Source organism: Callospermophilus lateralis, chromosome 2 (assembly GCF_048772815.1).
Source record: "Callospermophilus lateralis isolate mCalLat2 chromosome 2, mCalLat2.hap1, whole genome shotgun sequence".
In the NCBI taxonomy this organism is placed as follows: domain Eukaryota; kingdom Metazoa; phylum Chordata; class Mammalia; order Rodentia; family Sciuridae; genus Callospermophilus; species Callospermophilus lateralis.
The window spans coordinates 979,154-1,101,767 of NC_135306.1; the positions used below are offsets into that span (position 1 = coordinate 979,154).

General features: G+C 58.1%; 13 protein-coding genes across 15 annotated transcripts; 4 read left to right on the plus strand and 9 right to left on the minus strand.

Annotated features, from left to right (window-relative positions):
- The first annotated feature begins 39,408 nt into the window (after window positions 1-39,408).
- Window positions 39,409-42,240, plus strand: Nrarp (NOTCH regulated ankyrin repeat protein). The gene has a single exon (XM_076842982.2). It carries the CDS (start codon window positions 39,789-39,791, stop codon window positions 40,131-40,133), a length of 345 nt encoding a protein of 114 aa, XP_076699097.1. The 5' UTR covers window positions 39,409-39,788; the 3' UTR covers window positions 40,134-42,240.
- Window positions 42,241-56,542: 14,302 nt separating this feature from the next.
- Window positions 56,543-60,738, minus strand: Tor4a (torsin family 4 member A). The gene is made up of 2 exons (XM_076842984.2): window positions 60,609-60,738; window positions 56,543-59,835 (listed from the first exon to the last, which is right to left on the minus strand). The coding sequence occupies exon 2, from the start codon at window positions 59,796-59,798 to the stop codon at window positions 58,527-58,529; it is 1,272 nt and encodes a 423-aa protein (XP_076699099.1). The 5' UTR covers window positions 59,799-59,835; window positions 60,609-60,738; the 3' UTR covers window positions 56,543-58,526.
- A 3,033-nt stretch (window positions 60,739-63,771) lies between these two features.
- Nelfb (negative elongation factor complex member B) lies at window positions 63,772-75,833 on the minus strand. The gene is made up of 13 exons (XM_076845024.2): window positions 75,632-75,833; window positions 75,370-75,533; window positions 75,132-75,231; window positions 74,541-74,771; window positions 70,750-70,935; window positions 69,797-69,909; window positions 68,949-69,051; window positions 68,658-68,753; window positions 67,683-67,825; window positions 67,483-67,589; window positions 64,943-65,084; window positions 64,570-64,678; window positions 63,772-64,435 (listed from the first exon to the last, which is right to left on the minus strand). Exons 1-13 carry the CDS (start codon window positions 75,731-75,733, stop codon window positions 64,289-64,291), a joined length of 1,743 nt encoding a protein of 580 aa, XP_076701139.1. The 5' UTR covers window positions 75,734-75,833; the 3' UTR covers window positions 63,772-64,288.
- A 2,383-nt stretch (window positions 75,834-78,216) lies between these two features.
- Stpg3 (sperm-tail PG-rich repeat containing 3) lies at window positions 78,217-79,781 on the minus strand. The gene is made up of 6 exons (XM_076842985.1): window positions 79,675-79,781; window positions 79,453-79,592; window positions 79,202-79,336; window positions 79,004-79,092; window positions 78,457-78,751; window positions 78,217-78,350 (listed from the first exon to the last, which is right to left on the minus strand). The coding sequence occupies exons 1-6, from the start codon at window positions 79,779-79,781 to the stop codon at window positions 78,217-78,219; spliced, it is 900 nt and encodes a 299-aa protein (XP_076699100.1).
- A 1,831-nt stretch (window positions 79,782-81,612) lies between these two features.
- On the plus strand, window positions 81,613-86,550 carry Cimip2a (ciliary microtubule inner protein 2A). The gene is made up of 7 exons (XM_076844955.2): window positions 81,613-81,668; window positions 84,340-84,554; window positions 84,643-84,899; window positions 84,990-85,116; window positions 85,428-85,522; window positions 85,982-86,099; window positions 86,447-86,550. The coding sequence occupies exons 1-7, from the start codon at window positions 81,613-81,615 to the stop codon at window positions 86,548-86,550; spliced, it is 972 nt and encodes a 323-aa protein (XP_076701070.1).
- Window positions 86,543-88,923, minus strand: Tubb4b (tubulin beta 4B class IVb). Its single transcript, XM_076842986.2, has 4 exons — window positions 88,812-88,923; window positions 88,385-88,493; window positions 88,204-88,314; window positions 86,543-87,752 (listed from the first exon to the last, which is right to left on the minus strand). Exons 1-4 carry the CDS (start codon window positions 88,866-88,868, stop codon window positions 86,692-86,694), a joined length of 1,338 nt encoding a protein of 445 aa, XP_076699101.1. The 5' UTR covers window positions 88,869-88,923; the 3' UTR covers window positions 86,543-86,691.
- A 4,149-nt stretch (window positions 88,924-93,072) lies between these two features.
- Window positions 93,073-97,552, minus strand: Slc34a3 (solute carrier family 34 member 3). The gene is made up of 12 exons (XM_076842987.1): window positions 97,468-97,552; window positions 97,151-97,237; window positions 96,569-96,697; window positions 96,346-96,489; window positions 96,160-96,271; window positions 95,882-96,077; window positions 95,599-95,688; window positions 95,380-95,458; window positions 95,046-95,213; window positions 94,849-94,965; window positions 94,655-94,779; window positions 93,073-93,537 (listed from the first exon to the last, which is right to left on the minus strand). The coding sequence occupies exons 1-12, from the start codon at window positions 97,550-97,552 to the stop codon at window positions 93,073-93,075; spliced, it is 1,797 nt and encodes a 598-aa protein (XP_076699102.1).
- Window positions 97,553-99,869: 2,317 nt separating this feature from the next.
- On the minus strand, window positions 99,870-100,397 carry Rnf224 (ring finger protein 224). Its single transcript, XM_076844956.1, has one exon. It carries the CDS (start codon window positions 100,395-100,397, stop codon window positions 99,870-99,872), a length of 528 nt encoding a protein of 175 aa, XP_076701071.1.
- Window positions 100,398-102,707: 2,310 nt separating this feature from the next.
- Window positions 102,708-103,127, minus strand: Cysrt1 (cysteine rich tail 1). The gene has a single exon (XM_076842988.1). The coding sequence runs from the start codon at window positions 103,125-103,127 to the stop codon at window positions 102,708-102,710; it is 420 nt and encodes a 139-aa protein (XP_076699103.1).
- Window positions 103,128-106,271: 3,144 nt separating this feature from the next.
- Rnf208 (ring finger protein 208) lies at window positions 106,272-108,005 on the plus strand. The gene is made up of 2 exons (XM_076842989.1): window positions 106,272-106,329; window positions 106,576-108,005. The coding sequence occupies exon 2, from the start codon at window positions 107,102-107,104 to the stop codon at window positions 107,903-107,905; it is 804 nt and encodes a 267-aa protein (XP_076699104.1). The 5' UTR covers window positions 106,272-106,329; window positions 106,576-107,101; the 3' UTR covers window positions 107,906-108,005.
- A 594-nt stretch (window positions 108,006-108,599) lies between these two features.
- Window positions 108,600-109,878, minus strand: LOC143392173 (ring finger protein-like). Its single transcript, XM_076845028.2, has one exon. The coding sequence runs from the start codon at window positions 109,797-109,799 to the stop codon at window positions 109,311-109,313; it is 489 nt and encodes a 162-aa protein (XP_076701143.2). The 5' UTR covers window positions 109,800-109,878; the 3' UTR covers window positions 108,600-109,310.
- An 816-nt stretch (window positions 109,879-110,694) lies between these two features.
- Window positions 110,695-119,476, minus strand: Ndor1 (NADPH dependent diflavin oxidoreductase 1). 3 transcript variants are annotated; one of them, XM_076845025.2, is made up of 14 exons: window positions 119,307-119,476; window positions 119,032-119,109; window positions 115,251-115,348; window positions 113,851-113,949; window positions 113,669-113,770; window positions 113,321-113,530; window positions 112,897-113,018; window positions 112,568-112,788; window positions 112,384-112,491; window positions 112,102-112,216; window positions 111,813-111,959; window positions 111,600-111,718; window positions 111,436-111,530; window positions 110,695-111,351 (listed from the first exon to the last, which is right to left on the minus strand). In XM_076845025.2, the coding sequence occupies exons 1-14, from the start codon at window positions 119,439-119,441 to the stop codon at window positions 111,207-111,209; spliced, it is 1,794 nt and encodes a 597-aa protein (XP_076701140.1). In that variant the 5' UTR covers window positions 119,442-119,476; the 3' UTR covers window positions 110,695-111,206. The 3 variants fall into 3 exon arrangements, 2 of the variants coding, with proteins under 2 accessions (XP_076701140.1, XP_076701141.1); XM_076845026.2 differs by lacking the exon at window positions 111,813-111,959; XR_013090314.2 differs by lacking the exon at window positions 110,695-111,351 and having other exon boundaries at window positions 111,444-111,530; window positions 111,600-111,680.
- A 66-nt stretch (window positions 119,477-119,542) lies between these two features.
- Tmem203 (transmembrane protein 203) lies at window positions 119,543-120,969 on the plus strand. Its single transcript, XM_076842990.2, has one exon. The coding sequence runs from the start codon at window positions 119,775-119,777 to the stop codon at window positions 120,183-120,185; it is 411 nt and encodes a 136-aa protein (XP_076699105.1). The 5' UTR covers window positions 119,543-119,774; the 3' UTR covers window positions 120,186-120,969.
- Window positions 120,970-122,614: the final 1,645 nt, after the last annotated feature.

A 122,614-nucleotide genomic window follows, 5' to 3' on the forward strand; every position in this document is an offset into this window, starting at 1 on the left:
TAAATTAGGTTTAGGGAGGGTTGGGTTAATGTTAGAGTTAGGGTTGGATAAGTGAGGTTCGGGTGAGGTAAAGGTTAGGTGTAGGTTGGGGTTGGTTACGATCAGGCTAAGTGAGGGTCATGTTCAGGCTTTGTTAGGGTTGGTAGGTAGTAGAGCAGGGATAGGCTGGGTTCAGGGAGGGGACAGTTTGTTTTGCTGGGTGCTTTGGCGTAGTTCATACTGCTTCTCCTCTTGAACACCCCTTGAGGGTGGAATTGAGTCATTGACATGGGGAGAGACCTGGTCATGGACCTGCATCCTGGCTTGCCACCAAGATGGGTTCGGTGGGCTCTTGTGCCTGAGAGTTGGTGTTCACATGGTGGAAGGGTGTCTCCTGGTGGGCTCGGCCCGTGACCTGCAGCCTGGGCTGTGCTACTTCTGATCCTCACTGTGCCCGTGGAGGTTTGTGATCCCTTCCCTTCTCAGTCTCGGGGGCCCACTGGGTACTTCAGCCTTCCTGGGCCCACCCAACCTAGCTCGGTACTGCCCTGTCCTGCCTGGGCCCTGCCTGGGCTCAGTAGGAGTATTGATTTTTCTTTTGGATGGTAAGCCAGGAATGTGTCATTGAGCAGGTGGGTCTGGTGACCCCCAGGTGGCTGGGAGCAGTGAGGATAGAGGAGCTGCGTGGGCTTCAGAGTCCAGAGCCCACAGGTCTTCAGGGGATGCTCTGACCACCAGGAAAGGGACAGCAGCTGAAATCTTCCCAGATGAGGGTCCAGACTCTAGTGTGTGATCCCCAGGCTGGGGTCAGTGTGAGCTTGTGGGGTGTCCTGAGCAGGTAGGTCTTGGGGTAAGTGCCAGAAAAGGACTGTGTTGATAAACAGGGACACAGGGGTCCACTCAGAAGGCCGGAGCTCGGTACTGGGGAGAAGCACAGGCCATAAGGACTAATCCTGTTAGTGCTGGCTCCATGGCAGTGAGCACATCCGCATCCCTGTGTCCGCAGCCCCTGCCCACCTCTGCCTCCATGGAGTCCCCTGCTCTGGACTGGGCACCTAACTGCAGCCACCTGAGTACCTGGTACCTGGCTCCGCTCCAGGGGCCCCTTGCTGGGAGTGCCACAGCTCTGTGGTTCCCAGGGTCTGTGCGACTCCTCCACTCACCAGCAGGTGGACCTTCAGGTCAGTTCTGCCATCTGCCAATTTCAAATGAGTTCCTCTGATTGTCCGCGCCCAGGTAGTTAGCAAATTCCTGGGGAACTGCCTGGAGCTGCACTGCTAGACCCAGGCAGACAGCTCCCTGGCATTGAAGGTCCTTCTGCTCCTTCTCTGACCCTCCTGCTGTGGGCTGAGCCTGCCCTGTGCTGCCCCTGGTCCCAGATGCCTCCTCTCTGCTCACTTCTCCCTTCACAGTCCACACCTGCTGTCTACATCCTTAGTGCTCCGTCAGCCCATTGTGGTAGTCACCTGGGTGGCCCCTTCCTAGAGCAGAGTCCATCAGCCTCACTCCAGCCATCCCCCTGCCCCGTGTTCTGAGTGACTTGGCCAAGAGCACCCAGCAGCAAGGGTTGAGGGCCTTGACCTTCTTGGGTGACAATGTCTGCCTGTAGCATCTACAGCTGCCCTGTGGGGGTGCCCACTTCCTGGGGCTCAGAGGGGTGCTGGTCCCTTCCAGCTGTTCCTAGCCTTCTGGGGGAGCAGGCAGTGCTGAGGCCCAGCCAGTAGCAGCCAGAGACTGTCTCCAGGTCCTGGCCCCGGGTTCCTGCCAGCTGGAGGTCACAGCATAACACAGCTCCCCTCTGTGGGAGGCTCCTCGGGGGTCCCTCTCCCATCCCCCTGGGCCCATGTCCAGCTGCACTCCTCTGCATGGACATCTTGGGGACTGCAGTTCACCTCTGCACGAAGACCACCCAGGAGGACAAGGTGTGTGCCTTCCTGGACTCTGTCTCTCAGATGAGACGGGAAGGGAGGAAGTCTTTTCCACCCTGGGGACTGAATCCAGGGGTGCTCTACTGAGCCACCCCCCAGCCCTTTATGTCTTTATTTCAAGACAGGGTCTCGCTAAGTTGCCCGGGCTGGCTTTGAACCTGCGGTACCCCGGCCTCAGTCTCCTGAGACTCTGGGATCACAGGTGTGCGTCACCACACCAGCATGGGAGGAAGGATCTTATCAGACGTGTTCCCAGATTCTGCAACATGGAGGCCTGTCTTTTGGACATTCAGGGTGGGGTCCTGGGCCACAGAGGGGACCACACACAAGTAAGCAGGGGGCGTCCAGACAGGCCAGAGGAGCACTTTCCACACTTTTCCGTCCTGGGAACTGTGTTTCTTGCCACCTTCCTAAAGGCCTGGAGAAGGCCCGCAGTGCAGCCAGTGCCTGCAGACACAGGGTGGGGCCTGGGTGGGCAGAAGGCAGGCTCCTTCCTGGCGCTAAGCCACAGGCATGGTCCCCACGGGTGCACCTCTCAGTCCCACCTGGGCGGCCACCTGCAGGACGTCGCCATGGCTCAGGACAGAGGTTCAGTGGCAGTTGTCCACACTGGCAAAGTTGTTGCAGCAGAGGCTGCCCGGGACAGCCCTGTTGACGGTGACACTGGCTGGTTTTTATCTGCAGGTGGCAGCTGTGGGAGCCGGAGACCAACATGGGTTCTCTGATTTTCTCTTCCAGCTCCTGTATCCTGCATCTTCAGCTCAGGGACTGGAAAGTAAGCGAGACACATTTTCCGGTTTGGGTTCTTTCATCTGCTGCTTGTTGGACAGAGATGGCTGGGCTACCATGTGCCCAGGTCCTGTCCAGCAGAGATGGTGATCCTGCCACTGGGCTGAGCTGCTCTGCGGGTGAAGGCACTTTGTCTGGCCTATAGAACGAGCCCCCATCTTATGACCACTGCCCTGGGGACCTTGGGGCACAGCAGAGCAGGGGCGACTCTCAGCAGCACTCAGTCTCAGGAGGCGCGTCCAGTGGCTGCACAGTGACAGTTACCTTCTGAATAGACTAGATTCAAACCCTCTGTGTGGTTGGGGAAGGCTTCCCGGGGGCTTTGAGAGGGGGACAGAATGACAATGAGGGTTTGTGTCTCTGCAGTTCCAGGAGGAAGCTGGCAGGGGCTCACCGCCATGGACAACCCAGTGGCTGGACTCCTGGTCAGCTGGAGGACAGGTGGGAGGGGCAGGGGAGGGGCTTTCCTGGAGCCAAGGGGTCCTTTAAACTGCAGCACTGTCTGCAGGCGCAGCCCTGCCCAGGACCAGCCCAGGCAAACCTGTGCATCTCGAGGCACCCTGCCCAGCTCAGGGACTCCACGCCACCTGACCAGGCCTCTGTGGCCCCCAGGCTTGCCCAGGTGGGTGGGGGAGGACACCTGGCCAAGTCTCTGCCGGTGCATGTGACTCTCACCCTCCAGCTTACCCTGAATATCCACCTTCAGGCATGGGCTGCCCAAGTCAAACATGTGCCCTGGTGTAAGGATGGCCTTAACCTAACAAGGGCCTTGGCCTAAGTAACTCCATTTTAAAATAAAACTGCAGTCCTCACTGGGCACAGCCCACGGAGCCCTCCAATATTGTCATCATGCACAGCCTGATAAAACAAGCCACTTTCCACAACCCTGATAAAACTCAGAGTGAAGTCACTGTCATTTGCCTTCACCCTGATAAAGGCAGAGGTGAGAGGAGGCGGAAACCACCTGACCAGACGTCCCGACCCCAGAATGAAAGATGTCCCTGAGAAACCGGTAATGGCTAATAGGGATTGGAGGGGCAAGTAGAAACCCCAAAATTCAGCATGAATGATGGGGCAAATGAACAGACACTCAGCCAGCCCACACTGATGCCCACATGCGGAGAGCCTGGTGAGGACCTGGACTGACACCCCAGCTCTCCCCATCACCTGCCTGATGCTGTGCATCGTCCTCTCTGCTCTCCAACTCCACAGCCACATCTTGGCCCCTGCGAGAGCGGTGCCAGCTCCACACCAGGAAAGGCCTCTATGGGTTCCTGACCTGATGGCTGTGGTCTCAGTGAGTGGGCATCGGCTGGACTGAAGGCCTAAGACTCGAGACTGGAGACGGCACTTGAGTTAACAAGCAGAGGGAATGTCTGTCACGGCCGTCACGATCAGGTGTTTGCTTAGAATTAACTTAGGATGTTTTTGCCTTGACTCGATCGTGTCTGTTGCAGTGCCCAGCATTAAGGATTCTCATTTTCTTGATTAAGAACCTACAGAGTGGAACTGTACCGAGTGATCTGAGTGAACGAAGCATTGAAAGGACAGAAGCACACGGACTTTCTTTATTTCTCCCCTCGATGGTATGCGCCGCACCTTGGGTTGGTCCACCAGGTCCTGGGTTCTGTGCGGGCCTGTTGTGTCCCGGGCTTGGGCTTGGCCTGCACATGCCAGCAACTCCCCCAGCTGGACACGCTCTCAGGATGGGCCATGAGGAGGCTATGGGAGTAGCCAACGAGGGACCCACTGCCCCTGAGGGACACCTTCCCAGGCCACTGCCCCTGTGGGACCCTTTCCTTGACCCCTTCCTGCAGCAAGAGCTCAGGACATGGTCTGGCACCTGGGGGACCCCAGGAAAAGGGGATGCAGACTGTGGAGCAGACGAGTTGAGGGGCACCCAGGGTGTGAAGTGAATGTCCCTCTGCCCCTCCTCAGAGTCTGAGTGCTGAGGCTGTCAGGAGGCCTGGGTCAGAAGCTGCCTCTGCAGATGCCGAAGGCCGGGTGAGAACTTGGGACTTTTGGAATCTCTGTGGGTGCTGAGTCTCCTGGGTAAGCCCAGAAGTTTCTGAGAGGAAGACTGGTTCCTGAAGTCATGGACTGGGCTGTCCCGAGCCCGGCCTGCAGCACCTGGCTGGAGCAGTCTGTGGGAGCACTGGGAGCAGTGGGGCCTGTGGCGTGGGAAGAGGCGGCTTCGCCCAGGTGGCTGAGTGGCTGTGAGAGAGGCCTGGGGCTTCAGATGCCTTGAGCTGTGCAGGTCCCCATGTGCAGCCAGAGGCACCATGAGGTCAGGGTCCAGCTCCGGGCACGCCTGCCCTGTGTAGGGAGACCTGCCCTCCGCCTCTCAGGGTCCGAGGCTGAGCCCACTTCAGAGACAGAGCTGCCTATGGCACTGCCCTGCCACTGGGGCTGAGGCCTCAGGGGTTACCTTGCCTTCCGCGACCTGGCCGACCGCCTGGCCTCTTGTGGCTGGGGAGGGTGCTGAGGAACTGGGGCAGCTGAACTAGGGACACTGCGGGCTGCAGGGTCCGCTGCCCCTGTGGCACGAGGCCATCCTGGAGTTGCAAGGGCGGCCGGCCTGCGGGCGCAGGAGGCAGAAGGCGGCTAGCCTCTCGGCCTTCTGTTGCAGTCCAGCCTTTCAGAGTGTCTGGGCTGCTGAATGTGCCTCCCTCACTTGGAGGCAGGCGTCCGGACACAAAGGGAGCTCTGTCCCGTACAGGCCCCTTCTGCGAAGAAAAGCCATTGTCCCGTGGGCCGCCCGGCAGGCGGTGCATGGTCCACTGCCCACCGCCGCGGCCGAGGGGCCGCATTCAGCCTGTCCGCTCGGATTAGCAGGGCCTGCAACTCAGGGCTGCGATATTTCATGTTGAAGGCGGGGTGGCTCTGGGCAGGGTGAATGCCTGCTCTTGTCTGCTGAGTTATTTTATTGACATTTTTTAAACAGCTTATCAAGGTAAAAAGATAGCTTTGCTTAAAAAAAAAAAAAAAAAAAGAAAAAGAAAAAGAAAAGAAAAGAAAAAACAGCTCCCCTTGGCCCTAGGCCCAATGCAGAAGTGGAGGCTGGGAGGGTGCTGAGGCCCTCGGCCAGCCTAGGCACCTGCCCAGCCCTCCTGGCCCTTGGGGTGGGGTCCTAGGGGCTGCAGGAGGCTATCCCTAAGAGCCACCACCCAGGCCTCTTTGGGTTTTCTTGTTTGTTTTCCCCAAAACCACAGCTTGGGCCTGTCTGACAGCGGTTCCTGGCCCCACCCTGCCCCGCTGTGGGATAGCCTGGCGTCCCTTTTAGTAGATGTGGCCCATGCTTTGGGGCAGCAGGGGTCAGGAAAGCCCCATTTGCCCCAGGCCTGAGCTCTCTCCTCCTTGGTGTCTGGAGCCCCACCCTGCCTTCCACTAGGTCTGCTCCCAGGGCCAGGCACGGGGGCCACTCGCCTGCCTTCCTGCACCCTCTGGCCTGCTAGTCTCCCTCATGTCCAAGCAGCCTGGCCTGCTGTGAACTCAGAAGGTCTGGCAGAAGTGACCAGAAACCCATTCTGAGCCAGTCCTGACAATGGTGAGAGGCCACCCAGAGCCCCCCAAACCTGGAGCCGACAAAACCAGTGGGCATCCCTGGAGGAGGTGCTGCTGCTGCCCATCTCACGCAGGACACTCAGGCTGCCCAATGAAGCAAGGGCACCTGGGCACGGCTGGGTTGGCTGGGCAGGCTCCTTCCTCACCTGGCTGCTGGTCTCTAGAAACCCTGGGGCTGCAGCCTCAAGATGTGAGCAGAATGGGTTGGTCCCCAGGCAGGCCAGCCACAGTCCATTAAGGCCACCTGGCCGCCAGAGGGCACCCTAGTGCATGGAGAGCTCCTGCCCAGCCCCACCAGAAAGGCGGGAAACCTGGCCAACTGTGCTCTGAGGGTCCACAGAGAAGGAGGGGAGCTGGGCACCTCCAGGCCCCAGGACAATGTCCCTGGGTGGCCAGCCTCTCAGCCCACTGACGGGCATGGCCTGAGGCACCCTGGCCATCCCCCAGGTCAGGGGACAGTACTTGTAACAGGTGGAGCAGTGGGGGGCCCCCAGGCCCCAGGCCTCTGGCCCTCCCCTGTGCCCAGTCCTGAGGGTGTAGGGCCCCTGCCTCGCTCCCCTTGGCCCTGACAGCCTAGTCAGGGAGCTGCCCTCTGACCATAGCCTGTGAGGGGCTGCTGGTCCAGGAGAGAAGCCCCCTACCCACGGTGAAGCTGCAGGTGTGGCTACTGGCCCTGTGCCCTCCCCCACCGACCCCTCCCCACATCCCCTCCCACGCCCTGCGCCCTGCAGGGCCTGGCCAGCCCAAGGCTCCTGGACCCAGGCCAGCCTGGAGGCGCTGGGTCAGAGCAGAGTGGAGCCCCCAGCCTGGAGCCCCCACCCCCTGCGCCCAGGCTGGAGGCTGAAGCAGCTTTTCCCAGGCCGCTATTTTGGTCCCTTCTGAGAGCCGCGGGGGGGTGGGCAGAGCTGCTGCTGTTCGCTGGCTATTTTCGCTCATAATGGGAGCCCGATATGTGGGAATTATTAATAGCAGCTCAGGCCTGCAGTACGTGCTGCCGGGCAGGGCCCAGGTCTGCCATGGGGAGGTCTGAACGCCCAGCAACCACAGCAGGAAGCCCACCAGGTTTGGGGGGCTGCCTCTCATGTACCCCTCTCCGTGTGAGGTCGCCTTGGGCTGCAGGTAGACTCTCCGCATCCCTCCAGCCGCTCCTCCTGCTGGTCTGGCCTCTGGCACAGGAAAGTGCCCAGAGGGGCCTGGGTTCCCTGTCGTGGCCCTGTCCCTGGGCCCCTCCCAGCCCCTGGTAACCTCCCCTGGGTGTTGCCAGGCAACCTTGGGGGTGGGATGCTGCCCCAGAACTTGACACTGAAGGTAAAGGTCTTTCTCATGCAGCCTGTTAGGTCCACATTTGGATAAAGCCGAGGTCCCCCAGCACGTCTGATGGGGCAGGGGGAGGGGGTCCTGGAGGAGGCGTGGAGCCCTGTGGGCGCTCAGCATGACCTGCAGTGGACCCATCAGCCTCTGGCCCAGCTGCGCCACCCTCAGGTGCAGCAGGGCAGGCAGGGCCCTTGAGGCCTGTTCCAGAAACCCCAGAACTTCAGGTGGGCAGGGCACCCTGCCCTGGAACAGGGAGCCAGGTGCTTCACTGGACCCTACCATGTGCTCCTGGGGCCTCCCCTGCTGCCTCCCCCACATCCCCTCCCTCAGCGGAGCAGGACAGACAGTCCCTCCCCCAGTCTCACCGGGAACCTGAGGAAAGATGAAGACCTTGACACCATCATGACCCGTGTCCACAGGGACTGCAGATCCATCCTGGCCTGCACCAGGGTGGAGACTGCGGGCTGCAGTAGCCAGAAACTCTGGGGTCAGGGGCTGGGGCTCTTCAGCCTGGTCCTGCCCAGCAGACGGCCCCAGCCGGACTGGGCTTTGCGTAGCCTGTGTGTGGCCATCTTGGGGGGTGTCAGGATGGCCTGAGGCCTGAGCCTAAGCAATTCCATTTTACAACTCCAGTTTGGAACCTGCCTCTCACCAGGCACCTACGGAGACCTCCAGGATGGCCCTCAGGCACAAACAAGTCACTTCTCCCACCCGACAGGCCCAGAGTGAGTCTCTATCATGTTGAGGGGGAGAAGCAAGAAAATCAGGGTGAGGACCACCAGACCAGATGCTTTAACCTCAGGATGAATGACGTCACTGAGAGACCCGGTGGCAGCTGATAGGGATTGAAAGGGGGGTCAGAAGCCCCAAAATTTTGTATAAACGATGGAGCAAATGAAAAGACCCCCAGCCACCGACACTGACGCCCACAAGCCTGAGAGCCTGGTGAGAACCTGGACTGACGTCCAGCTCTCCTCATCTGCCTGATCCTCTGCATGGTCCTCTCTGCTCCAACTCTACAGCCATATCTTGACCCTGGTGAGAGCCGTAACTTCTCCCGACAACCTCCTCAGCCAGCCGCCTGCTCCACCCCAGGAGAAGCCTGCCTGGGTTCCTGACCTGATCACCTCCGTCTGAGTGAGTGGGCATCTGTGGACTTAGAGCCTAAGGCCTGAGACTTTAGACCTGGCACTTGAGCTTAATATGCAGAGGGAATGTCTGTCATGAGCCTGTCATGATTAAGTGTGTTTGCAGGCTCAGAATTAATTAATCTAGGATTGTTTGCTGTGAATTAATTATTCTAGAATTGCTGGCTGTGAATTGATTATGTCTGTTGCAGTGCCCAGCATTAAGGATTGCCGTTTTCTTGATTAAGAACCTACAGAGTGAAATTGTATCGAGCGAGTTGAGTGAATAAAGCCTTGACTAGGGCAGAAGCGCGTGGACAGTCTTTATTTCTCCCCCTGGACTGCATAGGTCACACCTTTTGCCCATCGCGACAGGGAGGGGGCAAAAATGGGTCTCCTGTAGGACCCCGGGAGGGCTCTGTTGAGGTGGCTCTTGCTGGGGAGCGTCCCAGCCTCCCAGGGCTGCATGTGCATGCTGTGATGTGAGCACATGTGTTGGTGCTCCTCACAGTGCGAGGGACATGTCTTGGCCACCAGGCCACCGAGGGGTTGTTGGTGAGCACGGTGGCTGGCAGCTCCACTCTTGGGGCCTTTGTTGTGGGGATGAGCTTGACCACAGGGCCTGCTGGGGACAAGGCTGGGAGTGCTGGCTGGGGACAGGTTGGTGAAGGGTGGCCGGCTGTGGGCTGTCCTGGACCTTCTTTCTCAGGCTCCATGTGCAGGGTGACTCAGTCCTGGCTGTGGTCCTAGCACCCACTGCTGCCCAGGACAAGTCGAAGGGTGCAGTGCTGAGTGGCCAGCTTCCCAGGCCTCCAGAGGAGGCTACTGGCCTTCATGCACTCTGCCTGCCCTTGAGACCAGGACCCAGGCAGGACCTTGGCAGGGCCGGTGGCAGCTGCCCCCGGGGCTCCTGGTGTCTGGCTAGGGCTGCCACCACTGCAGGGAGGAGGACCTTGGGGGGGTGGTGTGCAGCTCTCCCCGCGGCGGCTGCTTCCGGACAGCCCCAGAGCCTGCGCGTATCTCTTCCTCTTCCTTCCTTTCCTCCTTCAGGCACCTGATAAGCTCCCCAGAGCACCTCCTGTGTGGGATCTGGCCAGATGTTCCAGAGAAAGAGCAAAGAGCCCATAGGGAATCCACGGAGCCAGGGAAGCCGCGGGAGAGGTGGCATGGGTTTAGTTGTGCATGGAGGCTCGGCTGATGGCCTAGCGTCCCCCCAGTGCTCTGACAAGGCCTGGGTCAGTGCTGCCCGCTGTGACTGACAGCGAGCCCAGTGCTGGGGGTGGGGGGCACCAAGCACAGAAACATCCCTGCTTGGAGCAGTTACCTGGGCTGAGAACTCACGGCCCAAAGGTGCTTGAGGGCAGCAGGGACTTCACGGTGTGCCCAGCCAGCCAAGGGAAGGGGGTGATGGGGTTTCAAGTCACCCAAGGAAGGGACTGACTCCCGCACAGATCATCAGAAAGGCTAAGGAAGACAAAGTCCAGACTGCCAGTGTCGTGAGGGGCCCGCCAGGGGTGCCAGGAAGGCACTGGTCCTTTGCCGGTGAGACACCATTTACTAGAACTGACGCTTGGAAAAGGAAAATCTGAACAGTCCTGTGTCAACTACACGTTGAATCCAGAGACGAAAACTGCTAGGGCTGGGGACACAGCTCAGCTGGTGGAGGGCTTGCCTCACATACACAAGGCCCTGGGCTCCGTCCCAGCACCACACACACACACACACACACACACACACACAAAAAAAAAAAAACCTTTACCCACCATAAAGCAAACCTCAAACCCAGGTGGCTCCGCTGGTGAGCTCAAGCGTCACAGGAACCCCACAGGGAAGGCAGGAAGAGGCGCCTGCCCCACTGCATCCCGCTCACCCTGCAGCCAGCCTCTGGGAAGGGATGCCAAAGCCCAGCACACTCAGGGACAGACGGGCGAATACCACCCGCCAGACACACTCCAGGGCAAGCTGAGATGGGGGACACACTTGAAGACTGTCTCATAAAGGACGATGACTCCAAATGCCCGGGATCTCTTAAAACACACCAGGATGAACCACCTATTTAACCCTGGGCAGAAGATCTGAACCGACACCTCACCAGGGGAGACACAGCGGCGGAAAGTCAGCCCTGGAACAAGAGCCCACCTGTCAGAGCCGCAGACACCAGCACCGCCCCGCTCCCCAGAAGGAGGGAACAGAGGGCCAGGAAGGGGCCAGGGACAGACAGCTCCCAGGAGGCACACCCAGATGGCTCGGCTAGTACGTCCACCTCCTGACCTCCCACGGCCAAGTCAGGGCTCTCCTGATCCAGTCCCCTCAGCAGGCTGCCCTGGGGACTAGGCTCTCAGCCCACCAGCCTGTGGGGGACACTCCATGCCCAGACTGTAGCGTCTCCAACTTTGCTACTTATTTTTAAGTAGTTTTGGTTATTTTAGACCCTTTGCATTTTGATATAAATGTCAGAATCAGCTTATTAATTTTTACCTCAAAACAAAGCCTTCTGGGGGCTGGGGCTGGGGCTCAGAGGTGGAGCACTCACCCAGCACCTACCCAGTGTGAGGCCTGGACTCAATCCCCAGCTCCACATAAAATAAATAGTGAAATAAAGGCTGAAAACAGCCTCCTGGGCAGACATGGAGGCTCACCCAGCAACTCCAGGGGCTGAGGCAGGAGGATCAAAAGTCTGAGGTCAACCGGGCAACTTAGGGGGCAACTTAGGGACACCGTGTCTTAAGATGAAAATGGCTGCGGTGTGGCTCACTGGCAGAGCACCCTGGGTTTGATCCCTGGTACCAAGAAAAAAAATCACCTCCTGGGATACTCTCTGCATGGAATTGAGGTGCGGATGGACTTGGGGAGCAGCGGCGTCCCCACAGCCCCGCCCCGGAGCCCCCGCGTAGTGTTCCTCCTTCTCACAGCACTGAGCTGCGGCCCTGGGGGCCTCCTGCCTTGGCACCTGCACCTTAAGCCCTTCACCCCTGGTGCCTCGGGTAGTGTGGGGTCGGCACACCTGCTGCCCGCTGCCTACTTTGTGTGTGGAAACTCCACTGTCTCTCCAGCAGTCCCTGTGGCTCCTCTGGACGTCGCTGGCCACAGTCACGTGGTCTGCAGATGGAGACAGTGTCACCTCTTCCTTCCCCAGAGTCTCCATCACAGTGGCTGGACCTGGGCTGGACGGGCAGCTTTTTCTTGTTCCTGGTCTCGGGGAGTGAGCTGCCGCCTCCTGCCACAGACACAGTTCCCTCCCTGGCACGGTCTGTGCAGTCCCTGTCAGGTGGGCATCGGGCTGGGCAAGCAGGTTTCCCACTTGGCCCGTTCGCATGGTGGACCCCTCCTGGCTACTTCTGATGTGAAGCCTGCCGGACCTTCCTGGGATGAGCCCTCTTGGTCCTGGAGTAACGTCCTTCGATGTGGACTTTGGATTCCTTTGCTGGCGTTTTGGTTAAGCATTTCTACGCCGCGTTCCAGGGGATGGTCAGCTTGGCAAGGTGACGCGGCCTGGCAGCCTGAGTCTGAAGGCTCTCACCCCAGCTTTTTGAAGGGGATCGTGTAGACTTGGTATTGATATCATTCCACAGGACACGTTCCCTCTGGATTTGGGAACAAGACAAGGACAGCTGCTCCCACTCAGGGGTGTGCTGGGGACCTTCACAGGCACAGAAGGTGGGGATTCCGGGGACTCTACAGGTGAAGGTCAGCGTCCACAGGTCAGTTCAGCCAGATCGCTGTTGTGAGGGGAGTTCATGGAGGATTTCTCAGCAGGTGTTCAAATGAGGGCCTCAGGGGGACGGGAGGCCACTTCGGGACCTCAGTGCTTCTCTCCTGGAAGCTGTCCCCAGAGCAGACCTGTGGAGCCGGCCACCAACTTCCCCAGAAGGGACAGCAGAGCCCCAGCGAGCATGGGGACCTGCCAGCACATTACTGGACCCGTGTGGACTCACCAGAGTGGGTGGATGTGGGGCCTCTGGACTCTGTGTCAGGACGGGGACAGGTTGGGGACAAGTGCAGCACTGTGGAGACCTTGAGGACATGACCCAGCCCCATGCAGGCTGGGTTGGGGTGCAAGGCCCAGTGGGAGAGGCTTCCCGGCAGCTGTGCTCACAGCCCCCAGGCCTGGGAAGGACCCCGGGGGGCAGTGCAGGAGCAAGCCCAGCTGAGGCCCAGTGGCTCTGCGTGAGAAGAGCCAGGCCCAGGGCCCATCCTGACTCCACCACGCACTCAACACTCGAGAGGTGGCCTCCTGGGGCCAGGCGGGCCGGGGGCATGGTCCCGGGAGGCTGAGGGTGTGCAGGTGTCCTCGACTGTGATCCTGGCTCCGTGGCTCAGTGACCTCAGTTAATGACTCACCTTGAACAGCAGGACTCACAGTCTGGCCCGAGAGGCTGCGGCAGGAGGATCGGGAGTTCAAAGCCAGCCTTAGCAAGAGCGGAGCGCTGCCAACTCAGTGAGACCCCGTCTCTAATAAACCACAAATAGGGCTGGGGGTGTGGCTTAATGGTCAAGGGCCTCTGGGCTCAATCCCCAGTACCCCCAGTAGGACTCACAGTTAAAACAAGAGGGAGCCAGAGCATTTATGGCCTCTCTGTTTTAAAAGGAAGGACACAATCAAGAGACGACAAGAAGCATAGCAGCAGAGGTTTGAAACTGGAACAGGAAGTGGATCCAGCTGCACCTGCCCAACTCTGCAGATGCAGGGACATAAGAGGCTCTGGAGTGCAGAGGCTCAGGAGCAGAGGCTGGGTCCACGGGGCAGCAGGGTTGGGGACAGAGTCTCAGGAGGCCCCAAGGAGCAAGGTGTCCCAGCACCACTGAGGACAGGGCTGAGGCGGAAATAGCCCTTTTGCTGTAGTCATGACAAAGTGCCAGAAGCTGGGTACTCACAAAGAAAAGAGGTTGACTTAGCTCAAGTCCAAGCTCAGGTACCCCACCCCAGTGCCGGGGCTGGGTTCCTGTGGACTTGCTTCACCATAGCCTGGGAAGTGGAGGACACAGTGGCTGGCTGTGCCATGGGTGGCCTCAGGACAGGGAATGAAGCCTGAGCAGGCGAGGGCTGCCCAGGACGACAGAGGGCCAGCTTGCAGTGGACCACCCTAGCACAGGTCATGAAAGGTCGATGGCACTGGAGACTCTGACTCTGTGATCTAAGGGACATGGAGAGCGAGCCCACAGGGATCAGAGCGTATTACCTGGAGACCCAGGCTCTCACAGTCACTCTGCAGCAGCCGGGCACCTGGGCAGCCAAGGACACCTGTGTCTTCCTGGGGGCCACTTTTAAACTCTGCCTGCGTGTGACTCAGGTGAAAATCAGAGCCTCAAAACACATTAACTTGAAAGGAAAACAGGGACAGGAGGAGGAGCTCTTGCTCTCCCTGCAGGCAGCACCCCAGGCCCTCCTGGGGCTCAGCTGCTCAGCCCGAGGTCCAGTCACAGGCCCCCAGCTGCACCACAGGGCCACGTACCGGGCACTCCCAGCCCTGTCTCCAGAGCTGGGCCTGCGTGGCTCTGGCAGCTGTCAAGTCTGTGCACAGTCCCTCCTTCTGTCCTTCCTCCCTCAGAAGGAGCCACTTTGTGAGGAACAGTCCTGGGGTTGCCATGGCTTAAAGGGGGACGGCCCTCTGGTACCCCAGCCAGGGCAGCCAAGGCCCCAGCCTTGGGCAGGGCAGAGCAGGGGCAGCCCTGGCACCTCGGGAGGGCTGGGAGAAGCTGCTGCTGCAGCTGCCACCCAGGCAGACACACCCAGCAGACGCTGGCCCTGCCTGCAGCGAGACCCCGCTGTCTCCCCGCAACAAGGGGCTGGTGCTGGCCGATGTCCTGGATTCAGTGCAAGGCACAGCATCCACTGAGGACCCCTGGCCTGCCAGAAAGATGACCATAGCACCCCAGGAGGAAAGAGCAGAGCTGGACATGCATGTCCCCCTGGGCAGGGGAGAGTTGACCTCGGCTATGAGCACACTGTGCAGGGCCGGCCACAGCGGCCTGCTGCAGACGAGCCGGCGGGGAGCCTGAGCCTGCCTCGAGGAGCTCACCTTCCGGAGGGAGAAGGAGGAAGCCGGAGCCCAGCACCACAATGTCAGGAAGGCCCTGCCCTGCAGGAGAGGCGGGCAGGCCCTCGGGAGGCCGCTGCCCCAGGTCACCTGTGCTGAGGCCCCACAGAAGGGCTGGCAGAGCAAGTGACGCCTGCGAGACCCCAGGAAATCTCAGGCGCAGGGAGGGCCTCAGGCCTCGGGCAGGAGGTGAGGCCCTGGGCTGGTGGGACGGGCTGGAGCAGCAGGGTCGGTCTGGGTCCCCCCAGAGCAGAGGGCTCTGAGAGCCGGAGCCCCAGGCAACAGTACCTGGAGGCTGCACGGCGGTGGAGGTGCCGCGAAGAACGGGGAATGGGGCAGCCTGAGCCCAGCACCTGGCCACGCCACCAACTCTGGCTTCCAATAGCGACAGAGCATCTGCTAGGAGCCAGGCTAGCCCTGGCCAGCGTCTGCACCCAGCCACACCAGGTGCCTGGGCCAGCTGGACTGAGCAGGACCTGCATCTCATCCAGCCCACACTGCCCTCTTGCTAGCCAGACAGTCCCCCTCCAGCTCTGACCAGAGGCCTCTCCTGATGACTGAGCTCCAGCCAGCCCCACCAGGCAGGGTCCACACGCCACCCTCTCGTCAGGATGGACCTGTGATTGGGTGGCCACTGTGCCAGGGACATGGTCCAAGGCAGGCCTGTGGGGAGGGATGGAGGCACTCTGGAGCTATCCCTGGGGATGGCCGCCTCCAGCTTCTCCTCCAGAAAAGCCCATCCCAGGAGCTGGGCCACCACGTGCAGGTGAGCAGGAGCCTGCGTGCTCCGACCCCTGGGGAAGCCCACTCCATCCATGTGCGACGGAGGGTCCTGAGGAGGCGGTGCCTTCAGGCACGTGTGTGAACAGGTGTGTGTGGCGTCTGTGTGCACCGGGCGGGATGGCATGTGGGCCCAGAGGGCTCTCCTGCCACTCCCAGGACCTGGTGGGGCTCCACGGCTGCAGGGACACAAGTGGAGTCCCTGTGACCGGACCACAGGAGCCTCTTGACCCCATGGACCACAGGCAGGATGTGTGCTGCCGTGGCACACGTGTGTGACAGAGCATATGCGTGTGTGTGTGTGTGTGTGTGTGTGTGTGTGTGTGTGAGAGAGAGAGAGAGAGAGAGAGAGAGCTGTCCGTGCCTGGCACCTGGGCGCCACGTGGTCCTGACTGGCAGAGCTGTCCATGGCCCTGGAGACCCGGCAGGGCATGCAGAGCAGCCTGGTCCATGGAGCCAGGGCTAGTCCCCCTGAGGGGCACCCAGCTGGTGTGCTGAGCTGTAGGTGGTGACAAGGGTTCAGTGAGTCACCAGAGAGGAACGCACAGCCCTTGGGCGAGGACCGGAAGGCCAGTCCCCCTGGGTGCCAAGGCCGAGCCAACCGGAAGGGCAGCGGACATCCTGAGGAACGTGGAGGAGCTTCCACATATTGTCATCCACGTGGGAACCCGCGGCGGGGAAGCAGACGCCTGGGCTGTGAGGCACTGCGGCCATCTGAACAGGAGGCCGGGCAGGGCCAGCAGGCCCCTCAGGGACACGGAGGCTCTGGGAGCAGAGTGGTGAGGTCAGGGGCCCGGGCTCCCTGTGGTACCCAGCTGGGCCCTGCTGGACTTCCTGTGGTCTTGTAGGTCCTGCAGGCCATGGGGACTCCTTGGCCCCTGTGCTGGGCCTGGGCCCTGGACAGCAAGCCCTGAGCCTGAGGGAGGGGGTCCTCAGGACCTGCCTGGCCCTGCCACCCCAGGCTGCTACTTGCTGTCTGCTGTTGGGACTGAGGGCTGCCTGGGTAACCTGGGTGCGTCCAGCCCAGCCATGGGTCCAGCTGAGGGCTCTTAAGCCCACCCAAGTGCAGAGAGGACAGAGTGGGAGAGTCCAGCACAGGCTGCCCAGGCTCAGGCCAGACCAGTGCGCAGGGAATGGGCTCAGGCCAGGAGAGGCGTCCAGAGGAGGGGCAGCTTCCCAGCACATGAGGGTAGGACTGGCGAGGGAGGGGCCAGGCAGAGGCCAGGTCTTCACCAGCCCTGAGCCCCAGCAGTCTGCTGCCCTCCTGGCCGGACAGCCCCCGCCCAGGACTCCCTGCTTGACAGTGTGGCTCTGAGCCACTTGGGGGTGTGGGTCTCCCCGCACGAGGCTGATGGTACCTGGGTTCCCAGCGCCCTCACAGCTGACCTGAGGGCCTGGTGGGGCAGAGCCCTGGCTGTGGGAGCTCTGCTCTGGCTGGTGGCCTGTCACAGTGACCCTGTCACTGCTGCCCGGTGGGCCCAAGGCCTCTCACTACCCAAGGTCAGCTGCCCTGTGGGGGTCAGTGGATACAGGCTCCAAGGGAGGTGAGCACCGTCTGGGCTCAGTGCTGTCCAGGATGATCCCCGTCCCTTGGGACAGCAACTTCAGGAATCACACAGCTGTGTTGTCCAGGGCCAGGCAGCCTCGACCACGGCCCAGCTGTACATGCCTGGGACCACTGGCCACTCAGGACCCTGTAGGAGGTGTCCTCATCGGGGGTGTTTCAGGCAGCGGCAGGAGCACAGGCCACTGGCCGCTGCATCCACCTGCTCAGTCACTGGCCCGTCTTCAGCTCCAGAGACGGGTCAGTCCACACCTTTCGGGGAGACTGGGTTGGGTGTGGGTCCTTCCCACAGGTGCTGCTGACCGTGTCTTCAGGGTCCTGTCCTTTGCTCTTGTGCAAGAGGGTGCTCAGGACTTTGGTTCTTAGATTCCTCTTTAGGGTGGGTTTGTTTTTTTTTTGGTACCAGGAATTGAACCCAGAGTCTGGTTCCCAACCACCGAGCCACATCTGCAGCCCTTTAAAAAAATGTGATCATTTTAGTTGTAGATTGTCACAGCCCTTTATTTTATTTATTTAATTGTGTGTGGTGCTGGGGGTCGAACCCAGGGCCTCCCACATGCCAGGCAAGCTCTCCGCCACTGAGCCCCAGCCCAGCCCTTTTTTATTTTTTATTTAGACACAGGGTCTCACTGAGTCGCTTTAGGGCCTTGCTAAGTTGCTGAGGCTGGCCTTGAACTCGAGATCCTCCTGTCTCACTCTCCAGAGATGCGGAGAATGCAGGCGTGTGCCATGACACCAAGCTGTGTCTACCTTTTTAAAAAGATTTCTTTTTTAATTTTGCAATTGAAGTTTAATTGATATTAGTGTAAAATAGCCTTACAACCTTAATATGTTTTATGGGAGCCCCACATTAACTGTGAAGGAAATGACGATGACGCCAACGCAGAGGGGCTGGGCCGGGGCTCAGGGGCACAGCACTTGCCTGGCGTGTGTGAGGCCCTGGGTTTGATTCTCAGCACCGCAGGTAAATAAATGAATTAAACAAAGGTCTGTCAACAACTTAAAAAAAAAAAAAAAAAAACATACACACAGGAAGAAAGGGGACCCAAGAGCCCCTGGACATGGCGGGGCTCAGACCGGGAGCCGTGCGCGGCCGCCCAGCGGGCACTCTGTTATCCGACTGAAGACTATGAATCCCCTCGCTGTTCCTCTGTGTCAGCACAGGTCTGAGTGGATGACACCTAAAGCTGGCGTGGAGACCCTCCACAGCAGGCCCTCGTCCTGCCTGCGCTGCCTTCCCAGGCTCCACATGCTGGACGTCCCCACTGAGCTGCACGGGCAGGTGCAGGGCGAGGGTGTGCAGCGGGCCTGTGGGCTCTCCTTGCCAGGCTCTCCTCCTGGGCCACTTTTCCTGAGAGATCCTGACCTCCTCTCTATCCCGGGGAGCACTGCTGGATTGGCCACAGGCCCTGGACAGTGGCGGCCATGGGCTCTCTCATCCCCTGTGGCTCCTGTGGGCCACCACTGCCCTTTTCTTTGGTCTCTCTGCTGACTCTGGTCTGGGTTTATTTCTGTTTTCTGTCGGACAGACATGCGCTCAGCACCGCAGCGGACACTGGCTCTCCCGCTCTCGCTCCTCTGCAGTGACCGTGCATGGCACGTGGACCACCGTGAAGTGTCCAGGTCAGTGTGTCAGGAACACCAGCGATGCCCCAGAGCCACACCACTGACTAGTTCCTTGACTGTCTCATCATCCCAAACCAAACCTCGGTCCACTGAACCGCAGCTCTGTCCCCTCCCTACCGTCCGTCTCCTCTCTGCCTGTTCCAGTGCCGCCAGAAGCCGGCCGTGCAGCATCGTGCTCTCGTGTTGGCTTGCCCTGCCCCTCGGTGGCTGAGGAGCAGGGTCCCGGCCAACCTCTGGAGACACTCCTGTCCCTTAGCCAAAGTGAGACTGCACAACTCGCACCAGCTCCTCCCTGTACGTGCCATCTTCAGATGTCCGCAAGTACCAGCAGGGTGTCATGTGACGTGGGTGACAAGTCCCACTGCTGGGCAAGGACAGAGGAAGAGTGAGTCCATGCCTGCCGAGTGCAGACACAGCCCTCGTGGGCCTCAACAGACAGCGTGAGAACACATCTGGGGACAGGTGGGGCTGTGGACTCATGAAGGTTGCGGCAGGGCTGCCCTCTCATCACAGGGCTCAGTGTGTGGCTAATTTAAGTTTTGCTTTTTCAGAGCTTTCTGTATGGCTTTCTACTGTCTTCAGTGTGCAGCTGGTAGGGTGTGTGGCAACAGGGCCACAGAGATGAGCGCCACCTTGCTGCCCTTGCATGCTGTCCGGTGTCAGCCCAGTGGCCTGTGTCAGAATCACCTTCCTTTTCCAGGCTGAGTAGTATTCTGTGGTATGGGCAGATCTGCTTTTGTGCATTGAACCTGAAGTCAGTGGTCACTTGGGTTGGTTCCCAGCTGCACTTCTGTGCATAGCCCTACTGTGTGCTGTGTGCCCACGTCTGCTTGAGTCTCTGCTCTTGGGCATGGAGCTGCGAGATGATGTGATCTTCAAGCCTATGTGCAGCTCCCCATAGTAGTTGTGCCGCCCCCTGCGTGTCCTGGCCACCTTGCCATGGACACTGTTATAGACGTCGTCCTGACAGGCCCACCATGGTTGGGTCTGCACTTCTCTAATGACTTATGGAGACAGGCCTCCGCCCTTGCCCCTATGGCCATCTGGTCACCTTCTGGTGGTGCTGGAGCCCCGACTCTGGGGGTGGCTCCCGCCCCGATGCGTGACTTGAAACCTTTTCTCTTCTGCTCTTCCTCTCCATCTCTGCCGCGCCTTTGGAGCCAGGAGGCTATGGCTCTGAGGACCGCTCTGCTTCCCTCTGCGCCCCACGGCTTCTTCTGAGGGAGTGTTTGCTCCACGTTTTTGAGCCGCCTCACACCCTTCGAAGGTAGCTGCCCAGTTGTGAGCACAGGTGTGGGCACGCGACCCGCAGCCAGGCACGTCGCTCCTGGGCAGTGAGTGCGGGCAGGCTCCGCATCCTTCCCCACAGGGGCCCGGCTCTGCTCCCTGGTCTGAGGGTGTTCCCGCCCCACTGCCTCCACTTTCTGCATGAGACCTGGAATGGCCACTTCTCCAAAACGCCAGCTCCTTTTACCATGAAATGTGTCTGGAAGCCCAAGGGGGAGCTGCCCTGGCCACAGGGATGGGTCTTGCTCCCAGGTCTGGGCAGAACTCTTTCAGATAATATGCTCCAGAAATTCACGGGGAGCTCTTCTGCTCAGCCCTAGGCCTCCTCCGAATGTCCCCTGCTTAACCCCGTCCCTTCTCTTAGCTAAAACACCAGCAGGATGCTCCCGTGGTCTGCATCATGGTGCAGAACAACAGTGCCGGCTGTGCCTGGCGGGCCTGCCGTGGCATCTTCACATAGCCCCCGGGTTCACTGTGTCCTCGGGTCCCTAGGCGCACCTCTCTGTGCAGCTCACTGGATTTGCAGGGATCCCTGTTTGTGATTACGTCAAATGCTCACACGTCTCCACAATCACGTCTATGGAACCAGGTGACGCCCAGGACTTGGGCCACAGGAGTCTGATGGCAGCAAAGCTTGATGCCCTAGGCCCCAGGGGACAGGACCAGGAGCCAGAACTAGGGTGAAGGTCAGCCCAGCGGCAAGGCAGAGCCGCCCCACTGCAGCTGAGGGCCACAGACCTGCTCCTCCCAGGCCTCCTCCCCCAGGGTGCCCAGCCCACCCCCTGGAGTTCACTGCTTGGAGGACTGGCCTGGGGCCCTCCGTGGAGCGCTCAGCTGCGGGGGCTCAGCAGCTCTGGCCAGGGCTGGGGCTCCCTCACATAGACACCTTCCAGCCACTGCCCTGTCCTCTGGGAGCTGCTGGGAGCACCCTGGGAGGAGGAGGAGGACCCATGAGTCCTCCGTGATGCTACGCAGGGCCTTAGCCACCGTGGCCTTTCCACCCCAGACAGACAGGGAGCTGCCCCTTAGCCGGTGGCTTCCCAGGAAGCAGCTTCTGTGGCCCACATGTGTGCTCAGGGTGGGCCCTGGCCCCGAGCGACCGTGGAGAAGCAAGGGAAACTGCAGAAAGTCTGGGGGTGTCACTCAGAGCCACAGTGGCCACCCAGTCCGTTGAACCACTCCTGGAAAGGTCCAGGTGGCTGACTCCCTGGACAAGGGTGCCCACCTCCGCGAGGGCCTTTTCTCCTTCCCTGTGGTCCCAGTGGGAGGCTGGGTGAAGGCCACCTGCCCAGAGGCCTCCAGGGGCTGCACTATCCCCGTGTCTAAGTCCCTCAAGCCAAGTATGACCAGGCCAAGGGCAGGCCTTTGTCCCTCCCTGCCAGGCCTGGGCAAAGTGGCTCTGAGGAAGGTGGCCTCTGCAGAGCAGAGGAGGGAAGGGAGACAGGGCCTGCGCCGGCTCAGCAGCCCCCAGGGCGGGTGTGCTCCTCAACTCAGCGTCACCTTGGGTGAAGCTGTGGACCCACGGTGCTTGGCCTCCCAAAGGGGATCACCTTGCAGGCCCTGCCAGCCCCCCCTCCCCCCGCACAGCCTGGTGGGAGGGGCTGAGCCATGGGATGGGGGCCAGTCCACCTGGCTGGGAGGGACGTCCAGGACCAGGGGGTTCTGCACCCTGTGTACTCCAGTGCCCAGGTGGCCACCATTTGCAGAACAGGGACCAGGGACAGCAGAGGCCTTGCTGCCTGCACACCTGCCCCACAGGACCTCACCTCAGCTCCAGGGCTGGGGACAGTCTGCCCCGGGCTGGCGACCCCCTGGGGGGCAGGCTGAGGAAGTGTGCTCTGGGGCCTTCCCCCAGCGCAGCTCCAGGGGTGACAGGAACCACGTCCTCTCTTTGTCTGTGCTCAGGCGGCAAGTGCTGTCAAGACCCCAGGATGTCCGGACGCTGGGGAGGCATTTTAATGAGCTTTTCAGAACCCTGGCTGCTGCCTTCTCCTGAGAAAACAGGAAGCGCGTGGCCAGGAGGAAGCTGGGCTGGGGGCAGCTCGCTGTGCTGTGCTCCTGCAGACCCAGGGCCCCGGCAGGGGAGAGCACTGAGGCCAGGCCAAAGGGGCCCAGCAGGTGGGAGCTGCCTCCTGAAGCTGCCCTCAGGCAGCTCAGTGCTGCTGGCCCCAACCTCACAGCCCCCAGGCCCTCTGGCAAGCAGGACAAGTCAAAGGTCAGAGCTTGTCAGAGAGGGGCCTGGGGACAGTGCTATACCCACATAAGACCAGCAAGTGCCCAGACCAGAGAAGTCAGTACCCAGGACGGGCACCGGGGAAGGGGTTGGGGCCGAGTTCGAGGATCTAGATCTCAAACTCGGCCAACAGGATGCCCAGGGGGCACACAGTCAGGCCCGGAGGGCAGCCTGGCACTGCACCCATGCCTCTAAGTGGGGCAGGACACAGAGAAGGGCTCCTGGGCTGCCTCAGCCCACAACCCACTGACCAGCCGGGCCTCTGCGCAGCCCTCCGCACTCTATCCTGTGGAGGGCACCAGGCGGCTGCCCTGGCAGGGGAGCACACCACAGCAGCCAGCCGGGTACGCACAGAGTGAGGCCCGTCTGGGAGCAGGATCCCGGCTGGTGACAGACCACTGTCTGGACTGGACACCTGCGCCTGGCTCAGTGGCTCCAGACCCCACAGGGCCAGCGAGGAGCCAGGTGGGGAGGAAGGCCTCTGGGACTCCTCAGCCTGAACCCAGGCATATGGAGCTGGCAGGGAAAGAGGACAAGGCTTGCTTGGCAGAGACATCAGCAGCTGGTGGCCCTGACATCCCCTATGACGGCTGCCCTGGGTCTGCAGTCCCCAGAGGTTCCCAGGGCCCAGCAAGCCAGGGTCCCAGGGCTAAGTGCTCCCAGCACCGGCTCCAGGAACCCCTCAACTGCAGTTTTCTCAGCCAGCCAAGAGCTTGACCGGAATGGGCAGCTGGGAATGCCACCAACCGCCCACCCACACACACTGGCCACCCCTACCCCTGTCCTAGTGGCCAAGGGAGGCCCTGTGCTTGGTCAGTAACAAGGACACTGGAGAAGCACCTCAGGGTGCATTGAGGGGTCTGCAGCTGCAGGGAGCTGGGCCCACCCTGGGTGGCCACTGTGCTGCAGACCCCTTCTCTGCCCTCCGAGGCCACCGCATGGAGCTATGCTGGCTCATGATCCATCTGGACAGCAGAGAAAAGCAGCACTCAGGACTGACCCAGCAGGGGCCCTCCATGGACAGCACAGTGGGCGGGAAGGCGGCCAGGCCCCAGCCTGGCTCCAGGAGGGAGGCCGGCCCCTGCTCCCTGCTGCCCTAACAGTCTGCTCTGCTCCTGGCTCTGCGCCTCCGTCCCCAGGCAGCCAGGCTGCACCTCCCTCGAGAGCTACGGCCACACTGGCTTTCCATTTTCTGTCCTTCCTCCTGCTATTTTGGTGCCTCTCCGGAGGGAAAACCCACTCTCAGGCAGCGTTCCCAGAGCGAGACCCAGGCTGGTCCACTGGCTCAGTGGGTTCTGCACAGGGAGCCCAGGGCAGAGCCAGGGGGTCTGCCACACAGGGTCCACCATGCCATCCGCCTCGAGGACAGAGATCCCCATGTGGGCTGGGAGCCAGGCAGAGGCCTGTGTTAGGCAGGAGGTCCACCTGTCCAGCCCAAGCTCCAGGACAGTATGTGGGGACAGAGGGTCTCCAGAGGGGGCTGTGTGCCCTCTGACGCCAGCTACCTGGGGGCCTTGTACTGTCCATTACGAACATCTGCCAACAGGACGTTCCCAGTGCTGTCCTCCATGGGAAAATATTTTATCAAAGAAATTTGAGATTAAAAAAAAAAAAAAACCTAAACATGAAAGCCTAACAAGCCAGGCGTAACGTCTATTTTTACTGTCCCTCCGGTCCCCCAACCCATAGTCGGGGAAAGGGCTGCAACTCTCATGGGGCATGTCCTGAACCTGTGACGTCAAGCCCTGGGAAGTGGGCATCCCGGGAGACCGTGGCCCACCCCGGAGCTTCCAGACAAAGCCAGCTGTGGGCAGCCCCAGGAGAGGCAAGGAGAGCCCAAAGTCAGGGACATGGGCCGCAAGGGGGCAGGGAGCACAGAGCAGAGTGTCCCACAGGATGGACTGTCCTGCTCCTTTCCCACCCTCAGCACCCAGGCCACACACACCAGACACAGAGGGTACACCATGGCACCCCAGGTGGCTGTGGCTGGGGCAGCCAAGCTGGAAGACAGGCCTTAGCCAAGGCAGGACCCTGGACCCTGTGAGCTGCACCCAGGTTTCAGCAGGGTGAGGACCCACTTGATCCCCGGTTCAGGGCAGTTGGGGAACAGCTTTGGGGCTTCCAGAAGAGCCCTAGGTCTCAGTGGAAGCTTGCCTGGGTTCCCACTGGATGGCCCCTAGAAGGCCAAGGACCTGGGCTCCTTTGCCTGGGGACCACTTGGCTCCTGGTGGTCAGCCCACATGCCAACCACTCTGGAAAGAACTCTGGCACTCCTGGGCTCCTGTGCAGCTGCCCCACATCATAGTGCCACCACTGACCACCACTCACTCCAAAGCCTTGGCTACCTCGGCCTGCACACTATGAGGCAGGCCTCCCCTGCTTCCCAGTGTGTCCAGCCCTCCAAAAAGCCAGGAGCAGCCCCAAGATGTCTCAGGGGTACAGTGAGACCAGGAGGCCTCTACCAGCAGCCCACCCCAGATCCCTTCAGGGATTCCCCACAAATGGCCTGAACAGAGAGGCCTTTTGAGTGGGGCAGGGAGGGCTGCCCTGCACCTGGAGCCTTGGGGGAAGTCAAGCCTGGACATACAAGTGTAGTAGGTGGTCAGTGGCCTGGACACGTGGCTGCAGGTACAACATGGGCCTCAGAGGTGGAGTTGCCCAGGGAGAGGATGGGAGCTGGAAGGTCTCTGGGCAGGTTCTGGCTGCCCTGGGCCAGGATGGCCTCTTCCACAGCCAGCGGGTGGTCAGACATGTGGAGGCTGTGCCAGCAGAGGGTGTGCACAGAGCCTCCACGCCACTCAGTCCCGTTGAGTTAGAGCACTGCTGGAAGCAGAACTGGCCACCGGACAGCTCCCATGTACTGGGCTCCAAGACACTGGCAGGTAGGCATCAGCCCCAGGTCTCAGAGCCCAGGTGGCTTGCAGCAACTGCCCTCATCAGAGGTGGGCATATTGGTCCATGCATCACAGACTGAGGGGACCCCCAGAAGACAGTTCAGGGGTCAAGAACAGCCCACAGGCCCTCATGGGGTGAGCCTGGCTTCCTCCTATCCACTCAGCCCCCTTGAGACTGTAAAGCAGGAGCGAGGGAGACAGAGGAACAGACCACACTGTCCATCCCTAACGCTCTGACTGGGCAGACCCCTGTGGAAAGGCAGCCACAGGAGCAGCCCACTGGAGTCCGTCAGCTTCCAGGGACAGGGTCTGCCCTTCCTGAGTGTGAGTTCCAGCCTTCCCTGTCCACCCTCCCAGGGCCTCTGGGGCCAAGCAGGGAGCCCCCACCACCAGCACTTCATGAAATCAATTGCCAAAGTTGGGGGAGAAGGGATTCCCTACTCCTGAAGATCACCACATGGTGCCCCACCTGCTCCCCGCAACAGCAGGGAGGTGGCTCCAGCGGGCCTCCTCCCTCCAGCACACCCAAAGCCCTGCGCCATCCCCCGCCCACCTGCCTGCCTGCAGCCCACTCCCCACTCCCGCGTGCTCTCGGCCCTTTCCGGACAGTCTGGCTCCCCAGCGCCTGAGCTCAGGCTCCTGGCCCCTGCTAGAACCGGGCCAAAGGTCGCTTCCTCCAGGAAGTCCTCGGGACCCTTGCCCAGTTGTGGGACACACAGCCCGCGGCGCAGGTCCAGGCTCTGGGCCTGCCACCTGCTGCGCGCTGGGCTCCGATGTGGGGCTGTCACCGCGACCCCGGGTGGGCAGCCCGCGACCCTGGAGGGCCGGCGGCGGAGCGCGCACCCCTGCGACCCGGGCGGGAAGGCGGCAGCCGTTTGCTTTTGAATCCCCGCCGGCGCCCTGAGTGGCCCTTTCAAAGGCGGCGGCGGGGGCGGGGGCCGTTCCCAGGCGCGCCCCGCCCGCCCGCCCCTCCTCCCGCTTTCCCGCCCCTCCTCCCGCTTTCCCACGCGGCCGGCCCGGCGCGTTCTCACGCCGCCGCCCCTCCCCCGTCTGGGAACGGCCGTGCCGCGCCTGGGGGGCGGGGGCCCCGGGAGCAGGGGGAGGGGCGGAGCCCCGGGAACGAAGGGGGAGGGGGCCCAGGAACAGGAGAAAGGGGGCGTGGGGGCGGGGCCCCAGGAACAGGGGGAGGTCCCCAGGGAGGGGCGAGGGCCCGAGAACAGCAGGAGGGAACCCGGGGGAAGGGGCGCCCCCAACGGAGTAGGAGGGGTCACGGGAATAGGGGGAGGGGCGGGGTGGGGTCCTGGGAGCAAGGGAAGGGAGCGGGGGAGGGGCCCCATGATCAGGGGAAGGGGGACGGGGTGCCCCCCCCCGAACGTGGGGGGCGGGGCCCCGGGAGCGGCGGAGGGTGGGGCCTGAACTAAGTTGGGTGAGGTCCGTGAAAGTGGGCAGAGTGGTACGAGAATCATGGGGGATAGGGGGTCCTGGGAAGCAGGGAGCAGGAAAGGGAGCTCTGGTCTCGAAGTGGGGGTGAGGACCCTGGGAAGGGGCGGGGGGGGGGGAGGAAGGAATCGGAGGAGTGTCGCCTATGGGGGCTCAAGGGTGGCTGGGGTCCTGGAGAGGCCGAGAATTTCCAGAGTGGGGAGCAGGGAACTCCGGCTAAGCCTGAGGCCAGGCGTCCTGTGTGAGCCAGACTCATTTTCTGGGGAGCGGGGAGACCCTGGGTAGCAAAGCCTGGTGTTCTTAGAGGCCCTGGGGTCCAGCGAGGCCGCCCTCTTCCCTGCCTTGGGCCAGAGAACTGAGCTGACCAGGTTGTGGCCTCCTTGGCCCCCAGCTCTCTGCTCCTCCCCTCAGCCTGGCAGGCTCAAGGCCAGTTTTAGCAAATGCAAATACAGACTTGGGCCAAATGTGAATTTCTGAAAACAATTTTTTATATAAAAACGTGTCCCACATTTAGCGGGGAATTCACATTTAGCAGACTTGTGTTCAGCGCCCCCGGAGGGCTGTGACTGTACCTTTAGTAAAGACCCAGAGCCTCCAGGACACCCCCTATCCAAGCCCTGTGGCTCTCCCCTCCACCCCACAGCATGCATGGTAGGTACATGGCAGCAAGGGCCGGGAGTGTGCTACCCAGGAGTCAGAGTCCTGAGGCAGTGGCTACAAACTTGGGAGCTGTCAGCCAGAAGGTGAAGCTGGGTATCCTGGTCCTGGGCACCAAGGGCAGTGGTGGGCAGGAGTGGAGGCAGGCCCCTTGTTTTGCAACCATTTCTCAGAGCTCAGGCCTGAAAGAAAAGACTGGACTCCCCACCCTGCTCTGGGCAGGCCCTTGATGGGGGCAGAGCTTGGTGGGAACCCCTGTCAGTAGACAGCTCTTCCTCCTCCCCTAGGCAGGTGTTGGGGCAGGGTATCCTGGGCTGCAAGAAGCGCTGATGTGTCCAGCGCTGTAATCCCAGGTCATTGGAGCTCAGAGGTGGAGCACTTGCCTAGGACGTCCTAGCACCACACTGAATACTAGGGAGGCACCCTGGCCAGCTCAGGGCCCACCTGTGTGCCCCTCCTCCTCTGCAACACCAGACCCTCCTTCTGGGCCACCAGGGTGCATGCAGACTGTGGGCCCAGCTGTCCCACCCTCCCAGGGGACTCTCAACACAGAGGTTAGCCCCAGGCCCATCCCCCCTTCCCCATCCCCCATTCTGTCTGTGGAGACATTGTCCTGGCTGCACAAAGGGGATCCGGCAGGGGCGAGGTGGGGGAGGGGTTGGGGCCCATGGGAACTGCCCTTCCAAGGCTGGGGGCAGGCAGTGGGGGCAGGGGCTGTAGGGACAAAGCCCCTGCCAGGGCTGCCATCCTTGGTTACATACTCCAGACCCCAGGGGCACTGCGGGGACACTAGCTCACCTCCTGGGGATAGAAGAGCTCAGCCTCTGGATTCTAAAACCTTCCCATATATGCAAGCCTCCCCACCCCAGCTGGTCCCCGCCTCCAGGGCCCAGTGCCCGATAGGGCACTGTCTTCAGCAGATTAGAGCCCAACTATGGGGTGGGGGTGCCCAGCACTGGGCTGAGAGCCTGGGGGTGGGCCGAGCAGGTCTGTCAGAAGTGTGCAGAGGGGGCTATTCAGTTCCCAGTGTGCAGCTGCAGCCCAGGGACCCCGGAGGTGCTCCTGGGACAGGGCTGGCAGGATGGTGTGTGATTGCTTCCTCCCAGGGCTCCTTCCTGTCCACCAGGGTGTCAAGCAGGCCATTTGTTGGGGTCGTTCCCAGCACAGGTCAGAGTAGACAAGTCAGGCTGGGGCCTCAAGACCTGCAGGGATCAAATGCACAGCAAGTACCCTGGGACTCCCACCCAGGGGCCCTTCTCCCTGACAAAAGCATTGACCAGCTGCCCTTGCCCAGTGAAGGCTGGTCCTGTCTGTGGGCGTGTCCTGGGATGTAAGGTGCTGCCAGCTTTTTCTGCCAAGAGGTGGGGTGAAGGGTGGCTTTCTTCCTGCTCGTTCATGCTCTCCTGTTTCCCAGATTGCTCAAAATGAGCAGAAATGGTCCCTTGGTCTAGAGCATACTCCCAGGCTCCTGTTCCAAGCAGCCCCTCATTTCCCTCTCTGAGTAGAATTCCCCTCTCCACACCCTGCCTGGGGGTGGGAATTCCCAGGTTGGAGTCCCCAGATGCGATTCCACCCAGGTGCAAGGCCCCAACCTCAGACCAACCTCACCTCCCCGCTCCTCCAAGAGGCCTGGGCCCAGTGGAAGTGGGGAGCAGGGAGGGGAGGCACTGGCCACAGGCCCAGCCGAGGTTTTGCAAACCTGTCTCTTTGCTCAGAGGCAGGAGGTCCCTCAGTCTCTGCCATCCTTGCCCCATCCTTCTTGAGGGGGTCAGTGCCTGGGCATGGGGTCAGAAATCCAAGTAACCCGGGATTGTCCCCATCTGGTAGGTGGAGCCTGGACCTCTTAGCCTTGCCAGGCACCTGCTAAGCAGGGAGAACAGGCCGTGGGAATTCCCGGGGCGGCCGTCCTGTGGGAGGCAAGCTCAGGTCACCTCTGCCCAGCCCCCAGAAATTCCTGGCCTAGTTAGCAGTGTACCCCTTCCCTGGGCAGCCAGCCTGATGGGCTACTGCCTGCTGCCCTGCACCCCCAGGGTACAGGACCCTCACAGGATTCAGTCCTAGGGGGACCCAGGGCTTGCGTCCCACCTTCCCCTGTCTTTCAGCCACCAAGCTTGGTGAGTCCTGGGGTCTCAGTTCTGTTAGGATCCAGTGGTATCTGTTAGTGGCCAGTGGCCTAGGCCAGTTGGAACTCTGCTACCCTCAGCATGGGGAAGGGTTGATGGACTCTGGGGAAAATCCCTCTCTCCACTGTCCACACCTGCACCCTGGTGCCCACTTTTTGGGGTGCACAGGTCAGACACACCTCTAGGCACACACACAGTCAGTGCATATGGACAGGATGGTCGGTACCAGGACAGGAGCACAGGACAAGGGGGCACTGGAACAGAGGGCACAGGGATGGGGCCACTGGAACAGGGACACCAGAAGTTCCTGGAAACAGCTCAGAAAAGATACTCTGACCCACCCCTGCTCCTACAGCCTCGTCACTCCCCTGTGACCCACCCCTGCTCCTACAGTGTGGTCACTCCCCTGGGTGGTATGGCGGGGACTGCTGTGCTCAGCACTGAGAGGAGGACCACTGCTGGCGTGGTGCCCAGCAAACTGGAAACAGGACCCCCAGAGCCTTCAGCTGCCCTCCCATCTCACCAAGTCTCCAGCCCCAGTCGGAGGAGAGAGTGGAAGGGGTGGTCTCACCTGCCTTGGCCCCTCCATGCACCTTACAGTCCAGGCATGAAGGCTGGGACACACCTCCCTGGATAGCCAGTACAGGGAGCACAGACCTGTCCAGCTCTCACTCCTGCTCAGGGACGAGGAGCCACAGACCCCAAAGGCCAGCGGCCAGCCCCAGGAGGCACATCAGAGAGCTCAGGCCCTCCCAGTAGCAGTCCCAGGTGGAAGTGCCCGAGTCAGGGCTGTGTAGTGTTGGCACCTTGTGGTGAAGGAGCTGTGGGAACAGGCGAGCAGGCGGACCCCCGGGACAGAGAAGCTGGGAACCTTCCCAGCCCCATCTGCCCCCACTCACCTGGGCCCTCCACACCCTCCAGGAACCCCTCCCTCCTGTCCAGGCTCTGGGGTGGCCCTGCCCTAGGGCTCCAAGACTGGAGCGGGTGGGTAGGGGTGAAAAAACCAGGCTGGCCACTGACCACAACCAGGTGCCCAGCTGTGCTCTTCTGGACTCAAGGCCTTGGCCTCTGGTCAGGTCCACACTGTCCCCACTAGTTTATATCCAGACTCTGTGGCATCCTGAAGCCGGAGTCTGCTTGTCCCACGTGGATGGCTGGGCAGAACGAAGGTGTGGGACCCCAACCAGCCAGGAGCCCTGTGGCTGTGACCAAGCTCACCCCAGAAGCCCTCTCTCAACTGGAAGGGCAGAGGCGTATGGAAGAGGGTTGGTACTGTCAGCAGAAGTCTTCCCCTGGACAGTGGCTGTCCATGAGCCCTGCCCAGGAGGGCAGGGCCAGTACAACCCCAGCCCTGTGGCTGCTGCCTACACAGAGCAGGTGAGGTTGCTGGACCAAGTGTCCAGGAGATGGACAGGGAGGCCTCCATGGCAGGCAACCTGTAGAGAGTGAGCCAGGGGCAGAGGGCGGGGGCAGCAAATGGTGCCAAACCGGCTTTTCCAGCCCTAGCAGGGGCAGGGCTCCAGGCCCTGTCGGGGTGACAGCAGGCCCCAGATCGGGCAGCAGGCCGTGGGAAAACCAGCACCCATGGTTCCCGAGGGTGGGGCCAGGTCCTTTTGGACGACACCGGGCGTTTGTCTGCCTGGTGTGACTCAGCATGAGAGGGCGGCCTTGCACAGGCTCACAGGCCAGTCCTGGGAGGGCTGCAGACACCACTCAGCGAAGGCTGGGCCCCAGCACCCTATGCTGCACTGTACCCCACACCTCTGTCCCCTCAGTGGCCTGGGGAGTACAGCATGGACCTCAGCCTCCAGGGGGGCAGCTGCAGAGACTAGGGTCCCAACTTCTCAGAGCCCTTCCCCAGTGGACCTGCGAGTGACCACAGGCCAGACCTATAGTTCTGCCCACACAGCTGCCTAGGAAACCCCCAGACCCAGAGGCCAGGCCTGGGTCAGCTGAGGGAGGGGAAGGAGGGCACAGGAAGGAAGCACTGCCTGGTCAGGGGCTTCCTGGTGGAGGGATGGAGCTGCTTCCCCAGAGGAACCCCTGTCAGGCTCCAGGGCTGGAGGACAGCTAAGCCACAGAAGTACAACCTCCAGGTGTTGAAAGGCCCGTGGGAAAAGGATGTGTGGGCAGGGCTGGTGCCGCCCCACACAGCACACCCTGGGGCTCCCACTGTGTCATCCCAGGACATTGCTCAGCTCAGGCCCTGGGTGGGGAGGGGGCCCAGCAGGGCCAGGTGACCACGGCTTTCAGCCACCTGCCTGTGGCCCTGCATAGGGCATGGGTACCTGCCTCCTATGGGTGTCTGATATGCGGAAGTGCAGGCTGCCCCAGTACCTCCATGTGCTGGCCTGGGACACACACCCAGCCTTGCACTGGGAATCCTAGGGTTCAGACCCATATCCTTGTCCAGTGGCTGCTGGGAGGGCTCTTCACTGCCCTCTCAGGCTCAGGACGCCTCAGCACAGGCCAGTCCTGGCCTCCCTCCCCCAGGATCGCTGAGCTGAGCCCCTCCCTGCATGGTTAACCTCAGAGACCACCTCAGTGGGGTGGGAGCCCATTGCCTGTCCTGAATGAAGTCTCCATGTAGAGGCCAAAGAGGTTTTGCTCCTGACCCCTGTTGGCTTTTGGGCCCTGCTGGGGGCCTCTGAGGTGTCAGAGGGAAATGTGGACTCTGAAATGGACAAGGCACCTACCCTGACCCTGCATCCCATGCCTGAGCAGAGCTGGCCAGAGAACCAGGCCTGGCTCTGCCCTCCAGGCTCTGGGTCTGGGAGGGGAGCTGGAAGAGTCCACAGGGCCTTAGGAAAAAGAAGAGGCCACCATGGCACAGGCAGGAAGCCTCCCGTGAGTGGTGTGGCCTGCCCCCACAGGTCCACAGATGGGACAGAATTGGGGACCATTACCTGTCTCTGTGAAGCCCCTGACCGTACCCAAGCTGCAGGAGTGAGTTATCCCAGGCCTGAAAATGTGACCAATACCTGAAGGTCTCCAAAGACTTGATGAAGTAGCTAGTGTGACCCAGTGGCCGTGAGGAGGGCCTCGTGGCACAGGCGAGAGCCCCCCGGGGGCAGGCTGTCACAGGGTTCCCGTCCAGCACCGGCTTCCCAGGACAACACAGGCTGTGGCCCATGCTTCTCTCTGTGAGGTGCACAGATGACTCCAGGACCTGGGCACTCAGGACCCCATGCTCTCTCTGGTGGCCCCTCCCTTGCACACACATGTACAAACATGTACAAACACGTGCACACAAGCATGCTCATAGCCACACATGTACACATGCTTACTTGTGCACACCTTCCATGCAGGTATACGCCCACATATACTGTCACATGCAGACATACCTGTGTGCATATGACTTGCTCTTCAGTGAAGGGCAGGGATGGGGTCTATAGAAGGGGGTCTTGGGACGCATTCATGGCACCATCCTGAGGCCAGGAGAGAGACCATCACCCAGAAGGGCCAACAGCTCATGCCCTGGAAGCAACCAGAACAGTGAAGTTGGAGGTGCCCCTGGCTTCAGGCCCATCTACCACGCATGCACACAGCCAGTGCCCGCTCAGGCCCGAGCCTCAGGAAGGGACTTTCTCTGGGAAACAGCCCATGCCCTATGCAGGGCCACAGGCAGGTGGCTGAAAGCTGTGGTCACCTGGCCCTGCTGGGCCCCCTCCCCACCCTCAGCACAGTGCGCCTCTCTAGGTGGCCCCTGTCTTTCCCCTTCCTGCTGCCACAGTCCCCACCTGAACAGCCCCAAGCTGGCTGGCCACTTCCCACAGAGGTCTGGGGCAGAGAAGGGCCCTCCTTGCAGCAGGTGGTGTGCAGTGGCCTCCGTCCTGGGGAGCTCTCGCCTTCGTCCTTGATGCACTCGGGGAGCCCTTCTTGAGGGCTGCCAGTTCCAGTCCCAAGGATCTCAGACATCTCAGCTTCCCTGGGGGTGGACAGCACCTGCCTGTGCTGGTGCCACAGAGAACCACAGGGTAACAGCAGGGGCCAGGCAGACTGGTCTCCCAGCGGGGAGACCAGATGGAGGCCTGGTGGGGCCAGGGTGGGGCTGCATCCATCCCTGCCCTGGCTGCAGTTGATTTTGGACCATCTGTAAAGAAATGTTTCCCTAGCAAAATGATCAGGATTGACAAAACTAAGGACTGTCCCACCTGCTGGCCAGAGTTCCTACAGTCTTCACTGGCCTCAATGACCCCTTGCCTGGCCCATCTGCCCTGTGCTTGCAGCAGAGATGGGGGCCTCCTCGCAGAGGCCACCCTGAGGTCTCTGGTGGCCCCTTGGGCCCCGCCCACTCACCCTAGGCTGGCTGATTTCGAAACAGTCTCCTTGGCAGTGGGCTTATCTGCTCATCACCACAAATGGGCTGGCCCGCCCCCTCCTGCTGGTTCTCAGGCCCCCAGAGCCCTAATCAGCAGATCTCGCGCCCAGAACATGTTTCCCAGGGACCTTTGAGCCCCAAGAATATCCCAAGGTGTGAGGTCCCCAGGGAGAGAACCCAGTGGCCTCAAGGCTTCTCAGCTCCCTGCACTTTGCCCCTCTCTGTGGGAGTGGAGGAGGCTGGGTACCTAGCAATGACAGTGAGTGACAGGGCTCTTAGCTGCATCATGGGCATGGGTGGCTCTGAGTCCCATCTTAGGACAGTCCCATCATGCCTTGTCATCTTTGATGGTCAGATGGGGAGGCTGTCCAGAACAAGAATGATCACAAGGGAGATAGTTGAGCAATGGGACCACATGCTTCTCCACAGGTCCCTAGCTCTTTGACCTGCCTCAAGATGGGGGTCTTGGCCCTGCAGAAGGTTCATTCTGGATGCTCTGAGGGGATGGTTTCTGTGTCCTGTAGATCACAGGGGGTAGTGGCCAGAGGGGGCTGAAAATGGAGAAGGCCAGGTTCGGTGACCTGAGGAACCAAGGGTACCTGGATAGAGAGAGGTATGGGTCTGGGGTAGATGGAGAAGCAGGAGGAGGAGCTGCCAAAGAGGGACTTTGGGCACAGCTCAGGTGGCCAGCCTCAAGCCAAGGGCAAGGTGGGGACTAAATAATCATTGTACTGCTTCTATCTGTCCTGGCCCAGCCTCCCTTCTGCTAGCTAGAGGTGGCAGACCTGCAGACCAGTACCCCAACCGCACTGGGCAACAGAAGGCACACAGCTACAGCTCACAGAGGTACCAGCAGGCTTGCTGGGGAGCCCCCACCTGCCTGTGTCACTGCTCACTGCCACAATGTCCGGGAGGAGCCCAATCCCTGCCAGCCACACTGAACCTCCAGCCCAGTTAGCAGCCCCTCCAAGGGCTGCTCTGGCCAGGGCAGCCAGACAATAACCATGAAAGATACCTGACCCACATGGGTCAGCTCCTTCATGTCTGCTAATGTGCATCCTACAAACCTGTCCTGAGCCCATTCCTGAGCCCGGGGACTGAAGGACACACAAGACCAGGGCTTCCAGACAGCCAGGGGGCTTGCAGTCAGAGCCCAGGTGTGACCCCAGGGCCCTCTCCCAAGTGGCCCTCCAGGGAGAGGAGCTCCGCAGCTTCAGGAGGGAGGCATCTGGCTGGAGGTATTTGAGCCTGCACCAGGATACTCCTGTGGGTGTGAGCACCTCCATGTCACCACTGTGTAGAGGCAGCTGCTGCTACTCGATGCTGAGCCCAGGTGGCCACTACTGACCACCACTTGGAAAGCACAAGGGTGCTGGTGACATGGAGTACAGGGAGCCCAGGGATGGAGAAGGCAGGAGTAGGGGGACAGAAGGAAGGGGGAGGAGGGGGAGGCCCAGGAAGGGTTCCTGTGAGCAGCCAGCCTGGGCAGCAGCCTGGGCTCTGACTTGGTCTTGCAGTGGCCTGCCTCCTCCTTGCTCACCCCCCAGGAATGCGACCCCCCCACACTTCCCTTTCCTCTACTTCCTGTCCCCAGCGGAAACCAGCTCAGATTTGGCTGAGGAGTCTAGGCGGATGCCTCCTGGTTACAGGGCCTGGGGGTAGGGGAGGAGTAGCCACCTCTGCTCAGTGCAAGGAGCACCTATAGGCCCCAGGTGTGTGGGCCCAGGAGCAGAGGCTTTGGGCAATGCCAGGCCCACCTCTGCACATCATCCCTGGACCAGCCCAGTCGGGCTCTCCCTGGGGTTTCTGACCACACCAGGGCTAGCTATTGCCCTGAGCAGCCCCTATGGGTGATAGCCCCTATGGGTGATAGCCCCTATGGGTGATAGCCCCTATGGGTGATAGCCCCTATGGGTGATAGCCCCTATGGGTGATAGCCCCTATGGGTGATAGCCTGGGGCTGCTCAGGGCAATAGGATGGTGTTTCCCACATTTCACACATGGGGAGAGTGGGACTCAGAAATAGGCAGGGACCAGCCCAGACATACCCAGTATCATGGCAGAGCCAGCTCCAATCCCGCCCTTCCCCCAGACCTGCTGGGAAGCCAAAGGGCCTGAACCTGAGGGTTGGGCAGGGGCATCAAGGGGAGTCAAAGGGAGCTGTTTCTAAGAGTGGTACCTCAGTTCCACAGGCCATCCTGGGAGAGCAGCCCTGACCACACTCCTCCCTACTGAGGAGGAGAAGGAAGTAGCTGCAGGCATTTGACTGCTGCCCAGCCCAGCTGCATCCTGAGCCTCTGCTCCCAACTGAAACCCAAAGACTGCAGTGTCCAGGACAGACAGAGGCAGAGCTGGGAGACAGAGGCTATGGAGAGAGGAGACTGTGCCACTCTCCTGGAAAGGACCTGGTCAGGTCCGGCCATGCCCTGCCCTTCCACCTCATCCTTAGCTGAGGCGTCTGCACACTGGCTGGCTTGGTGGGGCTGAGGCTCTGCCCTGCCCCACTCTGGGTCCAGGTGCTGGCAGCAAGCCCCGCATGCAGGTTCAGTCCCAACACACCTTCCCCAGCCCTGCAGGCAGGTCAGCAGTAGGCTGCCTCCTGTGCTGGGGACAGTCACCAGGCTGACAGGGAGGCTGTGGCCCCTGGTGCCAGTGTGCTGAGTGGCCAGCCGGGTGAGCAGGAGTCCTAGTCACAGGGATTGTCTGCTGCAGTTCCTGCCCCGCGTCCTTCCTCCGCTCTGGCCGGTGCTGGCCAGGGCTTGGTGTTTGTTATTTGATTCCTATCCTCTCTCAGCCCTTGTACCAGGTGTCTGGGCTGCTGGGAAGAAACACTCTCCTCTTTCCCACGCTCCCCGACACATTTTAATGAATTAGCTGGAAGCCCCGCCCCCACTGCCCGCTGGCCTCCCTCCCCTGCTCAGTGCCTTTAAGGTGGCTGAAGGCCTCGGTCCAGCTCTGGCCAGCTGCCCCTTCTGCACTGTCCTCCCCCAGGCCCTCCTAAGCTGCCCCATCTGCCCTGCCCAGATTTCTCTGGCTGGGTTCTAGAATGTTCCCCATGCTGCCACTGTTCTGAGCCCCCTGGGAAGGAAAGAGGAGCCTGGAGGGAGACAGGGTCCCACCAGTGCCTTCTGGGGGTGGGTAGTGGTGAGCAGGACACCCCTGGGCTAGCATTGTCAGGATCAGGCAGGGGAGGTTGGGCAGTGCCCAGCGTTATGTGTGGGAGGGTCTCTCCAGGCCTTAGGCAGGGATCACAGATGCAGGAAATCAGTACTGGGTCCTCTCTGAGTCTGGCTGGTACACAGTGGGTCCCCTCCATACCTTCTCTCTAATGGCATTTGGAACAAATGTCCACCTTTTGGACGTGTCCATCGGCAAACAATTGGGCAGCATTTACAAGGGGCCGGTGCCCCCACGGTCCTCCCACATCTCTTTCTCAAATGGGGTCATTTCAAGGAGGAGGAGGTGGGGCCAGGCCAGAGAGTCAGCAAATCCCCCTGCAGCCAGAGTGGAGGGGCCCAGCCCAGGTATTCCCACAGGAGCCCGAGGATGGTTTGGCCACCTGAGCAACATACAGTGGCCAGGGTGTGGGCTTGTGCCCAGCCACACAGGAGTGGCAGCCAGGCCACATCTGTCAGCCTTGCTCCTGACCGATGGCAGGGTGACCTCAGGGTAGGCTCCCACCAGGCAGGGCTCCTACACCAGTCACACCACCCCTGCCAGGGCCGCCAGAGCCACCGGCCATTTCACGGCCTCGAGGCGGCAGCCTCAAGTTCCCACACTGAGCTCACACAGGCCCCTTTGTCTGCCGGAGGCCGCGGATGTCAACAGACCTTTCTCCCAGGCTCTGCTCCTGCCAGTGTCTCGGATGCCCTTCTCTAGGCTGGGCAGGAGCCCACCTGGGCAGGAGCCTATATGGGAACCCACCCACCTTCCAGGGCACCTGGGCTTGGTGAGAGCATGGGCTCCCCTTATCACAGCCATGCCCTCCATGTCCTCCAGTGTCACCAGGCCCTGGGCAGATGGGCAAAAAAAGAACCAAAAGGCAGTCCACCCTTCTTGGGCACATTCTTGGAGCACACGTCCACACTCGGCCCTTGGACTGCTGTGCAGCCACCAGCCAGAACCGAGTTGCCAGCTACAAGGCAGCCCCCTTCCTTAGGAAACCAAGATGCTAGCTAGAGACAGCGTCCCCACTGAACCTTGATGTTGCTACCTGCAGAGTGCAGAGAACCTGCACTGTCCCTCTCACCTCAAGAGTTCTTGGTAAAAATGCAGAGGCCTGGTGGGCAACGTCAGGGGAGCAGAGCCAGAAGGACCAGGGACCTCAGGAGAACCAGAGCTGTCCTAAGTTGTGCACTTGAGGGATTCAGGTCCCCAGGCCACCAAGAAGACCCCAAGGGAGCATGGCCCTGTCAAATCTGCCAGGGTCAGGCCTGAGAGTAGTCAGTCAGAGATGGGCACTTGCCCAGTTTCTCTTCCTACTTTGGCTGTGACCATCCCCAGAAGACAGAATAAGGTGGGGACACACCTATGTGAGCAGCCAGATACTTGGGCAGACACCTAGGAGAGCCCTGCAGCTCTCCTGGAGAGGCCCAGAGCTGCCTGTTTAGAATTCCTGCTCTAATCTGGGCACAGCCTGCTGGCCTATAATCCTAGTTGGTGGAGGCGAAGGCAAGAAGATCAAAAGTTTGAGGCCAGCCTCAGAATGTTAGTGAGACCCTCAGCAACTTAGCAAGACCTTAGCAAGGGCTAAGGCTTTAGCTCAGTAGTAAAGAGCCCCTGGGCTCAATCCCCAGTGCCCCCCCACCCCCAACAAAAACAAAGAATTCCTGGCCTGGCCTCAGAAGGAATTCAAGCCCCAGCGTGCCCCAGCCTCCTGCTTTGCAAGTCTGAGAACCTGAGAATGATTCCTCCTTAATTCCCAGAGACCGCCGCAGAGCTGTAAACTGTAAACCCTAATGAGGAAATGTGGCAGTGCTGCGTCCCTGGCTAGCACCTCTAGGTCAGTTAGAGCTAGTCAATAAAAAGTCAGTTGGTTTTACAGTTTGGAGAGAGTAATTTCAGAATTCCTTTGCAAGGCAATCTTGAGTGCCTTACCTGGGACTGCCCATTTGGCCAGATCTCTGTGCCTCCTACATTCTGACAAGGGCTGGGCAGCAAAGAGGCTAGTACTGCGGTCCAAGCAGCCTTCCACTGAGAACCTGACCCCGCCCCCACTGCCCAGGCTTTATCTGGAGAGGAGAGTGGGACCCCTTCCCGGGATGACTTGGGGCTTGGGGCTTGTCAATGTGATGAAGCCAAACAGACTGGGCGTGCCTCTGGGGGAAGCTGCCCTTGCGCGGTAAGGACCAGTGTAGTGGAGGGCCACAAGCTGGCGCCCTTCGTGGAGTGGCCGTCACCAGCATCCGACTGAGCAGGGAGCTCAGAATTTCCTGGGTGGCTGGAGGGGCTGGAGTGGGCGGATCGACGACGGAGGGAGGAGGAGGCACAGGGCGAGCGGATTCAGGCGGTAGCAGCGTCGGAGTGGGCGCCCCGCGGCCACCTGGCTTCCCAGCCTCGCGCCTCCAGCGACCAGCGCCCCCTGCCGCGGAACGCACCGCGCCGGGACACGCCCCCAGCATCGCCCACGCCCCGCCCTCAAGTGCACATGGCCCAATAGCCGGCCCGCCGGCGCACGCGTCATGGGGCTATTGTTATGCAAATATAAGGACTGTAAAAGGCTCCCGGGCGCCGCGGGTGAGTGAGAGCCGCGGCGCGGGAGGACACGATTGGGACCTGTGTGGGAGCGCAGTTGAGCCCAGCAGGGACTGGGACCGCGTGCGTTGCAAGGACCGGGACCACGCGTGTTGCCGGGCCCGACCTCGCCCGGCCCCCGCGAGCGCAGCGACCGCCCCCGTCACCCGCCAGCCCGGGCGCGGCTGGATGCGGCGGGGGCCCCGCGGCGGCGGCCCGCGGCCCCGAGCGCCTGGAGCGCGCAGGGGCGGCGTGCGGGGCCCGGGGGCGCTGCGCCCTCCATGCGCCGAGGCGCGTCCCGAGACACGCCCCGAGAAAAGCGGGGACCTGCGCCGCAGCCGCCGCCCGAGCTGAGCCCCGGCCCGGCGCGCGGCTGGCGCCCGGCGGCAGCATGAGCCAGGCGGAGCTGTCCACCTGCTCGGCGCCACAGACGCAGCGCATCTTCCAGGAGGCGGTGCGCAAGGGCAACACGCAGGAGCTGCAGTCACTGCTGCAGAACATGACCAACTGCGAGTTCAACGTGAACTCGTTCGGTCCCGAAGGCCAGACGGCGCTGCACCAGTCGGTCATCGACGGCAACCTGGAGCTGGTGAAGCTGCTGGTCAAGTTCGGCGCCGACATACGCCTGGCCAACCGCGACGGCTGGAGCGCGCTGCACATCGCCGCCTTTGGCGGCCACCAGGACATCGTGCTTTATCTCATTACTAAGGCCAAGTATGCGGCCAGCGGCCGATGATGCCCGCCCGGACCCTGAACCCCTCCAGCCCACGCCCGCGTCGTCTCTGCTGTACCTTCCAGCCATCTACCTCGGTGTACACTAGGATCGCAGGCCCGCCGGCAGCCCAGCCCTTGGCGCCCGCAGCCACGACGAGGACAGAGTGCGCGTCCGCGGCCCCGGGGCCCGCCGCCCCGCCGGCCAGCGCCTCCCCTCGGCGGTGCCTGGCTGCCCGGCCCGGTCCAAGCGCCTTCCCACGGTCCCCGCCTGCCGCCTCGCGGGTGGGGGCGGGGCGCAGGCGCCAGCCCCTTTTGAAATTTGAGTCTCACAACCAGTGAGTTCGGAATCCCGAGATACCGGATCCTCGGCTCAGAAGGCTTTCTCCCGAAGCTGAAAGGCGCGCGGCGGGGGCGCGGCGGACTCGGGCGCCCATCGCCGCCCACGGGACCCGCCATCCCGCAGGGCCGCAGAGCAGTTACCACGCAGCCTGCGCGCCCGCGCGCCACAAAGGAGATGTTCGCTGTCCCTGGTGCCCCAAACTATTTATCAAGTGTGTGTATATTTGTGGGTGAAGTTTGTGCGCCTGATTTTTGTTTGGAAAATATTATGCGTGGTCAATGTGGTCATGGGGGAAAGATGCATTTTTTTCTAGTCTTAAAACTAAAAACTTGAGTCTACCATTTCTTGGTTGCACTGAAAATACCGCCTAGCCCGACGGTTTTCCCGTTGCTCTTCCCTCCCCTGTCCCAACCCCCTCTCGCTCCGGCCTCCTCTTCTCTCCCCCTCCTCCTCCCTCTCCCTGCATCCCGAGTGAGTTTCGGAAGCCCAAGGCCACCCTTCCCCTCCGTGAGAGGCCACCATCTCGCAAACCGGCTGGTTTTGCAAAGTTTCCTAGGGGGCCTGGAAGCTCGCTGGTGCTCGCGGGCCAGGGATGTGGGGGTAGGAGCCGTCGTTACCCTCACTAGTGAGTTCTATTAACAGTCGGTTGCACACTTTTTTGAAAAAGTAAATGGATTTGCCGCGATTAAACGTCATAACATTTATGACAATATAAAATATTAACATTTTAAGCCAAGTTTTAGGTGTATGTTTTGAATCTTGGTTATAAACCCAATTTTAAAGGGCGTTGTATCCAGCGTTGTGAAGGCAACAGTGTACCCCATATTTATATTTTTATAAAATGCCTATAAGACTGTGAATCTCTCGTGCTGTTGCTGAGTGGAAGGGCCCCTGCGCCCTTCCTCGGCCTCCCCGGCTCGAAGACCCACTTGGGATCCGAGGATCTGCCGTGGGGGAGGGGCTGCGCCGAGGACAGGACGGCAGAGGCGCTAGAGCGTCGCTAGCAGTCCCGAAAGGAGCCTTCCTGGTTTCTGTGGTTCCGATTTTCTATGCAACCCCATACCCCTTGTTTTGATCCTGGGAAATAAAAGGGAGGCTGAATTATTCAAATTTAAATGAGGTTTCCCCTTCGTAGAAGTGCTGCTGACCCTGCGTGCAAAAATGGGGAGCACTTGAGGACACAGGTGGGTGGAGGCCCTTTGTGCTGGCTGGTCACGTGCTGCCTCTTCGGCTTTTTAAGGAACGTGTGAGAAGAATATGTTGATAATGTCAGTGAAACAAGCAGACATTGAAACAAGCACAGATTACTCCAAAAGGAGTTCTGTATATTTTTTCTACATGCAAATGCCTTTTTAATTATGTTAATTAATGTTAAGACTCCCAGGCTTATGTTGGAGCTGCTATGGGCCGGGGTTTGATCACTTCCAACTGGACAGAGTCTGCAGCACATCCTGAGTGTACGATATAGACTTGTAGCCCAGCATGAAAAATTTATAAATAAATTTTTCATTGATCTTTTTATATTTAAAAAAAATGAGTTTGTTGTTTCTTGTTCTTGGCCAGTGTAAGACACCCCCTTCTGGGATGAAGTCAGTAGGGCTCACTGTTTGCCATCACCTAAAGACAACTCCTGGAAACCGACTGTCCAGCCCCACTCAACAGCCAAATCCAAGCCGGCCACACAGGACTTGTGAGGACCCAGGGCTGCCCCCATTCCAGCCACCTTGAGGGCACTGGAGCTGCTGCCTCAGCGGCTTCCTGACCAGTTCTGTGGCAAGGCTGCTGAGATCCCAGAAAGACCTGCCTGCCACCCAGCCTGAGAGCTAAGCTCTTGGAAGGGACCAGCCCTTCTTCCCTCCTTGCCAGATGCACACAGGAGTCTTAGATTTGGGGGAACATTATGGCTGCTCACTCCTGAGGTGTGTTTGCTGTGCTTCCCAAGTAGACCCGGTCACCCTCTGGGAGCAAGTTTGGGGCCTGGGGGTCCCCAGGTGTGCAGGAGGAGAGAGACTATCACCCCACTCCCAACATGCCCTGGGGCCCTGCAGGGAGACCCCCACCCTGCAGCAACAGCAGCTTGCAAAGAGGAGACCCTGGAGAAGGGGCAGGGGAAGTCTCCTGCCAGATTGTTCTGAGTGTTAGGAGGTGGGGCTGTCTCCAGGTACTCTCAGACCCCTGCACAGGGTGGCAGCTGCCCTCCCCAGGCTGGCACCCATGCCAGTCCCTGTTAGGGTCCTGCTCCTACCCTTGAAGACCTTGCAGATGCATTTTCTTTTGGTTGAGTAGGCATTTCTGGCCACCCAGCATTGGCCTGGGACAGTGGCTACACTGTCTGTGGAGGTGAGTGGACTATGTGATGCTAATGAGCTGTATGGAGAGGGAAGGGTACCCACCCGCCCAGCACCCCACCAAGCCAGGCCTTGGGAAGTTCTGCCCTGGGCCAGCTGGCAGCTGCCCAACCCGCCACAGGAGAATCGCCACAAAAAATTGGATGCTACTGGGCATCTGGAGAATGAGTCAAGCCTGGGCATTGCTTGGGCACCCAGGGGTGTGCTGGGCCATGGCTTCACTCTACACCCCCTTGCCCCACCAGGGACTGATTTCACATAGGGCAGAAAGACCTTGAAAGAAGATGCCATCACTGGATAGGACCCAGTGTCCACTATCCTGCAACACCCTTGAATTGCCCCACTCCAGAGAGGCACTAGTGCCTCCTGGGCACAGAGCCGCCACCCCAAGGGAATGTTTCTAGTTCCCTTAAGGGACACTTTTGACTGAGAAGTCTCCACGCTGCCCCCTGGGAAGACAGTCTCTCTTAGGCACAGACACCAGGCCCCTGGAGAGGGGACTCAGGGGTGGAGCCTTGGTGGAACTTAACTTCCTTTCTCCTGAGGTTTGCTTGCAGCCAACCACGGGAATTGAGGAACTGGGCAGGGGATGAGACACAGGAGACTCCTTCACAGGAGCCCTCTTGACTTAGAAAGGGACCCTGGGCAGCACTTTCCAGAATGAGTAACTCTGTGAAGAGAGACTGCCTGAGCAATTGTGGCCCAAAGTGTGACTACTGGGAGGGGACAGGGTGCTTGAGGTGGGGACAAAGGGGGAGTCCCTGCTCACCGGGCATAAGATTTAAGCTGCTGTGTCTCTGACTGGTGTGTCTGGGGCAGACTGTCCTTCCAGGGCCTGGGTGCCCAGCCAATAGCGGACTGCCTCCGTTCTGGTGGGTGTTGGCAGGTATTGACCAATGGAGTCTTCGGGAAGGCCCCACCCCCCCTCCTATGCTGGTCTCTGGTGGCCAGAGTGAAAAAGAATGCACAGCTGCCCAGCCTCCAGACCTGAAGGGCGCCTGTGCAGGCTAGTGGGGGTGCCCCAGGCACTGAGCAGACCCAGGGGAGGTAGTGCTGCAGGCTGGGCGTGGGCTGCTGGGAAACCCTGGAAGGGAGAGAGGAGGCCCACTAAACTAGTGAGAGCAGGGCTTGCCCCACTAGACTCTGCAGCAGGGCCATCGGCTGGCTCCTGTCTGCCTGTGATCTGACCCTGACAGCACGCAGGAAACACAGTTGGAAATAGAGAAAGATGGTCAGCTAGAAAGTGGTGCCCAAGGAGAGAGGGCCAGATTTGGAAGCCAGGGAGGAAGAAGAGAGGGAAGGGGCTGCCCGGGGTCAGTCTGTTCCCAAAGGCCTGTAGCTCAGCACCAGGAGGGATAGAGGGGTGTGCACGAGAACACAAGGACAGCAGCCCTGTGACCTGGGGAGGGCCGGCTGCCTCCCGGTGCTGCCTGGAGCCTGCAAAGAGGAGGAGGCGGCGTCCACCGGTCTTGAAGGTCGGGAAAGGAGGCCCCGCGCCGGGACAGCTGGGAAACAAAGCCACAGGCCGCAGTGTGAGGGCGCAGGCCACAGAAGAGGCCGTCGGAGGTCTGGGAACCTCCGCAACTGCTCCTTCCGAGGCTTCCAGCGAGACCCTCCTGGGGCTCGGGGTCCGGGGAGGCCGCCCCCCTCCCGCACACTCCGCCCCGCCCGCCCGGCCGCTGCCCCAGCCCCCCGCGTGGAGTATTCTTCTGCTCGGCCGTCCTTCCGATCGTCCCTCCGCGAGTCCGTCTGTCGGTCTTTCTTCTCCCGCCCCTTCCAAAGCCGTGGCCCCATTCATCCCTGAGGCCTCTGCCCTCTCCAGAGCGCGGTCCCGCCCGGCGAGCAGCTGCTATGCTAATGAGGCGGGCGGGGGACGGCGGCGGGGCGGGGGCGGGGGCGGGGAGGGGGCTCCGCCGGGTGGGGCGGGCTTTCACAAAGGCCGGTCTTTGCATTCAAAGCCCGCCGGGGCCTTCGGCCGGTCGCGCCAGGCGGGGCAAGGCGTGGCGCCCTCGCCGAGCGCACGGTCCGCGAGGGGCAGCGCCCTGGCCCAGGGCAGCCAGCCGCCGGCCCAACACCCACTTGCCCCGCGCGACGCGAGGGTAGAGCCCAGCTGTCGTCTGCTCGGGGTCACGGCCTGGGACTGGCGGCTCCTCTGGAGAACCCGCCGGAAGCTGCAGGGCGAGGGGCTCAAGGACGCCCCGCGCGGATGGGGCAAGAGCTGGCGGGGGCCGTCTGAGCACCTTGGTCCCCGCAAGACTGCGAGGCGAGCCATCTGAGCTGGAGATGGGGACCCTCCCGCCACCAGGCGCAGGAGCACGTGGACGCCTGGGAAGGGGCGCCGGGGTCCGACCCGGAGGGATGGGGCGGGGCGCACAATCCCGGAACCCCTCAGCCTGTCCGGGACCTGCCCACCCTCTGGCGACCAAGGATCGCTGAGCAGTGGGAAGGTGGCTGTGGTAGGCGGGGCCGTCGGGCCGGGAGGGACCCGGCGCAGCTGTGCTGCCACCATGTGGTCGTGACCCGCACTGCACCCAGACCCACAAGGAAAAGGACCCCTCTGCGCCCACCCGGCCTGCCCCCCGCACTGTGGACCGGAGTCTCGGGCCAACGCCCACACCACCCTCACGGGCCTGGAGCTGCTCAAAGCTGAGCTGGACCCCGGCCGCCTCCGCTGGGAGGTGAGTCGGCCAGATGCAGGGATTTGGCTGGAGCAGGGGCCGGTGTGGTGGAGCGCCGGTTACGTGGGTCCGGCAGCCCCGCAGGTGATCAGCCTGCGCTAGGGATAGGGCCACACCCTTCCGGCAGGGCCAGAGGGCTCGTTCACTGATAGCGGCGGCCAAGACCAGAGAGACCAGCTCTGTGTGGCACTCGGACGCTGCCATGGGAGCTGGCGGTGTCCTGTGTCAAAGGAGTCCAGAGGGAAAACCGGAAAGCACATGTCACAGGGCCAAGCCGGGTGACCACAGGGCCAAACCGGTCTGGACACTGCCCCTTTGTGGGGCATGGAGTGGGCAAATGGACCAAAACTGGGACACTTGGTGGAAGGGATGCTGTACTTAGAGGTCCTCTCAGCCCAGACGTATCAACAGATGGGCAGTGACAGGTGCCCAGCAGATTTCAAAGGAGGCAGCAGGTGTGTGGAGCCAAAAACCCAAGCCAGGCCTGGAGAAGGTGACCAGGGTGTGTGTTTGCCTGATCCGATGGGGGAGGAAGACGTTCCAGGGCCCAGGTGCCAGAGATGGACAGTGAGCAGGGCAGTGTTTATCGCAGCCCTGGGACATGCCACCATGTGTCACTCTTCAGATGGGAAAGACCACATCCCTCAGTGTCAGGGGCTAGAAGGAAATTCTCCTTCAAAGATTAGCCTGACAGCCCCCTGGGAGACATTCTGCCCGGGAGGCATCCTGCAGCTACCTATCTCCCTGGAACATCCTGTGGTTATCAGGATCATCAGACATCTTGCACCTGGTAGTTTTACCACCCACATCCAGCAATTGCTGATTAGAGAGCTTCCCCATCCCCAGCAAATAAATACCCCTGTGTGAAAATAAAAGTTTGCAGCTTGATCAGACTCCTGTCTTGCTGTCACCTTTCGTGTCTCTTGTCCCTTCATTCCTCCCCATCTAGGTTCACTGCCCACGTTGATGTGTCCTGCCGGACAGGACACTCAGGACCCCAGGGACAAGTTGCAGGATGCTACCAGGTCACCCATGGAGCCTGGAACTCAGTGTGCTAGGAAGGCTCCCATGTCCCATGGTGGTTGGTACTGCCATCTCAGCACCAGCCCCACTCCATTCTGGTGGATATGGCCGTGCCAGGTGTGCAAGAAAAGAGCTCTTTGTTCAAAGTCTTGCCTGCCCAGGGACAGAGCCAGGAGACCTGGTTTATAACTAGTGTATGTCCTCCAGTTATAAGACCCACAGGTCTGTGAAATCCCTCACTGGGTACCCGGTGCCATCTCTTAGCACGTGGGGAAGAATCCCCACAGGAACCAAACCCAAAGCATTCCATAAACTTTCCAAAAGGATAAGACAAAGTTCAAAAGTAGCAGTATCTTCAGAAGAAGATATACAAGTGACCAACAAAAATATAAAAGAGTGTTCAACATCTTTAGTAATTAGAAAAATGCAAATCAAAACTACTGTAGGATTTCATCTCACCCCAGTCAGAATGGCAGTTATCAAGAATACAAGCAATGACAAGTTTTGGAGAAGATTTTGGGGAAAAGCTGCACCATATATTCCTATATTCCTGGTGGGATTGAAAGTTGGTGCAACCACTTTGGAAAACAATGTGGATATACCTCAAAAAAACTTGAAATGGAACCACCATTTGATCTGGCTCTCTCATTCCTTGGTCTGTACTCAAATCAGCATACCATAGTTATAGCCACACCAATGTTTACAGCAGCTGAATTCACAACAGCTAAACTGTGGAGCCAACCTAGATGCCCACCAATAGATAAATGGATGAAGAAAATGTTATTTATAGAGAGAATGAAATATTACTCAGCATAAAAGAAAATAAAATCATGGCATTTGCAGGTAAATGGATGGAATTAGAGAATATCATGTTAAGCAAAATAAGACAACCCTAAAAATCTAAAGGCGAAATGTTTTCTCTGATTAGTGGATGATGATCTATGATAGAGGGGCATGGGAAGAATGGAGGAACTCTGGGTTGGGCAAAGGGGAGGGTTTATGGGGGTAGGAAAGATGGTGGAATGAGGTGGACATCATTACCCAAGGTACATGTATGATTGCATGAATAGTGTGTTTCAAATCATGAATTGAAATGTTGCACTCCATTTTGTGTATGATGAATTGAAAAGCACTCTGTTGTCATGTACAACTAGAGAGAACAAATAAAGAAAGAATAAGATTGGAAACAAGAAAAGGTGACAATTTCAACACCACATTGTAAATGTACCTAAGTTACACATTTGAAATGGTCACTTGTATGCGAATTTAACCTCAAATAGCATATCTTTTAAACAAGTCGACCTTCCAGCCAGCAGAAAAGGGAGGGTCCTCTCCTTCCCCGACACTTCCTAGAAGTTGTTGTTGCACATCGGCTTATATCCCATTGGCTGGAACTTGGTCATCTGACAACCTTACTGCAAGGAAGGGCTGGGACACAGTCTGTTCTGTGCGGTGAGCCAGCCTAATGAGAGTGTAAAAGGAGAGCCTGGCACAGTGGCATAGGCCTAGAGATACAGGCTAGGCTCGGGGGCCATGCCTGTAACCCCAGCTCTTCAGGAAGCTGAAGCAGGAGGTTAGAAGGTTCAGCCTGGACAACTTAGTGAAATCCTGCCTCAAAAATAAATTAATAAAAAGGGAGGGGAAGCTGGGGATGTAGCCCAGTGGTGAAGCACCCCTGGATTAAAAAAACCCTCACCATTTTGGGAGGACGTATCCAGATGACTATCAACCTGTTTTGAAATGCAAAGACCAAGAACAGGAAGAGCAGGGGCCATCTTGCTGTGCAGGACACAGGCTTGCTGCAGGGCTACAGGCTCAGGCCTGGGACACAGGATGACACACAGGCCAGCAGAACTCCTGAGACTGGCATGCACAGGGGACCTGGCTGGGGCTAAGGCAGCGTTGCTAGGGAACAGCTGGACAGCCCCCCTCAGTCCTGGGGACCTCGCTGTGCCAGCCACAGCACAAATGGAGCCATGTCTCTAGGCCCGCCAAGGTCGGAGGGGATCCCCCACCGGGCACTAGCCCAGGGCCTCCTGCTAGGCAAGCACTCTACCACTGAGCTACAGCTCAGCCATATGTGGTGCTGGGAATTGAACCCAGTGCCTCACACATGCTGGGCAAGCGCTCCACCCCTGAGCCACTACCCCAGCCTCTCAAATTTTATTTTGAGCAGTGGCGCACCCCTGTCATCCCAGTGACTCCTGAGACTGAGGCACAAGGATTGCAAATTCAAGGCAGACCATGCTTCCAAAAACAAAAGGGCAGGGTGGGGCTGAGGGTGTGTATGGTTTGGATAAGAGGCGGCCCTAGCAGTTCCTGTGCTGCACAGGAAGGTCCAGGGTGAGAAGCTGCACTGAGAGCTGTGACCTTGTCAGCCCAGCAATGGACAGGGCAGTGGGCCGTGGCTGGAGAATCTGGGCACTGGGGGCATGCTTCCTGGCCGCATTACACCCTCCACCTTCTTTGCTTAGAGCCGTGGAGTCAGTGGACCACTGACCAAACCATGGAACTATGAACCAAAATGAGCTCGTCCTCCTCTAAAGAGTGATTCTTGGGTATTTTGGTCCTAGCAAAGAAAAGTTGACTGCCACAGCACATGACTCGGTCGTAAGTGGCCCTGGGTTCAGGCCCTAGCACTGAAATAATTCATTAATTAAGGTGTCCAGGCTGGCCTCAAACTTGCACTCCTCCTGCCTTGGCCTCCCAAGGATCACAAATGTGCACCACCACACCCAGGAGAGATCTCTTAAATAGGGCACAAAAAGCAAGAGATATAAGGGAAAAGATAAATACACATGAACACATTAAAATCGAGATTTTCCTGGGGCTGGGGTTATGGCTCAGTGGTAGAGCATGCGCCTTGCATGTGTGAGGCCCTGGGTTAGATCCTCAGCACCACGTAAAAATAAAGGTATTGCGTCATCTAAAACTAAAAAAATATTAAAAAAAAATAAATAGATAAAATTGAGATTTCCTGCTCATCAAAACAACCATCAAGGCTACGTACAGTGGCATAAGACTATAATCCCAGTGACTCCAGAGGCTGAGGCAGGAGGATCACAAGTAAGGCCCTAAGCAATTTAGCAACATCCTTCTCAAAATAAGAAAAATAAAAGGGTTGGGGATATGGCCCAGGTTAAGCACCCCAGGGTTCAATCCCCAGTACAAAACAAAACAACAACAAGAAAAAACATAGGAAGCAGGGAAGTGAGCCACAGCATGGAAGAATATATTCGAAACACCTAGTACAAAGGCAGCTCCTACTCAGAAGTTACTAGCCCCTTGAAGAATCCATGAGAAAAAGAACGCAGGGAGCTGTGATCCCAGCGACTCAGGAGGCTGAGGCAGGAGGATTGCAAGTTTGAGGCTGGCCTGGGAAAGTTATCCAGACCCTGTTTCAAAATAGAAAGGGTTCCGGGGCTGGGACTGGGGCTCAGTGGCAGAGTGCTTGCCTAGCATCCACAAGACACTGGATTCAATCCTTAGGACCATATACAAAAAATAAACAAAATAAAGGCATGCTGTCCATTTACAACTACAAAAAACTAAAATTTAAATTAAAAAAAAAAAAGAAGAAGAAGCTGAGTGCAGTGGCCCACGCCTGTAATCCCAGTGGCTCAGGAGGCTGAGCCAGGAGGATCACGAGTTCAAAGCCAGCCTCAGCAACGGGGAAGCGCTAAGCAATTCAGTGAGACCCTATCTCTAAATAAAATACAAAATAGGCCTGAGGGTGTGGCCCAGTGTTTGAGTGCCCATAGGTTCAGTGCCTGGTACAAAAAAGAAAAAAAGAAAAAAAAAGAAAGGTTGGGTGTGTGTGCTCCTGGGTTCAGTCTCCAGTACCTGCCTCTACCGAGGTAAAGAAAAGACAACCTCATTCAAAATGGACAAGACCCTTGAATAGACACTTCACAAAAGTCCATCCAGGAGACACAAATTCAAAGGGTGGTGTTGGCGAGAAGGTGGAGCAGAGACCCCCAGCAGCCCTGGGTGGGAGCAGCCACTTGGGAAAACTGGCCACTGGGCTGAGCTGGACCAGAATTCCTGTCCAGTGCATGTTCCTGTGTGGGTCACCGGCTGTCCACAGAGTGCCACCCACAGGTGGTGAGACATCAGGACCTCAGTGTGCTGCAGCCTGGAGCAGGAGGACATGGGCGGCCTGCGGCCCATCTGCGCCCCGTCTCCACCCTGTCCTGCTGTCCGTCTGTCTGGCCCACGCCTGCCTTTCCTGTGAGGACACAGCCTCGCTGCGCCCTCATCTTAGGCCATCCTGACACGCACAGTTCAGCTTTGTCTCCTGTCACATATCTCCAAATAAAGCTGCATTCTGAGGTGCTGAGGGTTAGATGTAACCTAATAATTTGGGGGAACCATTTCAACCCAAATTCTTGTGCCAAAGAGAAGCTGCAAAAACATTTAGGGCCCAGGGTCACTCACCATAGTAAAAATAATGAGAATGAACCACGTTCCACCAACAGAACGCACAAAGGAGCTATGAGAGGTCCCCAGAGAGAAACGCATGCAAGAAGGGAAATGGAAACCACCCTCCAGCGTCCCTCGGGGCCGAGGCTCCCCAACGTGTTCCAGGAAGCCAGACTCACACCTAGCAATTTGCAATCCTTGTGCCTCAGCCTCAGGAGTCACTGGGATGACAGGGGTGCGCCACTGCTCAAAATAAAATTTGAGAGGCTGGGGTAGTGGCTCAGGGGTGGAGCGCTTGCCCAGCATGTGTCAGGCACTGGGTTCAATTCCCAGCACCACATATGAATAAATAAAATTCGAAACAGGCCCCTCGTCCACACACAGCTCAGGGATTTCATCAGAACTAAAGCAGGTGGGAGAGTGCCAGGGTGCAGACCCACGGGCAAGAGAACCCTCTCTGGAACTGGCGGAGGGCAGCGTGGAAAGGCTCACGCCTGGAGTCACCTGAGCAGCCCACATGCAGGTGGCCCAGTGGCATCTAGCAACAGGCCGACTCAGCCACAGTGACAGCCCCAGACCTGTGCAAAGCCACGAGAGAGCCACCGAAGAGAATTCACAGCAAACGCCGTGTGGCCCCAGAGACTCGGGAGGCTGAGAACAGGAAGATCTCAAGTTTGAGGTCAGCCTGGATAACTTAGCAAGACCCTATCTTAAAATAAGAATTTATAAAAGGTTGAGGATGTGACTCAGTGGTAGAACATTCACCTGGCATGTGTGAGGCCCTGGGTTCCATCCTTAGCACTGCTTCCCCACCCCCCCCACCCACCCCCCCAAAAAAAGAAGAAGAAGAAGAAGGAGAAGGAGACAGCTTGGTAGTTCCTTAAAATGTTAAAATAGACATTGCATGTGACTCAGCAGCCACAAGCCCATGTATGTGCCCAAGGGAAACTTAGGACCTGTGCACAGAAGAGAGTATGGAGAGTCCACAGCAGCTTCATCACAGGAGCCAAAAAGGACACACCATCTGGGAGGCCATCACTAGACCAATGGGCACAAAGGACAAGTGCTGTGGGATTCCAGATGCATAAGCTGCCTGGGCTGGAGCTGGGCAGTGGGACGGCAGTGAGTCCCACTACACAGGGTTTCTTCCCTGTTTTTATTTTATTAGTTGTAGATGAACACAATATGTTTACTTCATTTGTCTATTTTTCTGCAGAGCTGAGGACCAAACCCAGTGCCGCACACATGCCAGGCAAGTGCTCTACCACTGAGCCACAACCCCTGCACCAGGGTGTCTTTTTGAAGTGACAAAAACATTCTAAAATCAGATTGTAGTAAGAATCCTACAACCCTGTAAATATTCTAAAACTAGCTTTCTATCTATGTATGGTTTTATAATGCAGATATCAAGAAATCCAGAGAAGAGTTCCCGGGTCCTTGGCCCCATCCTGCCATGGCCCGGGATTTGGGTGTCAGCTCAGGGTTGGAAGCATGCAGTGGACCTCAGGACGCAGTGCACAGACCCCGTGGAAACTCTGCAGTCACTGGAGGACACTCGTCAGGTGTGGTTCTGAGCAACTTCAGATTGTTTCAGACCCTGCAAACATCTCCAGAGGGTGGAGACTACTGACCATGAAAGACACTTTCAATAATGAGTGTCTACCTCAGGAGCCCTCAGGGAAGAGGGGTCTGGTGTGCCGCGTGTTCTGCACAGCACCGTTCTGCATGCAGAAAAGCTGTGCCAGGTCACCCACAAGCTCCAGAGAAACTTGTGGAGCCTTTTTCTTAGTTGTAGATGGACACCGTGCATTTACTTTATTGATTTATTTTTATAAATAAAAAGTGGTGCTGAGGATTGGACCCAGGACCTCATGCATGCTAAGAAAATGCCCTACGGAGCCCCAGCCCTGGCCCCCATGGAGTCTTCGGGCTGAGTTACTGAGGGAGGCAGTAAGTGCCGCTGTCCCCCACAGCCTGCCCCGCAGGCCCCTCGCCCAGAGCTCCACAGCATCTCTGGGAGGCGATCTTGGTGGAAACCTGTGACGCCCTGGGAGACTGACACAGGAGCATTAAAAAAGATTGAAACCTGGATGTGAAGACCACTTCTTCATCCCAGCAACTCAGGAGGCCCAGACAAAAGGGTCACAGGTTCCAGGCCAGCCTGGGCAACTCGGTGAGACCACACATCAATAAAAGTTAAGGGCGAGGATATGGCTCAGTGGTAGAGCACTTGCCTTGCATGCACAGGGTCCTGAGTTCAGTCCCCAGCTCCACACACACATACAAATCAAACAGATCTTCTTCCTGTGACCTATCAATTCCATTCCTTGGCATTATTCAAGAGAAATGAAAACATATGTCCAGACCAAGACGTGCTTGGCCAATGTTCCTGACTGCATTATTTATAATGGCTAAAACATGCAGACTGTCCACACCACAATTCCAGGGTGAACCCATGGGCAAAATGTGCCTAATCTGTCTGAAGCCATACTGTTTACCATCCACAGGAGGAGCGATTGAGACCTCCTGCGTGGCCAGTGAACCTCAGGAAAAGTAGAGTCCAGAAGTTCAATGCAAAAAGCTCCAAAAAGCTCCAAGCACAAAGTGTTTGTGCCCGTGGGGGGTGGGGGGTGGGGGGGGCAGATGAAGCCCAGGTGAAGCCTGCAAACTGGCCCTGAGCAAGTCTGCCCCTCAACACAGGGCTTCCTTGGGTTGGGAGCCTCCAGACGCCTCTCTCACGGTTCTTAATAAAATGTATAATAAACCATTGTGAATGAAATGATTTTTAAAAAAGCAAACCTGTAGTGGCAGAAAGGGTGCATGCTTATCTCAGGCAGGGTGGGAACAGGGACACACGGAGTCCAGATCCTCTAGGTGATGCAGACAGTCTAAGGCTGAATTGTGGTCATGTTGCACGACTCTGTAGTCCACCAAAAGAATCACTCAATTGTCCACTTAGAGTGAGTGAATGGTATGATGTGTGCAAAGGGTAACTCAATAAAGCTACTTATTGAATGTTCTTTAATAAGCAAGCAACAAAGTAAAACCTGAAAAACAAACCAGAGCAGTTAGGACTGTGAACTTCAGTCATCAAAGCATGAGGACAACCGGGGGGCAGTTCCTTTGGAAGGCAGGCTGGCCTGGGCCCGCAGGGGGAGCCCCGCGGGCGCTGTGGCCCTGACAGACCTGCTGGGGAAGGGAGCGGTGCTCCGTGAGAAAACTCTGAATTACAATCACATGTTGTACTTGACAAGTACTTTTTATAACACCAATCCAAGGCTATAACAATTCTAGGAATAAATCTACCCAAAATGAACAAGACCTTTCTGTACAAAATTACAAAACTTGGCGGAAAGAGGGTAAAAAAAAAGGGGGGGTGGGGGGCTGGGTTTGTGGCTCAGTGGTGGAGCACTTGCCTACCATATGTGAGGCACAGGTTCCATTCTTAGCAATAAATGAAATAAAACTATATTTCTGCTGGCCAGGGTGAATGAATAAAATAAAGATCCATCAATATCTTAAAAAAATATTTTTAAAAAGATGGTAAATAAAGTCTTAACGTGTAATGTTGTCATCATACCAACCTCCCCAAATTGATCAGTAGAGTCAGTAAATTTCAATCACACCCTATAAAGTTTTTCAAAGAATTGGACAAAAATCAAGTCACAAGAATAAAATAGCCTGCATGGTGGCCACACCTGTGACCCCAGCAACTTGGGAGGGTGAGGCAGGAGGGTCGCAGGTTCAAGGCAAGCCTGGACAACTTAATGAGACCCTGTCTCAAAATAAAAATAAAAAGGGCTGGGGATGTAGCTCAGTGATAGAGCGCCCCTGGGTTCAATCCCAGACCCAAGAACAAATGAGTCGGGGCTGGGGTTGTGGCTCAAGTGGTAGTGTGCTCGCCTGGCATGGGTGCGGCCCGGGTTTGATCCTCAGCACCACATACAAAGATGTTGTGTCTGCCGAAAAATAAAATGTAAATAAAATATTTAAAAAAAAAAAAAAGAACAAATGAGTCAACTGAATCTGGGGGTCTGGTATGTGGGCTTACACGGGAGGACAGCACTAAAATGCTTGCAAACAGCACTTAACCTGAGCAAGGGTGGATGCTGCTCAGTCTTGTATTATTATTGTTGTTGTTGTTGTTGTTGTTGTTACCAGGGATTGAATTCAGGGGCACACACTCACTGAGCTGAGCCACATTCCCAGCCCTATTTTGTATTCTAGTTAGAGACAGGGTCTCGCTGGGGACATAGCTCAATTGGTAGAGTTTTTGCTTTGCATGCACAAGGCCCTGGGTTCAATCCCCAGCATAAATAAATAAATAAATAAATAGCTATAGAGACAGAGTCTCACCGAGTTGTAAGCGCCTTGTTTTTGCTGAGGCTGGCTGTGAACTCTCTATCCTCCTGTCTCAGATTCCTGAGCTGCTGGGATTATAGGTGTGCGCCACCGTGCCTTGTTGCTGGGCCTTGGAATGCCCATTCAAGGGGCAGGGATAACTCAGATACATATGGGAACTTCTAAACCCATTAGAGAGAAAAGGGGAACACTGGAAATGTGGGGGCAGAAGAAAGAAGGGAGAGAGAGGGAGGGAAATAAGAAAAAGCAAGGGCTGGGGATATAGCTCAGTTGGCAGGGTGCTTGCCTTGCATGCACAAGGCCCTGAGTTCAATCCCCAGCACTACAAAAAAAAAAAAAAAGCAGCATACAAAAAGTAGGACAATCAAGAGGCACAAAATAAAATTGCAAAATTCACCAGTATCCACAACCACAGTAAATGTCATGGGCTAAACTCAGCAGCTCAAAGACCAGCACTCTCAAATTGGATCTGTTGAAAATCCATCTGCTTTCTGTTTACAAGCAAGGAAAATATATCCCAAACACCAATTGCAAAGAAGGCTGGAACAGCTGTCAGCATCAGACACAATGTTTTTGTTGTTGTTGTTTGTTTGTTTTGTTTTTTGTACCAGGGATTGAACTTAGGGGCACTGGACCACTGAGCCCTATTTTCTATTTTATTTAGAGACAGTGTCTCACTGAGTTGTTTAGCACCTCCAAGTTGCCGAGGCTGGCTTTGAACTTGAGATCCTCCTGTCTCAGCCTCCTAAGCCACTGGAATTCCATGTGTGCACTCCCTTGCCTGGCAGACAAAATGCATTTTAAGAAAAATCCACTGTTAGAGACCAAAGAACCATTACATGGTGACACCTGGGGTCCAAAGGTGCCTCAGGACAGTGTACATGGACCACACACATGCAGAGGAAATTGCCTGTCCCATTTGGGACAGTCTGAAAAGTAGGTCGCTCCCAATAGGCGGAGCCTGGGAGCCTGCCCTCAGCACCTGTCCAGGGGACCTTCCAGCTGTTCATGGGTCTCCTGGAAAGCCTTGGTGTTGAGCTGGACTCTACCCATTTGCCCTCCATCAGCCTGCCAGCCTGTACCAAGTCCCTCTTCTGACATTTCTCAAATATTAGAAAGTAAAAAATCTAATTCGTATGACCCAATAAATATAGGCTGAGAGAGAAATTGACCAAAAAAAAGTAGGTTGTTAGATTTGAGCCACACAATTTATTAACAGGCGTGACACAACCAGCCCCCGACATTTTCTGCACATTCCTCTTAAGCACAGAAATTAGACTCCATGTAATGTTTTATAAATAAATAAAATAAGATTGCTTGGATTGTCAGGTGCTGCTGATTGGGAACAGGCCATGTTTGGCTGGGCAAGCCACACCTGTGGCTGAGTGCTCTGTGTGTGGGCAGGGGTGGTGGGTGGTGGTGATGGTCCTGGGGGCCCTCCTGGGGAGTGGTGAGGACCCCAACAGCACTCCTGCCCAGGCTGGACATGGCCTCCGGCTCAGCAACTCTCACACACACCCCTGAAGCATCAATGCAGGTCACTGGACTGCCCAGCTGGACTTCCTGCTGCAGGCTGTCTCCCGCAAGTTGGGCTAGGATAGATGGAGCCAGTCCTGGGCTCCCACAGCTGGCCACCCCACCCCACCCCACAAGCATCAGGAGCAGAGGTTCTATCACCCAGTGCAACCCAGATACCCGGGCCAAGCCCTGAACCTGCGCGCTCGCTCAGTGTTCTGAGAGGCTCGAATCTACCCAGATCCAAGTGCCCAAGCCCGCGGACCGCCGCCAGGGCGAGTTGGAAGGGGGACAGTAACCCAGCATGCTCGGGTGACCACTTAAGCAGCGAACCCTTCTAAGGACACCTTAGACTCCGGTGGTCACGGTTCGGAGAAGGTGTCCCTGGAGACGTGGTCGAACTGAGTTAAGACCAGGGTGCGCGCGTGCATGGCCGTGCTTCACGAGGGCGGCCCTGCCACTTTGCTGGACCCTCCCCTCCTGCCACCCGCTAGTCCTTGCTCCAGTTTCCCTACTACACGGCGTGCTCTGGGACAGGGTTGGTGGCGAGTGCGGCGCGCAGACTCCGGGGCGGAGCTGGGCGCGGACACCAGGCGGCAGTACTGAGGCCGCTCCAGAACTAAGTCGGGCGCTGCGAACGCCCACCGAGGGAGGAGTCCGGGAGGCGGAGCATTCCGGTCTTGAGCGTCTGGTGGACAGGAGGGGAAGACAGGTGCACAACCGTGGTGTCCAGACGCCTATACTACCAAGGACAAGCCACCTCCACAGCAAGGCGCAGGGAGGGTCCGCACGGCAGACTCAGCCAGCAGGGGGCAGGATCTGCTGAGGCGCCTTCCCTCCACTGCTCCCTAGATAGCCAAGCCTGCAAGCCTCTTGTTCCTGGAAATATGGCTCCTGGAGGGGAGGCGGGTGTAAACAGCAGGACTTCCTTCACTCACTGCTGTAAGTGCTGGCTGTGGAGTCCACGGGGTGTCATCTCCAGAGCCTGCAGGCCAGGAAGGGGCCAGGATGTAGGGACCCCCTCCACTCCACCTGGGAAAAGAATCCAAGGCCACGGCTCTGCACATCTAGCTGCATCCAAGGCATCTCTGTATAGCCGTCTTTCCCAGTTCAGGGCCCTGGAGTGGATCAGTGGCCAGGGCTCAGTGGCCAGGACAGTAGGAGCCAAAGAGTTCAGGGCCCCCCATTTAGGCCCACCTACTACCACTGTCAGCCTGAATCATCCAGAGCATCTGGGATCACTCATTGGTGTGGAGACACCCAACTGCTCCAATGCTTTCATGGCCCTTGGGCCCCTAAGCCCAAGAGGTGTGCAGGGGGCCACTGGGTGTATTTGGGGGTTGTGGAAGCTGCAGCAAGCACCCATTGAGCTGGGTTCACATCCCAACTCTGTGACCTTAGGGATTAGCTGTGTGGCCCTAGGGGCTGCTTGCCCTCTGAGGTCATTTGTACCCTGAGAGCAGACTGCCCACCTCCTAGGGCTGCTAACAAAACCCCATCATACAGGCCTGGGATGTGCTGGGCATAGCAGGTATGGAGGAAGATGGCTACTCTCCTGATGACCCCAGGGACAAACTCAGGGCTCTGAGGTGGAACTGGAAGTTGGGAGCACGGAGCTGAGACACCTCCGCCAGCCTCCCCAGCTTCTAGGGTGAAGCAGCTTAGTGACCACAGGTCACACACACCCACACTCCTCCTGCTGCACCAACACAGTGTGTGAGCCTGTGCTACAAGAGGTTCACTTTGGCTACCACCTGCTTGCAGCCAGTGATAGCAAACTCACGGCCAGCAACACGGTAGTAGCTGAGCTGTGAGGCCAGGAGCTCTGCACGAGCCTGCTCAGGAAAAAAGCCCTCCCCGGCCATCTCATCCCGGAAGCAGTTGACCACGTCCTGCTTGTCCAGCAGCAGGAAGGGCACGATGGCCGCAGCCTGCCACAGTGGGTGCTCGCGGGCCAGGAGCTCCCGAAGACTGGCATGCAGTTCCTCCTCGGACTCCTCTGCAGCGGCTTGAGCACCATGGACTCTGTCAGGATGCAGGGGCTGCGCGCGGGAGGCGTTCTGCAATACAAATCGGGTGATCTCCGCGCCACCTGTGCCACTAAGGAGCACGTAGATGGCATTGTGAAAGTGGTGCGAACGCTGCTGCTGCATGAAGCCGTCTAGCTCATCCAGCAGCGCTGGCGGTAGGAGCTCCACCTCGTCCACTACCAAGAGAGGGGTCTTCTCTTCCGCCTCGGCCTGTGCCACCACTGCAGCCACACGCCGCGCCAGATCCTCCCGGCAGTCCTGCGCAGCGCGTGGTTGTGGGCAGTGGTGCCGTGAGTGATACTGCAGCACGAGCGCGCTGTCCTCGAGCACCGCGCGGAAGTGGTGTGCCAGGAGGCGGCCTACGTGACTCTTGCCTACGCCACTGGGCCCATGCAGTGCCAGGAGGAGCGGGCGGCTATGCACATGCGTGGCTAGATAGTCCCGCAACAGCGACACAATGCGGCCCACGGCGGCCGGCTGGCCAAACACAGCTCGCTGTAGCACCTTCTCCAGCCCATCGAGGTCGTAGCGCTGAGCGTTATCGTCCAGGTTCTCAATGGCATTGAGCACCTGGAAACCCACGATGGCTGCGAGGAGCAGCAGGCATCGTTGTGCACGGCTCCGGCGCTCTGCGCGAGGTCGGTATTTGCGCGAAGCCTCAGGGTAGAGCACCACGCGGCTGCGCCGGCGCCTCTTGCGCAGCGTCCTGGAGGACAGCTCCGCTGGGCCGTCGAAGGTGAAGAATTTCGGCTGGTCCAGTTCCCCGCGCAGGGCCCCAGAGCCGCAGCCAGGCCTGAGCGCCCCGGTCCCAGTATCGGACCCAGAGCCCAGCTGCAGGAGTCGCCGCTTGCGCAGTAGCCACACGCGGCGGCGTAGGCGGAGCACAGCGCGCACCGGAGCAATCACGCAAGGGCCTGAGGCTCTGGGGTCCGCGGCTGCGGACTCCAAGCTGGGCTGGCCGCAGTCCATGGCGCAGAATCTGCGCTCGGCATGCAGGTCACGTTCCCTGCAACAGGAAAATAGGGAGGGTCTTCGGACTCTCCATAGCCCTCCCCCGCGGGCCGACAGAAACCCTGGCCCCAAGTGACCTTATTACCCGCGGGGCCTTGCGGGGTACCACCTGGGTTGCCCCACGCCAGAATCTGGTCCCACCTCGCCCCACTGACCAGGAAACTGCTCGGTGGGGCCCCAATGCAAATCTCTCTGGTCCTCCCAGAAACCGCCGCGGGCCTTGAGGGCCTTGAGGAAGTGGCTGGGGGTAGGGCATGCAATTTATCTCGTGGCCACCCCAGCTTCCTGGAGGGCCACTCGGGCGATTAGGAATTAAGAAGGGTCAAGCCGGACCCCGCCCCCGTCAGCAGCTCCCGGACTATCTGGCGCCAGGGGCCGCTGCGTCCCAAGGCAGGGCCCCAAGAAGCAGAAGCTCCAGCACCCCCCAGGAGTTCAGAGACACCACACTACTCAGGGACGGGAGGGGGGGGGATTCTGGCAAATATGCTTTGGAGAAGGGGCCCCAACACTGTCCCCTGATTTTTCCCAGGCCTCCCAGTCCCCTACACCAGAAACTGAGGTCTTCCCAATATATCCGCCGGCCCCTCCCCCCACCCCACCCCCACCCACGGCGCTGCCAGTGAGGACTAACAGGGCAGCATCAGAGACCCCCAGAGGCCAGCTGAGGTGGGGCTCAAGATGGACAGAAAGAAGACTGGGGAAAGAGGGATGAAGCCCTGACCCTGGGAGGCTGGTGTGGGTCCCTGCACCCCACAGCCCACCCCCTACCTGCAGCTCAGTGTTCCCCAACTCTGGCTGGAGCAGGAAGCAGGAAATGTTGTCCTTCCTAGAGAGAGATGGGTGGTTCAGGGGCCTCCTGGGCCAGCTGAGGCCTGGAGTGGGCAGCGACACCTGCGGGTCCCCAGGAAGCGTCTGGAGCAGAGGAAGCTCTGGGGAGGTTTCCGTTCCTTGCAAAGGAAGTGAGTCAGGGGTGCGGCCGGGCGGGACTAGGGCTGGACAGAGGCGCCAGCCAGGGAGGCCTTTCTGGCCTGCCCAGAACCCCCTTCCAGCAGGTCAGCTCCTTTTGCAGCCCTGTGGCTCTCCCAGAACACCTGGTGATACTAAGGGCCCCTTTCCCTTGGCCCCTGGGCTCCTTGCATCTTAGTCTGACCTCCATGGACCCCCACCTTCCCCAGGACATCTCCACCTGACCCAGCAGGGCCCACTGGGACTCCAGGCTACAGTAAACAAGAGGAAAGCAGGGTCCTTTGTCCAGCTGAGTTGGGTGCCCCCAATCCCTCCCTTACTTTCCTGTCTCCTCTCTCCTCCCCCTCTTCTGAGAGGCCCCCCCCTTATTTTGTCCACCAGCCTGGATCCTCCCACATAGGACATACTGAGGCAGAAGTTCTAGAGGAACAAATTCAGAATTAACTGGGGACCCTTCCTGGCCACCTGCTTGCCGGTGCCTGATCCCCACTCCCATTCCCAGAGGAGCTTTCATGGATAGCTCTTGGCCCCTCATTGTGTAAGGAAGCTGGTCTCGTCCATGCCCAGCCCAGAAGTCCTGAGCTCCCAGGAACCAGCAGCAGCCCTTACCACCTTCTGAGGAGTGGCCAGGATGGACCTCTCTGTCTCTGGATCACTCTGGCTAACTCAGTTCTATGCCACACACAGGATCAGACAGTCCAGAGTCCCCCAGGCTCTAGGAACACCACCAAAGTCGGTCCTGCCCATGTCACCCTCTATCTACATGACAGGAATGCCAGGGCAGGAGGCTGGCTGTCCAGGCCCTGAGGTCCCACATGAGGAGTCCTTCAGGGTCACAGGCCCCCTCTTGCCTTTCTGCCTTTTCTGACACAGGGAGGACCCTGGGGCTGGGGCCTTGAGGGGCAGGTGCAACTGGCCAGGCCTGCAAGAAAGGAGCAAGCCAGTGTCCAATTGAGTCCAATGCTGGCCTCCTGCTTTTGCCAGAGGCTGACCAACCAAACCCTTTGGAGTCCAGAGCCCCACACTGGAGTGAGGAGACTCACTAGAAGGGAGTGACAGTGTTCAAGGAGCTCATGCCCCAGAGCATTCACCCCCATGGAGAAGGGGACCCTAGAATCAAACTCCCACTATGTCATCTGCCAGCCCCATCCCAACCCACCCCCGACCTGGGAGGCCTCCCCTCCCACCTACCAACCCCTCTGTAGTCCCATTGCCTGTGGACGTCATGCTGCCATTTGCAAATGCCATCTGGGTCTTCAGGCTTCTTTCTGAAAGGGCACTTCACCAGGAGACCCACTGCTTGAAGATGGGCAGCCCCCTAAATCCTCCTCTGTCTACTGCATCCCCGTGGGTGTCCCCAGGGTCATGCTCCCTGACATTCTCTTTGGTCACAGTCCTGCTGGCAATGCTACAGTCCTCCCTCCTAGTAACTTTGTTCCCCAGGGTTCTGCCAAACCCTGGGGCCCTTGGCCCCACTCCCTCATGTACTGCCTTTTCCCACCCTGCCCCCGCCACCCCGAGGCACCCCCAGCAGGACACTGTCTGCACAGCCACACTCCAGGGGCACTGGCGGAACCCAGTGCACTGACCAAGGCTGACTTCACCATAAACTCAAGAAGGCCCTTCTCACTGCCAGTGACCTGGCCAGGTGTCCACTCTATTGGCCGCTCTACCCACAGCCCTATCCTTTCCTTCCTAGCCCTCCCACCCCCTCTCCCCACAGTGCCCTGGCACCTGTACCCACCCCACCCCACCCCATGATTTGGAAGTGGATGGAGTGTCCCCCACAGGCTCCCATGTTGAAATCTGATCTCCGTCAGGAGATACTGACTTGGAAACCCTACAACTGTGCTTAGAGGTGGACCTTTGGGAAGTAATTAGGGTTAGTTAAGGTGGTCATGCTGGAGCCCCAAGATGAGGTCCCGGTGACTGAAAAGGAGAGCTGGGCACAGTGTCCCACACCTGTCATCCCAGCCCTCAGGAGGCTGAAGCAGGAGGATGGCTAGTGTGAGGCAGGCTGGGCAACTTGGCAAGACCCTGTCTCAAAATTAAAAAAAAAAAAAAGGGGGGGGGCTGTGGCTCAGTGGTAGAGCGCTCACCTAGCATGTGTGAGGCCCTGGGTTTCATCCTCAGTACCACATAAAGGTACTGTGTCCATCTACAACTAAAAAATATTTTAAAAAGCAAATAGAAAGGGTTGAGGATGTAGCTCAAGGTAGAGCACCCCTGGGTTCAGTCCTCAGTGCCACAAGAAAACAACAAGGAAACAAGGGAAGTGACTAATGAAGGCCCACATACACTCTCCCTGCCTTTTCCCAGGGCGCCCTCTGCAGCCCCAGGTCCCTGTTTTCTTATAACTCACCCCGTCTATGGGTGTCTAGCAACAGAAAACAGACAATGCTCCCCTTTGGACAGAGTCCTCCCTAGATTACCCAGATAGTCCACCTGCCTGCTCCCCTGCCCGACTAGCAATGGGCAGCAAGGCTTGATTCATTCCCAAGTGGGAAAGTTGGCAGAAACCTCCCCACACACACCTAACCCCAGAAAGAGCCAGGAAGGCTCTCCTATACCTAGACCAGTAGTCCTGCTCAGTCATGTCTTCAAGACCAGCAATGCCCAGTGGCCAGCCTATATTCCCTAAGCCACTGCCCAGCTATACAGGCTCATCTGAAGAGAACCACCCCAGAGGTGCGCCAGTGCCCTTGGGCTTGCCCTGGCCTTGTGTCCCCCATCTGTGCAGGGAGTGAGTGGCTCATCTGGACCCAAAAGACAGACACCAAGGAGCTGGTCTGTCTTAGCACCATGCAGCCTGTGAGGCCTTGAGGGGCTTCTAGCAGTCTATGCCTGGCATTCAAGGACAGTGGCCCAAGAAGGGGACCATGGACTCACAGGGCCCCCCAAGAATTCTCCATCTCTGAACTGCACCCAACCCCCAGGGCCAGCAGAGAAAAGGCTCATCTGCAGATTTACCAAAATGTCTTTTATTTACATAAGTGGAAACCTCAATGTGCACCCAATTTCCCCACTTGAGGGTCAGTCAGTGCAGCTGGGCAAGAAGCAATCTCCTCCCAGGGTAAACTGAGGCAGTACACGTGGGAGGGAGGGGCACTGCCTGCAGGGCCTCCGTCAGTCGGATGAGCACCCTGGTACCGGTGCACCAGCGGCTCAGGCCGCTGGCCAGCACACCTACTTTGGCCAAAACCATGTGCACTCCCTCCCCTCAGGCTCACCACACTCATGTCAGGCCAGGTGCTCGGGCTGAGAACTGCCAACACCAAAAGGCTGGCACTATGAAGCTCCAGGAAACTGCCAGGCCCCAGGGCAAGAGCAGGTGCCTCCCAGGACCAGCTCTAGGCAACTAAGAGGGAGGAAGGGTGCCCTACTGCACAGGCCCTGCAGCTCCCTCCCAAGGCCAGGACAGCCTCTCCCGATGACTGTCCCAGGAGGGGCCCACTCCTGAGCAGCCCTTTGGGTGCAGAGCCTCAGAGTCCAGCTGGAGCAGGCACGCTGGGGAGAGGCAGCTCCAGGGCGGGTGGCTCTGCAGCCTGGGCTGGGCTGGGCTTCCGATGGTCCAGCTGCTCCAGCTTCTCACCCAGCTGGGAGTAGAGCTCCTTCACAGCCTCTCCACTCTGCAGACAGACCCAGGTTGTGGGACCAGCAAGAACCCGCCAGCCCCGGGGCAGCCCAGAGGAAGGCCCCAGAGACCAAGCAAAGCACAGGAGGCCAGGGTCAGCATTTCCAGATGTGGAGGTCAAGCACCCACCTGGCCCGTGGGCTCCAGGGCCTTCTGCAGAGCCTCCAGCTTGGAGGGGGCTACCCTGGGGTGCAGGTGGAGGAGAAGCCGCAGTACATGCCGATGCACATTCTCCTTCCTGGAAAAGGCCAGGGCCGGTGGAGACAAGGGGCTGAGAGGAGGACACACTGCCTTCCTCCAAGGCTCAGCCCAACTGCAGGGGAAAAGCCCCTTCCAGCTCCTCCTGCTGCCCTGGAGACAGGACCCCCCAACTATACCTGGGCAACCCTTTGGCAAGTGCAGCCATGGTGCCCGACAGACCCACCTGCAGCCCCTCACCTGCCAGGCTTCTGTGCACACGAAAGTCTGGCTGGCCTGGCTTGCCCATGGCTGTGTGGCCTACCTAGGTGAGGCTGTGAGGAAGAAGCCATCGAAGAGGCTGCTGCAGAAATCCTCCAGGGCAAACTCGTCAGCCAGCAGCGCCAGGCTCCCAGTAAGCAGGTGGAGGAAGATATCGCTGAAGGCCAGGTCGCCGAAGGTTTCCACTGCAATCACAGCAGGTTGGCCTGGCCCAGCCACCACCCACCCCTTTGCCAGGGCAGACAACCTCTGCCCTGGGGCCTCCCCAGGGACTCCCAAGTACCCAGAGGTCAGAATAGGGTCCCAGGTGAGTGGGTGGTGAACTGGGGGTGGGGATGAAAACAGGGTGGCCCCTCCTGAAGGCTCTACCCAAGGGTTGAGGGCTCTGGTGAGAACCAGCCCCAAGAGAGAGAAAAACCACAGCCCAACAAGGAAAAGGCAGGAAGAGCCAAAGCACAGCCTGGAGGGAGCTCTTCCAAACCACCCAGCTATTCCTCAGGAGAAAACCAAATGCTTCCAAACCCCCTTTTTGAAGCTACTAACCCCAAAGCAGAAAAGACCATGAAGCCAACTGCAGCTAAGTCTTGCTGTACCAACACAACACAGGTACTGCCAGGCCCTGCCCGAGCAGTCCTTAGGGGCGCCGTGTGGCAGCAGTCCCACACATGCAGGGTAGCACCTGCAGCCTGGTCAGGGCATGGAGGACTGGTGCAGATGGGATGGGAACTAGATGCCATCATCCCTGAGACCTGTCAGGGCAGACCTGGCCGACACTGCCTGGACCAGTGGAGAGACGTTTCAGAGAGACACAGGCACCCCAGGGGTACCACTGTCAATGCCTAGATCTCTCCAAGCCCTGAAGCCTATGGGAGACCTGGGGGCAGGCAGGCAAGGCTCAAGGCAGCACTCAACCCCATCGACAATGCCTGCCAGATGCCACAGGAACACAGCCACCCCCAGGCATCTGACCCGAGAAGTGACAGCGAACCTGCTGAGAAGCGACCATCCTTCTTTTGTAGAGGAGCCTACAAACTGTTCAGAGTCACAGATCATGTGTCAGGGACTTCTCAGAGCTCAGAAATTCCCACAATCAGAAAATTCTAGAAAACCCACGTCCATTCTGATTCATACTAAGAACAAGAGAGCTCCTCCTGAACGTGATCAGAGCGGCACACCCCAGGGGCAGCAACGTGCTCCAAGAAAGAGAGCCCACTGCCCGTCTCAACCCACTCCAAGTAGCCAGAACCAGGTGTGAGGAAGACAGGGTGCTGAGCACACCTGGGACGAGGCAGGTCAAGGCGACTTGTAACCATGTCCCTGGAGACCTCACAATGCCAACAAGCAGCCAGCCCTTCAGCCCCCACTGCCCCCACCATTTCTCGGGTCAGATGCCTGGGGGGAGCTGTGTTCTGCTGGAGAGGCACAAGACAGGTTCCTGGGAGCCTGCAGAGGGGCCCTCTGTGCAGAACATTGGCCTGGCCCTATGAGGCTCACTGAGGACTTCTGACCCCAGAGTGGCAAGGTGGTCAGTCTGCATTGTTTTAAAACAATAAACCTGCAGCCAGAGGTCACCAAGGCCCAGTCTGAGAGGACTTAGTCAGATGGTGTCTGCACAGCCACGCCCACAGAGCTTCCTGCACACAGAAGCTGAAAGCAGGCAGCCAGCAACTGAGAGACACGCCTGTGAGCCCAGGGCAGCAAGACCCAGGACTGTCACCAAGTGGGCACAGCATGCACCTCTCCAACAGGATAGTGGCCTTATTCCTACAGGCCCAGCCAGAGCCCTCCCTCTTCCTGGCTGGGTCACCTCCTCCAAGTGGTCCTGGGGGAAGTGGGTCTACTATAATGGCCTTGGAGGGCACACTCCCTCTGCCCTCTGGGGACACAAGGAGCCACATGCCCTTCAGCAGTTAGGATAAAATAACAAGCACGGTGGTGCACACCTGTAATCCCAGTGGCTTGGGAGGCTGAGACAGGAGGATCTCGAATTCAAAGCCAGCCTCAACTAAGCAACTCAGTGAGACCCCCTGGCTCTAAATAAAATACAAAATAGGGCTGGGGATATGGCTCAGTGGTCGAGTGCCCCTGAGTTCAATCCCCGGCACCAAAAATAGATAAATAAAATAAAAGTATTGGGTCCACCTACAACTAAAAAAAAAAAAAATATTTAGGGCTGGGGATGTGGCTCAAGCGGTAGCGCGTTCGCCTAGCATGAGTGCGGCCCGGGTTCGATCCTCAGTACCACATACAAACAAAGATGCTGTGTCTGCCAATAACTAAAAAATAAATATTAAAAATTCTCTCTCTCTCTCTCTTTAAAAAAATAAAAAATAAATATTTAAAAATTAAAAGATAAAAGGTGGCTCCTACACCCCTTTATGTGGGAAAAATCACAAGACCCAAAACACAAGGCTAAGTAAGCAGCCTCTCACTTTCCTACTAAGAAAGACAAGACTGAAAGTGACAACAGCTTCAGACAAGATTGAAAGTGACAACAGCTAGGGAAGGTGGATGTGAGGGCAGGGACACAGTGGCCAGCAGCCTTCTGGGCCCCTGCCCGGCAGGATGCACGTCCAGACTCACCCAGCCCCGGCAGCAGGCGCAGGAGCGCGTTCTTGTTCCGCTGCTTGGTGATGTGCAGGACGTAGTACAGCCCCACCTCACAGGCCATGCGCTGCTCCTGCAGAAACCTGGGCAGATGGCGCCCAGGACCCGTCAGGCCCCTGCAGCACTGGCCAAGCACAGCCCGCCCTGACACGCCCTGCTGGTGCCTCGGCACCTACTTGGTGAAGCTCTCGGGAAGCGTGCTGGGGTACACGACCGGGGCCTTCTCCTCAGCTGGAAGCTTCTGGTCCACGTTGAAAGTGTGGTCGTCCACCACAAAGGACATGAGCATGGGCAAGAACCTGGTGATGAGCTCCGCCTCCTGCAGGAACAAAGGCTGTGAGTCAGCAGCCCCTGGGTCCCCAGCCTGACTCTCCCCAGTGCAGACCCCCGAGGACCCACACTGCACCCTTTCCTCGGGTCTGCCTGTCCCTTTCCAGGTGTTGCTTTGGGCACTGCGGGTTGAACCAGGGAGCTCTACCACTAAACTCACACCCAGCTCTGTTTTGCTTTTTTTGGGTGGCGGGGGCACTGGGGATGGAACCCAGGGGCACTCGACCACTGAGCCACATCCCTAGCCCTATTTTTGTATTTTACTTAGAGACAGGGTCTCACCAAATTGCTTAGCGCCTCACTTTTACTGAGGCTGGCTTTGAACTCCAATACTACTGTCTCAGCCTCCCAAGCCATGGGGATTACAGGCATGCGCCACCATGCCAGGCCCAGTTCTTTTTAGTTTTTTAGACAGGATCTCACTAAGGTACCTAGAGCCTTGCTTAAGTTGCTGAGGCTAGCCTCAAACTCAGGATCCTCCTGCCTCAGCCTCCCAAGTTGCTGGGAGTACAGGTGTGTGCAACCTAACCGGAAGGTCTGCCCACCCTTGACACTGCTCCTACTTCTGGCTTTCTGAGACTCCCACCCAGCGCTGTCTGTGGACCCCCAAACTGGCATGATTACAGCCCCTTATGGAAATGCCATGGGCCAAGTGTATAGGGAGCAGTCCACCTCCCTGTAGGTAGCCAGCCCTATCAAGACACCCCCAAAATCCCTGGTGTTTCCTAAAGGAAGCCCCCAGGAACACAGAGCTGGGACTGGAGGGGCCACCTCACCATGACTTGTAAGTAGCAGCAAAGCAAGGAAGCCAAATACCATACCATCTTGGGCTCCTTGAAGACCTGGCTGTCAATCAGGTCCCAGGCCCCCTGGCCCAGGGCCAGCAGCCTAAGCAGCAGCAGGAGGTCAGGGCTGTCCTGCGGAGAAACAGTCCTTAACAGAAGTCACCAAGGTTATGCTGTCCTCTGACCACACTCAATACTCAGTGGGATCTCTCCTGTCATGCCAGGACCCTGGGACCCCATCCAGGATCCCAACTGCCCCACTCACAGGATCAAAGCCAGCTCCACAGGTGGAGCCGTGTGTCAACACCAGGGCATGCATGCACTCACCCTGGGCAGCGTCTCCTGGCTGACAAGCTCCTGCAGGTGCCTGATGGTGCTCAGAGACAGCGTGTTGATGGCAAAGGGGTCGCAGAGGATCATGGACAGGTCCCTGAGGGAGCAGTCCTCAGCATGAACTGGGGAAGCTGTTCTGCCCCTGGCTGTCCTGCCCCTGCCTGCTGACAGTGTGCTGACCGCTGAGGGCAGCAGGGGCTGGGCAGGGAGGCTTAGGCACCACCCTGGGAGCTGCTCTCCTTCTGCATGGAGCAAGCAGATCGTACTCTGGTCCTCTCAACAAAATACACAAGGTTCGTAATTTATTCTGTTTTTTTGGACACAATATCTTTGTTTTATTTATTTACTTTTTTATAAATGTGGTGCTGAGGATCAAACCCAGGCCTTGCATAAGCTAGGCAAGCGCTCTACCGCTGAGCCACAACCCCAGCCCCTGTAATTTATTCTCAACCCATTGAAAGCTCTTTCAAACTAGAGGTGAAAAGTAAAAAAAATAAAAATTAAAAAAAAAAAACAAAACACAAGGACATGCTTTGCTTCTGAAAGCCTGGCCCAGACTGAGCTCAGTCAAGAAGCCAGAGTTCTAAGAGAAGGGTGACAGACTACATAGCAACCAGCCAGAGGACACGGGGAGCCCTCAGCCTGGAGCAGGCCCCCAACTGCAGCAGACTCCAGGCCACTGGACCCCCACCCTGGCACCCTCAAGAACATGAGCCCTGCATCTGTGCAGAGACGAAGGTGTCTGCTGCCTAAACTCCTCCCACACGATCCCGTCCTAAGCCATGGACTCAGGGGACTGGCATGGCTCCAGCTAGCAAGAGTGGGAACACAGGATGCCTTACCCCAGGACTTGCTCCTGCCCCTTCTTCACTCCATCAAGAAACCCCTGCAGCTCCCGGGCTCTCTTGCTGTCCACAAACCGCTCTCGGATACAGGCATCCAGACACCAGGTGAACTGCAGGCAGAGGGGCATCAGCAGGGCAGGACTGGACCCTCCCACAGCCAGAGGCAAGGTCTGAGACAGCTGCAGCCCTTTGCCTCCCTCGGGCACAGCACTGCCTGAGGAGCTGAGACCAGAGGCAGAGGCAGACACAGGACACAGACCCAAGCCTCACCCCAAGACCCAGGGGCCACAGGAGAAGGTGGGAAGATGCCCAGAGACAGAAAGCACCACAGAGCCCTCCTGGTGGACAAGGGACTTGCAGGAAGCAGGGGGTGTTCTTCCTGGGGACAAAAGCAGCAAGCCCCAGGACAGTGCAGGGAGGTGACCTGTCTTCTCCGTGAACCTCCCTGGTGTGCGTCAGGCACTGTAGCACTCAGAGTAGTGAGAGGCTCAAGAGGAGGACACCAAAGGTCCCTGGGAAATGGTCCCAGTGCTGCCATGCCTGGGCTCGGAGACACAGGGCAGATGAAGCCCCCTTCCTGGAACACCCTGGTACTTGCCAGTGAGAAGCCCCATGGGCTGGGGGCCAGGGAGGGCCAGAGGCCAGCTGACAAGACAGAGGAACGGGGCACTGGTATAGGGTAGCCAGGGGGGCATGCACCCAGCTGCAGCAGAGTTAGGCTAAAGGGCAGGGAGGCACCAAGACACCCAGGTCTCTGGCTCAGGCACCTGGAGGATGCCACCCTCCCTAGTGGGGTGTGCAGAGATGCCAGCACACAGCTGGCAGCTGAATGGACAGACGGCTCAAGACATGAACTTGGCACGGGTTGATGCCTGACTGGTTCCTAGAACACTGCATGCCAGGGAAGCAGCAGGGGAGGACCCCTGAAGAAGTGACCACGGAGGCCGCACCTTGTGGCAGGGGTCCACTGTGCAGATATCACCCACATCCAGATCATGCAGGGACATGAGCAGCTCGGCCCGCAGTGTGCAGTAATGCACGTTCCTGGTTCGCAGGAAGAGCGTGCGCAGGAACTGGAGCACCATGTCGTACAGCTTCACGTTCTTCCCCACCATCTGCGTCAGCTTCTGCACCACCTGGCAGGAGAGACAGGCCACTGTGCCCAGAACACCGCCCACCACCCTACACCCAGCCACCACACAGGTGGCCGAGTCCTGGGACAGCAACACTCCCTCCAGAGTGTCCTTTCTGGGCTGCTGGTGTCAGACACTGCCTCTTCTCAGGTGAAATGCTGTCACTCTGCCAGAGGTGGCAGGCTGTTTCTTAGGGTGGTGAGCCCACACCAGTCCCCATGGTTCCCTGAAAGGTCACAAGCCTATGACCTCAAGTACTTGCCTACCCGGTCAAGAGGGGCCAGGCAAGAGGCAGCACTGAGTGACATCCCAGAAGAACTCCCCTGTGGGAAGACGCAGATGGCCCTGCTGCCTTAGGGCCTACACTCAAGGCCTGCAAGGCTGGCTGCCTGATCCTCTAGGCTGTCCACCCAGCCCACATGGCTCCTGTCTCCTGTCTCCCTGTCTTCAACTGCAGCTGGAGGCTGTGTGACCTCGTCCCACCACCAGCATCCAGGGCCACAAAGCACAGGCAGAGGCCCCAGGTGTACAAAACAAACAAAATCCAATTCCCCCTTCCCGCCACTGGACGGCCAAGCAGGGACATGGGCACCTAGGCCCCTGGCACAGATAAGTCACTTCATTCCTCCTCAGGACAGCACTGGGGACCCCACTGTGCTGCCTCAGCCACCACAGAGCTCTGCTCAGCTGCTCCCTGGACGTGGTTCACTGGAACGAGGATGGACCACAGGCAACCCCTTGGCCTGAGGCTCCCTGTCACAGCACTATAAAATCACAGAGCCTCAAGAACAGACTGCGAGGAACAACAGGCCACCAACCAAATGCCACAAGACAGAGCCTCTGCCAACTTGAGCACAGACACAGATGCTGGAGAAGGGCAGAGAGGCCTATGACAGAGTAGGCCTGTGACTACGAGTCCAGCCAGCCATCAGCTGTGAAGTCAAAACAAAATAAACGTCCAGTATGTCAGGACTCTGAAAGGATGCCTTCAAATCAGGAGGAGAAAGTAAACAAGCTCAGGAGCCACGCAGTCAACGCGCGATGCTGGGGAGAAGCGGAGCCAACGGCAGGTGGCCACATAGGAGAAGCCAGGAGACCAGGAGGGAAAACATCAGGGACAAAAGCAGCCGCAGATAGAAATGTGGCTGGCCCGCCCGCCCGCCCGCCCAGTCTGAGGGAGGCTGGGCATGGCCGGGGATCTGATGCCAATGCCACTTCTCTCCAGGAGCACTGACACCGAGGTGACCCAGAGACAACCCACACAGAAACTGGGCCCCGAGGCAGCAACTCGTGGGGGTGGATGCAGCAGGGGACGGGGTAGTACCCCCTTATAGGAGGGAGAAAGGGGGTGGGAGCTGCTTCTCCTGTTCCTTTCTGCTCTTCGGACACTTTCGCACCGCAATTCTCACATGTATAAAAATGCAGCTTTTTGAAAGAAGACACTTAGGAGAAAGCAACAAATAAAGAAATCAGCACCCAGTCACCAGAAGATCCGGGAGACAGGAGGAGGGCAGGGGAGTATGGGGCAAGCTGGGGGAGGGGGAGCACTGCTCTGACAGCAATGGAATGAGAGGTTTACAAAGGACCTAACCGAGAATAAACAAGCACAAGGCAAGGGACAGAGGTCAGGGACAGCGTAAGCTACATACTCCTCCAACCCCACAGCTGCCGGTCCATGTGGCCTTGAAGTCCCACTGGAGCTACAGGCCACACTCATGGCTTTGGCACTTGAACTGTGGCAACTGAGGATGTGCTGAGGGCATGAAAGACCCACCAGATTTTAGACTCAGTGACCCCAAAATAAACATAGCTCAATGACAACACAGCTCAATGACAATCATTGACATTCAGTTACACACTGAAAGTAACTTTTTTTAATACATTAGTTTAAGAAGAAGATTAAGTTGATAGTAAACTGATGAGGCCCAAGGATGAAGGCCTGCAATCCCAGCAACGTGGGAGGCTGGCAGGAGGGAGGACCAAGCTTCAGGTTAGCCTAGTCAACGTAGCAAGACTGTCTCAAGACAAATAATAAAAAGAGCTGGGGGTGTAGCTCAGTGGTAAAACAACCCAGTTTCAATCCCCACACCACAAAAATAAAATAAATAGATCTTGTCTATATTTTCTTCATTAACCTGGGATGACTTAAATAATGTTTTATGTCTCTACTAAATGCCTATAATCCCAGCAGCTCGGGAGGCTGAGACAGGAGGATCACAAGTTCAAAGCCAGCCTTAGCAAAAACGAGGCACTAAGCAAATGAGTGAGGCCCTGTCTCTAAATAAAATACAAAATAGGACTGGGGATGTGGCTCAGTGGTTGAGTGCCCAAGTTCAATCCGTGGTACTGCCCCTGCCAAAAAAAAGAAATCAATCAAGCTGGGCATGGTTGTTTATGCCTGTGATTCAGGAACTTGGGAGGCTGAGGAAAGAGAATCACAAGTTCAAGGACAGCCTCAGCAACTTAGCAAGTCCCTAAACAATTTAGAGACCCTGTCTCAAAATTTTAAAAAAAGAGCTGAGATGTGGCTCAGTAGTTAAGTGACCCTGGGTTCAATCCCTGGTACCAGAAAAAAAAAAAGAAGAAAAAAATAAATTTAACTAAAAAAATCCCAGTATAAAAAAACAGATATCAGTTATTGTAAAAAAAAAATTATAGTTCTGGGGATTGATCCCAGGGCCTCATGCATGCTAGACAAATGTTCTACCACTGAACTACGTCCCCAGCCCAGTTATTGCAAATCTGAGTTCAGGTATAACATCAGCATTACTAATAGATGGAAACTTAAGTTCACTATTTAAGAATTCAGGGCTACGACTGTAGCTCAGTGGTAGAGTGCCCACCTTGCACATGTGAGGCACTAGGTTCGCTCCTCAGCACCAATTAAAAATAAAGATACTGTGTCCATCTACAACAAAATATTAAAAAAAAAAAAAAAAAAAGCATTCAGCCATGGGAGCTAGGGTAGAGCACTTGCCTTGCACATGTGAGGCACTGGGTTCGGTTCTCAGCACCACATATAAATAAATAAAAGTCCATTGACAACTAAAAAATATTAAAAAAAAAAAAAAAGTAGTAATAGTAGTAGAAGAAGAATTCAACCACATTAACAAACTAAAGAAAAATTTAGCTGGTAGGGATTGTGGCTCAGTGATAGAGCACTTGCCTAGCAAGTGTGAGGCCCTGGGTTTGATCCTCAGCACCACATATAAATAAGTAAATAAAATAAAGGTATGTGTCCAACTACAACTAAAAAAATAAATATTAAAAAAAAAAAGTTTAGCTGTTAGACCCTATCCCAAAACAAAAATAATTATTTTATTTTAAAGGGGTTGAAACTATAGCTTAGTGGTTAAGTGTCCCTGGGTTCAATCACCGTTACCAAAAAAAAGCAAAAAAACTTAAGGGCCAAGCAGAAGCTTTTTGGAAGTGGGGTGGGGCTGTCACTTTTCATTAAAGGCCTGCCTGTAGGCATTAATTTTGTTCCCATATAATTTCACTAAAAAGTAAAATGTACACAAACACACAACCAACCAACCTTTCAGGCCACATGTTCCAGGAACAAACCCACACACTCAAAGCCCTGTGCATGCCCTGCCTCCCCTCACCTCGCCCTGGCGTCTGGTCTTGGGGGAAGGACTAAAGAAGTTGTGCAGGACAGACAGCTCTGTGCTGAAGAGTGCACTCTCCTTCTCCAGGATATACTGTTTCAGCAGTGGGGAGACTTCATCCCCAAAGAGTGCCTGGTTGTCCTGCCAGATCTGCCGCTTCACCTCCACAGCACAGGCTCGGTACAGTTCCTTGTCAGCCATCACCAGCTTCAGCTTCTTCTCAGGAACCTAAAGGACAAAACACAAGCCCTGTACCCTCCTGCGAGTGGCACCTGTGTCCTCCAGGTCCCCCTCATGAAAACCACATTGGCCCAGCCCCATCCCATGGTCCCTATAGGTGCAGGCAGACAGACTGAATATCCACAGCTCTCTCTCACAACGAGTTGAGACCCAAGTTTTGGTCTGCATGTGGCCCACTTGAGAGAAGCTGACTCAGGCAAGCTGCTCATTAAAGCTCCCCAGAGCTAAGTAGCTACCTGCACCAAGCTGAGTCTGACTTCCATCAACCAAGGGCATGCAGGTAAGCTGGTCAAGCTGTACCTCATGGCACACTGGTCTCCCCGGAAGGGGTAGCACCAAAGCTCTCACCTTGGGCAGATGCTTCATGACACACATCACCACTGGCTGCAGAGATGGCATCTTGACCAGAGAAAAGCTCTTCTCTAGAAGATCTTCCAGCTTCTTGTACCTGCAAAGACTTGCACAACTGAGGGAGTGGGTCTCCATATGCAGGAGGCGCGGTGGGGTGGGGGTGCTCCTCACACATAGTCCTAAAGGGACCATAGAAGTTGCCCAGTCGATTCCGAGGCTGCAAGCGCGGACCGACCTTTCCTCGGCCTTCCCCTCCGAAGCGATGGCTGACACTCGCTCCAGCAGCTTGTCCCGCAGCTCATCAAACACCGACTGGTGGAACTCCAGCCGCGGCGTCCCGTGCAGGTCCAAGAAGGGAAGGGCCGACTGCAGGGAGGGCAGCAGCACGCCATTCTCGGTCTGCGGAAGCAGAGCGTCAGCGCGGTGAATTCTGCCGACCGTCCCCGCCCCTCCAACCCGGGCGGCCGCGGAGAGCAGCGCCCGCCCGACCCGCGCACCTGGAACTGCTCGATGGCCTTGAGCGGCTCGGTGCAGTTGGTCAGGGTCTCCTTTAGGTCCTCGCCGTTGGCCACGCCCAGGTCCTGCAGCCCCGCGAACATGGCCGAGGCCCCCGCCGTCGCCCGGCTCGGGGCCCCATCCCCGCACCGCTCTCCCGGCGCCGCCGCAGACGCCCCCGAAGCGCGCTCCCCCGGGCCTCGGGGGCCGCCGGAGCCGCGCTCCCCCGCCGCCTCCAGTTCGGCCAGGTCGCGCCCGCAGCGCGGCTCCGCACGGCCCGCACCGCCCACTTCCGCCCCGCACGGCCGGGGTCCGACAGCTAAACCGCTCCGGGAAAACGCCGCCGGGCCCGCACTCAGGTTCCGGGCATCTACGCGCCACCTCCACAGAGACCGAGGGACAGCCAGCGAGGGGCGGTGCCCGGGCTACGGGCGTGGCCCCGCCCACGCACGCTCGTTCCGTCTCGCTGTCGCAGTCCGCCACAGGCCTAATGGTCCTCTAATCCGAGACCACGTGTCCTGCGCGCAACTGCTGTCGGCTTGTGGATTTCAGAACCGACATTTTTCGAGGCAAATCATATATTTATAGTTACGAACAACTCTTGCTGATCTCGCAGGAGCCTCTTGACTTTATGAATATTTTTGCTTGAGGAAGTGACGCATCTCGGTCCTAGAAGCTCCCTGCCTGGGTCGCGCCAGGTGCAGCACAAGTGTAGGACACAGTGTATGACTTTCAAGCTCCCTGAAATTTGACTTTCTCCAGGCAAAACGGGAACGAAGCCCACACTACAGACTTGTTGCATACGAAAATCTAAACGTGCCTTCAGTCGTGCCCAGGGTCCCTAGCAGAGATCTGGGAGCACAGTGAGAACACAAGCCGCGTCCACCATGTTAGATTCTAATTACTGGGCTAATGTGGTTAACCCTCTTTGAACTTTGAATCAGAACCCAGGTTCATAGTGTCCCTTGTCCGTTGCAGAACACGAAGCCCATCCTGGCTGGTAGTCTCCCTGCTGCTAAGTTTGTAGGTACATGTACCCAGCATTGTCCCCAGCTCTCAGCCCTCCACCCCACCACCATGTCCTCCCCAAGTTCTGACACACCAAACACTACTCCCTTTACATGTGCCTGTGCTGCTGATGGTTGTTCTACTAGAAATTTGGCCTTCTGACTAACCTGGCATTGGTGCAGTAATCCCAGCAGCTCAGGAGGCTGAGGCAGGAAAATTGCAAGTTCAAAGCCGGTATCAGCAATTTAGCAAGAAGCTGTCTCAAATTAAAAAAAAAAAGCGGGAGGGGGGTGGTGGAGCTGGGGATGTGCTTCAGTGGTTGAGCACCCCTAGGTTCAATCCCTAGTACCCCCCTCAAAAAAAATCTTCCTACTGCTCAGCAAATATTTTTTCATACTTGAAAGCCCTTTCCTCCATGCTTCCTCCAGGAAGCTCTCCTCCCTCATCCCAACTGGAGGGGAATACTACATTCTTCCAGCTGTTACCACATGAGGCTTTGGATCCTGGGGGTGCCTGGTGGTTCAGCCCTAAGCAGGAGTCCTGTTCTCCTCTGGGGCAGAGCTTCCAAGGTCAGGGCTCCCACAGCTCTATCACTGTTGCTGGCCAAGTTGGTCAGCCCAGGGCCCAGAGCACTGGGGATTGACTTCCAGCTGGCATTGGCATGGAGGTGCTGGGTACTCAGACTCCCAGGGCTAGGGTTTCCTCTCTGCAAAAGAGGGTGGTGCTGCCCTCAAGGAACCAGCCAGGAGCAGCTAGGGCAAATGGTTTGCAGGGCTGAGTTCTGGGCCTGGTTGGGGGAAGGACAACTGCAGAGAGGATACTAAAACAAGAGTCTCCTTCTGGGAGGAGGGCAGACCAGTGGTGAAGAGGGGGCAACAGCAGGCTGCTGCTTCCTGCAAGGGCAGGGACCTAAGGAGTAAAGTCCCAGGAGTCTATTGGCTATGGCCTTGGCCTGAATGTCCTTAGATCAAGGTTCACAGGTAAGCAAGTCCAGTTGGGTTTTCAGGTCAAGCTGGTCCTCTGGGCCCTCCCTGCTGGCTTGCCAGGCTAACCCCACCTCAAGATGGCAGCTCAGGGAACCCCAACAGTTAGCCCCTCGCCTCAGCAAGTAGCCTGACTCTTAGGTATTCTGGCAGCTGGACCAATCCCCTGGGTGTCATGACCGGGTGGGGAATTCTGCCAGAAGTTAAGGGTTAATCCCAGGATGCTACCCTAGAGTACACTAGAAAAGGGAGCTCTCTGAAAGAATGGCCAAAGGAAACCCCTGGACAGGGAAAGCCACAAAGGGCAGGGAAGCAGCAGGCTTCTTCAGGACAACCCACTGGGCAATGCCAGACAGACAGACACGACGGGAGTGTGGGAGAACAACTGAATCTCAGTACAGCAGGGGAGGGGCAGGTGGGGCTCTGGGCTGGGCTCTCCTTGTCACAGCCCACAGAGGGTCTGCTGGTCAGAAAGGGAATCAGTGGTGCCTAGAGAGTCAGAAGACCAAGCCCCAGGCCCCAAGTTCCAGGAGGAGGCTCCAAGGGAGACCAGCATTCCACTAAATAACAAGCCAAGCCGGCAGGGCCCAGCAGGCTTAGAGCGTGCAGAAGGGGCCTGTGTCGTGGCGCTTGGGTCTTCGCACACCCTGTATGACCACTCCAGGCGCAGAGGGGAAGCGTGAATTGTAGCAGTCCTCCACATAGTAGGCAGCCGGGCCCGGGGTTTGTGCTGTAAAGAGAGAGGGCTGGGAGACCACCAACAGCAGCAGCCACCCCTGGGCCCTCGTCCTCAGCCTTCCACAGCACCCCGCCTCAATGAACCCAAGTCTCCTTACAGGAACTGAACCAGGAGGCAAAGGCAGGCGAGCGGCTCATGGAGAAGGCAGGTGAGCGTGGGTTCTGCAGACGGTACCCGGGAAGGATGTCGTAGGTGTTGGGGCTGGGGCGCTTTTCAGCCGGAGCCTGCACAGAAGCCTGGGGCGGGAGATGGGCACGAGGGCCCCTGCCCCGGAGCAGGCCTGGGCGGGCAAGGCCCGAAGGAGTCTTGGAAATGCTTCGGCGGCGGCCTCCGAAGCTGAAGGCCGGGAAGGAAGTTCGGCTGAGCGGCCCATAGTCGGCGGGAGATGGCCACTGGAAGGAGGCAGGAGGCCAGAGCTGCAGGGCCCTAGCCTGCAAGCTGCCCTGCTGCTTCCCCAACCTGGTCAGGCCACGCGGTCCTCGCGCCCCGCCCCGGGGCCCTACTCACCACCTGGCCCCGCCCACCAGGCCCGCCAGCCCCTCCCCACCACCTAGGTGCAGGGTGACTCATCCCCACCCCGCTGACTGGCGGACCCGCCCCCTCCACAGCTAGTTCCCCGCAGCACCTGCGAGCGCGCTCCGCACCTTTTGCTCTTGGTTAAAGTCGGCCTTCTGCGTGAACGGGCTTTCGCTCTGAAGCCACATGGTCTGCCACGCCCTGCGGCCGCCGCCCTCTGTGGTGGAGTAATCGTCGGTGGGCGCTTCAGGGAGGGACGCACCCATTCCCAGGCTGGGAATCCCAGGGGCTGGCTGCGGGGAGCCAGGAAGGAAGGGGACACGCACCTCGACCCGGGTGCTTGCAGCCAATGCTGTAGTGGGGGTGAGGGGAAGATTCTCGCACCGACAAGTTGGGCACCTCGTACTTGGTGGGGCCGGGGACGTCCAGGTCGATCAGGATCGGGGGGCGTCGCTCTAGCACTGGCAGCAGGAAGCAAGCTCTGGGCCTGGGTTTCTCCCTGTAGTCTGCTCCCTGCCCCTTACAGTTTCCAGGCCATCTTGGGGGCGGGGGTAGTTTAGCCAGAGCCCTCACTCACGCAGCTCCTTCAGGGTCCCGGAGCAGATAGGGTGGCACGTCTGGGGGGTGCATGTTCCTAGCCTGAGGCCGGCTGAGGCTCCCTTCCTCTTTGACAGCCACATCTCATCCCCGCTTCTCAACACCACAGTAGCCTCAGGCCTGCAAGAAAACCGGCAACCACTGTTCACCCAGCCCACTGGCTGCGCCCAGTTCCCCGCCTGGTAACGCCCCCTGATATTACTGGGTGGGACATAGAGGCTTCTGACTAAGGGGGCCATGAGTCCAGTGTTTGCCCCCATTGATGTAGAAATTTGCCAGGAATTTCACAGCCTTCTGGTCAAAATTCATCCTCCATACAGAGCTGTCTTCCTGAGGGCACTGCCAGGCTTTATGACTTCATTGGCCATCAAGGGGCCCCCTCTGTTGCCAGGAGCTCCCTGGGGAGGGAGCATTGTCCAACCCAGTAGAAGCTGCCCCAGGGGCCCCACCTGTAAGAGGCCCCTCCCCCAACCTGCTGAGTCAAGGGTGGGGGAGGGGCTGTCTGTCAAGAAGATACTAACCTTCTCCAGGGCTCCAGCTTTGGCCTCCTATACCACCCTCCCCACTTCTTGCCCCAACCCTTTCTCCTTTCCTGTACTTTGGGGCCTCCTGGGGGCTGGGCCTCACTTGAACAGGGTTTCTGGGAGGTTTGAGTTCCAGGCTGATAGTGACTGTTCACCAAGTCCTGCAGGTTACCAGGTGTTGGAGCCAGCCAGAGGAAGAAGGGCAGAGGGAGGGGTCCAGGAAGGCTGCCTGGAGGAGGAGGAGGAGGAGCTGCTTTCCTGCTTCCCCTGTAGGGCCAAGTGAAAACCTGTCTTCTGGGGGCACAAGGGCCAGCAGGGGCTTGGAGCTGTAGGTTCTCAGGTGAACTGAGCTGCCCAATCAAGCTGCAAGCAGTAATGATCCTGAGGGAGTAAGTGTGCACTTAGGAACCGGAACTCTTACCCATAGCCTCTGGTGCTGACGGGCCTGCCAACCCCAGCCCTGACCTCCACTCTAAACAGCAGGTTGGGGATGTAACTCAGTGGTAGAGCACTTGTCCAGCATATGCAAGGCCCCTGGGCTCAATCCCAGGTACTGAAGAAAAAGAAATCTCCACCTCTCCAGTCCCTCCTACCCAGCACCGCCTCTGCCTGGCACTCTGGAGGATGGACGGATGCATGTTGAGATGGGCAAGGGTTCCACCTGCTAGGCCTTGGACTGCCTTCCGTGTTGTGTGTACTTTGAGAACATAATCGTGATCATGTGCTGTGTAGTGTGCTGGGGAAGCCCTGTGTTGCTGCTTAGGCGATGAATGGCAATGCACACACCTCTGGCTGAGCGTCAGAGCACTTCCTCAGGGTAGCTTGCAGGGTCTTGTTCCAGCTTGACCTGTATCAGCCAATTGTACTCCAGAAGGTGTCTCCTAGCAGTGAGGCTTAGATGCTGCCTTCTCAGCATTTGATCAGCATTTACTTGATTCGGTGGACTTCTCTGCTACCATCTGGCACTCCGTTGTTGACTGGGCTTTTCTGGACATGGTCACGGTGTGTTTGCACTGTAACCTTGGGGGTAGATCACTCAGGGTGCATACTTTCCAGTTTGTAGTGTGGCTTGTTATATTGTTTGTGCTATTTTTTGACAGAGGGGATACTACTAGTTTTTTTCTATATGATGGTTAGAAAGTTCTTCCTGTACCTAATTTAAAAAAAATCAGGATTTGTTCAAAGTGGAAAATAATGTGCAGCTCCAGCAGAAAGAATCCAAAGACAGCCCCACACAGCTGTCCAGGTGGGACCCCCAGACTCAAAAGCTGACCTCCTCAGGGAGAAGGACTGGGGTTTAAAAAAAAAAAAAAAACCTTAAGGTGGGGGCAGGTGACCTGGAGGGGAGGTCCCTTTGGGGTTGCCAGAGTCCAGTCCCCTCCCAGTCTGTTTTCAGAGCATTGAAGTAGGAGGAGTCTTTGCAAGACCCCCTGCCTTGCCAATACAGCTTCCTAGACTGGTGCCTGGGAGCACTCACAGGGTTAACAGGTGGCCTGACCAAGAGGGAGCCCAACAGTGCTGGCCCCTTCACAATGGTTGCCAGGTGACTGGACTCCTCTCAGGGAAGAGAGCCAGACCAGAAGGAGCTGAGCCAGCAAGGGCGGAGTTGAGGCAAAATGACAGCTACCCAGAAACACAACCTCTTCACACCAGAACCTCACTACATCCCTGGGTAAGAACTACCTCAAGCTCCAGAGGGAGGCTGGGGTCAGAGCAGGATGCAGCAGCAGGGCCTGGCCTCCAGGGTGTTGAAAGTCAACGTTGCAGGGACCAAAGACCAGGGTGGGGCTAGGGGTATAGCTCAGTTGGTAGAGTGCTTGCTTCGCACACACAGGCTCTGGGTTCAATCCCCAGCACCACAAAAAAGAAAAAAGACAGACCAGGGTGACCAGGAGCCAGAATTGAGGCCCAGAGGGCTGAAGAACACTGGGGCAGGAAAGCTCTGGGTGGGGCTGAAGAGGAGGGCTCAGGCCTCACCCTTCCCTGCTGGCCTTGGTCCCGAATGCCATACCAGGTGGCCAGCATGTCCATCAGGAGCAGAATCTGGGGCAACCAAACAGCTGGTAGAGATTGGCTAAGTAAGTGCCAGACGCTCCTCCATAAAGCTCCCGATTTAGAGATGAGATAAGCCTGAGCCAGTTTGCCTCATTAGGTAACCTCCTCAAGTAAGAAATAAAAATCCTAGCCTATAATCCCTGAGACTTGGGAGGCTGAGGCAGGAGGATCCCAAGTTCAAGGTCAGCCTCAGCAACTCAGTGAGACCTTCAGCAATTTATCAAGATTTTGTCTCAAAAAATATAAAAGGAGCCAGGTGTGGTGGTGCAATGTGATCCCAACAAATTGGGAGGCTGAGGCAGGAGGATCATAAGTTGAAGGCCAACCTCAGCAACTTAGCCCTAAATTTAGACTTAGTGAGACCCTGTCTTAAAAAAAAAGGCTGGGCTGGGGATGTGGCTCAAGCCGTAGCGTGCTCTCCTGGCATGCGTGCGGCCCGGGTTCAATCCTCAGCACCACATACAAACAAAGATGTTGTGTCCGCCGAAAACTAAAAAATAAATATTAAAAAAAATTCTCTCTCTCTCTCTCTCTCTCTCTCTCTCTCCCCTCTCTCACTCTCTCTTAAAAAAAATTAAAAAAAAAAAAAAGAAAGAAAAAGGCTGAGGATTTAGTTGAGTAGTAAAGCAACCCTGAGGGTTCAATCCCCAGTACAAATAAGTAAATAAATGAAGACTGGGGATGTATGTAACTCAGTGGTAGAACCTCCCCCAGGTTCAATCCCCTGTACCCAAAATATAAAAATAAAAATCCTTTCACCAGGCACAGTGGTGCACACCTATACTCTCAGCTATTCAAAGACTGAGGCAGAAGAATGGCACATCCCAGGCCATCCACTTGACAACTTAGCAAGATCCTAGCTCAAAATAAAACAAAGGGCTGGGCTGGGGCTCAGCAGCAGAGGCTTGCCTAGCATGTGTGAGGCCCTGGATTCCATCCCCAGCACCACAAAATAATAAAAATCAAGCAGCCCTCTCTGGAATACACACACCCACGCACATGCACACAGATGCACACCTAGGGGAGAGACTAAGGGGCCTGGGCCACCTCTTAACAATGGTCACTGCTGGGGCAGGTAAGGCAGCTGGCACAGAGGCATACACTGGCCTTGCCACCTTTTCAACCACTTGGTCTGTGTTAACCTTGGCAGCTTCTAAAAAGATATGGGGTACAAGCATGCCAGGGGTGCACCTAGCATGCTTGACACATTGAAGCTCTGGGTTCATCCGCAGCCCCACAGAAGGGGAGGGTAAAGAAGGGCTGAGGCTGGGGCTCAGTGGTAGAGCCCTTGCCTAGCACATGTGGGGCACTGGGCTCGATCCTCAGCATGAATACAAATAAACAAATACAATAAAGGCATGCTGTCCATCTACAACTACAAAATTTTTTTTTAAAAAAGGAGGAGTAAAGCTAATCCAACCAAGATGATGGTGTTTGCCTATAGTCCCAGCTATTTGTAAAGCTGAGGTGGGGTGGGGGTGGGTGTCACTTGAGCCAGTTCAAGGCCATCCTGGGCAGCATAGTGAAACCCTGTCTCGGGGAAAAAAAATTCACTCCTTAGGTTATCACACAGGCCTCTGGCAGGACTGAGCACCTAGATTCCCCCTGAGGCTAAAGGACTTTTCCCCTTCAAAGTCCTGGCCATAACTTTGTTTGGGGACCAGCTGGGGACTGCCTGGGCTTCCGTCTGCCTGGGCTCTGTGCTGGGACAAGTCACCATCCCTGAACTTGCTCCTGCAAGATGAAGCTCTCCAATTCCCTTGTCTTTGACACTAGGATCAGAGAGGGGATAGAAGATGGTAGGGCATAGGCGAGAAGACAATCTGATGGCAGTGATGACAGCAAATCTCAGCTCTGGGCCAGACACATTCTCACCATTTGAGCTTAAGAGCACCAGAACACAGCTCCCACAACCCACTTTTATTATTTATTTATTTATTTTGGTACTGGGGATTGAACTCAGGGGCACTCAACCACTGAGCCACATCCCAGCCCTATTTTGTATTTTATTTAAAGACAGGGTCTCACTGAGTTGCTCAGCGCCTTGCTGAGGTTGGTTTTGAACTCAACAATCCTCCTGCCTCAGCCGCCTGAGCTGTTGGAATTATAGCTGTGAGCCACCAGGCCTATCCCACCACCCCCATTTCACAGGTGAGGTCAGGTAACCTGCTGCAGGTCAGGAAGCTGCTGAGTAGCAGGCAGGCTGGATCTATCTGCATCCTGATTGCAAGAACCTTGCCCAGGGATCTTCCCTTGCCAACCAGCCTTGCCTCCTTTTTCCTCTGCAGCTATGCCGGCTTCTATCCACAGCTGCGTTACCAAGTGGGGAACACCTATGGGCGCACCACAGCACAGCTGCTCACAGATCCCAGCGTGCAGAAGAGCCCCTGCTCTGTTCTCTCCCCTATATCTAAGCCCAGATTCATTGAGGACTTCAGCAAGTCTAAACCCCCCTTCATCCCCTGCAGGGACCTGAATGAGCCCTATATCCCCCACTACACTGGTGAGCTGCTGGCCCCTGCTCCCTGCCCTGCCCCTTCCTGTGCCCACCTTCCTGTCCATGTGGCTTATTAGCTGCCATGTCTGTACAGGTCTGAAGCCATACAAGAACTTTGAGATCCTGGGCCAGCTCCCACCCCAGGAGGTGGGTGCACAAGGGTCTCCAGAGAACATATCCAGACAGGTTCTGCTGCCTGCAGGTTTCATGCCCTACCCTCCCTACCCCCCATGCCCACCTGGCAGGAAGGGATACTCTGGAGAGTTGGGACACCCAGGCCTGCTGCTGGCATATGGAGAAGATGCGTGGAAGACTGCTGCCCCCGTCCCTGAGGTTCCAGGGCAGTCCCAGGTGACTGGAGACATACTGGCATTGGACTCGCACCCCCCCCCCCAGACCCAGGTGGGAGCTGGGTGGTGACTTGCCCCTTCCCCCTTCCAGCTGTACCACTACAGGAGGGACGAGTACCTGCCCCCACCCCACAGGCAGGAGACTCTAGATGTAGGCAGGTTCCAGCGGCTACCTCAGTTGGACCACCCCAACCTGATCCAACGCAAGGCTATTTCAGGTGGGTGCTAGGGCCTGGGCTGGTCCCTCACTAGGTCACAGGGGTCCAGGTGAGATGGAGGGGGTGAGGGACTGAGGCTCCTGCCCTCCACCTTCCCTACTCCCTGAACAGGCCAACCTGTCCTGCCTCAGCTATTTCTTTGAGCCCAGCTGCTCCCAGGAGGTGCTCCTTGACCTGCCTATACCCTCAAGACAGTCACTAATGTTTAGGAAAGGTTGACCAGCTTCCCTCACACACCTGAGGGCAACTGGGTATACCCAGAGGAAAATCAAGGGGACCTGGGTGGGACCCTGACAGCAGCCCACCCCCAGGCTATGCTGGCTTCATACCACGGTTCACTTGGGTGATGGGTGTTAATTACCGCGATGGAGTCACACAGGCTATGGACGAGTTTGACAAGAACCAGGTAGGAGACCACCATCCAGGCCCCTCCCAGGTGCCCCACTGGCACCCAAGCTAGGCCTGCACTCCCCTCAGCAGCTCCTCCTGAAGGGATCACAAATCCAGGCTTCCAGAGAGGCCTGGGGAAGGGTTCTACCGGGCTCAGAGGCCCCCATCCTAACAAGGTCTGTGTCTGTCACATATTTTGACATGGGCTAGGGAAATAGGAAGACCTATGAGCACCATCACCCTTTTCTGAGAACTAGTCCTGGGATATGGTAGCCCTTCCCTGTAGTCCCAGCAGCAGGATTGCAAATTCAAGACCAGCTTGGGTAATTCAGCAAGACCCTGTCTCAAAATTATGAGGGCTGAAGATGGAGCTCAGTGGTAAATCCCTCCTGGTAACATGTTCCACCAGCCAGCCTTTTGCTTCCAAGGTGGGTAGTGGAGGCAGGGTTTGTCAGCACCTGTTTTGTCTGCCCAGTTCCTGTTCAGAAATCCAGTCTGTTCTTTGGGTGAGAGGTTGCCCAAGAACCACTGGCCAAACACCACCATCTACAACAGCCAGGGCCTGATCCCGTTCTATATGGGCTTCATCCCTCGTGAGTACTGCTCCCAAGAATCTAATGCTCACTTCCCTGATCCTGTCCTTGGGTGTGGCGGGGGTGGGGGTGGCGGTGATGATGGTGTTGGGATGCCCCATGGGGGCCTAGGTCCTTCATTGTTGATGCAGTCCTGGTGTCTGGCCATGTTGTCCCACCATCCTAAGCCTGGAAGGGGTTCACCAGCCCTGCTGAATTTCTGGACAGAGGTCAGCTGGCATAGGATTACCCTGGTCCTCTGGTTCCCTGGATAGGACAGGCCAAGTGAGCCCTGCAGGAGCCATGTGCAGACCTGCCCCAGGCCCTTGGCAAGCTTAAGCCAACTACATTCTTGCTCCCTCACATAGACATGCAGGACAACTATGCCCTGACCTTTGGCAACAGCACCCGAAAGGCCTACCGGAAGGAACTGGAGAGGCGGAAGGAACTGGAGAGGCGAACCGCACACTGAAAATGCTTTAATGGTGATGTCTGTACAGCATGTGATGTTAGGACAGAAGGACAGCAAGTGCACAGTGAGATATGGCCTGCAGAACAGCTGAATGAATAAAGAGTTCACACTGCTTCCACGCTTTACCCATGACAGACAGCTCTAGGCCACCTCCTCCTCGGCCTCCTCCTCAAACTCGCCCTCCTCCTCCGCCGTGGCGTCCTGGTACTGCTGGTACTCAGACACCAGGTCATTCATATTGCTCTCGGCTTCAGTGAACTCCATCTCGTCCATGCCCTCACCTGTGTACCAGTGCAGGAAGGCCTTGCGCCGGAACATGGCAGTGAACTGCTCCGAGATGCGCTTGAACAGCTCCTGGATGGCGGTGCTGTTGCCAATGAAGGTGGCAGACATTTTTAGCCCCCGGGGCGGAATGTCACAGACAGCTGTTTTCACATTGTTGGGGATCCACTCCACAAAATAGCTGCTGTTCTTGTTCTGGACATTAAGCATCTGTTCATCCACCTCCTTCATGGACATGCGGCCCCTGAACACAGCAGCCACTGTTAGGTAGCGGCCATGGCGGGGGTCGCAGGCGGCCATCATGTTCTTGGCGTCAAACATCTGCTGGGTGAGCTCAGGCACCGTCAGGGCACGGTACTGCTGGCTGCCCCTGCTGGTCAGGGGGGCAAAGCCAGGCATAAAGAAGTGCAGGCGGGGAAAGGGCACCATGTTCACAGCCAGCTTCCTAAGGTCAGCATTAAGCTGTCCTGGAAAGCGCAGGCAGGTGGTGACCCCACTCATGGTGGCAGACACCAGGTGGTTAAGGTCACCATAAGTTGGTGTGGTCAGCTTTAGGGTTCTGAAGCAAATGTCATAGAGGGCTTCATTATCAATGCAATAGGTTTCGTCTGTATTTTCTACAAGCTGGTGGACTGAGAGTGTGGCATTGTAGGGCTCAACCACTGTATCCGACACTTTAGGGGAGGGCACCACACTGAATGTGTTCATGATCCTGTCTGGGTACTCCTCCCGGATCTTGCTGATGAGGAGGGTACCCATCCCAGAACCAGTCCCCCCACCCAGGGAGTGGGTCAGCTGGAAACCCTGCAGGCAGTCACAGCTCTCTGCCTCCTTCCTCACAACATCCAGCACAGAGTCCACCAGCTCCGCGCCTTCTGTGTAGTGCCCCTTGGCCCAGTTGTTCCCAGCACCACTCTGACCTATAAAAAGAGAACAAGTTATCATACTTGCTAAGTATGTGATCACCACTGGTCTCCAACACACATACCAAATGACATGGTGAGATTATGCCCTGGAGATAAGGAAAATGAACCCAAGTAATACCACAGCAGCTCCTACCACCAAAAAATTAAATCAGGCGTCAAAGTTGAGGCAGTTTAATAAAACCCTCAGTGGGAAACCCTGGCCAATTCCCAAGGACAGCCACACAGCTAACATGGTATGGAGATTATATCTACCCCTCCTTGCCGGAAGGCAGACAGCTGGGCCTGCCTCCAAAGCGGCTTTAGGCAGAGACTAAGTGACTCAAAGGGCAAGAGGTGTCCAGGGGGCCCCAGCTATGTAATTCCAGCAGCGGTGTCCTTGGGGCAGCCCCTTAACCTTTGAGCCGCCCAGGTTACAAAGCCGTGCCCAGCCCCCACCCCTATTTACCGAAAACGAAGTTGTCTGGCCTGAAGATCTGCCCAAAAGGGCCCGAGCGCACCGAGTCCATGGTGCCAGGCTCCAGGTCCACGAGCACAGCGCGGGGCACGTACTTGCCACCTGGCGGAAGAAGAAGGTCAGCGAGGGGAGGCCCGCGGGGTCGCAAGAGGGACTGGGGCGGGGGTCTCACCGGTGGCCTCGTTGTAGTACACATTGATGCGCTCCAACTGCAGATCGCTGTCCCCGTGGTACGTGCCGGTAGGATCGATGCCATGCTCGTCGCTGATCACCTCCCAGAACTGCAATCGATGAGGGCAGGCCGGGTAGGCGCAGGCTGAGTCACGGTGGCCGGTGCGCCGGGAAGCGGCCCCGCCCCGGATGGGCGCGGCGGGCCCTCCCCTCCCCCGCCTGCGCGCCCCGCCGCTAGGCCCACAGAGCCTCCGAGTCCACCCCCATTCCCGCTAGCCGCCCAGGTACGGGCCCGGCCCCGCGCGGGCGCTTGGGCCGCAATGCGGGGCGCCGCCCGGCCAGCGGTGCCGCCATCTTCCCCAGTCGGCCGGCTGATCTCCCTCCCCCACGGCTCGCCCAGCCAGGTCCGCAGCATCCCGGACCCCCACCTTGGCGCCGATCTGGTTGCCGCACTGCCCGGCTTGCAGGTGCACGATCTCCCTCATGGTGGCGGCTGCGCGGGAAGCAAGAGGAACTAGAAAGCGGAAGAGCAGACGCGCAGAGTGCTACAACCGACGCTCCGCCAGTGCTTATATACCCATCGCGCCCGCCTCTACCAACCCTGGATTGGGCCCCCAGAACGAGGCCGGCAAGCGGGCTCACTTGATTGGTTATATCACCATCAATCGTGCGGCCTACGGGCTGCCTTCCCAACGACGCCCACTTGTTATTGGTCAAGAGCGGCTGCGGACCTCCCTATCACAATTCCCCCTCACCGGGCTCAACAGTGTCTAGTCCATTGGTTGTTTCAAATGATTGATTTGTCCTCCCATTGGCTGACTCTCGGAAGCTCGCCGACGCGCTGGCGCTATTGGCTGTGCTTGGTTGGCGTCCTGGTAACCGCCGCATTGCAGCGGGACGCGCGGAGGCGGGGGCGCGGGGAGCCGGGCGCGGGTTTCCGGCCGGACTAGGGGCCTGGGAGCGGGCGGTGTAGGCTGGACTAGGGTTGGAGCCCGACAGTGCGCCTTCTCGAGGACGGAAGCGGCAGAACGACGCATCACCGGGGCCCGGCCGGCTGCCAGCGATACACCTGGGCCCTGGCGAGCTCGATAGAGGCGGAACCGGCCCTGTCTTGGGGAGTCCCCAAGCCTAGCTCGGGGTGCGAGCTGTGAACGGCTAAATTAGAAGCGGGCTTGGTGTCCGGCGGCGCGGCTGGGTCCTCCCGGGACGCGCAGGGACTCCGCCCCGGCCGCCTCTGCGGCGGTGCGCAGTGTTGTGGAGACGGTGCTGGCCCGGCGCCCGTCGCCTTGGAGCCGCGGCCCAGGATCGCGGAGCTGCGTGGAGACTGCAGGGCCTGGCATGCCTGGCCTTGTCTCTGTTTGTACTTCAGAGGGAAAACAAAACGTATAAAGGAAAAACAGTTAAACTACATGTGGTTGCACCATCAAGCACTTTAAAAGCAGTGTATTTGAGTTATGTTTTTGTAACGTTTTAAAAGGGATGAATTACACCATAGGGGTCTGCCCTTGCTTGGCCTGTGGGCATCACTGGATCTGGCCTTCCAGGTGAACTTTTTACCCTTTGTCTACCAACAGGAAGGTATTGGGGGCAATTTCTACTTCTTATTTGTCTACGTAGAGGAAATGCACCCTTTCCTTGTCACCTGATGTGCAATACCACAGTGTTGTTTTGGTATCCAATGACTGAAATATTGTCAAACAAGCAGCCTCCTGAGCCTATGTTGCGACATCAGCATTTTCATCCCCTCCCCCACCCCTGACCCGTGATCTGTAGCTCTTGGGGTATGAGGGGCATTCTGTTGCCCACGTTTGCCAGTTTGCCAACTGAACCCAGAGGGTGAGTCAGCATCAATGACAAACTGTCCCAGCAGGGCCTGGGGGATGAGCCTCCTTCTGGACAGACTGGTCCAGAGAGGGGGCTGGCTCCTGTTGACCACTGAAATAAGACCCATTCTTCAGAAGGTCTGGAGTCCTGCAATGGCATGTGGGGTGTGCAGGGTCATTGCCAGGCATCCTAGGGTCCTCCCAGTGCCCTTAGCATCCCCTCAGTTGGCTTAGGGCCATACAGAGTAGCTTAACTGCCTGGGCAGTAGATAGGGAGTCCTTTTAAACCCTGTAGTGAGTTGTTACAAATGGTCAAGGAGGGAGAAGCTCCAGTTTTCCCCCAAATGAACACAACCCTGCAGTTTGCCCTTCAAGATGTTTGAGTCCCCAGCATTCTGGCATCCTGTTAAAGCCACCCCACTCCCAGTCTGTAGACTGAGGGCCCATTCTCACTAGAAAAAGCTCTTGCTTTCTTGACCAGTGCCCACAGTGGTGGGAGGTCAGCATGGCACTCTATTTAACAGGTCATAGAATACAGGTTGTGCCACCTGCCTGCATGAGTCAGAACTCTTCCTGGCACGAAGCTGTTTGCCTTGTTCCTCATGTTGCCCTTGTGAGGTGGACTTTAGCTGGGGATAAGACAGCAAAAGAAGCCAGGCATGTGGCTCAGGGCTGTAATCCCAGCAGCTCAGGAGGCTAGATAGGAGGATCACAAGTTTAAGACCAGCTTCAGCAATTTAGTGAGCCCCCAAGCAACTTAGTGAGAACCTTTCTCAAAAAGGGCTGGGGATGTAGCTCAGTGGTAAAGTGCCCTTAGTTTCAATCTCCAGTACCGAGAGAGAGAGAGAGAGAGAGAGAGAGAGAGAGAGAGGGGGGGGGGGGGGGAGAGAAGAAAAGAATAAAAGATAGCAAAAGACTCCCTGTGGCCTATTGGGCCTGAGCTCAACAAGGACAGTGACTGCAGAGCTGATGGGGAGAGGCGATGCAGGTTCCCACTCTGAACCAAGTGTGCTGCTGCCCCTGTGGGGGAGAGGAGGACAGAATGGGCCAGGAGGGCCTGATTCTGGGCCTGTGGCCAGGCAGGATGCACACCAGAGAGGGACAGAAGAGCAGGGAAGCAGGGTGGGATGGGTGGCGGGAGCACTAAGCACCTGCCCTCCCTTTCCAGCTTGCAGCTGTTGGAGGCGTCCACAAGGAAGGCTCTGTTTACTGGTGGCCATGGTCCCAGTGGGAGGCTGCATTACCGCCAGGCAGGGGCAGCAGGCAGACAGTCCTCATGGCCTTAAAGGACCCTGTGGTCAGCCTTTATGGGAGGCCTCCTCTGTCTCGGAAGGAGAGGTGCCCAGGATGCTTCCGTCCCCTCTCCACGAGAAGGCATGCCTCCCCAAATGGGTCTCCCTGGGGAGCCAGACAGGCCCAGGGATCTCAGAGGGACCTGATGCTGCATCAGCAGGAGGGTCCTACAGTCACAGGGTGGGAGAGTCAAAGCTGGATGCATGAGCTAGCCATGGTGAGGGCTGTTCTGTCTTGCTAGAGCCCATTCCTGCACGTTTTTGGGTTTCCAGAACAAGCAGTCACTTTCTTTAGTGAAACCCAGGCCTAGGAGGCTGGGGGGTTGGGGGAAGACCTAGAGGTCTTAACCAGGGTTAAGGGGTCAGAGAGGGCCTGGGGAGCCATGGGGAGCACTAAGGGAATCAAAGGGTAAAAGGACAGGTCCACAGGCAAGAAATGGCCCTGGCCCGGGGCCTCATCTTCCTGACAGCCACATCCGGTAGCCTACTCATCTAGTTAGGCAAACCCCAGAGGGGGCTGGGAAGAAAGGTTCTGGGCCAGGAGGATGTGAGTGGCAGATGGGCAAACTGGTATTCTTGTCTGGGGTCAGCTCCTGCTCTCACCTCCCCCTACACACACAACACACACACACAACTTGGTGACTGAATGATGAGGTGACCGAATCTTGCTTTCCTTGATGGTAGTGTGGGGGAGGTGGGATTGGGGTGGGTGCAGGCAGCCCAGGGCTGCAGGTTGCTGGAGGTATCCAGTCACCTGCTGGCAGGCAGACAAGCCTTCCAGTGTGGAAACCAGACCTCACAGTGGGGGTGCATGGGGGAAGACGGAACACCCAGCCAGCACTCACATCGCCTCCCGGGGCTCCTCTGCCCTCCGGGGCGCCCGTCCCCTCCCTTGTAACCCGGTGTGGGGAACAGTGGCTCGGCCTCGCCTTCTCTCATCGGCCTTCCGGCGGCGGTTGCGCAGGTGGAGCAGGTTCCCGCGGGCCGAAGGGCGCCCCCTGGCGTCCTAGCGAAACCCTGGCCCTCTTAAGCACCGCCTGGGTCTCCCCAGCAAGGACCCGGACCCGGGGGCGGGGGGTGGTGCCTCGAGGACAACTTGATCCTCTTCGCAGCTCCCTCAACCCCCTTCTCCAACGCGACGTCCAGTGCCCGGCCGCCTTCCTTCCGAGCACCCCAGGCGGCGCAGAGGGAGGCCGGCCGCCCTACTTGCTGGGCTCTGCTGTAGCGCCCAAGGCCGCCATTCCGTCCAACTCCCGGGAGTTCGCGAGGGAAGCCTGCCCCTGCAAACCCACTGTTTCCATGGGCCACGGAGAGAAACAAGCGGCAGCTTAGGACGCGGCGGGTCACCTCCGCCCCAGCCCCTGATGTCCGCTAGGGGCAGCCTTGGCGCTGCTTCTCCTGGGGGAGAAGACTACTACTCCTGGGTAACAGGCTCATTTATTTTCAAAGAAGGGGCTGTGGAGACTCAGGAGTCTGCGCCACACCCCTCCCCCAGGGATGCCTGGCCAGCTCGCTCTCAACTGCGGGACCCTGAGGCCAGTAGGGCTGGGGTGGTCTGCTGTGGTGCCCACCCCTTACAACTGCTGGGAAGCCAGGATCTCAGGGTTATCATAGCAGTGGGCCTCTTTGGCAGTAGTCTGAGAGGGGCCACAAGCTCTACCAGGGCAACAGTGAGTCATCAGGCGGTCCCAGGGTTCCAGGGAATGGAGCCAGAGGGGCAGCCAGGCCCAAGACCGCAGGCAGCGCGGCAGCCAAGATGGGCGTCGCTGCTGCAGAACATTAACCAGGATGACAAGGAGCACCAGCCCCACCAGGGGACCCCCGACTGCAGCCAGCACCATGCTCCCTGCCAGGGAGAGCCCAAAGGCTGCCAGGGGCAGCAGAAGGAAGGTGAGGAGCAGATACACAATGGCCACCCAGCGGTAGCGAGCAGTCAAGTCTCCAAAGCGCTTGGCCAATGGGATGGGCAGCCGCAGGATGGGCACCAAGTACCACAGCAGTATGCCGGCCAGATTGAAGAGGAAGTGAATGAGAGCAACCTGGAGGGCAAAATGGCAGGAGGATTAGGAGCCTGGGCCATGTAATAGGGGGTCACCTGGGCTCTTAGAACTCCTGGCCCTCTCACTCTGCAGAAAGGGCCCAAGTCTGAAGCTTGTCTGTGGCATCCTGCTCAGAGGCTGAGATGGACCACCTGGGAGAGCAGTTTCTGACCAGGTGTGGGCACGTTCCTACTGTGCCACCCTCCTGCACACATCTGGGTCAGCCCCTGTGGGGTAACTGCATCCCTGCCAATATCAAGGCATGACCTGCGAGCAGGCCAAGAGCCACACCAGCAGGGAACACACAACCTCTCCAGGAGGGGTGCAGTCGGGCAGGCATCTGGAAGGGGGTAGAGCAGGGCCCTGCACTGGGAGGGCTGAGTGGACAGCTGGGGCAGAGACTGGGCACAGGCTGGAGTCGGGCAAAGCCTAGTCATCTCTTCCTGCCAGGGTTTCAGGAGTTGAGCCTATCCAGGCACCCAGGATGCTCCAACCAGGGCAGCGGGCCAGAGACAGGGTGCTTTAGAGAGTTAGCAGCACTGTAGTCTGGGAGCAGGGTGCAGAGCTGGGGGCCTCAGAGTTGGTGGGAGGCACCCTGTAGACAGAACCATGGCCAGGCACAGGTGACTTGGAGTGCCCAGCACAGGTGGATGGGGCCTCTGCAAGATGGCGGCTGGGAGGGCAGGTCATTGTCCAGGGGCCCACCTGTTGGGTTTAGGGGACTGGTACATGGGGGAGCAGGGGTTCACAGGAAGGCATTTTGGGAGTGTGGCACAGAGGCTTGGAGCCCCCCAAGGCCAGGGCATATCTCCAGGGCACATAGTGCAGAGCACAGGGTAGATGGTAGAGGAGCAGGGGCCACACAGGGGAACCCGGGGCGGTGCTAAGAGAAAGGGGTGGAGGGTATGGGTAAAGCCCCAGGCCATGCTGGGAAAGCAGCTAGAAAGGACAGGTCTTGGGAGGAAGAGCAGGGACTAGGGCCAGGAGACCTGCAGGGTGTGAGGGACCCAAGGAGGGGCCAAGGCTTGTGGGTGGAGCTCCAGGAATTCAGGGAGAACTTGGGCTGTGGCTGGGAGTAGGAAGGGACCTCAGGCAGGGAAAGGGCTGAGGGTGGTACCTGGACAGCAAAGAGCAGCATGTCAGCAGGGCTGGCCAAGGCAGCCAGCAGGGCCGTGGTCGTGGTACCGATGTTGGAGCCCAGGAAGAGGGGGTATGCCCGGTCCAGGCTGATCACCCCAACACCTGGGGAAGGGGAGGTCACCACAAGGCCCCATCCTGAGCCCCCCAAGACTCACTACCTCCTGGGCTCACCCATGAGCGGCACGATGGCTGCAGTGAAGACGCTGCTGCTCTGGAGCAGGAAGGTCAGGCCAGCGCCCACGAGGATTGCCAGGTAACCGCTGAGCCAGCCGAAGGGGAAGGGGAAGTCTGGGGGTGGGCAGCTGGGTCACGGGCATGTCCCTGCCCTGCTCTCAGGCCCCAGATCCCAGGGACGGGACGCCCCCCACCTGCGTTGATGACACTCCTCACAGCCTGGGCTATGCGGCCTTGCAGCAGGGAGTTGAGCAGCTTGACGATGAGAACCAGACAGAGGCACAGCACCAGCAGGGAGCCCGCCAGCAGGATGAAGCCCACCGCCAGGTCTGTGAGCGTGGAGTGCGCAAACAGGTGCTGGCCTGGGGGAGGAGCAGTGAGCTTGGCCCCAGCCAGGGGGGGTGGGAGGTGGGGGGAAGGGGGGTGGGAGGGGGAGGGGAGGGGGAGGGGAGGGGAGGTGGGCGGAGGGTGGGGGAGGTGGGGGGAGGGAAGGGTGGGGGAGGATGCGGGACTGAGGGCGGTGCTCACAGGGCAGCCTGTCCTCAGGGACTGTGTTGTTCTCAGTGCAGGGACCAAAGGCTCCACATTCATTGCTGCTACCCTCGGTCTGGGGAACAGGGGGGCAGGAGACAGAACTCAGGACAGGTTCAATGAGCAGAGGAGATCAGAGGGCTCAAGGGTCATAGTGGGTGGGGTGATTTGGTGGATCAGAGGTCAAATGAAGGACTGGGATCAGGGGCACCTCACCGTCTCTGCCCTGATGCCACACCACCGCTTAATGAGGCTGCTGTTGGTAGTATTGCCGTTAGCACTGCCTGCAATCACATTGCTGTCCAGCTGGGGACAGAGGGGTTGTGATTTGTACTCAGAAGTCCACAGGGCTAGTCCTGCTCTGCCTACTTATGCCTTCCCCTCTCCCTCAGCTGGAGGAGGCTCAGACCTTCCTTGGCCCCTGTCCAGGGCAGGGCCTCCACCTCCTTCCCATCAGTGGCCAGGCCCACGGGCCTCCTGAGCATATGGCCATTCTCACCTGCACAATGAGGTGTGTCAGAGGCTGTGTCAGCGCCTTGAGGATGTCAGGGGCCTGCCCCCCCGGCTGCAGGCTGGCGGCGCCCAGGACCAGCTCACTCAGCCTCTCCAGCATGGCGGTGGCACTCTCCAGTGGCAGTAGGACAAGCACCGTAAGCCAGTTGAAGATCCCGTGCACTGCTGAGCCACTGAAGGCCCTATACCCACAGGGGGCTGTTGGGAGACTTGGCTACGGTGGCTGCAGCCCCTGTCCCGCCCCACCCCCCAGCCCTGACTCACCTGCGAAACTCGTCCCGGTCCCCAGACTGTGCCATTGAGACCAGGGTGCTGGTGATGGATGTGCCAACATTGACGCCCATGATGATGGGCACAGATACCTGGACGGTCAGCACTATGGGGACACCGAGTCAGCCACCCCACCTGCCCCACTACCCCCACCACTATGGATAAGGGGGGTACACTCACACTTGGACGACACCATGCTGACCACAATGGAGGAGGATGTGCTGGAGCTCTGTACTAGGACTGTGACCAACACACCTATGACCAGTCCAGCCACAGGGTTGGACAGCACCACACTCTCCTTGAAGATGTCTCCTGCCATTTTGCCTGTGTCCAAAAGAGTTTCATTGAAGTTACAGAGGGCTGACAGCCTGCCCTAGCCCCAACTGCCCATCTGGTCACTTACTGCCCAGTAGCTGGAAGGCAGAGCTAAGGATGTCCAGAGAGCAGATAAAGAAATAGAGGCTGCCCAGGAGCCCACAGGACTTCAGGAAGCTGATGCCCATGTGGCGCAGTCTGCTGGCCATACTGAGTGCTGGGAACACAGGGCAGCACGGTCCTCAGCCAGCCCGCACTCTGCCCCCACCTCCCTTTCTTCTCTGTCCTCCAAGGATGGAGCTGTCTTCTCTGTCACCTCTCAGGTAGAGTCCAGGAACCCCTTCTGTCCCATGGAACAGGCCCCTTTTATTCCTCTTAGGGTCCCCAAGGTGGGGACTGGCTCCCCACTCCTGTTCCTTGGCAGGGTGGCCAAGCCCACAACCCTAGTAGTTCCTGGAAGTGTGATCCCTAGCAGGGAGGAAGAGGAGGGAAGGTGGGCAGTGTGGCCCTTTACCTCAGGGCAGGGAAGGTAGCTGAGCTGAGGGGCAGCAGTCTCCCTGGGCAGTGAATTTCCATGGGATCTATGCAGGCAAGAGTTGCCCTGTTCTCTCTTCACAGATCTGGGGAATAAAGGGTCTGCTACCTGCTACCCCCAGTACCAGAGGCCTACCTTTCAGCTGGCCAGTGTCCTTCAGCTGAGGAAGGGCCCATGGGTCCTTGGTCCCCTCGTCTAAGACTGAAACAGAACTGGAGTTTCCTATAGGGTGGAGTCGAGTCCCCAGGAAGGGGACAAAGAGGACAGGCAAGAGGAGGGACTGGGCATAAGGGGCTTGGGGCAGTAGCAGGAAAAGGTGAGGACTGGGGCTCTGGCTCTGGCCAGAGTGGTCAGTAACCCCCATGGCTCTTCAGGTTCAGGTGGTCAGCCAGATTCCCTCCCCTGCTCAGGGTGTGCTGTTGGACATGGGTGTTCCCTGAGGCTCCCCGTACCTGCATTTCTCAGACTCCAGTCCACCAGGTCAACGGTGTCCAGAGTTGGGAGGGGAACCTGGTCACCAGCGAGGGAATTCGGCATGGATTTGGGGCAGGGAGAGACCAAGGTCCAAACTCAGATCTGCTGGGGAAGACAGTGAGAGATGTCTCTTCCCCTGCCACCCCACATGCCAATCAGCTGAATTTAGGTCCTCCAACCCGGGCCTTGGCTGCTGCCCCTCACCACCACCCCTCCCGCACCTCACAGGGGGGCAGCTGTAGTGACCTCAGGCCGCTGCCAGGATAGCCTAGTCCAGTTTGGGGCGGCAGAGTCAAGAGGGCCCCGGCTCCCCAGCTCCCCACTGGTCCCAGCTGGAAGAAGGCTTGGCTGGGCTCTGGGTGCCTGCCGGCGAGAAGTGTGCAGGAGGTAGGGAACCCTGAGACCTCTCCTATCAGGTGTCATTGGGGACACTGCGATGGTCCCAGCCTAGACTTTGGCATTTGATACCAAACGGTGACGTCTCCACTTGATAAGGGCTCCACCCCCCAGGATGAGGAGTAGAGCAAGGGTCCTGGACACCCCGGCCCACACAAGGCTCCTCTCCCAACAGCTCCTGCACTTGTTGTCTGCTAGGCCTGGAACTGCCTGTCGGAGCCCTCTACCCTGACTCCCTCCCAGACCTCTGAACTCAGGTCTGGGGGTCCTTTGTGTCACCCCTCCTTTCTGTCCTAAGATGGCCTCACTTGCCTTAGATCCTGGGGGCCCAGGTTGGGGCCCAAGCCCTGGGCCTGGCAGTCACCAGGCCTCCATATCCTTGGCGGGGCCTGGTTCTAGGGGCTCCTACCTGTGTGCGTGTTGAGGGGCACCTGTGGGGAGGAGCCAGCAGGAGCAGCTGCAGGTCAAAGATCCGCTGGGTGCGCACATGACCTGCTGTGTGCCGAGCCCCATTAATGTTTACCCAGGAGCTGAGGCCCCCAAGGGGAGACCCTGCCTGGCTCCAAGGCCTGGGGCCTTGCCCAGGCCCTGGTCTCCCTGAAGCTAGGAGCTCTGCATCCCCAGCCAAGCTCTCTTGGAGTGGGGTGCCTCCCAAAGATGGGCCCCATTTTAGGTCAGGGGCATTGCAGGGGTGGACCCTGGAGGTCCTCCATAGGTGTCTGTGTGACTAAAGGACATTTTACCACACAGGGCAGGCTGCTGGTGCTCTGTGGACCTTAATATGGTCATCCCTGCCCTGACAGAAGGTAGAAGGAAGTCCTTTGCTGTAGGTGTGCAGGGAGGACAGGCTTCCTCAGGTGGCCTAGAGAGGCAACTGGCCAGGGTTTGGATCCTGGTTCAGGGCAGGGTGGGGCCTGGCCAGGCTCTCAGCAGGCTAGCCCTAGTGATGGCCAGTAGTGGGGTCCAGGGCATGGTGGCTCCATCTGCAGAGAGGGAGGGAGGAGGGCAGAGCCCATCCCAGGCCATACTGCCCAGTTGACTCCCTGATCCCCCCATTTGAACATTGCTCCCCAGATGATGGCCTGACCTATAACTTGTGGGATGCCCTTTCTTGGGGTTGGGCTCCTTGCTGCCCCTGGCATGTGGGCTGGCTCTTTCCCCATAAGCCCTACTGGCTCCAGCACCCTGCCATGCTCATGCCCATCCCCACCACCAGGTGCATAGGGGACTTTGCCCCAGGGAAGAAAGAGGCCTCTGTCCACTCAGCAAATTCTCTTTTCTCCGTATTCTGTCCCACACTGCCAAGGGGAGCCCCCCAGGTCTGAATGACAGCTCCTTGCTATGGGGATAAAGCTGTTATAGCTCTGTCTTGGGGGCTCATCAGTGTCCACAGCCTCTGACCCCTGTAAAGGGTCTGTGTCCAGCTGGGCTGGGTGACCTGAGGTAGGTCACCCCTGAGACTCGGAGCTGGCCCTGCCCACAGCATTCTCCTTTATGCCTGTCACCGTGTTTGGTGGCTGTGTGCTGTGGAGACCCTCCCAGAACAGTGCCTGACACGTGGTAGAGCTCAGTGAACACGTTGTTGAAAGACAAATTCACAGGGCTCCTGTGCAGGTCAGGGATGGAGGAGATGTCCCTGCCCTCCGTTCCTGGCTTACACCTCGGACCATGTGCAAGAGAGGGAGGCCCACATCCATTCAGGAACAGCCGCGGCCCAGAGCCACTTAGGAACCACCTCTGGGTGAGTCCTAGCTTGAGCTGGCTTGCAGGTGCCTCAGCGGCAGCCATCTGGGCACACAAGGAATCTGGCCAGGTTGGTGGGAGGTCACCAGCTTCCTGTGGAGTCTGCAGCACTATGGCCAATAGTCCCCGACCTTAGGCTGTGGCCTGAGGGCATCACAGTTGGGGTGGCAGCATCATGCTGTGCCATGTGAGGCTGTACCCAGGATGCCCTGCCACCAAGCTGTGGGTGGACCGCATGTGTTCAGCGGTTCCAGTGCAGGCTTGGGCAGCAGTGCCCCCCACAGCAGTGGGAAGAAGCCCAGACCTCAGGGCTGCCCTGGGGGCTCCAGCACAGGCTGACGCAGCCCCAGCAGCAGCCTCTGGGCTGGGGAAAGCGAGGCTGGGGGCCCGTGGGGGGGCAAAGCCCAGCTGGCTGCTGAGTGACGGGGGCACTGCCTTTGCGGGGCGCAGGGGGGCGGCGCTCCATTCTCGGTGGCTCCTGCTCAGCCTTGACTGCCAGGAAGGCAGCCAGGTCGAGGTCCAGCATGGCCACCCCTCCACGGGGTGTGGGTGTGCTCTGGCGGCACTGTGGACAGGGGATCCAGTGCTGCTCATGGGCCAGGGTGTCCAGCTGCCGAACACATGCCTGGCAGAAGGTGTGGCCACAGTAGAGGCGGCGGGGCAGGTGCCCAGAGAGGTCATAGGCTGAGTAGCAGATGACACAGTCGTCCCGCAGGGTCCCAGGGCCTGTCCCCTCCTCCAGGGCTTGGGGGGTCTCAGGCTGCAGCATCCTAGGGGAGATGTGCAGGGAAGCTGGCAGGGGCAGTGACACAGGTCACAGCTCACATCCACCTGTGTCTGTGAGCATCTGGCACAGGTGGGGTGCTAGGACCAAGAGCTTGGGGGCTGGCCACAGGGCTGCACTTCTAGGGTGGGTAGCAACCCTCAGGCGATCAGACACCAGGGCTGGGTGTGCTCTCTGGTTTTTTGTGGCCACTGGCTGGCTGGTCAGCATTCTGTCCCTTTCCACCCATGGCCTTCCTGTGCAACCCTGGCCCACCCTGCCCAGGCTGCTTCAGCCCTAGAGGCGCTTACCTGTTTCAGCTCCACTGGGCAGCTATGCCCAGCCAGTGGGTGGCCAGAGAAACAGGGTGAGGACCCAGGGCACCCTGGGACTCCCTCCCTGGGCTCTTGTTACTGGCCCTAGCATGGGCAAGGCGGCAGGAGGCAGCTGGTGGCTGCAGCAGCAGTGGGCTCCCCTTTCAGCCACCAAGCACCTGCAACTGGATCTGAGGCACACCCACTCGCAGGAAGCAGGCTGACCCCTCCCCTTCACACCACTCCCTTCCTGTCTGCCATAAACCCCAGCAGACCTGGCCTCTGCAGTTCTTCCTCAAAACTCCCCCTCCTCACCTCTCACCCTCCCCATGTCCCCCACTCTCACCCTTTTTCTCCCACACCCTCCCTGCTCACACAAACTCTCCTCACCACACAGCTTTCTGGCCTCAGGCTGGGACAAGTCCCTCTTCAGTCCCCAGCTCATGTCCCCTTCTCCAGGAAGGTTGCCCAGCACCTTGCCAACTCAGAGCCCGAGGGTCCTGGCTTCCCTGCAGCCTCCCTCAGGGGTGCATGTCCTTCACCCCAGTGCCTGCCAGGCTGGGTCTGTGATGTTCCAGTCAAATGCAGCGGCCAGCCCTTTAGGCCACAAGGTGGCACTCACACACCATGTGTGGCAGTCCCCCTTACACAGGGACCATCTCAGACCCCCTGCAACATTCCCAGCTGGCCTCTGCCGGACTGTGGCCTTCAGGCCAGCCCAGGAAGCTTTGGTTCTGGAAGGTGTGGTGAGTAGCCCCGTGACAAAGACCACAGGCACAACAGAGTTGGGGGCACCCAGTAGGGTTGGAACAGACTAGCAGAGTCCCAAGGACCACTCAGCCCCACTGGGAGGAAGTCCAAGGGCAGAAGTGCTCTTCTTCCTCCTGCCCACCACCTTGGCAGTCTGCCTCCAGGACTGGTCAGACAGGTTCCCCTGCCTGGGTGGGGGCCAGCCATGGAGCAGGGACAAGGAACTCAGCACAGAGGTAGAGTAATGACCTGTCCGCTCATGCCCAGAGACCTCCACACACAACACACCTGCCTTGCCTGTCCTTTTGTGGCAGGGGAGGGCTGGCCACAGAGGACCTGTCTGTCTTGTGAGGCCAGCTCAACTGCCACCTCCATGTGGTACCATGTCTCTGCCCTGCCCCGGAAATGTCAGGATGCCCACAGGGGGAGTTCTCATGCACTCCCTGCCTGGCATCTAGCTCCTTACATGTGGACAGGCACCCTGCGATGACAGACAGGGGAGCTGGCACTGTGGCCCCTCTTCCACCCAGCCCCCTCCCTGCCTTGCCTTCAAGAAGCCCAGCCTGGTGTGGGACAGCAGGCAAGAAGCACAGATCTGGATGTGCAGGAATTCCATGTTTTGTGGGAAACCAGAAAAACAACCTGGCTCAGACTGGGAGGTGACTAACAGGGGGCAGGGCTCCATCCCAACTCCTGGGCTTTGCTGTCCTGAGTGCCCTGCACCTGCCCCTCCCTCCACCATCCTACCAACCTGATCTTTCTGCCTTTCTTGGGGATCCCCCACCCCAAGAACCATGCATGGCATCCTTTTGCCATGTGACTTGGGATTGATCCTGCTCAGGGTCTCAGACTCAGGCAGGGAGTGGAAAGCAGCCTGGCCATCCCCTGGGAGCCTGCTGGGGAGGCTATGTGTGCATAGTGTCTGCATGTGGAAAGATGCTGTTGTCTAGCCTGGGACCCCTCCCAAAGGGGCCAGCCACAAAGGAGGGGTTGCTGGCACAGAGCTCACACTGCTTTATTGCCAGGGCCTTGTTGGAAGCATCAGGGTGTCCCTATCACCATCAACACGGCCAGTGTCCAGGACTCTGTTCCAAAGGGCCCAGTCTGAGCTGGTAGTCTTCCTGGTGGGCAAATGCCCATTGTCCAGGGGCAGGAATTAGAAATGCCCATGACATGGCCGCCCCTAATGTCCAGCACTGCCCTTGGCTGCTGAGCAGAGGCCCAGGCCCACAGCCCCGATGGGGTGGGTAAGCTATGAGACCACACAGCAGCAGCTGTGACAGCGACAGAATCGTGGGCAGTGGCAGCAGGAGCAGCAGGGGCAGCAACAGCAGTGGTGGGCAATGTCATCCCCACGCCCCACGGGTGGCAGACCGGCATAGGTCAGTCCTCCTGGGCGCTGTCCACTGCCATAGGGGTTGCAGGGCTGCTGCCAGGCCTGCTGGCTCTGGTCAGGAGCAATCCCCTTGGCCCCTTTGGGTCCTGGGCCTTTGGTGGGCCGCAGGAGACAGGCTGGCTCTGGGGTGCAGGTCACCTCTGGCAGAGGCTGCGTCTCTGAGGATGTGGATGAGGGACCCTCTTCTAACTGCTGCCCCAGGTCAGGCCGCAGGTGAGCCCGGGGGATGCTGATATGGGCATAGGGGTTCTTGACCACCATCTCGTGAGGGTCCATGGCACAGGCTGTAGGAGTAAGCAGAGATGCAGACATCAGGTCAAGAGGAGGACAGTTGCCTGAGAGCTGCAGCCCAGGAGAGGCCTGCCTAGTCAGGGCCTGCATCCCCAAGGCATCAGTGTTCATGGGCACAGAGCCCTCAGCATATGCAAGGCCCACATTTCACAGAGGTGAGCCCAGGTGTGAGCTTACCAACAGTGAAGGCCAGAGTCTCCAGCTGCCACCCACAGAGTATTCTGGCCCTGCCTCTGAGATGAAACTGGAAATGGGGTTGGGGAGGCTAGGAGACACAACTGGGTTGGTCCAGGAAGGGCAGGGGCTCTCCTGGGTACCCTGAGAACAGATCAGAACCCACAGCCAGAACTCACCTGCAGGGCCAGTGGTGGCAGTCTGTCCTCCCAGTCCTCCCAGAGCCTGTGAGCGCAGCCTGGCAGCTCCCTTTTCCCTCCTCGGGAGGGGTGGGGCCCTGGGGTGGAGCTCAAAGATGGGGCTCCCAAGATCCCTAGAGGCCCCAGCAACTGGAGCACAGCAGCCCGCCCACCCCTCATTCTCAGATAGGTGTGGCCAAGGTTTGGGCTCTGAGGGGCACCGCCAACCTGGGGTGACTCAGGCAGGATGCATCCAGGGCATGCTCTGCACCCTCGATGTCTCACCAAGGAAAACCTGGGGTCATGGCCCCACAGAGGAAGTGGGATCAGCCCTCAGATCTTAGGGCCTGCCAGTGGTCTGGGGTCCCCAAACCTTGTTTGAATCCATCAGTGCCCCAGCTGGGGCTGAGTTCCTCCCTAGCCTACACCAGCTACTTGGGGATTTTCCACTTTTCTAGTTAACAACAAACGTTTGACACAACTTGGTAGGTAAACCTTACTTAGCTTGCAATTGACCACACGGACTTCAGACACATATGACAGTGTTTTCAGCTCACTTCCCCAACTACACTTTCCCTCCAGTTGGTGGGCTGGGCCAACCTGCCCCCAGTGCCCCATCTCTGGCCCTGGCCCCTTCCCAACTCCGCAGCTTCGGCTCCCTGGTCTTTAGCAGTCACGCAGGGTCGTGGGGGTGACAACAGGTGCAAGCTCTGGGGGGCTGACTTGGCACTGGTGGGCTCCCCTAGACCCTGCACCTGCAGAACTCCCGCAGAGGAAGCACAGGGACCAAATGGGAGGTGGCCCGATGACCAGGGTGACCAGATGGCCTGCGTGAGGCGGTCAAATCAGTCCGGACACGACTTCTGGCTAACCAGAACATGTGGTGAACTGGGCCTGGGGACTCCGACTTCGGAGGCAGAAAACCGGGACACACTGTGCAGGCGTCGGAGGCCCCGCCCATCGCTCTCTCAGACCCCGCCTCTAGCGACAAGGCGGAGTCTGGCGCATGCGCGATCCGGGCTGGGGCGCTCAGTGGAGACTATTCCCCCAGAAGCCTCAGCGCTTCAGGGTTTCTCAAAAGACCCGGTTCGGAAGCTTAGATATTTGGCTTGGGCCTCCCGGCAGGGCGGGGCGAGGTGGGCCTGAATCTTCACGGGGCGGGGCCACGCTCTACTGGGCGGGGCCTCAAGCAAGGGGTGGAGTCGACGGCCGGGTACCTCCTCACATGCGGGACTGGCGAGCCCGCAGGTCAGTGCACAGATCCTGCAGCCGAGGGTGGGCTCTAGGCCTTCTGGCCGCAGCACCTCAGTTGCCCCACCGTCATGGTAGGCCCCATAATGTCGCCCCTTCAGATGCACTCCTGCTCACTTGCACACCTCTCACGTCTGCTCTGTGGAATGAGTCCCGCAGAGCCACAAGGTGGCCCCGCGTTGCTCCACAGGAACACCGTTCCCTTGGTCTGGCCTGTTGAGAGGAGAGAGGCTGTGGTCCTGAAGGAGGCCTGGCTGTCTAGGGTCAGGCACAGAGCCTGGTCACTGAAGTGGCAGCGTGCTACATGGTGGCCTTGCAGGGCGAGGGATGGCATTCCGGAGGCCCTGACGCTCTCGATCCCCAGCCCTGCAGTTACCAGCAGGAGTCATCCAGCAGGAGAGTCACCCGGGGGTCCTCTCCTCACGTGAGGGTGAGGGCTCCCCACGGGTGGGGAGAGACTGTAGCCAATGGACAGGGAACCCTGCTGAGGAGAAAACAGAAAGGAATGGGGCCTCTCTGCTGGGTGAGGTCAGGTTAGCACACAACGAGTGATGATGGCGTGCCTTCGTTCTGACCTGATGGGATGCCAGGAGGGCCACTCCCATCCTGGGCAGGTGAGTGTCCTCCGTGGGCTGCTCTCTCCACCCAACACGTGAACTGTCCAACTATCCAGCCATCTTCAACCTTCCGCATACTTCACCCCACCCATCTGTCCACCACTCCTCCAAGTCTCCTGACCCCCGAACCCCCTTGGTCCACTCTTGTGGTATCTGCTTGACCTCCCCATGCTCATCCCTCCTGAAGTCACATCCCTCTCTGAGCCATCCAGGACTGGGCGCGCGTGGGTGTGCGGATGAGCAGAACACGAGGCATTTGCACGGGGGGGGGGGGCGAGTGAAGGACAAGCAGAGACCATACTCCTGGGGATCACGTGAGGGCAGGCACAAGGTGGGGCGGTGGGTGGGACCCAGCTTTCCTAGAAACCTCTCTGGGGTCCTCTCTCCTCCCCACTTGAGGCCTTGTGAGACCTCAAAATGTCAAGGAAAAAAGAGGATTTTCCTTCCAGAGTTGGGGGTGGGGGGTTGCCAGGACCCAGGGTCAGCCAGCAGGGGAGGAACGGATTGGGGGGCAAAATGGGGGTCCTGACCCGTACGCAGCTTACAGGAGAGGGCGACCCCAGGAGCGGCGCCGGGCCTGGAACCGATCGAGGGGCGGCCGAGAGACTGGCCCCGCCCCGCGGACCCCGCGCGGGTCCCCAGACAGGGGGTGGCGCTGCGGGCGCGGGCGGGCGCCGCGCGCACTGCGGTCCCCGCGCCTCCGCCGCAGAGCGCGCCACGCTCCGCACGCACCTGCCGCCGCCGCCGCGCTGAGCCCCGCGCCCCGAGCCCCGCGCCCGCGCCCCTGGGTGCCGCCCGCGCCCGCCATCGCCCGAGGTCGCCGCCGGAGCCGCCGGAGCCGCCCGAGCTGCCTGAACCTCCTGAGCCTTCTAGCCACCCGGCCAAGGCGCGGGCGCCGCATCCGGGCCTGCCTTTGAGACAACCTCTGCGGCGGCGGCGCGGCCCGGGGACGCCAGGCTGGGGCAGGTGAGCGGGGGAGGGGCGGGGGTCCGACTCATCGCCCCTACCTACCCTGGCAGGGTCAGCCCTCCGGACCCAGTGTCTGGCCTTGGAGGCGGGGACTGGGGAGGGAACTGGGTCCCGGGGAGGTCGGGTTCTTACCGCCCGAGGTCAGGGTCAGAGGTCGGGCGTCCGTCCTTTGTGCAGGGTGGGAGTGAGGGCAAGGGTGGAAATGGGCCGGAGTGCGCCCCTCATGCTATTTCTCACCTTCAGCTCGGGCCTGGTGCAGGCCTCTCCTCTGATCGTGCCGCGGAGCCTGCCGCCCAGGTCCTCCTGCAACCAGTGCCCAGGCTAGCTGCCTTCCCTGGGCGCCCTGTCCTGGAGCCATGGGGCCCACCTAGCCCCTGCCTGCCCCGATGTCCCGGCCCAGGGATTGCTGACCTCGGCTGCTGGGGGGGCTCCCCTCACGCCCCCTTGCCAGCCTCAGCAGCCAGCGACCCTGGGTGAGCCCCTAGGTCAGACCTCCAGCCCAGGGCACCCCCCCACACCTCCCTGTCCCCGTTTGCCTCCCCCACCACCACCACTTCCTCCTCCTCCCAGGACTGGACCAGAGAAGCCACTGTGGCCACTGGGCGGGGGGCTGACCCCCCAGCTCTCACTGGCTGCCCCTAGGAGTCCACGGGGCTGCCGGGGTCCCCATCAGGCCTGGCAGGACCAGGATGTTGCTCCCTCTCTTCCTCCCCGCCCCTCACCAACACCCTCTCCTACCCGAAAGTCCAGTCTGACTGCAGACAGCCGAATGCCGGCTGACCCTGGGCCCGAGGTGGGCAGTGGCTGGCCGGGCCTCCTCATGTCCTGCCTGAAGGGCCCACATGTCATCCTCAAGATGGAGGCCATGAAAATTGTCCATCCTGAAAAGTTCCCTGAACTCCCGGCAGCTGCCCCCTGCTTCCCACCTGCACCCCGGCCCACCCCCACTCTGGCACCCAAGCGTGCCTGGCCCTCACACACAGAGATCATTGTCAACCAGGCATGTGGGGGGGACATGCCTGCCTTGGAAGGGGCACCTCACACCCCACCCTTGCCACGGCGGCCCCGCAAGGGCAGCTCTGAACTGGGCTTCCCCAGAGTGGCACCAGCGGACGAGGTCATTGTGAATCAGTATGTGATTCGGCCTGCACCAGCTGCTTCTGTGGCTTCTTCATCAGGGACTGGGACAGTTGCAGCAGGTGAGCCCCTGGAGTGCCCCACCTGTGGGCACACATACAACGTTACCCAGCGGCGGCCCCGAGTGCTATCTTGCCTGCACTCTGTATGTGAGCAGTGCCTGCAGATTCTGTATGAGTCCTGCCCCAAGTACAAGTTCATCTCCTGCCCCACCTGCCGCCGTGAGACTGTGCTCTTCACTGACTATGGCCTGGCTGCGCTGGCTGTCAATACATCCATCTTGAGTCGCCTGCCTCCGGAGGCACTGACTGCCCCATCCGGTGGCCAGTGGGGGGGTGAGCCTGAGGGCAGCTGCTACCAGACCTTCCGGCAGTACTGTGGAGCCGCGTGCACCTGCCACGTGCGGAACCCACTGTCCGCCTGCTCCATCATGTAGTGCCCACCTGCCCACTACTGCGTGCCAGTCCTCGCTCGATGCTGCTTCAGGGATCTGGCCCTGCCCTGTTGCCTGCCGACCCTTCCTCACCCACTATGGCTTCTGGCCCCACCCCATGTGGCATTGTCGCTGCAGCCAACTTTGCCATTAAAACTCTTTGCCAAAGTTTGTACCTGTCCCCTGGACTAGAGCTATGGGCTATGCCCAAGCCTGGGCACAGGGTGGGTACCTGCAAGAGGTAGGCCACCTTCTGCTCAGGGTTGGCTTTCTCAAGCTTGGTGAGCATGTCCTTGGGAGGACCGGGTCTGGCTGTAAACAAGTCCCCCTCATGTTGGTGCAGAAGGGCTGCTAGTGTGCACCACAGAGGGCTGTGTGGCAAGTGTGCAGAACTGCCCAGTCGGGCAACTAGGACCTTCCCTTGGCACCAGCCCGTGGCTGTATGGAGAACTCACCTGGTCCTGAGTACTTGTACTGGTCTACCACGGTTATGTGGGAAAAACCTTTGGGCCAGTTATGAGCAGTGGTTTCCAGATGGCCCAAGACTGTGATGAGAGTACAAGGACCCAGGTCTCCTGTCTTGATGTCTGGACCACTTGGGTTTGTAAAAAGCACCTTTGCAAGGGTACTTTGTAGGGACAGCAGTCTGGATGGTGGAGGTGGGGTAACAGCAAGGACAGGCAGGGCAACAATGGTATTAGCAGCTACTGTTTATTGAGAACCACTTTTGCCAGGACAGGACTTAGCACACAGTGCTGGGCCTCACATTACATCACCAACAAGCTGTGAGGTAGGCCACAGCTGTCCTCCTTTTCAGGTGAGGGCCTTAGGCTTGGAGGTGGGAGGTGGTGCAGGCAGGCAGAGCAGGGGCTTGGACCTGGCACTTCTCAAGCTCCAGGGCCTGCATGGGCCCTTGTCCCTTGCAACACACATCTAGTGGTGGCACCCTGGATGCTCCAGACCACCCTCTGGTCCTGGCCCAGGTTGGGCATGTACAGTGCAGGCCCCTCCTGCTGGCCACCCTGACCTTCAGGGATGCACACCGGCCTGTACGATGGGTGAGCCCCTGTCCTCTCCAGGGAACAGACTCACTGCCAGATCTCTGTTCACATTCACATCTGCCTGCTCAATTGGACCTTGGAAGGTGGAGGTGTGGGCCAGTGTGTGCCCATGGCCAGACTGTCACTTGAAAGCATGTGGGGCCCTGCTCACAGACATTTCTGCTGGACTGGCCTCCTCTAGCAGCTGTCCTTGGCATGATGTCCTTGGGCTCGTCAGAGTTGGGTCACGGGGGCGGGGGGGGGGGGAAGGGGGCTTTCTGGTAGAGTCGGGCTTCTGGGTAGCCCTGGGTCCTGGTCTTGGGTCCAGTGATAGAGGTCTGGACTGAAGGCCAGTGCCTGGGTTCTGCTCAGCGGCCAGAGCGGTCCAGGAGCATGAAGAGCAGCCCCAGCAGCATGAGTGGCATGAAGATGAGCAGCAGCCCCAGCAGCTCAAGCACTAGCAGGCTCAGCAGTGTCAGGCGGCGGGCGCAGGGCCCACGCTCCCGCAGTGCCCACAACCAGGTGCCTAGGCAGGGCGGGCAAGGCAGGAAGGGCAGGCAGCCCCGGCCACCCACAGGTTCTGCCAGGAAACGCAGCTGGTAGCGGTGTTCTAGGAAGCCCCAGGGCCCAGGGCCACGAAGGGCAGGTGTTGGGGGTGAGGGAGGTGGTGGGCACTGGGGCCCGTCAGCCTGAAGCAGCTCCTCCTGCAGCCGGCAGATCTCCCACTCCAGCACAGGTGTCTTCTGGCGACACAGCGGGCAGCGCACACGGCCCAGGTCGGTGCCCAGCAGCTGGTGCAGGCAGCCCACACACAGGCCATGTCTACAGTTCAGCAGGGCCAGGCGGTGCTCGCCCATCCCGTAGGGCTCTGTGCAGATAGGGCACTCCTCCCCCACACCCTCTTCTTGTTCTTGTCCAGTTGGCAGGGACCAGGTGCCAACCTGGACTCTGGTCTCCAGCAGGGACTCACTGTCTAGAGTTCTGGAACCCTGGGAGGCATGGAGATCACTCCCTTCTTCTGCTGGGAGCTGGCTTGGTGGGTCCAAGTGCTCAAGGTCCAGCAGGGCCCAAGATGGACTGCTGTACCCAGAGCTGTGCTCACTGGGGCCCAACGTGGGGGACCCAGGGCAGGAATCAGGATGGATGGGAGGGGACTCCAGCCTGGCAAAGGCAGTTGGTGGGGTGAAAAGTCCGTGTGGCCCTCCAGGACTGGGCAGGGTCTGCACTTCACCCGCCGTTTCCTCAGAACACTGACCTCCAGCCGTACCTCTGAGCTCACAGTCACCACTGGAAGTAAACTTTGCGTAGGTCCCTGCTGTGTGCCCGCTCCAGGTGGCTCCTGGGCCCAAGTGGGGTGATCCCTCCAGAGAGCTGACCAAACAGACACTCCTACAGCGCTCCAGTCAGGGAGTTGACTCCTCCCACAGTGCACCCCTCCTATTGACAGAGGCCCCACCCAGAGGCGGGACTGCACGCCCCACCTCCAGCCCCAGCGCCTCCCTGTGGCTCTGGGATGCCCGGGTGCTTGGTGGGGAAGGGTTCTACTAGGGGGGAATTCAAGGCCCTAGGTACAAGTGTGCAACAGCAGGGCTCACCATCCAGTTAAAATACTCCAGCACAGGAATGCTTAGGCAGACAGCTGACCAATGGCATACGAACATCGTTACAGGTGCAGGGGCCTACAGAGGGTCATCCTCAACCCAACCCATGCAGATGAGCTATGGCCCATCACCCCACACAGCACCAGAAAGGTAGAGGAGCACCCTTGGGAGCAGCTGCCCAAGGGTCATGTTTATTGCCAAGGTTTCCTGAATCAGGAAAGGAAGGGGCTGGTCTCTTCCTGCTTCTCAGGAAGTCAGGGGTCCTGATGGCCTCCAACAATAACCTGAGTTTTGTGGGTGCTGCAGGGTGACTGGGGACAGCATGGTCCCTGCAAACTGAAGAAAGGGAGCCCTCACAGGACCCTAAACTTCGGGAAGGGCTGATTAGGTTCCTGGTACCCATCAGGGTGGGGGCCTTCCTGGAGCATTGCACCAGGCCAGAGCACCAACCTGATGGGAAAATGGGATGGGATGTGCAGGTGAGGGCCAGCCAGTGGAGTCAAGGCTGAGAGTGTGGGGCCCTGGGTCCCTCTGGTGTGTGGCTGTGTGCAAGGAGGGCCCTCTAAGCCAGCTGAAGCCTAGGAGCACCAGCCCTGGTCTTGATATGGACTCCAGGGCTCAGGTATCAAACAGGGGCAAGAGGCCCCTTTGCTAGATAGTTCCTCAAGCCCAGGTCTCAGTCTGGAAGCGCAGTGTCCGCTGGAGTCTGGCAAGGTAGGTGGCAGCGTTGGGGTGGGAGAGCCCACCCTCCTCCTGGAAGATGGACATCAGGGCTTCCGTGACATCCGTTGGCATATATTTAGCATTGCTGGAGGAGCAGGCCAGAGGATTCAGTATGGCTGGGAGCCCCAGAGGGCTGGGCCCATTCCACCACACCATGACCAGGGCTCACCCAGCCAGGTAGAAGTAGGCGCCACGGCGGTCCAGCAGCTCCCAAACCAGTGGTCCTAGCTCCCGGAGTCGGTGTTGCACGTATACTTTCTGCCCCTGCAGGTAGCAGGGGTAAGTCTAGACTCTCTTCTCTTCTGCCCTGCCCTGGCTCCTGAACACACCCACCTGCTCCCGGGAAAAGGCTGTGACAAGAGTCAGGCAGCCCCGCTTCTCCAGTTCCTGCCACTCATCTCCCCAGTAGAAGTCCTGGTCCCGCCAGCGGCAGCCAAAAAATAAGAAGTTTCCTGGGGAATACAGGGGGCCTCAAGACTGGACACAGGCCCTGGGGATTCAGTCAAGCCAGCCCATGGTGACCCTGCCCTGGAATCCTGCACTCACCAGTCTGGCCCTGGGCCACGCGTTCTTGAACAGCTGCTCGGAATGGGGCCACACCAGTGCCAGGCCCCACCATGATCACAGGTGTGTCTGGGGTCTCTGGGAAAGCCAGGCCCCCAGGACGCACCCATAGGGGAACCTGGACAGGTCCTGCCATGAGAGAGGTGGCATAAAGGGTGCAAAGGACCGACTGAGCAGCTTGCTAGGGATCTACCTAGCACCAACTGTTGCACAGGAAAGATGGGGGAACCGGGCTGCATTCCCTCTCCCACCTCCCAGGAGCAGGAGGCACCTTTCTCTGGGTCCAGAGATGCCAGCCAGGAGGAACAGAGGCCCCGGCGGGGCTCCTTGAGACGTGTCTGGTACTGTACCACAGCCACAAGGATCTGGAGCCTCCTGGGATGAACCTGGGGAACAGAGGTGCCCTGCCCCACTAGGCCACTCCTGCCCACCACCCACTCCACCCAGTGGCAGTCCTGGGCAGGAAGACCATCTCCTGTCAAGAGTGTGGCCCCTGCCTGTACCCCCTGCCCCAGTCCGAGGACCAGTCCCCGCTTTGCCTGCCAGGCCTCACCATCAGAGAAGAGGCGATGGAGAAGGCTCGGGGCCGGATCTGCGGGATGAGGTCCAACAGGTAGTCTGGGGGGATGGCACCCGCGGTGTGTGGGAAATCACACAGTACCTGGACAGAGAGAGTCTCAGCACAGCCACAATGTGAACACAGCTCAGGGTTCTGTGGCCCCCACCGACCTGCCCACCTCCAGGATGGTCCTTCGAGGTCGGCTGCAGTACTCGCAGAGATCCTCCTGGCCTTGGGCAGAACTGAGCTCCAGCAGCTTTTCCCGCTCCAGCTCATATGGGGAGAGACAGGCCAGGAGCTCAAAGAAGGAACGACGAGGCACACTGGCAATATCCAGGTACTGGGATACGAGCTGCCACACAGAGCAGGGCTGGGGCAGTCCTGGTGGGCAGGGGACATCTGCAGTGGAGCAGAAGACCTTGGTGTGCTGGGACCTCAGGTGGGGCCTTGGATGTGGGAGAATAGAGTGGGCAGTCACCACTGAGGTCTGGCCTGGCTCGGACTCACCTGGCTCCCGGGGCTGCAGCACGAAGAACTGGCTGGGGTCCAGGCCCAGCACGTGGCAGAACTGCTGGGTATGGGCTGCCGAGTTTGAGGGCTGGATCAGGACCACGTCTCCTGCAGCAAAGCTGTGTGGGAAAGCCACCAGGGCATGGAGATGGGGCAGGAAAGGCAAGGGCAGGGATACCTACTCTGGGGGAATATGTAGGGGCTCAGGAGACTGCAGAGGAAGGAGGCAAATGTCTATGGAGGGCTGGGGGTTTGTGGGTAGAGGCCTCCCTGCTGTCAAGCCTCCTCCCCAGCTTTGGCAGACTCTTCTGAAGCCCAGATCCACTGCACACTGTTGCCCTGCCCATTTTGGCTTCTAGGATACCTAAGCACCTTGTCCCCCCTGCCTGCTTGATGTCTCAGGCTTGCTCCGAACCCCTACCTGATGCCAGAGTCTGTGATGTCGAACTCAATCAGCCGAACATCCTGGAAGTGTGAGGGACCTGTGACCCTCTGGTTGGTGACCATGGGTGCCAGGAAGGGCTGGGACTCTGATGGGGGTCCCAGAGAGTCTGAGATGGCTAGGCATGACTCCTTGGAGCTTGGGTTGGGGGCCTCCGGAAGGAACTGGAGGGTGAACTTGGAGGGTAAGCTGTGGGGATGGCAGAGACATCAGACCATGGCCTTCCCGCCTCGGAGCAACATACCCACACCAGAGGGGACCAGGATGAGGTTCTCGGCCACACCCAGTCTGTGGCACCTCCAGTGTTGACCCAAGGCCCACACTCACGGGACTCCATGGGGGATCACAGGGAGGTCAATGGGCACCGGGTAGAACTCCAGCACCTTTCCCCACAGGTCTCCCAACCAGGGGTCGATGGTGGCATCAGGCCTGAGAGAGCACAAGTGTCGTCAAGGGCAATGGCTGGCCTGTTGGCCAGAGCCCCCAGGGGCATCACCACCCATGCTTACCCCAGCTCATGCTGGTCATCCCCCAGGCATATGGGCAGAAGGGCACTGGCCCCAAGCTGTAGCAGCCGGCGGTGTAACTTTTTGGCCACAAAGTTGAACCTATGGAGACAGCGAGGCTCACGCACTGCTTGGGGCAGAAGATCCTCCCTCAGGTGGAGACGTCCCACACTGACTGCACCATCAGAGAGGGCAGGGCTGTGACATGCCAGGGGAAACAAGGAGACCAGGGCCCCTACAGGTGCCATGAACAGCAGGGCCTTGCAATGCCAAGAGCCCATGTGGGGAGACACAGTCTGGTTCACCTATCATTTCATCCCCAAGTGGGGGCTGAAGACCATCATGGCCTCCAAGTTCTCTGGCCAGAGACCCTGAATAGCAGGGAAAAGTCAGAGGTCCTTCTGGAGGCTGGTTTCATTTCTCTTTGGTTTACAAAGGCACAATTAGACCCTGCAGGCACCACACCACACCACAACCTCCAGGGACCACACTAGGTGTGAGCCCTGCAGCTGGGGCTCCCTTCCAACTGCTCTGGTATGTGCGCACACTGCCAAGGAACAAGATCTTGCAGCAGAGCTGGTCCTATGGCTGTGGAGTTCCCATTCTCTCCCCTTTGTCTAGTGACTAAGAAACCTACTGAGCACACAGCTTGTGGTATCAGAATGGCATGTGGCATTGGAAAGCCCTGGTTCCCTTCCACAGGAAGTTTTCAAAACTTTGGTGTCATAAGATGACATCTGTACACTTGAACACAAACCCCTCATCATCTCCTTAGGAAAAGATGCAAAGTAACACCACTTTTTGCTTAGGGACAGTGGCTGTATGTCACAAAAACACTGAAAGAGGAAAGCCAGGAGCCATGCCCGGCCAGGTAGGGCCCACAGAGTGGGCTGCCATCTCAGAGCTCTTTCCAAATCCTGAAACCTCACAGTTTTTCTACTTGGTTGTTGTTTTGTTTTGGTACTGGGCATTGAACCCAAGGGCGCTTAGCCAGTAAGCCATATCCCCAACCCTTTTTGAGACAGAGCCTTGCTAAATTGCTTAGGGCCTTGCTCAGTTGCCGAGGCTGGCTTTGAACTTGCAACCCTCCTGCCTTAGCCTCCTGAGCCGCTGAGATTACAGGTCCAACCTGTTCCCTACCTGGTAAGGAACAGGACCAGGCTGATCTCTGCTGGAGTTACCACAGGTTGGGATGTGATGCTCACTCGTCTGAGCCTTGGCCTGGATCCAAGGTAGTGCTGTGTTCCTCTGCCTGCTCCCTGTCTTCCCTCCCCTACTGTGAGGCCCACATAGCCTGGAGGCCAGGTCACCTGTCGCTCCACCAGGGCACCTCTCACTTGGCCTGGAGAACTGTCCCTGTCAGGCCAGAATGCTGGCCAGTGTGCCCATCGACCCCTACTCACTTGGCATAGGAGGAGTCCCCAAGGCCCAGGACGGCAAAGTCCATCTGACAGAGGGAAGTGGAAGGCAGGTTCTTCCGGAATATGAACCTCCAGAAATTCTAGAGGCACAGGAAATCCACATTAGGGTCTCTACCTCTAGGCTGACCCTGTGGCGAGGAGGGATCAGGGAAGGGGAAGAGGACTGGATAGGGCAAAATGAGATAGGACATCTGACCACAGGGCAGGGCTTGGCTGACCCCCAGGATGCAGGAAGGCTGGCAGGAGCAGGGCTGCCTGCCAGTGGGAGGAAGGCTGCACACTGTGAGCCTACCTTCCCAGGGCGTCCGTCTGCCTGCTGCTTAAGACTTTCCTTTAAAACTATTTTTATTCTATCAGGATGACAAGAAACTTCAGAAAATGTGCACAGTTGTAAAGGAGTAAAGCTACCCCACCATCACCCAGAATCAGCATCACAAAGAGGTCAGGTGGCCATGGTTGCCCCCACTCCCACTCCTCGGCCCTCTGCTCCCAGTTAGGCCCCCCAGGGCACTGACTTCTCCCAGTCATACCACAAGTCTTGAGCCAGTTCTCAGGCTAACGCTGGGCATGGGCCTGCTTGGTCACAGCAGTGGCTCTGGGCTGGACCCTTTGATGGGTTCTGAGCCACCTCTGGAATCCTCTGTTGGACCCCAACTCCCTCCTTGCTCTGTACTGGCTCCCCAAACTGTCCCCCTTCCCCATGGGGACCTTCACCTCCATGTCTGCCATTCCCAGCAGAAGTATAAGCCTCTCCTCCCCTGGAGGCTATACCCAGACCTTGAGGTCTGAGGCTGAGCGCCTCTGGGTACTGTCCTTGTCCATCCCTGACTGGAGGATTAGGAGCTGGCTGGGCACAGGTCAAGAGTGCCTCCCCTTCACACCTACTTTGCAGCCTTCCTGCTCCTCCATAGCACCAGAGGCCCTCTTGCCAGGAGCGTGCTGGTCACCTCCCTACTTTCAGCCCAGGGCAGCCTGTGTATGTAGGTACACCTCTGTCCTGCCGCCTGTCCCATATATGGCCAACAAAGGCTCTGCCTCCTGAGACCTGTTTCCTGAAGCCTCAGGGCTCATTCCTGCTCCAGCCCGTACCCTGGCCTATCTCAAAGTACCAGAATCCTCTACATACCCTCAGCAGCCTGGGGCTGCTGGGCTGAGGCCATTCCCTCAGGCCTGAGAAGCCAGAGCCACATGCCTGCTGCCCCTCTGTCCCTGTCAGCCACTGGAACATGCTTTGTCCCCAGCAGCAGAAACCACTTGGAATGCCTTGTTGCCCCTTCTGCAGCTGGCATGGCCCTCTCCAGGTACACCGCTACTCTCAGGCTGGCAACTTGTCCTCCAGTCCAGGGACATTCTGCTACTTTCTGTGATCATCCCCCTGCTACCTTCCCTGGAGTAACTTTGAGTTCTGCCCTTTTCCTTCCACTTTTTTTGTCATGCTGCCTGGTCCAGTCTTTAAAGGCCTCCCTCAGGGTCTTGGGCTCTGCTCCTGAGTTCCATTTGTCTCTCTAGGTCTCTACCTTTTACTGGGATCTTTGCTTCACTGTGCTGTGGTGTTTTGTGGTCTACCTGTACTTGAGACTGATGGGAGACCTTGGGGATACACTTGTAACACAATGGGTTTTGCCACCAGTGGATGAGCAGGGCTCTGGCTTCTTTACTGCAGCATTCCCCATGAGACCCAAGCAGAGGCCAGGGCCTTCCTGTCCAGCGGCTTCTCAGACAGCCCCAGTTCTTGCTGTGGTTGAGAAGGCAGCCAACACTGGCTCCCCGCTCTGGCTCTTTGCCATGGCATTCTTCTCTCTGGCCATCTAAACTCTGGTATGACCCATCATCTCCCTGGTGCCATTGGCTGCCCTGACACCCAAGACCTGAGGAAGATTTCTTTTTCCTCTCACCTCCCAGACAGGCCCCTCCCACCACAAACCTCCTGCCCGTTCCCCCAGCCCTCCTTTTCTGTTGTCCCTCAGTCTGTGGGGATCCCAAATGTGCTTAGGTCTTACCCAGCCTCCCCACAGCATTTGCCTTCTTCCCACTACCCTTTCCCATCAACATTTAGCATGCCAGTCTCTTCCATTTTATAAATGTCCTCTTTTGAACTCCTTAGTCCTTTCATAGCCAGAATGTGTTTTTAAATCAATGCCTAAATATTGTCAAATGATCCTCCCACCTGCTCACTCATTTTATTACGGGTCTTTTCTCCCTGCAAGCCACTGAAACTGCTCTCCCTGACTTCTACCAGCAATCCCAGGAACTCCCTCTCAGGCCTATTTCTGGACTTCTGTGTGGCTTTAATGACTATAGTTCTACTTGAAGCACCCACTTGGGGAAGCTGGCCTTGGGGAAGCTGTTCTTCATCTCCTCACTGTGTGGCTGCATCCCATTGCCCCATTTTATGCTTTGCTCAAGATGGCAGTCCTGGGGAAGGGAGGGGCTTCCTTTTCTCAGACATCTCTATTTTTTTTGGTGGGGGGGTACTAGAGATTGAACTCAGTGGTATTCGACCACTGAGCCACATCCCAGCCCTATTTTGTACTTTATTTAGAGATAGTGTCTCACTGAGTTGCTTAGTGCCTCACTTTTGCTGAGGCTGGCTTTGAACTCACGATCCTCCTGCCTTAGTGTCCTGAGCTGCTGGGATTACAGGCATGTGCCACCATGCCAGGCTCAAACTTCTATATTTGGATCCCACAATGGCTTCACCCCAGGACCCTCCTAGAGGTCTGACCTACTGTACTTCCCCAGATGTCTCTAGGCACTTGGCCCCACCATGTTCTCTTTCTGCAGGTGGAATTATCTAGTTTCCAAGCCCAAATCCCTGCTGCTAGTAAACTTTCTTCCCCATCTTCCAGTTCCCTTCCATTACCGGTCCTGTTGACTTTACCTTCTAAAATTCTCTGGAATGTATCCACTTTGCTTTGCTTTCTACCACCACCTCACCTCAGACCACCAGCTTCTCTTGCCTGTGCTGTGATCTCCATTCATTATTCTTGGCCCCCTACAAACAGATGGTGTTCTTGGCAGAGTGTGAGTGTGATTGTGTCAGTCTCACAGTATCAGCCCATTCCGAGTCATCTCTAGTGCGGCCCACCTCTTGGAACCAGCTAGGCTTCCTGCCTTTCCTCCCCTGCTCTTTTCCCAGTGCTGTCCTGGCTTGGCCATGCTCAACTGTCTTCTGCTCTTCACATGGGCTATCTCATCCTTCTCCTCTGCACAGGCTGTTTCCTCTTCCCTATCCCGTTCCATTCATCCCAAAACTCAACCTATACTCCTTCCTTCCAGAGAGTTCTGCCTAAGGCTTTAGGCTCCCGTAGCAACTGACACTTTCCCCAGCAGCAGGCATTTCCAGGCATTGTAGTAGTCCATTAGACCTATTGTTTCTGCAAGTGTGAGGGTAGAAATGTGACTGCTGGGTTCACAGCTAGATTTCCAGCACATGTTGGTGCCAGGTGCCACATGTAGGTGATCAAACAATTAAATGTTCCCCGAATGCTGCACAGCCTTCAAAAGAACCCAGCCCAGGTTCCTATGTAGTTCTGAAAGCACACAAACAGGTAAAATGGAGAACAAGGTTATTTGGTGGCTGCGAAGAGTTCGTTAGAGAGGACAAGCAGAGCCCCCATCAGCTCCACTCAAAGGCATTCTCTCCAGTCGGGCTCTAACGCGCGCCTGCTATCGAAGGGCAACTGCTCAATGTGCTACTTGGACTCTCCAGGTAACGAAGACACGGCTGAGGGCGGAGGGAGCTACATCAGGCCGGTCTTACCTTCATGTTGTCCGGAGGGTCTCCCTGCCCGGTAGTCGCACAAACAAACACCACCAGGGGCTCCCTGATCAGATCGACCTCAACGAAAAGACACAGATGTAAGACCTCTGACTGTCACCGTCAGGGACGCTCCCGACCTGCCCCCTCTCCTTCATTCCGGGCGGCAGGGGAGCGGGGCCGGCGGCCTCTCTCTCTCAGCCCCGGTGCCAAGCCCCGCTTCGCCCAAACCCGCAGGGGCAGGGCGGAGGGTGTCCGCCTCGGCCGCCAGTTCTCACCACGGCGTACGAGTCCAGCGCCTGCACGCGGCAGCCCAGCCGCCGGCGCCGCGCCTCGCGGCCCACCCTCTCCGCCACATCCTGGGCCGTGCCCGTCTGGCTGCCAAAGAGCACCAGGAGCTGCCGGGCCAGCATCGCACACCGCCGAGAGCCCCGCGGCAGAACCGGCCCGGAAGTCGCAGGCCGACTTCCTGCTTCTGTGGTCGCCCGGAAGTGACGCCAACGGACCGTGCCGGCGGGGCATGGCGTCCGGGCGCAGGGAGCGTCCGCGGGCAACTAGTGCTGGGTCCCGGGCCGGGTCCGGGGGATCGACGGCGCTCCGGGGCCGGGGGTCGGGGCGGGCGAGGCCGCTCGCTGCCTGTCGGTCGCAGCGTCGGCGGCGGGCGGCAGGCGGGCCCGCGGACAGAGGGGGCGCGGCGCCGCGAGGGGCGCGGGCGGCCGGGCTCTGGCCCGCGCCCCGCCGGCGCGATGCTCTTCTCACTGCGGGAGTTGGTTCAGTGGCTGGGCTTTGCCACCTTCGAAATCTTCGTGCACCTGCTGGCCCTGTTGGTGTTTTCCGTGCTTTTGGCACTGCGAGTGGATGGCCTCGCCCCGGGCCTCTCCTGGTGGAACGTGTTCGTTCCCTTCTTCGCTGCTGACGGCCTCAGCACCTACTTTACCACTATCGTGTCTGTGCGCCTCTTCCAAGACGGGGAGAAGCGACTGGCAGTGCTGCGCCTCTTCTGGGTTCTCACAGTCCTTAGCCTCAAGTTCGTCTTTGAGATGCTGCTGTGCCAGAAGCTGGTGGAGCAGACAAGAGAGCTCTGGTTCGGCCTGATCGCATCTCCAGTCTTCATTCTGCTGCAGCTGCTCATGATCCGCGCCTGTCGCGTCAACTAGTCTCTCAGGGATTGGAGAAGGAGAGTTGCACAACTGAACTGCTGGACTCCTGCTGAGGCCCTACTTGCATCGCGCTGGAGAAGAGACACTGGTTTGAAGGCAGCGTCCGCTTGTGCCCGGCTGAGTGTCCAGTTTTCTCTATGCCAGTCTAACATTGTTTCTTCAGCAGGATTAAAAAGAGCAGCCTCCATCCTTGAAATGCATTTCCTGTTATTCATGCTTTGAGTAGCTAATCCTGAATTGTGATCCTAAGAAGGGACCCAGCCCAGCCGGTCCTGAACTACTCTAATAGTAGGAAACTGCACATAATTAAAATGTCCTGGTGGACTCTGAATACTCAGCATGGATCCTGGGGATGTACTTCTTTATGAAGGCGGCAAAACTGGATTAGGATTTTGTCCAGCCAGTAGCACTGAGGGAAGAGCTCAAAGCTCTGCCCCACCTCTCCCTGCATGATTATGACTCTATCTGGATATCTGCCACCTGAGAAAAGCACTCTACTAGCAAGTCATAGCTTGGCTTCCTGTTCCAGCAGATTGCAATTTCAGGACTTTCCCACCACTTTGTGGCCAGCACCATTAGTGCATCTGGGACAGATTTAGGCCTTTCTAAGCGACCAAAGACAGAAACAGGTGCTCTGATGCTCATGGCACAGAGACTTACTTATGGAGCCTTGTGAGCAGCCCAGATTGTTGGCCTTGAGGTCTTTGGTTTGATGCCAGTTAGGTGCCAAATGAGAACATTTGCTGAGATGAAAATAAAATAAGAGAATGTTTTCCTGACATGAATATTGTCACCATACCTCTCTTGAATAAGACAAATGCTAAGATACTCCCTGCTCTGTGGAGTGGTAACTCATTACAGAGTTGAGGTTGTAGGTAGACCAAAAAGTGTGGTGGTGGACTTCTGGGAGAATAGGAAGTTGTCAACTCTGCCCTACAGGATAAAGACAATAGTCCAGGACAGAGTCCATGACTTGCTACCAAAGCCCTTGACTTCTTGCCAGTGCGTGGCTATTATTGGGGGGATCTATAGAGCAGGATTGCACCCAGTGGCCTGAGGCTATTTTTTTGGTACTGGGGATTGAACCTGGGGGCACTTAGCCATTGAGGTACATCCCCAGCCCTTTTAATCTTTTTTTTTTTTTTTTTTTTTTAATTTTGAAACAAGGTCTCCCTCAATCCCCAGTATCAAACAAACTCCAAAATAACGTCAAAGATAAATGTGTGCTGGGTGTGGGGAAGCACACATATAATACCAGTAGTTGGGGAGGCTGAGACAGGAGGATCATGAGTTCAAAGCCAACCTCTGCAAAAGTGAGACAGTAAGCAACTCAGTGAGACCCTGTCCCTAAACAAAATAGAAACAAAATACAAGTAGGGCTAGGGATGTGTCTCAGTGGTCAAGTGCCTCTGAGTTCAATCCCTGGTACCAAAAAAAAAAAAAAAAAAAGAGTGTGACAGAGAACAAATATATGAAATCCTGGGTCTCAATTTCATCATTTAAGCCTTTGGGCCAGGTCATTTTTATTGAGGGTGTAGGAGGGACTGTCCTGAATGTGTAGGAGGTTTAGCATCATCCCTGGCCTCTGCTAAACTGGATGCCAGCAGCACCTTTTGTTTGTGACAACCAAAAGTTTAGCCTGATGTTTGCAAGTCCTCAGCTGTCCCGTTGAGACCCACTGGGCTAAAACACCATCTGGCCCTTTAAGAACAAGCCTGCTGACTGTTGCACCAGTACAGTAGCTTGGACAACCTTAAGCTTCATTCCCCTTTGCCTGGTCATGTTAGCCTTTGGAATACCTGAGTTAGAGACATGTGTATAGTTTGTCTCACAGCTACAAAGATGTCTCCTACCAAGTTTGGCATAAATTTTGTTAAAGACATACAAGCTGAACATTGGGGTGGTTTTTCTTATAGGTTATTTATTTATTTATTTTTTAATATTTTATTTTTTAGTTGTAGTTGGACACAATACCTTTATTTTTGTTATGTGGTACTGAGGATTGAACCCAGGGCCTCGCACGTGCTAGGTGAGTGCTCTACCACTGAGCCACATCCCCAGCCCTTGTTTTTATGTGTGTGTGTGTGTATATATATATATTTAGTTGTAGATGGACACAATAACTTTATTTATTTTATGTGGTGTTGAGGATCGAACCCAGTGCCTCACGCACTTGCCTTCTAGGCAAGTGCTCTACCACTCAGCCCCAGCCCCAGCCCATAGGTTATTTATTTTTAGAGTCACTGTTTTGTGTGCTCCTGTTTTATTTCAGTAATTTGGAATTGGTATTCTTCTGCTGCAGAAGTGAGAAGCATAAGGCTTTGTAAAGGTGGATTTAAAAGCTTCTGGAAGATTGAAATCCAGTTTTTCTCCAGCTTAATGGAGAAGTTGGGAAGGCGAGGCAGAGTTATGATGGTAGCAGGGGA

Excerpts from the sequence above, each read along its gene's own strand:
- Nrarp (XM_076842982.2), top strand. The coding sequence starts at position 39,789 with ATGAGCCAGGCGGAGCTGTCCACCTGCTCGGCGCCACAGACGCAGCGC.
- Tor4a (XM_076842984.2), bottom strand. The coding sequence starts at position 59,798 with ATGGACTGCGGCCAGCCCAGCTTGGAGTCCGCAGCCGCGGACCCCAGA.
- Nelfb (XM_076845024.2), bottom strand. The coding sequence starts at position 75,733 with ATGTTCGCGGGGCTGCAGGACCTGGGCGTGGCCAACGGCGAGGACCTA. Across the intron at positions 65,085-67,482 it reads GCGCCTGCTGCCGGGGCTGG|TGGAAACCTTCGGCGACCTG; the intron begins GTGAGTCTGGAC and ends CTGTGATTGCAG. Across the intron at positions 64,436-64,569 it reads CCCTGGAGCCCACGGGCCAG|AGTGGAGAGGCTGTGAAGGA; the intron begins GTGGGTGCTTGA and ends GTCTGTCTGCAG.
- Stpg3 (XM_076842985.1), bottom strand. The coding sequence starts at position 79,781 with ATGAATTTTGACCAGAAGGCTGTGAAATTCCTGGCAAATTTCTACATC. Across the intron at positions 79,593-79,674 it reads AAGCCTCTATGTCCCACCCA|GCCTGAGGCTACTGTGGTGT; the intron begins GTAATATCAGGG and ends GTTTTCTTGCAG. Across the intron at positions 78,752-79,003 it reads ACTTTAACCAAGAGCAAAAG|TGGCCATCTCCCGCCGACTA; the intron begins GTGCGGAGCGCG and ends GCCTCCTTCCAG.
- Cimip2a (XM_076844955.2), top strand. The coding sequence starts at position 81,613 with ATGACAGCTACCCAGAAACACAACCTCTTCACACCAGAACCTCACTAC. Across the intron at positions 81,669-84,339 it reads GAACCTCACTACATCCCTGG|CTATGCCGGCTTCTATCCAC; the intron begins GTAAGAACTACC and ends TTTCCTCTGCAG. Across the intron at positions 84,555-84,642 it reads CTATATCCCCCACTACACTG|GTCTGAAGCCATACAAGAAC; the intron begins GTGAGCTGCTGG and ends ATGTCTGTACAG.
- Tubb4b (XM_076842986.2), bottom strand. The coding sequence starts at position 88,868 with ATGAGGGAGATCGTGCACCTGCAAGCCGGGCAGTGCGGCAACCAGATC. Across the intron at positions 88,494-88,811 it reads GCAACCAGATCGGCGCCAAG|TTCTGGGAGGTGATCAGCGA; the intron begins GTGGGGGTCCGG and ends CATCGATTGCAG. Across the intron at positions 87,753-88,203 it reads GCCAGACAACTTCGTTTTCG|GTCAGAGTGGTGCTGGGAAC; the intron begins GTAAATAGGGGT and ends CTCTTTTTATAG.
- Slc34a3 (XM_076842987.1), bottom strand. The coding sequence starts at position 97,552 with ATGCCGAATTCCCTCGCTGGTGACCAGGTTCCCCTCCCAACTCTGGAC. Across the intron at positions 94,966-95,045 it reads GAGGAGTGTCATCAACGCAG|ACTTCCCCTTCCCCTTCGGC; the intron begins GTGGGGGGCGTC and ends GCCCACCCCCAG. Across the intron at positions 94,780-94,848 it reads AGCCATCGTGCCGCTCATGG|GTGTTGGGGTGATCAGCCTG; the intron begins GTGAGCCCAGGA and ends CCCCTTCCCCAG.
- Rnf224 (XM_076844956.1), bottom strand. The coding sequence starts at position 100,397 with ATGCTGCAGCCTGAGACCCCCCAAGCCCTGGAGGAGGGGACAGGCCCT.
- Cysrt1 (XM_076842988.1), bottom strand. The coding sequence starts at position 103,127 with ATGGACCCTCACGAGATGGTGGTCAAGAACCCCTATGCCCATATCAGC.
- Rnf208 (XM_076842989.1), top strand. The coding sequence starts at position 107,102 with ATGCCGGCTGACCCTGGGCCCGAGGTGGGCAGTGGCTGGCCGGGCCTC.
- LOC143392173 (XM_076845028.2), bottom strand. The coding sequence starts at position 109,799 with ATGGGCGAGCACCGCCTGGCCCTGCTGAACTGTAGACATGGCCTGTGT.
- Ndor1 (XM_076845025.2), bottom strand. The coding sequence starts at position 119,441 with ATGCTGGCCCGGCAGCTCCTGGTGCTCTTTGGCAGCCAGACGGGCACG. Across the intron at positions 113,531-113,668 it reads GTGATCCCCCATGGAGTCCC|CTTACCCTCCAAGTTCACCC; the intron begins GTGAGTGTGGGC and ends CCATCCCCACAG. Across the intron at positions 112,789-112,896 it reads GCTGCAGCCCCGGGAGCCAG|ATGTCCCCTGCCCACCAGGA; the intron begins GTGAGTCCGAGC and ends GCTCCACTGCAG.
- Tmem203 (XM_076842990.2), top strand. The coding sequence starts at position 119,775 with ATGCTCTTCTCACTGCGGGAGTTGGTTCAGTGGCTGGGCTTTGCCACC.